This window comes from Gorilla gorilla, chromosome 21, assembly GCF_029281585.2.
Source record: "Gorilla gorilla gorilla isolate KB3781 chromosome 21, NHGRI_mGorGor1-v2.1_pri, whole genome shotgun sequence".
In the NCBI taxonomy this organism is placed as follows: Eukaryota; Metazoa; Chordata; class Mammalia; order Primates; family Hominidae; genus Gorilla; species Gorilla gorilla.
In genome coordinates, this window is record NC_073245.2 from 77,949,698 (window position 1) to 78,093,876 (window position 144,179).

Here is a 144,179-nt window from a genome sequence, read left to right on the forward strand (position 1 = left end):
GGTGTAGATATCTCCATCTTAATACAGATGGCAGTGTAGATATTTATATGTTCATTCAGATGGCGGTGCAGATATTTCCATGTTCATACAGATGGCGGTGTAGATATTTCCATGTTCAAACAGATAGCGGTGTAGATATTTCCATGTTCATACAGATAGCGGTGCTGATATTTCCATGTTTATACAGGTAGCGGTGTAGATATTTCCATGTTTATACAGATAGCGGTGTAGATATTTCCGTGTTTATACAGATAGCGGTGTAGATATTTCCATGTTTATACAGATAGCGGTGTAGATATCTCCATCTTAATACAGATAGTGGTGTAGATATTTACATGTTCATACAGATGGCAGTGCAGATATTTCCATGTTCATACAGATGGCGGTGTAGATATTTCCATGTTCATACAGATAGCGGTGTAGTTATTTCCATGTGTAAAGAGATAGCTGTGTAGATATTTCCATGTATATGCAGATAGCAGTGTAGATATTTCCATTTTCATGCAGATAGCGGTGTAGATATTTCCATGTTCAAACAGATAGCGGTGTAGATATTTCCATGTTCATACAGATAGCGGTGCAGATATTTCCATGTTCATACAGATAGCGGTGTAGATATTTCCAGGTTTATACAGATAGCGGTGAAGATGTATGCATGTTTACACAGATAGCAGTGTAGATATTTCCATGTTCATCCAGATGGCTGTGTAGATATATCCATGTTCATTCAGATAGCGGTGTAGATATTTCCATGTTCATACAGATAGAGGTGTAGCTATTTCCATGTTCATACAGATAGCGGTGTAGGTATTTCCATGTTCGTACAGATAGCGGTGTAGATATTTCCATGTTCCTACAGATAGCGGTGCTGATATTTCCATGTTTATACAGGTAGCGGTGTAGAAATTTCCATGTTAGTCCAGATAGCGGTGTAGATATTTCCATGTTTAAACAGATAGCGGTGTAGATATTTCCATGTTTATACAGATAGCGGTGTAGATATCTCCATCTTAAAACAGATGGCGGTGTAGATATTTATATGTTCATACAGATGGCGGTGTAGATATTTCCATGTTCATCCAGATGGCTCTGTAGATATATCCATGTTCATACAGATAGCGGTGAAGATATTTCCTTGTTCATACAGATAGCGGTGTAGGTATTTCCATGTTAATACAGATAGCGGTGTAGATATTCCCATGTTCATACAGATAGCGGTGTAGATATTTCCATGTTCCTCCAGATGGCTGTGTAGATATATCCATGTTCATACAGATAGCGTTGTAGATATTTCCATGTTCATACAGATAGCGGGGCTGATATTTCCATGTTTATATAGGTAGCAGTGTAGATATTTCCATGTTTATACAGATAGCGGTGTAGATATTTCCATGTTCATACAGATATCGGTGTAGATATTTCCATGTTTATAAAGATAGCGGCGAAGATGTATGCATGTTTACACAGATAGCGGTGTGGATATTTCCATGTTCATCCAGAGGGCTGTGTAGATATATCCATGTTCAAACAGATAGCGGTGTATATATTTCCATGTTCATACTGATAGCGGTGTAGACATTTCCATGTTCATACAGATAGCGGTGTAGATATTTCCATGTTCATACAGATAGTGGTGTAGATATTTCCTTGTTCATACAGATAGCGGTGCTGATATTTCCATGCTTATACAGGTAGCGGTGTAGATATTTCCATGTTTATACAGATAGCGGTGTATACATTTCCATGTTTACACAGATAGCGGTGTAGATATTTCCATGTTTATGAAGATAGCGGTGTAGATGTCTCCATCTTAATACAGATGGCGGTGCAGATATATATATGTTTGTACAGATGGCGGTGCAGATATTTCCATGTTCATACAGATGGCGGTGTGGATATTTCCATGTTCATACAGATAGCGGTGTAGTTATTTCCATGTGTAAAGAGATAGCTGTGTAGATATTTCCATGTATATGCAGATAGCAGTGTAGATATTTCCATTTTCATGCAGATAGCGGTGTAGATATTTCCATGTTCAAACAGATAGTGGTGTAGATATTTCCATGTTCATACAGATAGCGGTGTAGATATTTCCATGTTCCTACAGATAGCGGTGTAGATATTTCCATTTTTATACAGATAGCGGTGAAGATCTATGCATGTTTACACAGATAGCGGTGTAGATATTTCCATGTTCATCCAGATGGCTGTGTAGATATATCCATGTTCATATAGATAGCGGTGTAGATATTTCCATGTTCATACAGATAGTGGTGTAGCTATTTCCATGTTCATACAGATAACGGTGTTTCTATTTCCATGTTCATACAGATAGCAGTGTAGGTATTTCCATGTTGATACAGATAGCGGTGTAGATACTTCCATGTTCATACAGATAGCGGTGCTGATATTTCCATGTTTATACAGGCAGCGGTGTAGATATTTCCATGTTTATACAGATAGCGGTTTAGATATTTCCTTCTTAATACAGATGGCGGTGTAGATATTTATATGTTCAAACAGATGGCGGTGCAGATATTTCCATGTTCATACAGATAGCGGTGTAGATATTTCCATGTTGATCCAGATGGCTGTGTAGATATATCCATGTTCATACAAAAGGCAGTGAACATATTTCCATGTTCATACAGATAGCGGTGTAGATATTTCCATGTTCCTACAGATAGCGGTGTAGATATTTCCATGTTTATACAGATAGCGGTGTAGATATTTCCATGTTTATAGATATAGCAGTGTAGTTATTTCCATGTGTAAAGAGATAGCTGTGTAGATAATTCCACGTATATGCAGATAGCTTTGTAGATATTTCCATTTTCATGCAGATAGCGGTGTAGATATTTCCATGTTCAAACAGATAGCGGTGTAGATATTTCCATCTTCATAGAGATAGCGGTGTAGATACTTCCATGTTCATACAGATAGAGGGGTTGATATTTCCATGTTCATACAGAGAGCGGTGCTGATATTTCCATGTTTATACAGATAGCGGTGTAGATATTTCCATGTTTATTCAGATAGCGGTGTAGATATCTCCATCTTAATACAGATGGCGGTGTAGATATTTATATGTTCATTCAGATGGCGGTGCAGATATTTCCATGTTCATACAGATGGCGGTGTAGATATTTCCATGTTCAAACAGATAGCGGTGTATATATTTTCATCTTCAAACAGATAGCGGTGTAGATATTTCCATGTTCCTACAGATATCAGTGCAGATATTTCCATGTTTATACAGATAGCGGTGAAGATGTATGCATGTTTACACAGATAGCGGTGTGGATATTTCCATGTTCATCCAGAGGGCTGTGTCGATATATCCATGTTCATCCAGATGGCTGTGTAGATATATCCATGTTCATACAGATGGCGGTGAAGGTATTTCCATGTTCATACAGATAGCGGTGTAGATATCTCCATGTTCATACAGATAGCGGTGTAGATATTTCCATGTTCAAACAGATAGCGGTGTAGATATTTCCATGTTCATACAGATAGCACTGAAGATATTTCCATGTTTATACAGATCGTGGTGAAGATGTATGCATGTTTACACAGATAGCGGTGTAGATATTTCCATGTTCATACAGATAGCGGTGTAGATATTTCCATGTTCATCCAGATGGCTGTGTAGATATATCCATGTTCCTACAGATGGCGGTGAAGATATTTGCATGTTCATACAGATAGCGGTATAGTTATTTCCATGTGTAAAGAGATAGCTGTGTAGATATTTCCATGTACATGCAGATAGCTGTGTATATATTTCCATTCTCATGCAGATAGCGGTTTAGATATTTCCATGTTCAAACTGATAGCGGTGTAGATATTTCCATGTTCATCCAGATGGCTGGGTAGATATATCCATGTTCATACAGATAGCGGTGTAGATATTTCCATGTTCATACAGATAGTGGTGTAGATATTTCCATCTTCATACAGATAGCGGTGTAGCTATTTCCATGTTCATACAGATAGCAGTGTAGATATTTCCATGTTCATAGAGATAGCGGTGTAGATATTTCCATGTTCAAACAGATAGCGGTGTAGATATTTCCATGTTCATACAGATAGCGGTGTAGATATTTCCATGTTCATACAGAAAGCGGTGTAGATATTTCCATGTTCAAACAGATAGCGGTGTAGATATTTCCAAGTTTATACAGATAGCGGTGTAGATATCTCCATCTAAATACGGATGGCGGTGTAGATATTTATATGTTTATAAAGATGGCCGTGCAGATATTTCCATCTTCATACAGATTGCGGTGTAGATATTTCCATGTTTATAGAGATAGCGGAGTACTTATTTCCATGTGTTAAGAGATAGCTGTGTAGATATTTCCATGTGTATGCAGATAGGTGTGTAGATATTTCCATTTTCATGCAGACAGCGTTGTAGATATTTCCATGTTCAAACAGATAGCGGTGTAGATATTTCCATGTTCATACAGATAGCGGTGTAGATATTTCCATGTTCATACAGATAGCGGTGTAGATATTTCCATGTTCATACAGATAGCGGTGTAGATAATTCCATGTTCATACATATAGCGGTGCTGATATTTCCATGTTAATACAGGTAGTGGTGTAGATATTTCCATGTTTATACAGATAGCGGTGTAGTTATTTCCATGTGTAAAGAGATATCTGTGTAGACATATCCATGTTCATGCAGATAGCGGTGTAGATATTTCCATGTTCATCCAGATGCCTGTGTACATATATCCATGTTCATACAGATGGCGGTGAAGATATTTCCATGTTCATACAGATGGTGGTGTAGATATTTCCATGTTCATACAAATGGCGGTGTAGATATTTCCCTGTTCATAGAGATGGCGGTGTAGATATTTCCATGTTTTACAAAAGGCGGTGTAGATACTTCCATGTTCATAGAGATGGCGGTGTAGATATTTCCATATTTATAGAGATAGCAGTGTAGTTATTTCCATGTTTATAGAGATAGTAGTGTAGATATTTCCATTGATATACAGATAGCTGTGTAGATATTTGCATGTTGATAGAGACAGCGGTGTAGATATTTGCATGTTCATAGAGATAGCGGTGTAGATATTTAAATGTTCATACTGATAGCGGTGTAGATATTTCCATGTTCATACAGATAGCGGTGTAGATATTTCCATGTTCAAACAGATAGCGGTGTAGATATTTCCAAGTTTATACAGATAGCGGTGTAGATATCTCCATCTAAATACGGATGGCGGTGTAGATATTTATATGTTTATAAAGATGGCCGTGCAGATATTTCCATCTTCATACAGATTGCGGTGTAGATATTTCCATGTTTATAGAGATAGCGGAGTACTTATTTCCATGTGTTAAGAGATAGCTGTGTAGATATTTCCATGTGTATGCAGATAGCTGTGTAGATATTTCCATTTTCATGCAGACAGCGTTGTAGATATTTCCATGTTCAAACAGATAGCGGTGTAGATATTTCCATGTTCATACAGATAGCGGTGTAGATATTTCCATGTTCATACAGATAGCGGTGTAGATATTTCCATGTTCATACAGATAGCGGTGTAGATAATTCCATTTTCATACATATAGCGGTGCTGATATTTCCATGTTTATACAGGTAGTGGTGTAGATATTTCCATGTTTATACAGATAGCGGTGTAGATATTTCCATGTTTATACAGATAGCGGTGTAGATATTTCCATGTTTATGGATATAGCGGTGTAGTTATTTCCATGTGTAAAGAGATAGCTGTGTAGATATTTCCATGTGTATGCAGATAGCTTTGTAGATATTTCCATTTTCATGCAGATAGCGGTGTAGATATTTACATGTTCAAACAGATAGCGGTGTAGATATTTCCATGTTCATACAGATAGCTTTGTAGATATTTCCATGTTCATACAGATAGCGGTGTAGATATTTCCATGTTCATACAGATAGCGTTGTAGATATTTCCATGTTCATACAGATAGCGGTGCTGATATTTCCATGTTTATACAGGTAGCAGTGTAGATATTTCCATGTTTATACAGATAGCGGTGTAGATATTTCCATGTTTATACAGATAGCGGTGTAGATATTTCCATGTTTATTCAGATAGCGGTGTAGATATCTCCATCTTAATACAGATGGCGGTGTAGATATTTATATGTTCATACAGATGGCGGTGCAGATATTTCCATGTTCATACAGATGGCGGTGTAGACATTTCCATGTTCATACAGATAGCGGTGTAGTTATTTCCATGTGTAAAGAGATAGCTGTGTAGATATTTCCATGTATATGCAGATAGCTGTGTAGATATTTCCATTTTCATTCAGATAGCGGTGTATATATTTCCATCTTCAAACAGATAGCGGTGTAGATATTTCCATGTTCATAGAGATAGCAATGTAGATATTTCCATGTTTATAAAGATAGCGGTGAAGATGTATGCATGTTTACACAGATAGCGGTGTGGACATTTCCATGTTCATCCAGAGGGCTGTGTAGATATATCCATGTTCAAACAGATAGCGGTGTATATATTTCCATGTTCATACTGATAGCGGTGTAGACATTTCCATGTTCATACAGATAGCGGTGTAGATATTTCCATGTTCATACAGATAGTGGTGTAGATATTTCCATGTTCATACAGATAGCGGTGCTGATATTTCCATGCTTATAGAGGTAGCGGTGTAGATATTTCCATGTTTATACAGATAGCGGTGTATACATTTCCATGTTTACACAGATAGCGGTGTAGATATTTCCATGTTTATGAAGATAGCGGTGTAGATGTCTCCATGTTAATACAGATGGCGGTGCAGATATTTATATGTTCATACAGATGGCGGTGCAGATATTTCCATGTTCATAAAGATGGCGGTGTGGATATTTCCATGTTCATACAGATAGCGGTGTAGTTATTTCCATGTGTAAAGAGATAGCTGTGTAGATATTTCCATGTATATGCAGATAGCAGTGTAGATATTTCCATTTTCATGCAGATAGCGGTGTAGATATTTCCATGTTCAAACAGATAGCGGTGTAGATATTTCCATGTTCATACAGATAGCGGTGTAGATATTTCCATGTTCCTACAGATAGCGGTGTAGATATTTCCATGTTTATACAGATAGCGGTGAAGATCTATGCATGTTTACACAGATAGCGGTGTAGATATTTCCATGTTCATCCAGATGGCTGTGTAGATATATCCATGTTCATATAGATAGCAGTGTAGATATTTCCATGTTCATACAGATAGTGGTGTAGCTATTTCCATGTTCATACAGATAACGGTGTTTCTATTTCCATGTTCATACAGATAGCAGTGTAGATATTTCCATGTTTATACAGATAGCGGTGTAGATACTTCCATGTTCATACAGATAGTGGTGCTGATATTTCCATGTTTATACAGGCAGCGGTGTAGATATTTCCATGTTTATACAGATAGTGGTTTATATATTTCCTTCTTAATACAGATGGCGGTGTAGATATTTATATGTTCAAACAGATGGCGGTGCAGATATTTCCATGTTCATACAGATGGCGGTGTAGATATTTCCATGTTTATAGATATAGCGGTGTAGTTATTTCCATGTGTAAAGAGATAGCTGTGCAGATATTTCCATGTATATGCAGATAGCTTTGTAGATATTTCCATTTTCATGCAGATAGCGGTGTAGATATTGACATGTTCAAACAGATAGCGGTGTAGATATTTCCATGTTCATTCAGATAGCTTTGTAGATATTTCCATGTTCATACAGATAGCGGTGTTGATATTTCCATGTTCATACAGATAGCGGTGTAGATATTTCCATCTTCATACTGATAGCGGTGCTGATATTTCCATGTTTATACAGGTAGTGGTGTAGATATTTCCATGTTTATACAGATAGCGGAGTAGATATTTCCATGTTTATACAGATAGCGTTGTAGATATTTCTATGTTTATAGATATAGCAGTGTAGTTATTTCCATGTGTAAAGAGATAGCTGTGTAGATAATTCCATGTATATGCAGATAGCTTTGTAGATATTTCCATTTTCATGCAGATAGCTGTGTAGATATTTACGTGTTCAAACAGATAGCGGTGTAGATATTTCCATGTTCATTCAGAGAGCTTTGTAGATATTTCCATGTTCATACAGATAGCGGTGTAGATATTTCCATGTTCATACAGATAGCGGTGTACATATTTCCATGTTCATACAGATAGCGGTGCTGATATTTCCATGTTTATACAGGTAGCAGTGTAGATATTTCCATGTTTATACAGATAGCGGTGTAGATATTTCCATGTTTATACAGATAGCGGTGTAGATATTTCCATGTTTATTCAGAAAGCGGTGTAGATATCTCCATCTTAATACAGATGGCGGTGTAGATATTTATATGTTCATACAGATGGCGGTGCAGATATTTCCATGTTCATACAGATGGCGGTGTAGATATTTCCATGTTCATACAGATAGCGGTGTAGTTATTTCCATGTGTAAAGAGATAGCTGTGTAGATATTTCCTTGTATATGCAGATAGCTGTGTAGATATTTCCATTTTCATGCAGATAGCGGTGTATATATTTCCATCTTCAAACAGATAGCGGTGTAGATATTTCCATGTTCATACAGATAGCAATGCAGATATTTCCATGTTTATACAGATAGTGGTGAAGATGTATGCATGTTCACACAGATAGCGGTGTGGATATTTCCATGTTCATCCAGAGGGCTGTGTAGATATATCCATGTTCATACAGATAGCGGTGTAGATATTTCCATTTTCATACTGATAGCGGTGTAGACATTTCCATGTTCATACAGATAGCGGTGTAGATATTTCCATGTTCATACAGATAGCGGTATAGATAATTCCATGTTCATACAGATAGCTGTGCTGATATTTCCATGCTTATACAGGTAGCGGTGTAGATATTTCCATGTTTATACAGATAGCGGTGTATACATTTCCATGTTCATACAGATAGCGGTGTAGATATTTCCATGTTTATGCAGATAGCGGTGTAGATATCTCCATCTTAATACAGATGGCGGTGCAGATATTTATATGTTCATACAGATGGCGGTGCAGATATTTCCATGTTCATACAGATGGCGGTGTGGATATTTCCATGTTCATACTGATAGCGGTGTAGTTATTTCCATGTGTAAAGTGATAGCTGTGTAGATATTTCCATGTATATGCAGATGGCAGTGTAGATATTTCCATTTTCAAGCAGATGGCGGTGTAGATATTTCCATGTTCAAACAGATAGTGGTGCAGATATTTCCATGTTCATACAGATAGCGGTGTAGATATTTCCATGTTCATACAGATAGCGGTGTAGATATTTCCATGTTTATACAGATAGCGGTGAAGATCTATGCATGTTTACACAGATAGCGGTGTAGATATTTCCATGTTCATCCAGATGGCTGTGTAGATATATCCGTGTTCATACAGATAGCGGTGTAGATATTTCCATGTTCATACAGATAGCGGTGTAGATATTTCCATGTTCATACAGATAGCGGTGTAGATATTTCCATGTTCATCCAGATGGCTGTGAAGATATATCCATGTTCATACAGATAGCGGTGTAGATATTTCCATGTTCATACAGATAGTGGTGTAGCTATTTCCATGTTCATACAGATAACGGTGTAGCTATTTCCATGTTCATACAGATAGCAGTGTAGATATTTCCATGTTGATACAGATAGCGGTGTAGATACTTCCATGTTCATACAGATAGCGGTGCTTATATTTCCATGTTTATACAGGCAGCGGTGTAGATATTTCCATGTTTATACAGATAGCCGTTTAGATATTTCCTTCTTAATACATATGGCGGTGTAGATAATTATATGTTCATACAGATGGCAGTGCAGATATTTCCATGTTCATACAGATTGCGGTGTAGATATTTCCATGTTTAAAGATATAGCGGTGTAGTTATTTCCATGTGTAAAGAGATAGCTGTGTAGATATTTCCATGTATATGCAGATAGCTTTGTAGATATCTCCATTTTCATGTAGATAGCGGTGTAGATATTTACATGTTCAAACATAGCGGTGTAGATATGTCCATGTTCATTCAGATAGCTTTGTAGATATTTCCATGTTCATACAGATAGCGGTGTAGATATTTCCATGTTCATACAGATAGCGGTGTAGATATTTCCATGTTCATACAGATAGCGGTGCTTATATTTCCATGTTTATACAGGTAGCGGTGTAGATATTTCCATGTTCATGTAGATAGCGGTGTAGATATTTCCATGTTCATACAGATAGCGGTGTAGATATTTCCATGTTGATACAGATAGCGGTGCTGATATTTCCCTGTTTATACAGGTAGCGGTGTAGATATTTCCATGTTTATACAGATAGAGGTGTAGATATTTCCATGTATATACAGATAGCGGTGTAGATATTTCCATGTTCATACAGATAGCGGTGTAGATATTTCCATGTTCATACAGATAGCGGTGCTGATATTTCCATGTTTATACAGGTAGTGGTGTAGATATTTCCACGTTTATACAGATAGCGGTGTAGATATTTCCATGTTTATACAGATAGCGGTGTAGATATTTCCATGTTTATACAGATAGCGGTGTAGATATCTCCATCTTAATACAGATGGCGGTGTAGATATTTATATGTTCATACAGATGGCGGTGCAGATATTTCCATGTTCATAGAGATGGCGGTGTGGATATTTCCATGTTCATACAGATAGCGGTGTAGTTATTTCCATGTGTAAAGGGATAGCTGTGTAGATATTTCCATGTATATGCAGATAGCAGTGTAGATATTTCCATTTTCATGCAGATAGCGGTGTAGATATTTCTATGTTCAAACAGATAGCGGTGTAGGTATTTCCATGTTCATACAGATAGCGGTGTAGATATTTCAATGTTCATACAGATAGCGGTGTAGATATTTCCATGTTTATACAGATAGCGGTGAAGATGTATCAATGTTTACACAGATTGCGGTGTAGATATTTCCATGTTCATCCAGATGGCTGTGTAGATATATCCATGTTCAAACAGATAGCGGTGTAGATATTTCCATGTTCATACAGATAGCGGTGTAGCTATTTCCATGTTCATACAGATAGCGGTGTAGATATTTCCATGTTTATACTGATAGCGGTGAAGATGTATGCATGTTTACACAGATAGCGGTGTAGATATTTCTATGTTCATACAGATAGTGGTGTAGATATTTCCATGTTCATCCAGATGGCTGTGTAGATATATCCATGTTCATACAGATAGTGGTGTAGATATTTGCATGTTCATACAGATAGTGGTGTAGATATTTGCATGTTCATACAGATAGCGGTGTAGCTATTTCCATGTTCATACAGATAGAGGTGCTGATATTTCCATGTTTATACAGGTAGCGGTGTAGATGTTTGCATGTTCATACAGATAGTGGTGTAGATATTTCCATGTTTATATAGATAGCGGTGAAGATGTATGCATGTTTACACAGATAGCGGTGCAGATATTTCCATGTTCATCCAGATGGCTGTGTAGATATATCCATGTTCATACAGATAGCGGTGTAGATATTTCCATGTTCATACAGATAGCGGTATAGATAATTCCATGTTCATACAGATAGCGGTGCTGATATTTCCATGCTTATACAGGTAGCGGTGTAGATATTTCCATGTTTATACAGATAGCGGTGTATACATTTCCATGTTCATACAGATAGCGGTGTAGATATTTCCATGTTTATGCAGATAGCGGTGTAGATATCTCCATCTTAATACAGATGGCGGTGCAGATATTTATATGTTCATACAGATGGCTGTGCAGATATTTCCATGTTCATACAGATGGCGGTGTGGATATTTCCATGTTCATACAGATAGCGGTGTAGTTATTTCCATGTGTAAAGTGATAGCTGTGTAGATATTTCCATGTATATGCAGGTGGCAGTGTAGATATTTCCATTTTCAAGCAGATGGCGTTGTAGATATTTCCATGTTCAAACAGATAGTGGTGCAGATATTTCCATGTTCATACAGATAGCGGTGTAGATATTTCCATGTTCATACAGATAGCGGTGTAGATATTTCCACGTTTATACAGATAGCGGTGAAGATCTATGCATGTTTACACAGATAGCGGTGTAGATATTTCCATGTTCATCCAGATGGCTGTGTAGATATATCCATGTTCATACAGATAGCGGTGTAGATATTTCCATGTTCATACAGATAGCGGTGTAGATATTTCCATGTTCATACAGATAGCGGTGTAGATATTTCCATGTTCATCCAGATGGCTGTGAAGATATATCCATGTTCATACAGATAGCGGTGTAGATATTTGCATGTTCATACAGATAGTGGTGTAGCTATTTCCATGTTCATACAGATAACGGTGTAGCTATTTCCATGTTCATACAGATAGCAGTGTAGATATTTCCATGTTGATACAGATAGCGGTGTAGATACTTCCATGTTCATACAGATAGCGGTGCTGATATTTCCATGTTTATACAGTCAGCGGTGTAGATATTTCCATGTTTATACAGATAGCGGTTTAGATATTTCCTTCTTAATACAGATGGCGGTGTAGATATTTATATGTTCATACAGATGGCGGTGCAGATATTTCCATGTTCATACAGATGGCGGTGTAGATATTTCCATGTTTATAGATATAGCGGTGTAGTTATTTCCATGTGTAAAGAGATAGCTGTGTAGATATTTTCATGTATATGCAGATAGCTTTGTAGATATCTCCATTTTCATGTAGATAGCGGTGTAGATATTTACATGATCAAACATAGCGGTGTAGATATTTCCATGTTCATTCAGATAGCTTTGTAGATATTTCCATGTTCATACAGATAGTGGTGTAGATATTTCCATGTTCATCCAGATGGCTGTGTAGATATATCCATGTTCATACAGATAGTGGTGTAGATATTTGCATGTTCATACAGATAGTGGTGTAGATATTTGCATGTTCATACAGATAGCGGTGTAGCTATTTCCATGTTCATACAGATAGAGGTGCTGATATTTCCATGTTTATACAGGTAGCGGTGTAGATGTTTGCATGTTCATACAGATAGTGGTGTAGATATTTCCATGTTTATATAGATAGCGGTGAAGATGTATGCATGTTTACACAGATAGCGGTGCAGATATTTCCATGTTCATCCAGATGGCTGTGTAGATATATCCATGTTCATACAGATAGCGGTGTAGATATTTCCATGTTCATACAGATAGCGGTATAGATAATTCCATGTTCATACAGATAGCGGTGCTGATATTTCCATGCTTATACAGGTAGCGGTGTAGATATTTCCATGTTTATACAGATAGCGGTGTATACATTTCCATGTTCATACAGATAGCGGTGTAGATATTTCCATGTTTATGCAGATAGCGGTGTAGATATCTCCATCTTAATACAGATGGCGGTGCAGATATTTATATGTTCATACAGATGGCTGTGCAGATATTTCCATGTTCATACAGATGGCGGTGTGGATATTTCCATGTTCATACAGATAGCGGTGTAGTTATTTCCATGTGTAAAGTGATAGCTGTGTAGATATTTCCATGTATATGCAGGTGGCAGTGTAGATATTTCCATTTTCAAGCAGATGGCGGTGTAGATATTTCCATGTTCAAACAGATAATGGTGCAGATATTTCCATGTTCATACAGATAGCGGTGTAGATATTTCCATGTTCATACAGATAGCGGTGTAGATATTTCCACGTTTATACAGATAGCGGTGAAGATCAATGCATGTTTACACAGATAGCGGTGTAGATATTTCCATGTTCATCCAGATGGCTGTGTAGATATATCCATGTTCATACAGATAGCGGTGTAGATATTTCCATGTTCATACAGATAGCGGTGTAGATATTTCCATGTTCATACAGATAGCGGTGTAGATATTTCCATGTTCATCCAGATGGCTGTGAAGATATATCCATGTTCATACAGATAGCGGTGTAGATATTTGCATGTTCATACAGATAGTGGTGTAGCTATTTCCATGTTCATACAGATAACGGTGTAGCTATTTCCATGTTCATACAGATAGCAGTGTAGATATTTCCATGTTGATACAGATAGCGGTGTAGATACTTCCATGTTCATACAGATAGCGGTGCTGATATTTCCATGTTTATACAGTCAGCGGTGTAGATATTTCCATGTTTATACAGATAGCGGTTTAGATATTTCCTTCTTAATACAGATGGCGGTGTAGATATTTATATGTTCATACAGATGGCGGTGCAGATATTTCCATGTTCATACAGATGGCGGTGTAGATATTTCCATGTTTATAGATATAGCGGTGTAGTTATTTCCATGTGTAAAGAGATAGCTGTGTAGATATTTTCATGTATATGCAGATAGCTTTGTAGATATCTCCATTTTCATGTAGATAGCGGTGTAGATATTTACATGTTCAAACATAGCGGTGTAGATATTTCCATGTTCATTCAGATAGCTTTGTAGATATTTCCATGTTCATACAGATAGCGGTGTAGATATTTCCATGTTCATACAGATAGCGGTGTAGATATTTCCATGTTCATACAGATAGCGGTGCTGATATTTCCATGTTTATACAGGTAGCGGTGTAGATATTTCCATGTTCATGTAGATAGCGGTGTAGATATTTCCATGTTCATACAGATTGCGGTGTAGATATTTCCATGTTGAATCAGATAGCGGTGCTGATATTTCCCTGTTTATACAGGTAGCGGTGTAGATATTTCCATGTTTATACAGATAGAGGTGTAGATATTTCCATGTTTATACAGATAGCAGTGTAGATATTTCCATGTTCATACAGATAGCGGTGTAGATATTTCCATGTTCATACACATAGCGGTGCTGATATTTCCATGTTTATACAGGCAGCGGTGCAGATATTTCCATGTTTATACAGATAGCGGTGTAGATATTTCCATGTTCATACAGATAGCGGTGTAGATATCTCCATCTTAATACAGATGGCGGTGTAGATATTTATATGTTCATACAGATGGCGGTGCAGATATTCCCATGTTCATTCAGATGGCCGTGTAGATATTTCCATGTTCATACAGATAGCGGTGTAGTTATTTCCATGTGTAAAGAGATAGCTGTGTAGATATTTCCATGTATATGCAGATAGCTGTGTAGATATTTCCATTTACATGCAGATAGCGGTGTAGATATTTCCATGTTCAAACAGATAGCGGTGTAGGTATTTCCATCTTCATACAGATAGCAGTGTAGATACTTCCATGTTCATACAGATAGCGGTTTAGATATTTCCATGTTTTTACAGATAGCGGTGAAGATGTATGCATGTTTACACAGATAGCGGTGTAGATATTTCCATGTTCATCCAGATGGCTGTGTAGATATATCCATGTTCAAACAGATAGCGGTGTAGATATTTCCATGTTCATACAGATAGCGGTGTAGATATTTCCATGATCATCCAGATGGCTGTGTAGATATATCCATGTTAATACAGATAGCGGTGTAGATACTTCCATGTTCATACAGATAGTGGTGTAGCTATTTCCATGTTGATACAGATAACGGTGTAGCTATTTCCATGTTCATACAGATAGCGGTGTAGATATTTCCATGTTCATCCAGATGGCTGTGTAGATATATCCATGTTCATACAGATAGCGGTGTAGCTATTTCCATGTTCATACAGATAGCGGTGTAGATATTTCCATGTTTATACTGATAGCGGTGAAGATGTATGCATGTTTACACAGATAGCGGTGTAGATATTTCCATGTTCATACAGATAGTGGTGTAGATATTTCCATGTTCATCCAGATGGCTGTGTAGATATATCCATGTTCATACAGATAGTGGTGTAGATATTTGCATGTTCATACAGATAGTGGTGTAGATATTTGCATGTTCATACAGATAGCGGTGTAGCTATTTCCATGTTCATACAGATAGAGGTGCTGATATTTCCATGTTTATACAGGTAGCGGTGTAGATGTTTGCATGTTCATACAGATAGTGGTGTAGATATTTCCATGTTTATATAGATAGCGGTGAAGATGTATGCATGTTTACACAGATAGCGGTGCAGATATTTCCATGTTCATCCAGATGGCTGTGTAGATATATCCATGTTCATACAGATAGCGGTGTAGATATTTCCATGTTCATACAGATAGCGGTATAGATAATTCCATGTTCATACAGATAGCGGTGCTGATATTTCCATGCTTATACAGGTAGCGGTGTAGATATTTCCATGTTTATACAGATAGCGGTGTATACATTTCCATGTTCATACAGATAGCGGTGTAGATATTTCCATGTTTATGCAGATAGCGGTGTAGATATCTCCATCTTAATACAGATGGCGGTGCAGATATTTATATGTTCATACAGATGGCTGTGCAGATATTTCCATGTTCATACAGATGGCGGTGTGGATATTTCCATGTTCATACAGATAGCGGTGTAGTTATTTCCATGTGTAAAGTGATAGCTGTGTAGATATTTCCATGTATATGCAGGTGGCAGTGTAGATATTTCCATTTTCAAGCAGATGGCGGTGTAGATATTTCCATGTTCAAACAGATTGTGGTGCAGATATTTCCATGTTCATACAGATAGCGGTGTAGATATTTCCATGTTCATACAGATAGCGGTGTAGATATTTCCACGTTTATACAGATAGCGGTGAAGATCTATGCATGTTTACACAGATAGCGGTGTAGATATTTGCATGTTCATCCAGATGGCTGTGTAGATATATCCATGTTCATACAGATAGCGGTGTAGATATTTCCATGTTCATACAGATAGCGGTGTAGATATTTCCATGTTCATACAGATAGCGGTGTAGATATTTCCATGTTCATCCAGATGGCTGTGAAGATATATCCATGTTCATACAGATAGCGGTGTAGATATTTGCATGTTCATACAGATAGTGGTGTAGCTATTTCCATGTTCATACAGATAACGGTGTAGCTATTTCCATGTTCATACAGATAGCAGTGTAGATATTTCCATGTTGATACAGATAGCGGTGTAGATACTTCCATGTTCATACAGATAGCGGTGCTGATATTTCCATGTTTATACAGTCAGCGGTGTAGATATTTCCATGTTTATACAGATAGCGGTTTAGATATTTCCTTCTTAATACAGATGGCGGTGTAGATATTTATATGTTCATACAGATGGCGGTGCAGATATTTCCATGTTCATACAGATGGCGGTGTAGATATTTCCATGTTTATAGATATAGCGGTGTAGTTATTTCCATGTGTAAAGAGATAGCTGTGTAGATATTTTCATGTATATGCAGATAGATTTGTAGATATCTCCATTTTCATGTAGATAGCGGTGTAGATATTTACATGTTCAAACATAGCGGTGTAGATATTTCCATGTTCATTCAGATAGCTTTGTAGATATTTCCATGTTCATACAGATAGCGGTGTAGATATTTCCATGTTCATACAGATAGCGGTGTAGATATTTCCATGTTCATACAGATAGCGGTGCTGATATTTCCATGTTTATACAGGTAGCGGTGTAGATATTTCCATGTTCATGTAGATAGCGGTGTAGATATTTCCATGTTCATACAGATTGCGGTGTAGATATTTCCATGTTGAATCAGATAGCGGTGCTGATATTTCCCTGTTTATACAGGTAGCGGTGTAGATATTTCCATGTTTATACAGATAGAGGTGTAGATATTTCCATGTTTATACAGATAGCAGTGTAGATATTTCCATGTTCATACAGATAGCGGTGTAGATATTTCCATGTTCATACAGATAGCGGTGCTGATATTTCCATGTTTATACAGGCAGCGGTGCAGATATTTCCATGTTTATACAGATAGCGGTGTAGATATTTCCATGTTCATACAGATAGCGGTGTAGATATCTCCATCTTAATACAGATGGCGGTGTAGATATTTATATGTTCATAGAGATGGCGGTGCAGATATTCCCATGTTCATTCAGATGGCCGTGTAGATATTTCCATGTTCATACAGATAGCGGTGTAGTTATTTCCATGTGTAAAGAGATAGCTGTGTAGATATTTCCATGTATATGCAGATAGCTGTGTAGATATTTCCATTTACATGCAGATAGCGGTGTAGATATTTCCATGTTCAAACAGATAGCGGTGTAGGTATTTCCATCTTCATACAGATAGCGGTGTAGATACTTCCATGTTCATACAGATAGCGGTTTAGATATTTCCATGTTTTTACAGATAGCGGTGAAGATGTATGCATGTTTACACAGATAGCGGTGTAGATATTTCCATGTTCATCCAGATGGCTGTGTAGATATATCCATGTTCAAACAGATAGCGGTGTAGATATTTCCATGTTCATACAGATAGCGGTGTAGATATTTCCATGTTCATCCAGATGGCTGTGTAGATATATCCATGTTAATACAGATAGCGGTGTAGATACTTCCATGTTCATACAGATAGTGGTGTAGCTATTTCCATGTTGATACAGATAACGGTGTAGCTATTTCCATGTTCATACAGATAGCGGTGTAGATATTTCCATGTTCATACAGATAGCGGTGTAGCTATTTCCATGTTCATACAGATAACGGTGTAGCTATTTCCATGTTCATACAGACAGCAGTGTAGATATTTCCATGTTCATACAGATAGCGGTGTAGATATTTCCATTCTCTTACAGAGAGCGGTGCTGATATATCCATGTTTATACAGGCAGCGGTGTAGATATTTCCATGTTTAAACAGCGGTTTAGATATTTCTTCTTAATACAGATGGCGGTGTCGATATTTATTTGTTCATACAGATGGCGGTGCAGATATTCCCATGTTCATACAGATGGCGGTGTAGATATTTCCATGTTTATAGATATAGCGGTGTAGTTATATTCATGTGTTAAGAGATAGCTGTGTAGATATTTCCATGTATATGCAGATAGCTTTGTAGATATTTCGATTTTCATGCGGATAGCGGTGTAGATATTTACATGTTCAAACAGATATCGGTGTAGATTTTTCCATGTTCATTCAGATAGCTTTGTAGATATTTCCATGTTCATCCAGATAGCGGTGTAGATATTTCCATGTTTATACAGATAGCGGTGTAGATATCTCCATCTTAATACAGATGGCGGTGTAGATATTTATATGTTCATACAGATGGCGGTGCAGATATTTCCATGTTCATAGAGATGGCGGTGTGGATATTTCCATGTTCATACAGATAGCGGTGCAGTTATTTCCATGTGTAAAGAGATAGCTGTGTAGATATTTCCATGTATATGCAGATAGCAGTGTAGATATTTCCATTTTCATGCAGATAGTGGTGTAGATATTTCCATGTTCAAACAGATAGCGGTGTAGTTATTTCCATGTTCATACAGATAGCGGTGTAGATGTTTCCATGTTCATACAGATAGCGGTGTAGATATTTCCATGTTTATACAGATAGCGGTGAAGATCTATGCATGTTTACACAGATAGCGGTGTAGATATTTCCATGTTCATCCAGATGGCTGTGTAGATATATCCATGTTCATACAGATAGCGGTGTAGATATTTCCATGTTTATACTGATAGCGGTGAATATGTATGCATGTTTACACAGATAGCGGTGTAGATATTTCCATGTTCATACAGATAATGGTGTAGATATTTCCATGTTCATCCAGATGGCTGTGTAGATATATCCATGTTCATACAGATAGTGGTGTAGATATTTCCATGTTCATACAGATAGCGGTGCTGATATATCCATGTTTATACAGGCAGCGGTGTAGCTATTTCTATGTTCCTACAGATAGCGGTGTAGATATTTCCATGTTCAAACAGATAGCGGTGCTGATATTTCCATGTTTATACAGGCAGCGGTGTAGATATTTCCATGTTTATACAGATAGCGGTTTAGATATTTCCTTCTTAATACAGATGGCGGTGTAGATATTTATATGTTCATACAGATGGCGGTGTTATTTCCATGTTTATACAGATAGCAGTGTAGATATCTCCATCTTAATACAGATAGCGGTGTAGATATTTATATGTTCATACAGATGGCGGTGCAGATATTTCCATGTTCATACAGATGGCAGTGTAGATATTTCCATGTTCATACTGATAGTGGTGTAGTTATTTCCATGTGTAAAGAGATAGCTGTGTAGATATTTAAATGTATATGCAGATAGCAGTGTAGATATTTCCATTTTCATGCAGATAGCGGTGTAGATATTTCCATGTTCAAACAGATAGCGGTGTAGATATTTCCATGTTCATACAGATAGCGGTGTAGATATTTCCATGTTCATACAGATAGCAGTGTAGATATTTCCATGTTTATACAGATAGCGGTGAAGATGTATGCATGTTTACACAGATAGCGGTGTAGATATTTCCATGTTCATCCAGATGGCTGTGTAGATATATCCATGTTCATTCAGATAGCGGTGTAGATATTTCCATGTTCATACTGATAGCGGTGTAGCTATTTCCAATTTCATGCAGGCAGCGGTGTAGATATTTCCATGTTTATAGAGATAGCGGTTTAGATATTTCCTTCTTAGTACAGATGGCGGTGTAGATATTTATATGTTCAGACAGATGGCGGTGTAGATATTACCATGTTTATACAGATAGCAGTGTAGATATCTCCATCTTAATACAGATGGCGGTGTAGATATTTATATGTTCATACAGATGGCGGTGCAGATATTTCCATGTTCATACAGATGGCGGTGTAGATATTTCCATGTTCATAAACATAGTGGTGTTGTTATTTCCATGTGTAAAGAGACAGCTGTGTAGATATTTAAATGTATATGCAGATAGCAGTGTAGATATTTCCATTTTCATGCAGATAGCAGTGTAGATATTTCCATGTCCAAACAGATAGCGGTGTAGGTATTTCCATGTTCATACAGATAGCGGTGTGGATATTTCCATGTTCATACCGATAGCGGTGCAGATATTTCCATGTTTATACAGATAGTGGTGAAGATGTATGCTTTTTTACACAGATAGAAGTGTAGATATTTCCATGTTCATCCAGATGGCTGTGTAGATATATCCATGTTCATACAGATAGCGGTGTTGATATTTCCATGTTAATACAGATAGCGGTGTAGATATTTCCATGTTCATCCAGATGGCTGTGTAGATATATCCAAGTTCGTACAGATAGCGGTGTAAATGTTTCCATGTTCATACAGATAGCGGTGTAGCTATTTCCATATTCATACAGATAACGGTGTAGCTATTTCCATGTTCATACAGATAGCAGTGTAGATATTTCCATGTTCATACAGATAGCGGTGTAGATATTTCCATGTTCATACAGATAGCGGTGCTGATATTTCCATGTTTACACAGGCAGCGGTGTAGATATTTCCATGTTTATACAGATAGCGGTTTATATATTTCCTTCTTAATATAGATGGCGGTGTAGATATTTATATGTTCATACAGATGGCTGTGCAGATATTTCCATGTTCATACAGATGGTGGTGTAGATATTTCCATGTTTATAGATATAGCGGTGTAGTTATTTCCATGTGTAAAGAGATATCTGTGTAGATATTTCCATGTATATGCAGATAGCTGTGTAGATATTTCCATTTACATGCAGATAGCGGTGTAGATATTTCCATGTTCAAACAGATAGCGGTGTAGGTATTTCCATCTTCATACAGATAGCGGTGTAGATATTTCCATGTTCATACAGATAGCGGTTTAGATATTTCCATGTTTTTACAGATAGCGGTGAAGATGTATGCATGTTTACACAGATAGCGGTGTAGATATGTCCATGTTCATCCAGATGGCTGTGTAGATATATCCATGTTCACACAGATAGCGGTGTAGATATTTCCATGTTCATACAGATAGCAGTGTAGATATTTCCATGTTCATCCAGATGGCTGTGTAGATATATCCATGTTAATACAAATAGCGGTGTAGATACTTCCATGTTCATACAGATAGTGGTGTAGCTATTTCCATGTTGATACAGATAACGGTGTAGCTATTTCCATGTTCATACAGATAGCGGTGTAGATATTTCCATGTTCATACAGATAGCGGTGTAGCTATTTCCATGTTCATACAGATAACGGTGTAGCTATTTCCATGTTCATACAGACAGCAGTGTAGATATTTCCATGTTCATACAGATAGCGGTGTAGATATTTCCATTCTCTTACAGAGAGCGGTGCTGATATATCCATGTTTATACAGGCAGCGGTGTAGATATTTCCATGTTTAAACAGCGGTTTAGATATTTCCTTCTTAATACAGATGGCGGTGTAGATATTTATATGTTCATAGAGATGGCGGTGCAGATATTCCCATGTTCATACAGATGGCGGTGTAGATATTTCCATGTTTATAGATATAGCGGTGTAGTTATTTTCATGTGTAAAGAGATAGCTGTGTAGATATTTCCATGTATATGCAGATAGCTTTGTAGATATTTCCATTTTCATGCAGATAGCGGTGTAGATATTTACATGTTCAAACAGATACCGGTGTAGATTTTTCCATGTTCATTCAGATAGCTTTGTAGATATTTCCATGTTCATCCAGATAGCGGTGTAGATATTTCCATGTTTATTCAGATAGCGGTTTAGATATCTCCATCTTAATACAGATGGCGGTGTAGATATTTATATGTTCATACAGATGGCGGTGCAGATATTTCCATGTTCATACAGATGGCGGTGTAGATATTTCCATGTTCATACAGATAGCGGTGTAGTTATTTCCATGTGTAAACAGATAGCTGTGTAGATATTTCCATGTATATGCTGATAGCTGTGTAGATATTTCCATTTTCATGCAGATAGCGGTGTATATATTTCCATCTTCAAACAGATAGCGGTGTAGATATTTCCATGTTCATACAGATAGCGGTGTAGATATTTCCATGTTTATACAGATAGCGGTGAAGGTGTATGCATGTTTACACAGATAGCAGTGTGGATATTTCCATGTTCATCCAGAGGGCTGTGTAGATATATCCATGTTCATACAGATAGCGGTGTAGATATTTCCTTGTTCATACTGATAACGTTGTAGATATTTCCATGTTCATACAGATAGCGGTGTAGATATTACCATGTTCATACAGATAGCGGTGTAGATATTTCCATGTTTATACAGATAGCGGTGAAGATCTATGCATGTTTACCCAGATAGCGGTGTAGATATTTTCATGTTCATCCAGATGGCTGTGTAGATATATCCATGTTCATACAGATAGCGGTGTAGATATTTCCATGTTCATACAGATAGCGGTGTAGATATTTCCATGTTCATACAGATAGCGGTGTAGATATTTCCATGTTCATCCAGATGGCTGTGAAGATATATCCATGTTCATACAGATAGCGGTGTAGATATTTCCATGTTCATACAGATAGTGGTGTAGCTATTTCCATGTTCATACAGATAACGGTGTAGCTATTTCCATGTTCATACAGATAGCAGTGTAGATATTTCCATGTTGATACAGATAGCGGTGTAGATACTTCCATGTTCATACAGATAGCGGTGCTGATATTTCCATGTTTATACAGGCAGCGGTGTAGATATTTCCATGTTTATACAGATAGCCGTTTAGATATTTCCTTCTTAATACAGATGGCGGTGTAGATATTTATATGTTCATAAAGATGGCAGTGCAGATATTTCCATGTTCATACAGATGGCGGTGTAGATATTTCCATGTTTAAAGATATAGCGGTGTAGTTATTTCCATGTGTAAAGAGATAGCTGTGTAGATATTTCCATGTATATGCAGATAGCTTTGTAGATATCTCCATTTTCATGTAGATAGCGGTGTAGATATTTACATGTTCAAACATAGCGGTGTAGATATTTCCATGTTCATTCAGATAGCTTTGTAGATATTTCCATGTTCATACAGATAGCGGTGTAGATATTTCCATGTTCATACAGATAGCGGTGTAGATATTTCCATGTTCATACAGATAGCGGTGCTGATATTTCCATGTTTATACAGGTAGCGGTGTAGATATTTCCATGTTCATGTAGATAGCGGTGTAGATATTTCCATGTTCATACAGATAGCGGTGTAGATATTTCCATGTTGATACAGATAGCGGTGCTGATATTTCCCTGTTTATACAGGTAGCGGTGTAGATATTTCCATGTTTATACAGATAGAGGTGTAGATATTTCCATGTTTATACAGATAGCGGTGTAGATATTTCCATGTTCATACAGATAGCGGTGTAGATATTTCCATGTTCATACAGATAGCGGTGCTGATATTTCCATGTTTATACAGGTAGTGGTGTAGATATTTCCATGTTTATACAGATAGCGGTGTAGATATTTCCATGTTTATACAGATAGCGGTGTAGATATTTCCATGTTTATACAGATAGCGGTGTAGATATCTCCATCTTAATACAGATGGCGGTGTAGATATTTATATGTTCATACAGATGGCGGTGCAGATATTTCCATGTTCATACAGATGGCGGTGTGGATATTTCCATGTTCATACAGATAGCGGTGTAGTTATTTCCATGTGTAAAGGGATAGCTGTGTAGATATTTCCATGTATATGCAGATAGCAGTGTAGATATTTCCATTTTCATGCAGATAGCGGTGTAGATATTTCTATGATCAAACAGATAGCGGTGTAGGTATTTCCATGTTCATACAGATAGCGGTGTAGATATTTCAATGTTCATACAGATAGCGGTGTAGATATTTCCATGTTTATACAGATAGCGGTGAAGATGTATCAATGTTTACACAGATTGCGGTGTAGATATTTCCATGTTCATCCAGATGGCTGTGTAGATATATCCATGTTCAAACAGATAGCGGTGTAGATATTTCCATGTTCATAGAGATAGCGGTGTAGCTATTTCCATGTTCATACAGATAGCGGTGTAGATATTTCCATGTTTATACTGATAGCGGTGAAGATGTATGCATGTTTACACAGATAGCGGTGTAGATATTTCCATGTTCATACAGATAGTGGTGTAGATATTTCCATGTTCATCCAGATGGCTGTGTAGATATATCCATGTTCATACAGATAGTGGTGTAGATATTTGCATGTTCATACAGATAGTGGTGTAGATATTTGCATGTTCATACAGATAGCGGTGTATCTATTTCCATGTTCATACAGATAGAGGTGCTGATATTTCCATGTTTATACAGGTAGCGGTGTAGATGTTTGCATGTTCATACAGATAGTGGTGTAGATATTTCCATGTTTATATAGATAGCGGTGAAGATGTATGCATGTTTACACAGATAGCGGTGCAGATATTTCCATGTTCATCCAGATGGCTGTGTAGATATATCCATGTTCATACAGATAGCGGTGTAGATATTTCCATGTTCATACAGATAGCGGTATAGATAATTCCATGTTCATACAGATAGCGGTGCTGATATTTCCATGCTTATACAGGTAGCGGTGTAGATATTTCCATGTTTATACAGATAGCGGTGTATACATTTCCATGTTCATACAGATAGCGGTGTAGATATTTCCATGTTTATGCAGATAGCGGTGTAGATATCTCCATCTTAATACAGATGGCGGTGCAGATATTTATATGTTCATACAGATGGCGGTGCAGATATTTCCATGTTCATACAGATGGCGGTGTGGATATTTCCATGTTCATACTGATAGCGGTGTAGTTATTTCCATGTGTAAAGTGATAGCTGTGTAGATATTTCCATGTATATGCAGATGGCAGTGTAGATATTTCCATTTTCAAGCAGATGGCGGTGTAGATATTTCCATGTTCAAACAGATAGTGGTGCAGATATTTCCATGTTCATACAGATAGCGGTGTAGATATTTCCATGTTCATACAGATAGCGGTGTAGATATTTCCATGTTTATACAGGTAGCGGTGAAGATCTATGCATGTTTACACAGATAGCGGTGTAGATATTTCCATGTTCATCCAGATGGCTGTGTAGATATATCCATGTTCATAGAGATAGCGGTGTAGATATTTCCATGTTCATACAGATAGCGGTGTAGATATTTCCATGTTCATACAGATAGCGGTGTAGATATTTCCATGTTCATCCAGATGGCTGTGAAGATATATCCATGTTCATACAGATAGCGGTGTAGATATTTCCATGTTCATACAGATAGTGGTGTAGCTATTTCCATGTTCATACAGATAACGGTGTAGCTATTTCCATGTTCATACAGATAGCAGTGTAGATATTTCCATGTTGATACAGATAGCGGTGTAGATACTTCCATGTTCATACAGATAGCGGTGCTGATTTTTCCATGTTTATACAGGCAGCGGTGTAGACATTTCCATGTTTATACAGATAGCCGTTTAGATATTTCCTTCTTAATACAGATGGCGGTGTAGATATTTATATGTTCATACAGATGGCGGTGCAGATATTTCCATGTTCATACAGATGGCGGTGTAGATATTTCCATGTTTATAGATATAGCGGTGTAGTTATTTCCATGTGTAAAGAGATAGCTGTGTAGATATTTCCATGTATATGCAGATAGCTTTGTAGATATCTCCATTTTCATGTAGATAGCGGTGTAGATATTTACATGTTCAAACATAGCGGTGTAGATATTTCCATGTTCATTCAGATAGCTTTGTAGATATTTCCATGTTCATACAGATAGCGGTGTAGATATTTCCATGTTCATACAGATAGCGGTGTAGATATTTCCATGTTCATACAGATAGCGGTGCTTATATTTCCATGTTTATACAGGTAGCGGTGTAGATATTTCCATGTTCATGTAGATAGCGGTGTAGATATTTCCATGTTCATACAGATAGCGGTGTAGATATTTCCATGTTGATACAGATAGCGGTGGTGATATTTCCCTGTTTATACAGGTAGCGGTGTAGATATTTCCATGTTTATACAGATAGAGGTGTAGATATTTCCATGTTTATACAGATAGCGGTGTAGATATTTCCATGTTTATACAGATAGCGGTGAAGATGTATGCATGTTTACACAGATAGCGGTGTAGATATTTCCATGTTCATCCAGATGGCTGTGTAGATATATCCATGTTCATTCTGATAGCGGTGTAGATATTTCCATGTTCATACTGATAGCGGTGTAGCTATTTCCAATTTCATGCAGGCAGCGGTGTAGATATTTCCATGTTTATACAGATAGCGGTTTAGATATTTCCTTCTTAGTACAGATGGCGGTGTAGATATTTATATGTTCAGACAGATGGCGGTGTAGATATTACCATGTTTATACAGATAGCAGTGTAGATATCTCCATCTTAATACAGATGGCGGTGTAGATATTTATATGTTCATACAGATGGCGGTGCAGATATTTCCATGTTCATACAGATGGCGGTGTAGATATTTCCATGTTCATACACATAGTGGTGTAGTTATTTCCATGTGTAAAGAGACAGCTGTGTAGATATTTAAATGTATATGCAGATAGCAGTGTAGATATTTCCATTTTCATGCAGATAGCAGTGTAGATATTTCCATGTCCAAACAGATAGCGGTGTAGGTATTTCCATGTTCATACAGATAGCGGTGTGGATATTTCCATGTTCATACCGATAGCGGTGCAGATATTTCCATGTTTATACAGATAGTGGTGAAGATGTATGCTTTTTTACACAGATAGAGGTGTAGATATTTCCATGTTCATCCAGATGGCTGTGTAGATATATCCATGTTCATACAGATAGCGGTGTTGATATTTCCATGTTAATACAGATAGCGGTGTAGATATTTCCATGTTCATCCAGATGGCTGTGTAGATATATCCAAGTTCATACAGATAGCGGTGTAGATGTTTCCATGTTCATACAGATAGCGGTGTAGCTATTTCCATATTCATACAGATAACGGTGTAGCTATTTCCATGTTCATACAGATAGCAGTGTAGATATTTCCATGTTCATACAGATAGCGGTGTAGATATTTCCATGTTCATACAGATAGCGGTGCTGATATTTCCATGTTTACACAGGCAGCGGTGTAGATATTTCCATGTTTATACAGATAGCGGTTTATATATTTCCTTCTTAATATAGATGGCGGTGTAGATATTTATATGTTCATACAGATGGCTGTGCAGTTATTTCCATGTTCATACAGATGGTGGTGTAGATATTTCCATGTTTATAGATATAGCGGTGTAGTTATTTCCATGTGTAAAGAGATATCTGTGTAGATATTTCCATGTATATGCAGATAGCTGTGTAGATATTTCCATTTACATGCAGATAGTGGTGTAGATATTTCCATGTTCAAACAGATAGCGGTGTAGGTATTTCCATCTTCATACAGATAGCGGTGTAGATATTTCCATGTTCATACAGATAGCGGTTTAGATATTTCCATGTTTTTACAGATAGCGGTGAAGATGTATGCATGTTTACACAGATAGCGGTGTAGATATGTCCATGTTCATCCAGATGGCTGTGTAGATATATCCATGTTCACACAGATAGCGGTGTAGATATTTCCATGTTCATACAGATAGCAGTGTAGATATTTCCATGTTCATCCAGATGGCTGTGTAGATATATCCATGTTAATACAGATAGCGGTGTAGATACTTCCATGTTCATACAGATAGTGGTGTAGCTATTTCCATGTTGATACAGATAACGGTGTAGCTATTTCCATGTTCATAAAGATAGCGGTGTAGATATTTCCATGTTCATACAGATAGCGGTGTAGCTATTTCCATGTTCATACAGATAACGGTGTAGCTATTTCCATGTTCATACAGACAGCAGTGTAGATATTTCCATGTTCATACAGATAGCGGTGTAGATATTTCCATTCTCTTACAGAGAGCGGTGCTGATATATCCATGTTTATACAGGCAGCGGTGTAGATATTTCCATGTTTAAACAGCGGTTTAGATATTTCCTTCTTAATACAGATGGCGGTGTAGATATTTATATGTTCATAGAGATGGCGGTGCAGATATTCCCATGTTCATACAGATGGCGGTGTAGATATTTCCATGTTTATAGATATAGCGGTGTAGTTATTTTCATGTGTAAAGAGATAGCTGTGTAGATATTTCCATGTATATGCAGATAGCTTTGTAGATATTTCCATTTTCATGCAGATAGCGGTGTAGATATTTACATGTTCAAACAGATACCGGTGTAGATTTTTCCATGTTCATTCAGATAGCTTTGTAGATATTTCCATGTTCATCCAGATAGCGGTGTAGATATTTCCATGTTTATTCAGATAGCGGTGTAGATATCTCCATCTTAATACAGATGGCGGTGTAGATATTTATATGTTCATACAGATGGCGGTGCAGATATTTCCATGTTCATACAGATGGCGGTGTAGATATTTTCATGTTCATACAGATAGCGGTGTAGTTATTTCCATGTGTAAAGAGATAGCTGTGTAGATATTTCCATGTATATGCTGATAGCTGTGTAGATATTTCCATTTTCATGCAGATAGCGGTGTATATATTTCCATCTTCAAACAGATAGCGGTGTAGATATTTCCATGTTCATACAGATAGCGGTGTAGATATTTCCATGTTTATACAGATAGCGGTGAAGGTGTATGCATGTTTACACAGATAGCAGTGTGGATATTTCCATGTTCATCCAGAGGGCTGTGTAGATATATCCATGTTCATACAGATAGCGGTGTAGATATTTCCTTGTTCATACTGATAACGTTGTAGATATTTCCATGTTCATACAGATAGCGGTGTAGATATTACCATGTTCATACAGATAGCGGTGTAGATATTTCCATGTTTATACAGATAGCGGTGAAGATCTATGCATGTTTACCCAGATAGCGGTGTAGATATTTCCATGTTCATCCAGATGGCTGTGTAGATATATCAATGTTCATACAGATAGCGGTGTAGATATTTCCATGTTCATACAGATAGCGGTGTAGATATTTCCATGTTCATACAGATAGCGGTGTAGATATTTCCATGTTCATCCAGATGGCTGTGAAGATACATCCATGTTCATACAGATAGCGGTGTAGATATTTCCATGTTCATACAGAGAGTGGTGTAGCTATTTCCATGTTCATACAGATAACGGTGTAGCTATTTCCATGTTCATACAGATAGCAGTGTAGATATTTCCATGTTGATACAGATAGCGGTGTAGATACTTGCATGTTCATACAGATAGCGGTGCTGATATTTCCATGTTTATACAGGCAGCGGTGTAGATATTTCCATGTTTATACAGATAGCCGTTTAGATATTTCCTTCTTAATACAGATGGCGGTGTGGATATTTATATGTTCATACAGATGGCAGTGCAGATATTTCCATGTTCATACAGATGGCGGTGTAGATATTTCCATGTTTAAAGATATAGCGGTGTAGTTATTTCCATGTGTAAAGAGATAGCTGTGTAGATATTTCCATGTATATGCAGATAGCTTTGTAGATATCTCCATTTTCATGTAGATAGCGGTGTAGATATTTACATGTTCAAACATAGCGGTGTAGATATTTCCATGTTCATTCAGATAGCTTTGTAGATATTTCCATGTTTATACAGATAGCGGTGTAGATATTTCCATGTTCATACAGATAGCGGTGTAGATATTTCCATGTTAATTCAGATAGCTTTGTAGATATTTCCATGTTCATACAGATAGCGGTGCTGATATTTCCATGTTTATACACGTAGTGGTGTAGATATTTCCATGTTTATACAGATAGCGGTGTAGATATTTCCATGTTTATACAGATAGCGGTGTAGATATTTCCATGTTTAAACAGATAGCTGTGTAGATATCTCCATCTTAATACAGATGGCGGTGTAGATATTTATATGTTCATACAGATGGCGGTGCAGAAATTTCCATGTTCATACAGATAGCGGTGTAGATATTTCCATGTTCATACACATAGCGGTGTAGTTATTTCCATGTGTAAAGAGATAGCAGTGTAGATATTTAAAGGTATATTCAGATAGCAGTGTAGATATTTCCATTTTCATGCAGATAGCGGTGTAGATATTTCCATGTTCAAACAGATAGCGGTGTAGATATTTCCATGTTCATACAGATAGCGGTGTAGATATCTCCATGTTCATACAGATAGCGGTGTAGATATTTCCATGTTCATACAGATAGCGGTTTAGATATTTCCATGTTCAAACAGATAGCTGTGTAGATATTTCCAAGTTCATACAGATAGCGGTGTTGATATTTCCATGTTTATACAGATTGCGGTGAAGGTGTATGCATGTTTACACAGATAGCGGTGTAGATATTTCCATGTTCACGCAGATGGCTGTGTAGATATATCCATGTTCATAGAGATAGCGGTGTAGATATTTCCATGTTCCAACAGATATTGGTGTAGATATTTCCATGTTCATACAGATAGCAGTGTAGCTATTTCCATGTTCATACAGATAGCGTTGTAGATATTTCCATGTTCATAGAGATAGCGGTGTAGATATTTCCATTTTCATACAGATAGCGGTGCTGCTATTTCCATGTTTATACAGGTAGCGGTGTAGGTATTTCCATGTTTATACAGATAGCGGTGTAGGTATTTCCATGTTTATACAGATAGCGGTGTAGATATTTCCAAGTTTATACAGATAGCGGTGTAGATATCTCCATCTTAATACAGATGGCGGTGTAGATATTTATATGTTTATACAGACGGCGGTGCAGATATTTCCATGTTCATACAGACGGCGGTGTAGATATTTCCGTGTTTATAGAGATAGCGGTGTAGTTATTTCCTTGTGTAAAGAGAAAGCTTTTAGATATTTCCATGTATATGCAGATAGCTGTGTAGATATTTCTATTTTCATGCAGATAGCGGTTTAGATATTTCCATGTTCGTACAGATAGCGGTGTAGATATTTCCATGTTCATACAGATAGCGTTGTAGATATTTCCATGTTTATACAGATAGCGGTGAAGATGTATGCATGTTTACACAGATAGCGGTGTAGATATTTCCATGTTCATACAGATAGCGGAGTAGATATTTCAATGTTCATACAGATAGCGGTTTAGATATTTCCTTCAAAATACAGATGGCGGTGTAGATATTTATATGTTCATACAGATGGTGGTGCAGATATTTCCATGTTCATAAAGATGGCGGTATAGTTATTTCCATGTGTAAAGAGATAGCTGTGTAGATATTTCCATGTATATGCAGATAGCTGTGTAGATATTTCTATTTTCATGCAGATAGCAGTTTAGATATTTCCATGTTCGTACAGAAAGCGGTGTAGATATTTCCATGTTCATACAGATAGCGTTGTAGATATTTCCATGTTTATACAGATAGCGGTGAAGATGTATGCATGTTTACACAGATAGCGGTGTAGCTATTTCCATGTTCATACAGATAGCGTTGTAGATATTTCAATGTTCATACAGATAGCGGTTTAGATATTTCCTTCTTAATACAGATGGCGGTGTAGATATTTATATGTTCATACTGATGGTGGTGCAGATATTTCCATGTTCATACAGATGGCGGTGTAGATATTTCCATGTTTATAGATATAGCGGTGTAGTTATTTCCATGTGTAAAGAGATAGCTGTGTAGATATTTCCATGTATATGCAGATAGCTTTGTAGATATTTCCATTTTCATGCAGATAGCGGTGTAGATATTTCCATGTTCAAACAGATAGCGGTGTAGATATTTCCATGTTCATACAGATAGCACTGAAGATATTTCCATGTTTATACAGATAGTGGTGAAGATGTATGCATGTTTACACAGATAGCGGTGTAGATATTTCCATGTTCATACAGATAGCGGTGTAGATATTTCCATGTTCATCCAGATGGCTGTGTAGATATATCCATGTTCCTACAGATGGCGTTGAAGATATTTGCATGTTCATACAGATAGCGGTATAGTTATTTCCATGTGTAAAGAGATAGCTGTGTAGATATTTCCATGTACATGCAGATAGCTGTGTATATATTTCCATTTTCATGCAGATAGCGGTTTAGATATTTCCATGTTCAAACTGATAGCGGTGTAGATATTTCCATGTTCATCCAGATGGCTGGGTAGATATATCCATGTTCATACAGATAGCGGTGTAGATATTTCCATGTTCATACAGATAGTGGTGTAGATATTTCCATCTTCATACAGATAGCGGTGTAGCTATTTCCATGTTCATACAGATAGCAGTGTAGATATTTCCATGTTCATAGAGATAGCGGTGTAGATATTTCCATGTTCAAACAGATAGCGGTGTAGATATTTCCATGTTCATACAGATAGCGGTGTAGATATTTCCATGTTCATACAGATAGCGGTGTAGATATTTCCATGTTCAAACAGATAGCGGTGTAGATATTTCCAAGTTTATACAGATAGCGGTGTAGATATCTCCATCTAAATACGGATGGCGGTGTAGATATTTATATGTTTATAAAGATGGCCGTGCAGATATTTCCATCTTCATACAGATTGCGGTGTAGATATTTCCATGTTTATAGAGATAGCGGAGTACTTATTTCCATGTGTTAAGAGATAGCTGTGTAGATATTTCCATGTGTATGCAGATAGCTGTGTAGATATTTCCATTTTCATGCAGACAGCGTTGTAGATATTTCCATGTTCAAACAGATAGCGGTGTAGATATTTCCATGTTCATACAGATAGCGGTGTAGATATTTCCATGTTCATACAGATAGCGGTGTAGATATTTCCATGTTCATACAGATAGCGGTGTAGATAATTCCATTTTCATACATATAGCGGTGCTGATATTTCCATGTTTATACAGGTAGTGGTGTAGATATTTCCATGTTTATACAGATAGCGGTGTAGATATTTCCATGTTTATACAGATAGCGGTGTAGATATTTCCATGTTTATGGATATAGCGGTGTAGTTATTTCCATGTGTAAAGAGATAGCTGTGTAGATATTTCCATGTGTATGCAGATAGCTTTGTAGATATTTCCATTTTCATGCAGATAGCGGTGTAGATATTTACATGTTCAAACAGATAGCGGTGTAGATATTTCCATGTTCATACAGATAGCTTTGTAGATATTTCCATGTTCATACAGATAGCGGTGTAGATATTTCCATGTTCATACAGATAGCGTTGTAGATATTTCCATGTTCATACAGATAGCGGTGCTGATATTTCCATGTTTATACAGGTAGCAGTGTAGATATTTCCATGTTTATACAGATAGCGGTGTAGATATTTCCATGTTTATACAGATATCGGTGTAGATATTTCCATGTTTATTCAGATAGCGGTGTAGATATCTCCATCTTAATACAGATGGCGGTGTAGATATTTATATGTTCATACAGATGGCGGTGCAGATATTTCCATGTTCATACAGATGGCGGTGTAGACATTTCCATGTTCATACAGATAGCGGTGTAGTTATTTCCATGTGTAAAGAGATAGCTGTGTAGATATTTCCATGTATATGCAGATAGCTGTGTAGATATTTCCATTTTCATTCAGATAGCGGTGTATATATTTCCATCTTCAAACAGATAGCGGTGTAGATATTTCCATGTTCATAGAGATAGCAATGTAGATATTTCCATGTTTATAAAGATAGCGGTGAAGATGTATGCATGTTTACACAGATAGCGGTGTGGACATTTCCATGTTCATCCAGAGGGCTGTGTAGATATATCCATGTTCAAACAGATAGCGGTGTATATATTTCCATGTTCATACTGATAGCGGTGTAGACATTTCCATGTTCATACAGATAGCGGTGTAGATATTTCCATGTTCATACAGATAGTGGTGTAGATATTTCCATGTTCATACAGATAGCGGTGCTGATATTTCCATGCTTATAGAGGTAGCGGTGTAGATATTTCCATGTTTATACAGATAGCGGTGTATACATTTCCATGTTTACACAGATAGCGGTGTAGATATTTCCATGTTTATGAAGATAGCGGTGTAGATGTCTCCATGTTAATACAGATGGCGGTGCAGATATTTATATGTTCATACAGATGGCGGTGCAGATATTTCCATGTTCATAAAGATGGCGGTGTGGATATTTCCATGTTCATACAGATAGCGGTGTAGTTATTTCCATGTGTAAAGAGATAGCTGTGTAGATATTTCCATGTATATGCAGATAGCAGTGTAGATATTTCCATTTTCATGCAGATAGCGGTGTAGATATTTCCATGTTCAAACAGATAGTGGTGTAGATATTTCCATGTTCATACAGATAGCGGTGTAGATATTTCCATGTTCCTACAGATAGCGGTGTAGATATTTCCATGTTTATACAGATAGCGGTGAAGATCTATGCATGTTTACACAGATAGCGGTGTAGATATTTCCATGTTCATCCAGATGGCTGTGTAGATATATCCATGTTCATATAGATAGCAGTGTAGATATTTCCATGTTCATACAGATAGTGGTGTAGCTATTTCCATGTTCATACAGATAACGGTGTTTCTATTTCCATGTTCATACAGATAGCAGTGTAGATATTTCCATGTTTATACAGATAGCGGTGTAGATACTTCCATGTTCATACAGATAGTGGTGCTGATATTTCCATGTTTATACAGGCAGCGGTGTAGATATTTCCATGTTTATACAGATAGTGGTTTATATATTTCCTTCTTAATACAGATGGCGGTGTAGATATTTATATGTTCAAACAGATGGCGGTGCAGATATTTCCATGTTCATACAGATGGCGGTGTAGATATTTCCATGTTTATAGATATAGTGGTGTAGTTATTTCCATGTGTAAAGAGATAGCTGTGCAGATATTTCCATGTATATGCAGATAGCTTTGTAGATATTTCCATTTTCATGCAGATAGCGGTGTAGATATTGACATGTTCAAACAGATAGCGGTGTAGATATTTCCATGTTCATTCAGATAGCTTTGTAGATATTTCCATGTTCATACAGATAGCGGTGTTGATATTTCCATGTTCATACAGATAGCGGTGTAGATATTTCCATCTTCATACTGATAGCGGTGCTGATATTTCCATGTTTATACAGGTAGTGGTGTAGATATTTCCATGTTTATACAGATAGCGGTGTAGATATTTCCATGTTTATACAGATAGCGTTGTAGATATTTCTATGTTTATAGATATAGCAGTGTAGTTATTTCCATGTGTAAAGAGATAGCTGTGTAGATAATTCCATGTATATGCAGATAGCTTTGTAGATATTTCCATTTTCATGCAGATAGCTGTGTAGATATTTACGTGTTCAAACAGATAGCGGTGTAGATATTTCCATGTTCATTCAGAGAGCTTTGTAGATATTTCCATGTTCATACAGATAGCGGTGTAGATATTTCCATGTTCATACAGATAGCGGTGTACATATTTCCATGTTCATACAGATAGCGGTGCTGATATTTCCATGTTTATACAGGTAGCAGTGTAGATATTTCCATGTTTATACAGATAGCGGTGTAGATATTTCCATGTTTATACAGATAGCGGTGTAGATATTTCCATGTTTATTCAGATAGCGGTGTAGATATCTCCATCTTAATACAGATGGCGGTGTAGATATTTATATGTTCATACAGATGGCGGTGCAGATATTTCCATGTTCATACAGATGGCGGTGTAGATATTTCCATGTTCATACAGATAGCGGTGTAGTTATTTCCATGTGTAAAGAGATAGCTGTGTAGATATTTCCTTGTATATGCAGATAGCTGTGTAGATATTTCCATTTTCATGCAGATAGCGGTGTATATATTTCCATCTTCAAACAGATAGCGGTGTAGATATTTCCATGTTCATACAGATAGCAATGCAGATATTTCCATGTTTATACAGATAGCGGTGAAGATGTATGCATGTTCACACAGATAGCGGTGTGGATATTTCCATGTTCATCCAGAGGGCTGTGTAGATATATCCATGTTCATACAGATAGCGGTGTAGATATTTCCATTTTCATACTGATAGCGGTGTAGACATTTCCATGTTCATACAGATAGCGGTGTAGATATTTCCATGTTCATACAGATAGCGGTATAGATATTTCCATGTTCATACAGATAGCGGTGCTGATATTTCCATGTTTATACAGGTAGCGGTGTAGATATTTCCATGTTTATACTGATAGCGGTGTAGATATTTCTATGTTTATACAGATAGCGGTGTAGATATCTCCATGTTTATACAGATAGCGGTGTAGACATCTCCATCTTAATAGAGATGGCGGTGTAGATATTTATATGTTCATACAGATGGCGGTGCAGATATTTCCATGTTCATACTGATGGCGGTGTGGATATTTCCATGTTCTTACAGATATCGGTGTAGTTATTTCCATGTGTAAAGAGATAGCTGTGTAGATATTTCCATGTATATGCAGATAGCAGTGTAGATATTTCCATTTTCATGCAGATAGCGGTCTAGATATTTCCATGTTGAAACAGATAGCGGTGTAGATATTTCCATGTTCATACAGATAGCGGTGTAGATATTTCCATGTTCATACAGATAGCGGTGTAGATATTTCCATGTTTATACAGATAGCGATGAAGATGTATGCATGTTTACACAGATAGCGGTGTAGATATTTCCATGTTCATACAGATAGTGGTGTAGATATTTCCATGTTCATCCAGATGGCTGTGTAGATATATCCATGTTCATACAGATAGTGGTGTAGATATTTCCATGTTCATACAGATAGCGGTGCTGATATTTCCATGTTTATACAGGCAGCGGTGTAGCTATTTCCATGTTCCTACAGATAGCGGTGTAGATATTTCCATGTTCATACAGATAGCGGTGCTGATATTTCCATGTTTATACAGGCAGCGGTGTAGATATTTCCATGTTTATACAGATAGCGGTTTAGATATTTCCTTCTTAATACAGATGGCGGTTTATTTATATGTTCATACAGATGGCGGTGTAGATATTTCCATGTTTATACAGATAGCAGTGTAGATATCTCCATCTTAATACAGATGGCGGTGTAGATATTTATATGTTCATACAGATGGCGGTACAGATATTTCCATGTTCATACAGATGGTGGTGTAGTTATTTCCATGTTCATACAGATAGTGGTGTAGTTATTTCCATGTGTAAAGAGATAGCTGTGTAGATATTTAAATGTATATGCAGATAGCAGTGTAGATATTTCCATTTTCAAGCAGATAGCGGTGTAGATATTTCCATGTCCAAAGAGATAGCGGTGTAGGTATTTCCATGTTCATACAGATAGCGGTGTAGATATTTCCATGTTCATACCGATAGCGGTGCAGATATTTCCATGTTTATACAGGTAGTGGTGAAGATGTATGCATGTTTACACAGATAGCGGTGTAGATATTTCCATGTTCATCCAGATGGCTGTGTAGATATATCCATGTTCATACAGATAGCGGTGTAGATATTTCCATGTTCATACAGATAGCGGTGTAGATATTTCCATGTTCATCCAGATGGCTGTGTAGATATATCCATGTTCATACAGATAGCGGTGTAGATATTTCCATGTTCATACAGATAGCGGTGTAGCTATTTCCATTTTCATACACATAACGGGGTAGCTATTTCCATGTTCATACAGATAGCAGTGTAGATATTTCCATGTTCATACAGATAGCGGTGAAGATGTATGCATGTTTACATAGATAGCAGTGTAGATATTTCCATGTTCATCCAGATGGCTGTGTAGATATATCCAAGTTCATACAGATAGCGGTGTAGATATTTCCATGTTCATACAGATAGCGGTGTAGATATTTTCATGTTCATCCAGATGGCTGTGTAGATATATCCATGTTCATACAGATAGCGGTGTAGATATTTCCATGTTCATACAGATAGTGGTGTAGATATTTCCATGTTCATACAGATAGCGGTGTAGCTATTTCCATGTTCATACAGATAACGGTGTAGCTATTTCCATGTTCATACAGATAGCAGTGTAGATATTTCAATGTTCATACAGATAGCGGTGTAGATATCTCCATTTTCATACAGAGAGCGGTGCTGATATTTCCATGTTTATACAGGCAGCGGTGTAGATATTTCCATGTTTATACAGATAGCGGTTTAGATATTTCCTTCTTAATACAGATGGCGGTGTAGATATTTATATGTTCATACAGATGGCGGTGCAGATATTTCCATGTTCATACAGATGGCCGTGTAGGTATTTCCATGTTTATAGAGATAGCGGTGTAGTTATTTCCATGTGTAAAGAGATAGCTGTGTAGATATTTCCATGTATATGCAGATAGCTTTGTAGAAATTTCCATTTTCATGCAGATAGCGGTGTAGATATTTCCATGTTCAAACAGATAGCGGTGTAGATATTTCCAGGTTCATACAGATAGCGGTGCTGATATTTCCATGTTTATACAGGTAGCGGTGTAGATATTTCCATGTTTATACAGATAGTGGTGTAGATATTTCCATGTTCATACAGATAGCGGTGTAGATATTTCCATGTTTATTCAGATATCGGTGTAGATATCTCCATCATAATAGAGATGGCGGTGTAGATATTTATATGTTCATACAGATGGCGGTGCAGATATTTCCATGTTCATACAGGTAGCGGTGTAGTTATTTCCATGTGTAAAGAGATTGCTGTGTAGATATTTCCATGTATATGCAGCTAGCTGTGTAGATATTTCCATTTTCATGCAGATAGCGATGTATATATTTCCATCTTCAAACAGATAGCGGTGTAGATATTTCCATATTCATACAGATAGCGGTGTAGATATTTCCATGTTTATACAGAGAGCGGTGAAGATGTATGCATGTTTACACAGATAGCGGTGTGGATATTTCCATGTTGATCCACAGGGCTGTGTAGATATATCCATGTTTATACAGATAGCGGTGTAGCTATTTCCATGTTCATACAGATAGCGGTGTAGATATTTCAATGTGTAAAGAGATAGCTGAGTAGATATTTCCATCTATATGCAGATAGCTGTGTAGATATTTCCATTTCCATGCAGATAGCTGTGTATATATTTCCATCTTCAAACAGATAGCGGTGTAGATATTTCCATGTTCATAGAGATAGCGGTGTAGATATTTCCATGTTTATACAGATAGCGGTGAAGATGTATGCATGTTTACACAGATAGCGGTGTATAGATTTCCATGTTCATCCAGAGGGCTGTGTAGATATATCCATGTTCATACAGATAGCGGTGTAGATATTTCCATGTTCATACAGATAGCGGTGTAGATATTTCCATGTTCATACAGATAGCGGTGCTGATATTTCCATGTTTATACAGGTAGCGGTGTAGATATTTCCATGTTTATACAGATAGCGGTGTAGATATTTCCATGTTTATACAGATAGCGGTGTTGATATTTCCATGTTTATATAGATAGCGGTGTAGATATCTCCATCTTAATACAGATGGCGGTGTAGATATTTATATGTTCATACAGATGGCGTTGTAGATATTTCCATGTTCATCCAGATGGCTCTGTAGATATATCCATGTTCGTACAGATGGCGGTGAAGATATTTCCATGTTCATACAGATAGCGGTGTAGATATTTCCATGTTCATACAGATAGCGGTGTAGATATTTCCATGTTCATACAGATAGCCGTGCAGCTATTTCCATGTTCATACAGATAGCGGTGTAGATATTTCCATGTTCCACCAGATGGCTGTGTAGATATATCCATGTTCATACAGATCGCGGTGTAGATATCTCCATGTTCATACAGATAGTGGGGCTGATATTTCCATGTTCATACAGATAGCGGTGCTGATATTTCCATGTTTATACAGATAGCGGTGTAGATATTCCCAAGTTTATTCAGATAGCGGTGTAGATATCTCCAACTTAACACAGATGGCGGTTTAGATATTTATATGTTCATACAGATGGCGGTGCAGATATTTCCATGTTCATACAGATGTCGATGGAGATATTTCCATGTTCATACAGATAGCGGTGTAGATATCTCCATGTTCATACAGATAGCGGTGCTGATATTTCCATGTTTATACAGGCAGGGGTGTAGATATTTCCATGTTTATACAGATAGCGGTGTAGATATTTCCATGTTTATTCAGATAGCGGTGTAGATATTTCCATGTTTATACAGATAGCGGTGTAGATATCTCCATCTTAATACAGATGGTGGGGTAGATATTTATATGTTCATACAGATGGCGGTGCAGATATTTCCATGTTTATTCAGATAGCGGTGTAGATATTTCCATGTTTATACAGATAGCGGTGTAGATATCTCCATCTTAATACAGATGGTGGGGTAGATATTTATATGTTCATACAGATGGCGGTGTAGTTATTTCCATGTGTAAAGAGATAGCTGTGTAGATATTTAAATGTATATGCAGATAGCAGGGTAGATATTTCCATGTTCATGCAGATAGCGGTGTAGATATTTCCATGTTCAAACAGATAGCGGTGTAGATATTTCCATGTTCATACAGATAGCGGTGTAGATATTTCCACGTTCTTACAGATAGCGGTGTAGATATTTCCATGTTTATACAGATAGCGGTGAAGATCTATGCATGTTTACACAGATAGCGGTGTAGATATTTCCATGATCATCCAGATGGCTGTGTAGATATATCCATGTACATATAGATGGCGGTGAAGATATTTCCATGTTCATACAGATAGCTGTGTTGTTATTTCCATGTGTAAAGAGATAGCTGTGTAGATATTTCCATGTATATGCACATAGCTCTGTATTTATTTCCATTTTCATGCAGATAGCAGTTTAGATATTTCCATGTTCAAACAGATAGCGGTGCATATATTTCCATGTTCATACAGATAGCGGTGTAGATACTTCCATGTTCATACAGATAGAGGGGCTGATATTTCCATGTTCATACAGATAGCGGTGCTGATATTTCCATGTTTATACGGATAGCGGTGTAGATATTTCCATGTTTATACAGATAGTGGTGTAGATATTTCCATGTTCATACAGATAGCGGTGTAGCTATTTCCATGTTCATACAGATAGCGGTGTAGATATTTCCATGTTCATAGAGATAGCGGAGTAGATATTTCCATGTTCATACAGATAGCGGTGCTGATATTTCCATGTTTATACAGGTAGCGGTGTAGATATTTCCATGTTTATACAGATAGCGGTGTAGGTATTTCCATGTTTATACAGATAGCGGTGTAGATACTTCCAAGTTTATACAGATAGCGATGTAGATATCTCCATCTTAATACAGATGGCGGTGTAGATATTTATATGTTCATACAGATGGCGGTGCAGATATTTCCACGTTCATACAGATGGCAGTGTAGATATTTCCGTGTTTATAGAGATAGCGGTGTAGTTATTTCCATGTGTAAAGAGATAGCTGTGTAGATATTTCCATGTATAATCAGATAGCTTTGTAGATATTTCCATTTTCATGCAGATAGCGGTGTAGATATTTACATGTTCAAACAGATAGCGGTGTAGATATTTCCATGTTCATTCCGATAGCTTTGTAGATATTTCCATGTTCATACAGATAACAGTGTAGATATTTCCATGTTCATACAGATAGTGGTGTAGATATTTCCATGTTCATACAGATAGCGGTGCTGATATTTCCATGTTTATACAGGTAGCGGTGTAGATATTTCCATGTTTATACAGATAGCGGTTTAGATATTTCCATGTTTATACAGGTAGCGGTGTAGATATTTCCATGTTTATACAGATAGCGGTGTAGATATCTCCTTCTTAATACAGATGGCGGTGTAGATATTTATATGTTCATACAGATGGCGGTGCAGATATTTCCATGTTCATACAGATGGCGGTGTAGATATTTCCATGTTCATACAGATAGCGGTGTAGTTATTTCCATGTGTAAAGAGATAGCTGTGTAGATATTTAAATGTATATGCAGATAGCAGTGTAGATATTTCCATTTTCATGCAGATAGCGGTTTAGATATTTCCATGTTCATACAGATAGCGGTGTAGATATTTCCATGTTCATACAGATAGCGGTGCTGATATTTCCATGTTTATACAGGCAGCGGTGTAGATATTTCCATGTTTATACAGATAGCGGTTTAGATATTTCCTTCCTAATACAGATTGCGGTGTAGATATTTATATGTTCGTAGAGATGGCGGTGTAGATATGTCCATGTTTATACAGATAGCAGTGTAGGTATCTCCATCTTAATACATATGGCGGTGTAGATATTTATATGTTCATACAGATGGCGGTGCAGATATTTCCATGTTCATACAGATGGCGGTGTAGATATTTCCATGTTCATACAGATAGCGGTGTAGTTATTTCCATGTGTAAAGAGATAGCTGTGTAGATATTTAAATGTATATGCAGATAGCAGTGTAGATATTTCCATTTTCATGCAGATAGCGGTGTAGATATTTCCATGTTCATACAGATAGCGGTGTAGATATTTCCATGTTCATACAGATAGCGGTGCTGATATTTCCATGTTTATACAGGCAGCCGTGTAGATATTTCCATGTTTATACAGATAGCGGTTTAGATATTTCCTTCTTAATACAGATTGCGGTGTAGATATTTATATGTTCGTAGAGATGGCGGTGTAGATATTTCCATGTTTATACAGATAGCAGTGTAGGTATCTCCATCTTAATACATATGGCGGTGTAGATATTTATATGTTCATACAGATGTCGGTGCAGATATTTCCATGTTCATACAGATGGCGGTGTAGATATTTCCATGTTCATACAGATAGCGGTGTAGTTATTTCCATGTGTAAAGAGATAGCTGTGTAGATATTTAAATGTATATGCAGATAGCAGTGTAGATATTTCCATTTTCATGCAGATAGCGGTGTAGATATTTCCATGTTCAAACAGATAGCGGTGTAGATATTTCCATGTTCATACAGATAGCGGTGTAGATATTTACATGTTTATACAGATAGCGGCGAAGGTCTATGCATGTTTACACAGATAGCGGTGTAGATATTTCCATGTTCATCCAGAGGGCTGTGTAGATATATCCATGTTCATACAGGTAGCGGTGAAGCTATTTCCATGTTCATACAGATAGCGGTGTACATATTTCCATGTTCATACAGATAGCGGTGTAGATATGTCCATGTTCATACAGATAGCGGTGCTGATATTTCCTTCTTAATACAGATGGCGGTGTAGATATTTATATGTTCATAGAGATGGCGGTGTAGGTATTTCCATGTTTATACAGATAGCAGTGTAGATATCTCCATCTTAATACAGATGGCGGTGTAGATATTTATATGTTCATACAGATGGCGGTGTAGTTATTTCCATGTGTAAAGAGATAGCTGTGTAGATATTTAAATGTATATGCAGATAGCAGGGTAGATATTTCCATGTTCATGCAGATAGCGGTGTAGATATTTCCATGTTCAAACAGATAGTGGTGTAGATATTTCCATGTTCATACAGATAGCGGTGTAGATATTTCCATGTTCATGCCGATAGCGGTGTAGATATTTCCATGTTTATACAGATAGAGGTGAAGATCTATGCATGTTTACACAGATAGCGGTGTAGATATTTCCATGTTCATCCAGATGGCTGTGTAGATATATCCATGTTCATACAGATGGCGGTGAAGATATTTCCATGTTCATACAGATAGCTGTGTTGTTATTTCCATGTGTAAAGAGATAGCTGTGTAGATATTTCCATGTATATGCACATAGCTGTGTATATATTTCCATTTTCATGCAGATAGCAGTTTAGATATTTCCATGTTCAAACAGATAGCGGTGCATATATTTCCATGTTCATACAGATAGCGGTGTAGATACTTCCATGTTCATACAGATAGAGGGGCTGATATTTCCATGTTCATACAGATAGCGGTGCTGATATTTCCATGTTTATACAGATAGCGGTGTAGATATTTCCATGTTTATACAGATAGTGGTGTAGATATTTCCATGTTCATACAGATAGCGGTGTAGCTATTTCCATGTTCATACAGATAGCGGTGCAGATATTTCCATGTTCATACAGATGGCGGTGTAGATATTTCCATGTTCATACAGATAGCGGTGTAGTTATTTCCATGTGTAAAGAGATAGCTGTGTAGATATTTAAATGTATATGCAGATAGCAGTGTAGATGTTTCCATTTTCATGCAGATAGCGGTGTAGATATTTCCATGTTCAAACAGATAGCGGTGTAGGTATTTCCATGTTTATACAGATAGCGGTGTAGATACTTCCAAGTTTATACAGATAGCGATGTAGATATCTCCATCTTAATACAGATGGCGGTGTAGATATTTATATGTTCATACAGATGGCGGTGCAGATATTTCCACGTTCATACAGATGGCAGTGTAGATATTTCCGTGTTTATAGAGATAGCGGTGTAGTTATTTCCATGTGTAAAGAGATAGCTGTGTAGATATTTCCATGTATAATCAGATAGCTTTGTAGATATTTCCATTTTCATGCAGATAGCGGTGTAGATATTTACATGTTCAAACAGATAGCGGTGTAGATATTTCCATGTTCATTCCGATAGCTTTGTAGATATTTCCATGTTCATACAGATAACAGTGTAGATATTTCCATGTTCATACAGATAGTGGTGTAGATATTTCCATGTTCATACAGATAGCGGTGCTGATATTTCCATGTTTATACAGGTAGCGGTGTAGATATTTCCATGTTTATACAGATAGCGGTTTAGATATTTCCATGTTTATACAGGTAGCGGTGTAGATATTTCCATGTTTATACAGATAGCGGTGTAGATATCTCCTTCTTAATACAGATGGCGGTGTAGATATTTATATGTTCATACAGATGGCGGTGCAGATATTTCCATGTTCATACAGATGGCGGTGTAGATATTTCCATGTTCATACAGATAGCGGTGTAGTTATTTCCATGTGTAAAGAGATAGCTGTGTAGATATTTAAATGTATATGCAGATAGCAGTGTAGATATTTCCATTTTCATGCAGATAGCGGTTTAGATATTTCCATGTTTATACAGATAGCGGTGTAGATATTTCCATGTTCATACAGATAGCGGTGCTGATATTTCCATGTTTATACAGGCAGCGGTGTAGATATTTCCATGTTTATACAGATAGCGGTTTAGATATTTCCTTCCTAATACAGATTGCGGTGTAGATATTTATATGTTCGTAGAGATGGCGGTGTAGATATGTCCATGTTTATACAGATAGCAGTGTAGGTATCTCCATCTTAATACATATGGCGGTGTAGATATTTATATGTTCATACAGATGGCGGTGCAGATATTTCCATGTTCATACAGATGGCGGTGTAGATATTTCCATGTTCATACAGATAGCGGTGTAGTTATTTCCATGTGTAAAGAGATAGCTGTGTAGATATTTAAATGTATATGCAGATAGCAGTGTAGATATTTCCATTTTCATGCAGATAGCGGTGTAGATATTTCCATGTTCATACAGATAGCGGTGTAGATATTTCCATGTTCATACAGATAGCGGTGCTGATATTTCCATGTTTATACAGGCAGCCGTGTAGATATTTCCATGTTTATACAGATAGCGGTTTAGATATTTCCTTCTTAATACAGATTGCGGTGTAGATATTTATATGTTCGTAGAGATGGCGGTGTAGATATTTCCATGTTTATACAGATAGCAGTGTAGGTATCTCCATCTTAATACATATGGCGGTGTAGATATTTATATGTTCATACAGATGTCGGTGCAGATATTTCCATGTTCATACAGATGGCGGTGTAGATATTTCCATGTTCATACAGATAGCGGTGTAGTTATTTCCATGTGTAAAGAGATAGCTGTGTAGATATTTAAATGTATATGCAGATAGCAGTGTAGATATTTCCATTTTCATGCAGATAGCGGTGTAGATATTTCCATGTTCAAACAGATAGCGGTGTAGATATTTCCATGTTCATACAGATAGCGGTGTAGATATTTACATGTTTATACAGATAGCGGCGAAGGTCTATGCATGTTTACACAGATAGCGGTGTAGATATTTCCATGTTCATCCAGAGGGCTGTGTAGATATATCCATGTTCATACAGGTAGCGGTGAAGCTATTTCCATGTTCATACAGATAGCGGTGTACATATTTCCATGTTCATACAGATAGCGGTGTAGATATTTCCATGTTCATACAGATAGCGGTGCTGATATTTCCTTCTTAATACAGATGGCGGTGTAGATATTTATATGTTCATAGAGATGGCGGTGTAGGTATTTCCATGTTTATACAGATAGCAGTGTAGATATCTCCATCTTAATACAGATGGCGGTGTAGATATTTATATGTTCATACAGATGGCGGTGTAGTTATTTCCATGTGTAAAGAGATAGCTGTGTAGATATTTAAATGTATATGCAGATAGCAGGGTAGATATTTCCATGTTCATGCAGATAGCGGTGTAGATATTTCCATGTTCAAACAGATAGTGGTGTAGATATTTCCATGTTCATACAGATAGCGGTGTAGATATTTCCATGTTCATGCCGATAGCGGTGTAGATATTTCCATGTTTATACAGATAGAGGTGAAGATCTATGCATGTTTACACAGATAGCGGTGTAGATATTTCCATGTTCATCCAGATGGCTGTGTAGATATATCCATGTTCATACAGATGGCGGTGAAGATATTTCCATGTTCATACAGATAGCTGTGTTGTTATTTCCATGTGTAAAGAGATAGCTGTGTAGATATTTCCATGTATATGCACATAGCTGTGTATTTATTTCCATTTTCATGCAGATAGCAGTTTAGATATTTCCATGTTCAAACAGATAGCGGTGCATATATTTCCATGTTCATACAGATAGCGGTGTAGATACTTCCATGTTCATACAGATAGAGGGGCTGATATTTCCATGTTCATACAGATAGCGGTGCTGATATTTCCATGTTTATACAGATAGCGGTGTAGATATTTCCATGTTTATACAGATAGTGGTGTAGATATTTCCATGTTCATACAGATAGCGGTGTAGCTATTTCCATGTTCATACAGATAGCGGTGCAGATATTTCCATGTTCATACAGATGGCGGTGTAGATATTTCCATGTTCATACAGATAGCGGTGTAGTTATTTCCATGTGTAAAGAGATAGCTGTGTAGATATTTAAATGTATATGCAGATAGCAGTGTAGATGTTTCCATTTTCATGCAGATAGCGGTGTAGATATTTCCATGTTCAAACAGATAGCGGTGTAGGTATTTCCATGTACATACAGATAGCGGTGTAGATATTTCCATGTTCATACAGATAGCGGTGCTGATATTTCCATGTTTATACAGGCAGCGTTGTAGATATTTCCAAGTTTATACAGATAGCGGTTTAGATATTTCCTTCTTAATAGAGATGGCGGTGTAGATATTTATATGTTCATACAGATGGTGGTATAGATATTTCCATGTTTATACAGATAGCAGTGTAGATATCTCCATCTTAATACAGATGGCGGTGTAGATATTCATATGTTCATGCAGATGGCGGTTCAGATATTTCCATGTTCATACAGATGGCGGTGTAGATATTTCCATGTTCATACAGATAGCGGTGTAGTTATTTCCATGTGTAAAGAGATAGCTGTGTAGATATTTAAATGTATATGCAGATAGCAGTGTAGATATTTCCATTTTCATGCAGATAGCGGTGTAGATATTTCCATGTTCAAACAGATAGCGGTGTAGATATTTCCATGTTCATACAGATAGCGGTGTGGATATTTCCATGTTCATACAGATAGCGGTGTAGATATTTCCATGTTTATACAGATAGCGGTGAAGATCTATGCATGTTTACACAGATAGCGGTGTAGATATTTCCATGTTCATCCACATGGCTGTGTAGATATATCCATGTTCTTACAGATAGCGGTGTAGATATTTCCATGTTCATACAGATAGCGGTGTAGATATTTCCATGTTCATCCAGATGGCTATGTAGATATATCCATGTTCATACAGATAGCGGTGCAGATATTTCCATGTTCATACATATAGTGGTGTAGCTATTTCCATGTTCATACAGATAACGGAATAGCTATTTCCATGTTCATACAGATAGCAGTGTAGATATTTCCATGTTCATACAGATAGCGGTGTAGATATTTCCATGTTCATACAGATAGCGGTGCTGATATTTCCATGTTTATACAGGCAGCGGTGTAGATATTTCCATGTTTATACAGATAGCGGTTTAGATATTTCCTTCTTAATACAGATGGCGGTGTAGATATTTATATGTTCATACAGATGGCGGTGCAGATATTTCCATGTACATACAGATGGCGGTGTAGATATTTCCATGTTTATAGATATAGCGGTGTAGTTATTTCCATGTGTAAAGAGATAGCTGTGTAGATATTTCCATGTATATGCAGATAGCTTTGTAGATATTTCCATTTTCATGCAGATAGCGGTGTAGATATTTCATGTTCAAACAAATAGCAGTGTAGATATTTCCATGTTCATTCAGATAGCTTTTTAGATACTTCCATGTTCATACAGATAGCGGTGCTGATATTTCCATGTTTATACAGGCAGCGGTGTAGATATTTCCATGTTTATACAGATAGCGGTTTAGATATTTCCTTCTTAATACAGATGGCGGTGTAGATATTTATATGTTCATACAGATGGCGGTGCAGATATTTCCATGTACATACAGATGGCGGTGTAGATATTTCCATGTTTATAGATATAGCGGTGTTGTTATTTCCATGTGTAAAGAGATAGCTGTGTAGATATTTCCAGGTATATGCAGATAGCTTTGTAGATATTTCCATTTTCATGCAGATAGCGGTGTAGATATTTCATGTTCAAACAAATAGCGGTGTAGATATTTCCATGTTCATTCAGATAGCTTTTTAGATACTTCCATGTTCATACAGATAGCGGTGTAGATATTTCCATGTTCATACAGATAGCGGTGTAGATATTTCCATGTTCATAGAGATAGCGGTGCTGATATTTCCATGTTTATATAGGTAGCGGTGTAGATATTTCCATGTTTATACAGATAGCAGTGTAGATATTTCCATGTTCATACAGATAGCGGTGTAGATATTTCCATCTTAATACAGATAGAGGTGTAGATATTTCCATGTTTAAACAGATTGCGGTGTAGATATTTCCATCTTTATAGAAATTGCACTGTAGATATTTCCATGTTCATACAGATGGCGGTGTAGATATTTCCATGTTTATATAGATGGCGGTGTAGATATTTCCATCTTAGTACAGATAGCATTGTAGATATTTCCATGTTTATACAGATGGCGGTGTAGATATTTTCATGTCGATACAGATGGCGGTGTAGGTATTTCCATGTTTATAGAGATAGCGGTGTAGATATTTCCATGTTGATAGAGATAGCGGTGTTGATATTTCCATGTATATACAGATAGCGGTGTAGATATTTCCATGTTTATACAGATAGCAGTGAAGATATTTCAATGTTCATACAGATGGCGTTGTAGATAATTCCATGTTCATACAGATGGTGGTGTAGATATTTCCACGTTTATAGAGATAGCGGTGTAGTTATTTCCATGTTTATAGAGATAGCGTTGTAGATATTTCCATGTTTATACAAATAGCAGTGTAGGTATTTCAATGTTTATAAAGATAGCAGTGTAGATGTTTCAATGTTTATAGAGATAGCGGTGTAGATATTTCCCTGTTTTACAGGTAGCGGTTTAGATATTTCGATGTTTATGCAGATAGCAGTGTAGATATTTCCATGTTTATAGAGATAGAGGTGTAGTTATTTCCATGTTTATACAGATAATGGTGTAGATATTTCCATGTTTATAGAGATAGCGGTGTATATATTTCCATGTATATACAGATAGCGGTGTAGTTATTTCCATGTTTATACAGATGGCCCTGTAGATATATCCATGTTTATTGAGATGGCGGTGTAGTTATTTCCTTATTTATACAGATAGCGGTGTAGATATTTCCATGTTCATACAGATAGCGCTGTAGATATTTCCATGTTTATAGAGATAGCGGTGTAGATATTTCTATGTTTATACAGATAGCGGTGTAGATATTTCCATGTTTATACAGGTAGCGCTGTAGATATTTCCATATTTGTACAGGTAGCAGTGAAGATATTTCCATATTTATACAGCTAGCGGTGCAGATATGTGAATTCATTAAACCTCTTTTTCTTTATAAATTACCCAGTCTTGGGTATGTCTTTATCAGCAGCATGAAAATTGACTAATACACTCACTGTCCATGAATGATACTCTGTTAGCCCATTTGCATTGTTATAAAGAAATACCTGAGGTGGGGTAATTAATAAAGAAATGAGGTTTATTTGGCTTCTTGTTCTGTAGGCTGTACATGAAGCATAGTACTGGCACCTGCTTCCAGGGAGGGCCTCAGGAACCTTCCAATCATGGTGGAAGGTGAAGGGAAACCAGCATATCACATGGTGAGAGAGGAAGCAAGAGAGACAGGGAGGAGGTGTCAGTCTCTTTTAAACAACCAGATATCACATGAACTCACAGGGTAAGAACTCATTCATTACCAAGAGGACAGCACCAAGCCATTCAGGAGGCATCTCTCTCCAACATTGGGGATCACATTTTAACGTGAGATTTGAAGGGGACAAACATCCAAACTATGTCAGATACCAAAGCTGACAATGCTTAGGATCTTTAGCTGTTCCAGGTTCTGGGAAAAGGGAGAGAGTTAGCTTCCCTCGTCTATGCTGTGCTACTCCATATTATATTAGTAATTATTGTTCTCTAAAGGTTCTTGAAAGCAAATAAACAAATGCAAGGCAAAACATATGAAATGCAAGGCATAACATATGAAATGCAAGGCAAATGCATTAAAAACTTTTGAGTGTTAATATATAGGTTTTATTTTATCTTTTTAATTTCTTTTGCTTAACCAAATAGATTATGTAGTTTTGATTAACTGGCCATGAAATAGCTCTGCCTACATAGAATTTCCCATGAATAATTGGTTGTGGAGACTTTTGTGTGTGACCCAAATCCTCCCTCAAAACTGAAGTTTGCCCAGCTATTGGGAGTGTTGGCAAATCATGCCTCTCAGCTGATTCTCTCTAGAATTTATTCTCAGGAGATCTAATTAATAACTTGTCAAGCTGATGTCCATCCTTGGGGACAACTCGTATCTGAAGAATGGCCAGTGAAAGGTATTAAAACTCCATACTCCTGCCTCAATTTAGGGCAACTCTGAAGGGTCACCCCTGCTTCTCAGCTCCCCCTTGAGATTAGCTGAGGTATTTGTTGTGACTGCCTCACATCTCAAATCCCTTTGTCCAATTCAGCTTTTTCGCCACAGTTGTTGGCTCCTAGGATTTTACCCAGTTAAATGTTCTCTACACAAATCTCTATCTCAAATCTGCTTTACAGGGAATGTGGCCTCAGACAGGTTTTCATTAGGTTCTGGACGTAACTCTCATTAGTCATTGATATGATTCGGCTGTGTCTCCACCCGAATCTCACCTTGATTGTAATTATCCCCGCATGTCAAGGATGGAGTCAGGTGGAGATCATTGAATCATAGGGGCGGGTTCCCCCTACTGTTCTCCTGGTAGCGAATAAGTCTCACGAGATCTGATGCTTTTAAAATGGGAGTTTCCCTACACAAGCTTTCTTCTCTGCTACCATTTAAGATGTGCCTTTGCTTCTTTTTTGCCTTCTGCCGTGACTGTGAGGCCTCCCCAGCCATGTGGAATTGTGAGTTCCTTAAACCTCTTTCCTTTCTAAATTACCCGGTCTTGGGTATGACTTTATTAGCAGCATGAGAACAAACTAGTGCAGTCTGTTCTATAAGCCCAAGTCGGATCACAGAGTCCCGCTTTCTGTTTTTTTTTTCTAGCCCATATTTCTACTAAAACTTGACTCATATAGACTTAAAACAAAATAATTAAGCATGGCTAGTATTTATTTAATATTTTATACGTGTCAGGTACTGTATTTTGTAACTTATCTTTTAATAATCTTTCCAAATCTCTAAAAGGAGAATTCTGCTCTTTTATAGAGAAAATAAGGATGGCTCAATCTTTTGATTTTTATTACAAGCTTTATTTTGTATAACATATAATAAACTAAAAATATTGAAAGTTTAGAAACCATCAGCACGCAATCGAGGTGATGGAAATATACTTCACCTCCAGTTTCCTGATGCCTCTTTATAATACATTTCTCTGGCCCCTCATTCCTGGCCCTTAAAAACCACCAAACTGCTTTCTGTCACTGGACAGTAATTTATACAGTCAAAAAATGTATATAAATAAAATTTTACACTATGCACTTTTTTGTCTGACATTTTATGTTTTTTTCTCTGCATGTTTTACCTCTAGAGTCTGCCTTGTTTCACTTAGTATAGTTATTTTGAGATTCATTCATGTTATAGTATGTATCCATAATTAATTCGGAGAAAGCAAGTTAATTCATTAATGTATTGATTGATATTTAGACTGTTTCTAGTTTGGGCTATTATGAATACATGTGCTATGAACATTTGTGTTGATATCATTATATGAACACCTACTTTTATCTCTCTTGGGTAAATACCCAGGAGTGCAATGGCTGAGTCTTACGGCAGAAGTATGTTTAACTTTTTAAGGGACTCTTAAACTGTTTTTCAAAGGTTACACTTTTTTGTATTCCCATCAGCAGTGTATGAGAGTTTCAGCTTCTCCACATCCAAGCCAGTGCTTGGCTGTTATCAGTCATGCTAATCTTAGCTATTTAAAAATAGATAGTGGCGTCTCATTTTGGTTTTAATTTGCATTGCCCTAAGCATTAATTATGTTGAGCATATGTGCTTATTTACCAAACAAATGTCTACTTTGAAATGTCTGTTCCAGTCTTTCACCCAAGTTTTAAATGGGGTTGTTTGTTTTTCATTATTAAATTTTGAGCTTTTAAAATATATTTTTGATGCAAGCCTTTCATCAGATATATGAATTGCAAATATTTTCTCCCAGCCTGCAGCTTGTCTTTTCAGTCTCTTAATAGATTCTTTTGAAGAGCAGATTCTTTTTTTTAAATTTGATGAGTTCTTCTTATCAATATATTATTATATAAATCATGCTGTGGGGTCATATCAAAGAAAGCTTTGCCTGACTCAAAGTCCCAAATGTTTTCACATCTTCCCTCTCCTCTCCTTTGGGAACTGAGATTACACGTAAATTCAGTTACTTGAAATTTACTGTCTACTATTGCTCTGTTCATGTTTTTTAAAAATTTATTTTCTCTCTCTATTTTATTTTGAGAGGTGTCTATCTTTTCTTCTTTAATGACTAATGTGCTATCAGCCTACCATGTAGCTGGGACTACAGCCGCATGCTACTATGCCCCGCTAATTTTTGTATTTTTAGTAGAGATGGGATTTCACCATATTGGTCAGGCTGGTCCTGAACTCCTGACTTCGTGATCCACCTGCCTCGGCCTCGCAAAATGCTGAGATTACAGGCGTGAGCCACTGCGCCCAGCCTCCTTTAGTGTATCTTGCATGTCTCTATTTTAGAACATATAGAATACTGTTTCAATAAGCATTTGAATGTTCTTAACTGATAACTCTGGCACCTTGATTTACTCTGGATCAGTTCTGACTCAGTGATTTTTCTCCTTATTATGAGCCACGTTCTTCTGTCTTTTGTTGTTACTGTTGTGTCTCTGCTAAACTGTGTCTGGATGTCAGATATGGTGACTTTTATCTTATTGAGTGCTGGAAGTATATATAAATATTCTTGATCTTTGTATTGGTATGTATTTAAGTTTAGTTGGAAAGAGTTTGACTCTTTTTGGTCTTGCTTTAAAAATTCATTAGGTGGGATCAGACCAGTTCTCATTTTAGAGCTAATCACTCCCAACTAGTGAGGCAAGATCCTTCTGGGTATCCCTGGGAATCTTGAGGTGTTTCTGGTTTGGCTGATAAAATAAGCACTATTACTGGACCTTGGTGAGCATGTGTACTGTTACTTTTCATCTTATCTGGGTGTTGTTTCCCCAACCGTAGGTACTTTTCTCTAGGCCTGTCCTAACAATTACTTAGCTATGTACTTTAGGGGGACCCTTTGCAGAGCTCTGGAGTTCTCTTTCTGTGCAGCCCCTTCTTCTCGGAAACCTTGTCCTGAGAGCTCATGTCAACATGGTTTCTGTGGACTCTCAGCTCTGTCCCCTCAGCTCAGGGAGAACAATGGGCTCCTCTTGGGCTTTTCTCCTGGAGTAGTGGGCTGGAAAACTTTCTCCAGGCATAAATTAGGGCCGTTGATAGGCTCACCTTGTTTGAGACTGACTTTACAGGGTCTTGCAAACTTTTGTGGCATACATTTTGGCCATTTTTTTGGTTGTTTCAGGAGGGAGAGAAAGTCTATTTCTTGTTACTCCATCATGGTCATTGCAGAAGTCAAACTAACTGATATTTATCAATACAGTCTGTTGCTACACATTGAACTTGCTTAAGATAATTTTTAGATGGCACAGAACTTTCTGTCCATTGAATGAGACTCTCTGCTTATTTTGCAAGTGCTCATTTGTATGGAGACATTTGTATGGAGAAACTTCAAAAAGTTTGTGGAAAAATGAAGTTAAAAGATAAACATTGAAAATGTGATCTTCGGTTTTCATCCCTAAAGAACTGATGGTCCTGGGAACTTAACAATGTCAATGCAGTCTCTTATACATTATTAACTTAAGAAAAATGGGTGCCCTTTCCACATTTGTTGAGATTGGGAAACAAAAAGAAGTCAGAAGGAGCCAAATCAGAGCTGTAAGGTGGATGCCTGACAATTTCCCATTGAGACTCTCACAAAATTGCCTTTGCTTGATGACAGGAATGAGCAGAAACATTGTGGTGTTAGAGGACTGTCTGCTAAAGCTTTCCCAGGTATTTTGCCCTAAAACTTTGGCTAACTTATTCAAAACACTCTCATGATATGCAGATATTATTGTTCTTTGACCTTCCACAAAGTCAACAAGCAAAATGCCTGGAATGTCCCCAAAAAACTGTTGCCGTGACCTTTGCTCTTGAGTGATCCCCTTTAGCTTTGACTGGACCACTTCCACCTTTGGTAGCCATTGCTTTGATTGTGTTTTGCCCTCAGGATCATACTGGGAAAGCCATGTTTTATCTTCTGTTACAATTCTTCAAAGAAATCCTTCAGGATCTTGACCCTAGTTCTTTAAAATTTCCATTGAGAGCTCTCCTCTTGTCTGCAGCTGATCTGAGCACAACACTTTTGGCACCCATGCAGTGGAAAGTTGGTTCAACTTTAATTTTTTAGTCAGAACTGTGTAAGCTGAACCAATTAAGATGTCTATGATGTTGGCTATTGTTTGTGCTGTTGATTATCAGTCCTCTTCAATTAGGGCACAAACAAGATTAATTTTTTTCCCTGCAAATTGATATGGATGATCTGTCCCTGTGGACTTCATCTTCCACATCATCTCGTTTCTTCTTTAAAAAAGCTGTCCGCTTGTGAACTACTGATTTCTTTGGTGCATTGTCCCCTCAAGCTTCTTGTAAAGCATCAGTGATTTCACCATTCTTTCACTCAAGCTTCATCATAATCTAATGTTTGTTCTTGCTTCAATTTTAGCAGAATTTACATTGCTCTGCTAGGGGCTCTTTTCAAACTAATGTCTACTCCTTCTTACTGTCTCAAACTAGATCCTGTTCAAACATGCTATAATAAATTAGTATGAGTTTATTTTGCTGCCAAAATTGAAACCTTTGCATAGTTTTTTTCATAATATACATTTTCCATGAACTTTTTAAGGCCTCTCATGTATCCACAGGTAGAGTGCCTTACCTATTCTGACTTCAGTCAATTATTCAAGACCTTTCCTTGTCAGTGATACATTAGAAAGGTAGAGTATTGAAAAATAAGAGTAGCTTCTGCTGATTAAGAAATACTATATCTTTTTCTACTTCTTTCTTTTTTTTTTTCTTTTTTTTTTTTTTTGAGACAGCATCTTTCTCTGTCACCCAGGCTGGAGTGCAGTGGTGTGATCTCAGCTCACTGCAACCTCTGCCTCCCAGGGTCAAGTGATTCTCCTGCCTCAGCCTCCCGAGTAGCTGGGACTATAGGTGCCTGCCGCCACACCCAGCTAATTTTTGTATTTTTAGTGGAGACAAGGTTTCACCATATTGGCCAGGCTGGTCTTGAACTCCTGACCTTGTGATCTGCCTGACTCGGCCTCCCAAAGCGCTGGGATTACAGTCATGAGCCACCGTACCTAGCTTTCTACTTCTTTCTTATTATTTTCCTCCTCTCTCATTCCTATATTCTCTCCTTTCTCCTACTTTCCTCCCCACTCCCTGTTTCCTTCCTTTCATCTTTCCTATTTTCAAGACTTAATATTTCTTGAACCTCCGATGTTATCATAGTATGTTATTTGTTTAATTTTCACATAACAATAATAGTTTAAATACAAATAATATTTATTTTCATCCCCATGTTATCAGTATAACAGTGAAGATGTGGAGAGGCCAGCTGGGCATGGTGGCTCAAGCCTGTAATCCCAGCACATTGGGAGGCCGAGGTGGGTGGATCACGAGGTCAGGAGATCGAGACCATCCTGGCTAACACGGTGAAACCCCATCTCTACTAAAAAATAGAAAAAATTAGCTGGGCGTGGTGGCGCGTGCCTGTAGTCCCAGCTACTCGGGAGGCTGAGGCAGGAGAATAGTGTGAACCCGGGAGGCAGAACTTGCAGTGACCCAAGATCACGCCACTGCACTCCAGCCTGGGTGACAGAGCGAGACTCTGTCTCAATAAATAAATAAATAAATAAATGAAAATAAAATAAAAAAAATGATGTGGAGAGGCCAAACCAATGGCTCTTATATCCACGTTCTTTCTTCTAAATGATTTCACCTTAGTTTTGGTCTGCATCTCTAACCATAGCTAGTTGCAGCAGGACTTCTATCTGGCCTTGCTGCTCTCATTTTTGGACCTCCTCACTGAAATCAAATTGATCTTTCTAAAATGCAAACCTGGTCTTAGTATTTTATTACTTAAAACCCATTGGTGGCTTTCCATGATTTATGGAATAAAGTCAAAATTCCTGTTTTTGCCCATGTTTCTGTGTGCCTCTCATCCCTACATTTACTGATTCCTGTGTGCCATAAATTGCCAGTTGTCCAGAGTTCATTCTCTTTTTGTACTTGGGAGGACTTCTGCATCCTGCAACTTTTCCCCTGAAACGTGCTTGGAAAATACCTACTCATTTTTTTCAGATTCAGGTTAGCTTTTTACTTCAGTTTCTTTTCCTGAAGCTTATACTGACTGCTCCATATGGCTTTGGGGATTAGCTACTCATTCCTTTGTGCCCTTTGTAGATACACATTTATCATGGAGTCTTTTTTTTTTTTTTTTGAGACAGAGTCTCACTCTGTCACCCCGCTGGAGTGCAGTGGTGTGATCTCAGCTCACTGCAACCTTTACCTTCCAGGTTCAACTGATTCTCTTGCCTCAGCCTCCCAAGTAACTACAGGCGTGCACCACCGTGCCCAGCTAATTTTTGTATTTTTAGTAGAGACGGGGTTTCACTATGTTGGCCAGGATGGTCTCGATCTCTTGACCTCGTGATCTGCCCACGTTGGCCTCCCAAAGTGCTGGGATTACAGGCATGAACCACCACTCCCAATCAGTCATGCAGTCTTTATACTTACTTGTTTACTTGCCTGTGAGCTCACTGAATGCAGGGACTATTTCCTTGTTGCTCTAGCACCTACACCAGTACCTGGTATCCAGAAGCTGTATGCTAAATGTTTGTTGAGTGGCTGTTTGACTGAATGATTGTACTCCTAATTAGTAGATAGAAAGCCATGAACTTCCCAGTTCATCATTCTTTGTGCTCAATTCTGGTTTCTTTATTGTGTTCAAAAGAGTTCCTTAGTGACATAAAACTATGGAGCTAGTATGTCAGCTCATTTAAGCAATGATTGGTTTATGTATATAAGAGGCTTCAATAATTATATATTTTATTTCAGTTTCAATAAATGATCAATTTATTAATTTTCTCTGTTTTGGCTTATTGTTCACATTTAATATCAAATAAAAGTGTTTTACTTAAAATTATTCATGCCAATTATGACAGTTAGGTGAATATTACTTTGATTTACATTCCAGTAGTAGTTTTGGTTGAACCCTGAATATGCTAAGACGTCCCTTTTCTTTTTTCTTATGAACAGGCTACTGTGTTTACATATATTATTAAAATCTTCTTTGAAAATACGAAGAGTGTTACATTTCTTATATTTAGTTCTCTGTGCTTCAGAATTCCTGTGATACTTGCACTTAAGTCCTTCTGAGCAGTTGATGTTGATATTTATGTGGTTAATTTCATGAAACGTGGTGGTTTTCATTTCTATCATTAATTTATACAGGAGATAGACTGTTTTCCAGGTGTAAGCTCAGTCATATAATTAGAAAATTTATAAGCAGAAAGGAGTTATTTGGTCTAACCCATTTATTCTACAGATAGAGAAATTAGAGTCCAGAAACTCTGTCTTCTTTAAAGTCTTACAGGTATTTAAGAAAAAAGAATAGACTTGAGGTTTCTGTGCTCTGAACCCAGTGATCTTGACACTGTAACGATCTTCATCCATATTATTCACAGAAGTAAATATAATCACATATTAAATAAGAAACAAAAATACTAAGGAGATATTATACTGAAAAATGAAATAATATTATCTTAATTATTTTGATCAGATTCAATCTATAGCAGCTTGAAGGCTAATAATTCCAATGATTCTCTGAATAAACCATTTTTCTAATAAGATTACAGGTTTTAGTAATCTAATTATTTTGACTGATGCAAATGTTACCCCGCCAGTCTGAAAAATGTGTTTATTTATATGTCATAAAGAATAATTTATTCCAAAAAGGCTAATTTTCAAAATATATGTATCTTCTGAAACTGTATCTATTTTTTCCCCACGTTTTCTAAATATATTTTAGAGGGCATTTGTAGATTTTCATGGTGCTGAAAAATTAAGGTATAATGGTCTCATGAAGGAGAATAATGTCATTTAGACATTGTAATTTTGGAGGATCACAATACTTTTTGGAATGTGGTTGTTGCAGCACTGGTCACTTATACTAATTATATAATAACATACTATACTAATGCAATAATATACCATATGAAATTATTCAGTGGTAAATTTGTCTTAAATCCTCTAGAATACTGCAAAGAAATAGTTTATATAAGAAAGAGTACCATAGCAGATGTGAACACAATATTTCCTATTTTTTTCTTCTTTTTTATTTTTTTGAAGACAAGTTCTCACTCTGTTGCCCAGACTGGAGTTCAGTGCCATGTTCATAGTTCACTGCAACCTCAAACTCCCAAGCTCAAGTGATCCTCTTGATTCAGCCTCTGAAGTAGCTGTGCCTATAGGTGTGCACCACCACACCGGCTAAGTTTTAAAATTTTTTATAGATATGTTGCCCAAGCTGGTCTCAAATTCTTGAGCTCAAGAGATCTTCTCACCTTGGCCTCCCAGAGTGTTGGGATTACAGGCATGAGCCACCATACTCAGCCAATATTTCTTTTGTAAAAGACATTTTCTAACATACTTCTCATTTTAACTAACATAATATTCAAAGTGTAGATCTGAGAAAGAGATAGTGCCTGCAGATCTGGGATCCTATATGCTAATATTATGGGATGCATTCAGATTTGATCAGCAGATATTCCATTTATTCTAGAACACCACCAGCAGAAGAATGTAATTACGTCTATCACTAAAACTTTGTGTCAATACAGACTACTGTATTTGTTATCATAGATGGTCCTTGGATGGCAGCCTTAAGCAATTTTAAACCTAGACAGGTGATGTACTTTTTCTTCTTGGATAATTTTCATGGTTTTATCTAATTTGGTTGTAACTAATGTGTTTAATATGGCTTGCTTGTTTTTTAAAAAGTTGTTCAGTATCCTTAGAACTCAGTGCTGATTTCTTTTTCTAGCAGGCCTTTTATATAGGACATCTCACTTTCTCCTGACTCTCTACTACTAGCATGAGGTCTCTGAAAAATCAAGACAGCAAAATAATTTGTTATAGAACAGCCTATGTAGAGGGACAGGGGAGGAGTCATATTCCAAGAGGGAAAGACCTTTGAGCCAGGCTCAATTTGTAGAGGCTGTTGAATGAAAATGAGGGAGAGAGAATGCACACTTTACTGCACTATTAAAGCAAAATTCTGACAATAACTTCTAAAAATGATTCAACTCTTATACACTGAGAATATGACAGACCTTCCAAAAGTATAATTTCTTACATGAACGTCCAAGTATATAAGGAAAAATAACTATTTCATACCAATATCTCCAGCCGCCTTTATTGTTGGTTCACCACATAGGTTTTTATCAGAATCGCAGAACATTAATTTTTTAAATTAGCTACCATTACAACTAGCTTGAGAAGAACTTTCTTTTTAATAATTCGACCCAGATGCATTCTAGATACTCCAGTGTTACGAATCGATGGCTTCATGAGGAGCCGCTGTTGACTCATGCTATCTCTGGACACACTGACAGGAAATGTTTTCTTACACCTGTTTTCCTCCTGCTTTTCCTTGGTAGGACTTAGTTCCTTGGCATAGTTCAGTATCAATGGCAGTCATAGAGAAGTGTTACAGAAACCCAGCTTATTCCAACTTGTGAATTATTTGGCACCCAGGAACCAGGTCTTACAATCTTCAACCCACTTTTTCTTAACATGGCCCCTTTTCTGAAATGTTTATTTATATATGATGTAGGCCTGGGGAAAGGACATGGACTTTCAAAGAAAATATTCTCCAATAGATCTCTCAACTCCAGAGAACCTTCTGACTAAATCTGAAAGAATTCCACTGTGCTCTGATAACATCCTTTAATAATGAAGGAAAAGATATTTTTCCCCCAGGAGGATTTTGTAGTGAAAGGATGGCATAATTTTTTTAAAAATGTTGTTTATAATCTCATTTGTTTTTTCATTTGTGGGGTGTGTCTTAAATCCTAAATGGTACATCCTTTTTAAAATACTTCTAGTAATAAAATGTTTCTGAAGTTATGTTGTAAATATCATTGGACTGTGTTTAATAATGTTAAGTTGATCCCACTTCCCCTGAAATTATATACATAAATGCTGAAAGTATAAATTTACATATACAACTTCATGGAACATTTTTCTTTCAAGTGTGCATTTGCTAGAATTTGCATTGAAAGGTTTTGGAAGGAGCCTGTTGGTATGAATCCTGTGTGAGCAACACTCAGATTTGTTGCATACTGAACAGCATGCTAAATCTCACTTCACAATCTTAGATTTCTCATCTACCATCTTGAGCTGAATTTAAAATGTAACTGCAGTTTATTATGTCACCTGTTCGTCAAACACTGATGCAAAGCTTAGTTTTCAGTGTGAAGAACCCATGACTAGAGAAGGGAAGAAGAAAGGGTCAAGCAGACCTCATTAAAGAGTGTATGGGCAAGAAAACACATCAGATGTCTTGATAGGTTTTTTAAAGTCCTGTTAGACTTGTCATGATTTCCAAAACACTAAATGCCATCTAGTATTTTGGACCCTCCAAAATTACAGTAGAATATTATTATGGGTCATCTTAATTGGAAATATACAGGAAAATCCTGATGATTAATGTAGACTAGTGATAGCTCTCACACATTTATATAACCTATGTTGAAAAGAAAGAAGAAAGGCAGGAAGGAAAGAAGGAAAAAGAGCGGAGAGAGAGGAACAAGAAAACACGTGGATTTGTGGAAATGAAAATTTTTAAATTACTAATTTGCAAGAATGGGTAAGAAAAATACCGAGTATGAACATAAATGCTTTCAATTCCGTTTGTCTCTTAATCCTTCTCAGTCCGTGGCCAGTTTTGAAACTTGGTGTAACTTCCTTCCTTTATTCCTCCCTCCCTTGCTCCCTCCATCCCTTCTTGCCAGCCTCCTTCCCTTCCTCTCTCCTTGAGTTTCCTTCTTCTTTCTTGTTCCCTCCCTCCCTCCCTCTCTCTTTTTTCCCCTTAGTTTCCCCGGAAGCACATATACCAGCCATTTGAATGCTTTCTGCTCATAGATACTGCCAAGCCCCCTCACCCAGACTGCTGACTAGATTTGGTAGAATGGAATGAGAAACATAGACTTTGTGTCTGTGGCGGCCACCTCTGATGTTGCAGACTTTTGCCGTGATTATGCACTCCAGCCGAGGGACGCTAGAGAGGTTGAAATTTCAACTGTGGGATTTGCCATTTTGGAATTTGCAGAAATGTACTGGATATGCTAACAGCAGCCTGGCTAGCCTCCACTTCACAAGGAAGTATTTAAATATACACGTGTAATATGAAGAAAATTGCATTAGATCATAAGGGATGAATTATTTTGTAAATGACTATACCATCAAATACCATACCTGATATCAATCATCTTCATCAGACAGTATCTGTGTATGTAAGTAGATAAACAAAAAAGCAGGAGTTTATTTCTCTCTAATGTATCCTTGACTCTCTAGCAGTGACCTCTGAAATGTCTCTTCTGATCCAGACTTGTTTGAATCATGTGCAACATTTTAGATTTGTCTTTTCTCTGCAAGTTTTTTTTGTTAAGTACCATAACATATTGAACCAAATAGTTTTGCTTGCTTTCTATTGATGACACATGATTTTGGCTTTTATCTTCAGTGGAAAATCAATGTGTCACATGGAGTTCACTAAGAAAAAGGTATGGGGCCTCTTTGTAATTCTTTGTCAGATGATTGCTTTATCTTGATTTATGCCTTCAAACTTTTTCCCATTCAGCAGAAAATATTGTGTCGCTATCTGTGAGAGCAAAGCGATCTATACCAATTTATGCTCTAAGTGTAGCCTCCTTCCAGAACTGCTTATGGAACATATCAACTCACTATAGATTAGGGACATAATGGATTCTTCTTTCTTAAAAGTGGCAGATTGACAATTTTAGTTCATATACAAGCTTTTATATTAACATTAAAACAATATTTCTATGTAAAGTAAAATATTGTAGTTGATTATTATTCGAGGGCCTCCCAGAATTTCAAGGTCTGAAAATAAATTCAGTGTTCCTGGTGGTAACAAAATTGCCCCTACTTCCTTGTATCAGGACTGCCATTTGGAACTGCTGGGGAAGCTCTTTTCAGAAATTATTTTCAAAACAGCATTGTTGCCTTTTGCCAAACTGAAATCTGGTTGTAAACTTTTGAAAACTAGTTCCTTGGAATGGAATTCAAGTTGTCTTCTAAGCAATTTTTTTTAACTCAAACATACATTCTATCTTGCTTTATTATGTCACTATTTGTGTAGGAAACATATTTCTATTTTTACCATTTTCAATTTATTTACATTTACATTTACATTTGTGTGTATATATATATACACACATACATACACTTTAAGTTCTGGGATACATTTGCAGAACTTGCAGTTTTGTGAAATAGGTATACATGTGCTGTCGTGGTTTGCTGCACCCATCAACTCGTCATCTACATTAAGTATTTCTCCTAATGCTATCCCTCCTCTTTCCTTCCTACCCACTGACAGGCCCCAGTGTGTGATGTTCCCCTCCCTGTGTCTATGTGTTCTCATTGTTCAACTCCCACTTATGAGTGAGAACATGTGGTGTTTGGTTTTCTGTTCTTGTGACAGTTTGCTGAGAATGATGGTTTCCAGCTTCATCCATGTCTCTGCAAAAGACATTAATCCATCCTTTTTTATAGCTGCATGGTATTCCATGGTGTATATGTGCCACATATTCTTTATCCAGTCTATCATTGATGGGCATTTGGGTTGGTTCCTAGTCTTTGCTCTTGTGAATAGTGCTGCAATAAACATATGTGTGAATGTGTCTTTATAGTAGAATGATTTATAATCCTTTGGATGTGTACCTAGTAATGAGACTGTTAGGTCAAATGATATTTCTAGTTCTGGATCCTTGAGGAATTGCTACACTGTCTTCCACAATGGTTGAACTAATTTACACTCCCACCAACAGTGTAAAAGCATTCCTATTTCTCCACATCCTCTCTAGCACCTGTTGTTTCCTGACTTTTTAATGATTGCCATTCTAACTGGCGCGAGATGGTATCTCATTGGACCAGGGGTGATGAGCTTTTTTTTTTTTTCTTCGAGACAGCCTCACTCTGTCACCCAGGGTGGAGTGCAGTGGCACAATTTCGGCTCACTGCAACCTCCACCTAATGGGTTCAAGCAATTCTCCTGCCTTAGCCTCTTGAGTAGCTGGGATTACAGATATATACCACCACGCCTGGCTAAAGTTTTTTTGTGTGTTTTTGGTAGAGACAGAGTTTCACCATAGTGGCCAGGCAAGTCTCAAACTCCTGACCTTGTGATCCACTCGCCTTGGCCTCCCAAAGTGATGGGATTACAGGCGTGAGCCACCACGCCCAGCCTATGATGAGCTTTTTCTCATGTGTTTATTGGCCGCATAAATGTCTTCTTTTGAGAAGTGTCTGTTCATATCCTTTTCCCACTTTTTGATGGGGTTGTTTTTTTCTTGTAAATTTGTTTAAGTTCCTTGTAGATTCTGGATATTAGCCCTTTGTTAGATGGATAGATTGCAAAAATTTTCTCCCACTCTGTAGGTTGTGTGTTCACTCCGATGATAGTGTCTTTTGCTGTGCAGAAGCTATCTTTAGTTTAATTAGATCCCATTTCTCAATTTTGGCTTTTGTTGCCACTGCTTTTGGTGTTTTAGTCGTGAAGTCTTTGCCTATGCCTATGTTCTGAATGGTATTGGCTAGGTTGTCTTCTAGAGTTTTTATGGTTTTAGATCTTATGTTTAAGTCTTTAATCCATCTTGAGTTAATTATTTTATAAGGTGTAAGGAAGGGGTCCACTTTCAGCTTTCTTCATATGGCTAGCCAGTTTTCCCATCACCATTTATTAAATAGTCAATCTTTCCCCATTGTTTGTTTTCGTCAGGTGTGTCAGAGATATGTTGTATATTTCATGGTACAATGCCTTCTGTCAATGGGGAAAAATAACAAGCATATATGGGATGAATGAAGTCTGCTATGGTTAAGGTTGAGAATATTTACTGATCCTTGAGTTCAGTCTCCAGGAATGTTGGAAATAGAGAATAGAGATAATGGAGATAAAGAAAAGTTCTGAAAATGACACTTCCCATAGTGTCAAAATTGTGATCTATTGGAGAATTCTGTGATACATCAAAATCTCTGTTTATGCTGAGGTTTGTTATTGTGTATGAGCATATCTTTATCAGGTGTAGGCTATTTCTATACTTTCATGTCTTTAAATCAATGTTTCTATTCACATATGTATATGTGCAAATAGAAGCATGCTAATATTATATATATATTGTCTGTCATTACCATGATTGCTATGATTATCATTAGCATGTATTATTAGTGTGACCGAAGTATCATCAGTATCAGTTTCTTTCTCACTGCAGTGCTCCTGTAATGCTTCATTTCTACAGAGCCAACCTACACCCACCGTTTCCCTGACTATAACTTTACCTAAAGTATAAGCCCTTATAAAGCCATGAAAGCCTACCAAGAATTGTCAAAGAAGCTAGGCAGCAGCCAGGCTCTGCCTTAGGAAAAGATTTTACTTTTTATTATCATGTGCAGTACTTAACTACTTGTTTTGACCTCTAAGATTTTGCTCTCCTATATTTCTATCCCCTGGCTTTCTGATATTTCATGTGATTATATTTGAAATTTTAACCTTGCTTTTCTTTTTGGAATCTCTGATATCTCTGCTGCCACAGGTAATGACAGGTTCCTCTCTAACTGTTGGTGTTATCCCTGGTCAGATTATTACTGATGACAGAAGTAGATGTTTTACGTGGATTCTCTCGATATCAGAAACAAATACAGATATCACAACTCAAAAATGACAGACTGATAACCATTATGAACTTAGATGCAACATTCTTAATACAATATTAGCAAATTGAGTCTAGGAATATTTAAAAATGATAATGTGTTTTAACCAAGTGGGGTTTATCTCAAGTTGGTTTCAACAACTGAAAATCTACCATGCTGACAGAAAAAAGAAAAATCACGTGACACTCTCAATAGATGCAAAAAAGGAATTTACAAAATGTAACACATTTTTTAAATTAAAAACTCCCAGCAAACTGAGGATAGAAAAGTACATTTTCAAACTGATTATGTGTTTACAAAAAATCTATAGCAAACATCTTACTTAAAATGGTGAAAGCCTTAATACTTTCTACATAAGATTATGAAAAATGCAATGATGTCCTCTCTCCCTAGTTCTTTAAAGTATTGCATTCAATATTAAATAAGTGGAAATATATACCAAGTTCATTGATAAATATTTAATACTTATGAGATGATAATTCTCCTGAAATTGATCTCTAGATTCAGTGGAATTCCCATGAAACCTTATAGGTCCTTTTGGATAAATTACAAAACTGATTCTAAAACAGGGAGAAAGAAAGAAGGGAAGGAAGGAGGAATGGACAGAAAGAAGAAAGAAATAAAGAGAAAAGAAAAGAAAATAAGAAATAAGTGACACCCAAGTTGGGAAGAAAGAAAAATACTATTCTCACGTGATGTAAACATATACATAGAAAATCCTTAGGCATCTGCAGAAGTGTGCTAGAGGTATGAAGTGAATTTAACAAAGTTGTAGGATGAAAGATCAATAAATAAAATCAATTGTGTTTCTATACACAATCAACACCAATTAGAAAATAAAATTATGTAAGCAATTTAACTTATAATAGCCTCAAAAATAATAAAATAATTCAGAATAAATTTAATAAAAGGTATGCTGATCCAAAATTTCTAAATCACTAATACGAGAGATTGAATAGGTAGAAATATGTATCAAGTTCATTGGTAAATATACATGTCATACTTATTAGATGATAATTCTTCTGAAACTGATCTCCAGATTTGGCACAATCCCAGTCAAACCTATAGGCCTTTTTGGAGAAATTACAAAGCTGATTCTAATTTTTTTTTTAAATGCAGAAGTCCTAGAATAGCCAGAGCCTGTTTTAGAAAGAAGAATAAAGTTGGAAAACTTTCCAAATTTCAAGACATATTGTAAAGCTACACTAAACAGTACAGTAAACTTACTGGCATGAAGAAGACATATATATCAGTGAAACAGAATAAATAATTTAGAAATATATCCTGCCTTACATGGCCAAAGTTGCCAAAATATTTCAATAAGGAAATCAATGTCTTTATAAAGATGGTACTATTAAAATTGGATATTAAATGGAGAATATGAACTTCAGAATTACCTCACACCATATCCTCAAATTAACTCAACATGTATTTTATACATAATGTAAATATAAAATGTATAAAGCTTACTGAATAGGAAAAATTTTTAATAATCTTACTATAGCTAAAAACTTTTTAGATAAGAAAAGGATGGATGAAAATGGAAAAAAATAGTAAGTTGGACTTCATGAAATTAAGACTTTTGCAACTTAAAACATAGCATCAAAAAATGAAAAGGCAAACCACAGATTGGGACAGAATAATTTTAAATATGTCTGATAAAGAACTTTCATCTAGAATGTACACATAACTAAAAAACTAAATAACAAAACACAAATAACTCATTTAACGTAATATTTTGACCTAAATGGGCCAAATATTTGTACAGATATTTTAATTTAAAAAGAGATGATGTCCAATACACAAATGAAAAGATACTTAACATTACCCGTCATCAGGGAAATGCAAGTTAAAACCACATTGAGGTACCACTGTACACCCACTGGAGTGGCTGACACGAGCAGAACTGACCATACCACATGATGTGAAGAATTGCTATTCACACCTGGCTAGTGGGACTTCAAAATGGTACAGACATTTTGGAAAGCAGTTTGGCAGTTTCTTTTAATGTTAAACTTAGTACTGATCATATAGCCAAATAATCCCACTGCGACTCAAAATAAATAAAAACATATCCGTACCAAGCCTCATCCTTGAAGTTCATAGCAGATGTGTCCATCAACTTGTAAATGGATAAACCAGTTGTAGATGGAGTACCACTCAACAATAAAAAGGAGCAAACTGATACAACAGCAATATAAATGAATATCAAAAGCATTATGCTCAGTGAAAGAAGCTAGACATGAAAGACACCAATGTATCATTCCACTAATAGGATACTCTAGAAAATGCAAACTGTAGAAACAGAAGCAGATTAGTGGTTGCCTGTGTTCAGGAATGGAGAAAAGATCAAATGCAAAACAGCAAAAGAAAACGTTTTGTGATGATGCAGATTTTCTGTATCTTGATCATGATTGTGGTCAAATGATGATATTCATCTGCCATAACCCATTAAATTGCACATTGAAAAGGGTGAATTTTACTGTGTGTACATTATACTTAAATGGAGCTGTAAATATGTTTGGAGCTTATCTGTGAACATTAGTTGCAGAGCAGGAGTTACTTTTATAGAGTGGAAATCTGCTGAGTGCCAACTTGAGAAGGGTTGAAAAAAATTAGAACCTTCTTCCAACACATTTCAGTTAGAACACTCTTAGGATGTCGTTACAGCTGCGCTCTATATTGGAGTCTCTGATGAAATCACATGTCTGACGATCTCAGCATGCCTTTAATCAACAGAATATACACGTGTTTTCTTTTATTACTATAAAGGATATACCAAACAACTTTTTCAAGACTTTACTTCAAAAAGGCACGTAGTTTTGCAACATTTTTGGTAAGTCTTTAATTATTTCAAAATGAAAAATTGAAAATAAAATGCAATTATTTACTCAGGCCCCCCAAAAAAAGGTCTGTACGGGGAATGCATGTGGTGTGTGTGTGTGTGTGTGTGTGTGTGTGTGTAAGTGTGTGATTTGAAGAATTGAAAAAATTTTAGTGGGGTTTTGTAGCATCACTTTGATAGCATCCTGTAATTTTGTATTGTGTTTGAAATAAAAATAAAGTGAATACACTGATAAAAGAATTTGAAAAGAATTTGCATTATTGCCTAAATTATGTGTGGTTTCCACAGTGGCATGAATCGAGCATCTTTAACCTACATAACAATATATCAGAAGTATTAGGTAAAAAATAAGTAAACTAGTATAACAAAGTTAAATATTTCTAAAGTAAAATTATAGCTTTATTTTTTTTTCCTGAAATGTTTTGAGGAGATATTTACACCAAAAGATATTATCACTGATCAATGAAACTTTTTAAGAATTTGCTTGTGTCCCACCAATATTTGATTACATAGTGCTTCTGTGAGTTCCATTTCATTAATTTAGCTTTGACAGGAGAGAAGGCAATGGCTCTGCAGCCTCTCTCGGTGTGGCATGATCCTGGTTCCGCTGGCTGATCTCTATTAGAACCATGGCCTTAATCATGCCTTTCATGCTTCTAACTTGATTTGCATTTGTTGTGTGATCCAAATTTATTCTCTCGTTTAGTCGCTTCCACCCATAGAAAAGCAGGTCTTTTTCATTTCTCCTTCACCATTGCCCCCATTTTTTCTTTTTGTCCTCCCATGATGAAAAACAAGACAGAAAACAAACTATAACAACAACAGACACCTTTTGTCTGTGGTCACCAATGCATTGTAGCACTAAACTTTGTTCAAAATCTCTAGATCTGACCTCTATATCTGCTGTTCCCAGAGTTTTTCAATGTGTTCTCTAGACTGCTGTGACCCACTGACAGAAAGTCTAGCTATATTTAATTGAAAGTTATTACTGTCTGATATGGTTTGGCTGTGTCCCCACTGAAATCTCATCTTGCACTGTAGCTCCCATAATTCACATGTTGTGGGAGGGACCCAGTGAGAGGTAAGTGGATCATGGGGGCAGTTTTCCCCACACTGTTCTAGTGGTAGTGAATAAGTCTCATGAGATCTGATGGTTTTATAAGGGGAAACCCCTTTCGCCTTTCACTTGGTTCTCATTTGCTGTTTGCCTGCTGCCATGTAAGATGCGCCTTTCGCCTTCTGCCATAACTGTGAGGCCTCCTCAGCCATGTGGAACTGTGAATTCATTAAACCTCTTTTTCTTTATAAATGACCCAGTCTTGGGTATGTCTTTATCAGCAGCATGAAAATTGACTAATACACTCACTGTCCATGAATGATACTCTGTTAGCCCATTTGCATTGTTATAAAGAAATACCTGAGGCTGGGTAATTTATAAAGAAATGCGGTTTATTTGGCTCCTTGTTGTGAAGGCTGTACGTGAAGCATAGTGCTGGCACCTGCTTCCAGGGAGGGCCTCAGGAACCTTCCAATCATGGTGGAAGGTGAAGGGAAACCAGCATATCACATGGTGAGAGAGGAAGCAAGAGAGACAGGGAGGAGGTGTCAGTCTCTTTTAAACAACCAGATATCGCATGAACTCACAGGGTAAGAACTCATTCATTACCAAGAGGACAGCACCAAGCCATTCAGGAGGCATCTCTCTCCAACATTGGGGATCACATTTTAACGTGAGATTTGAAGGGGACAAACATCCAAACTATGTCAGATACCAAAGCTGACAATGCTTAGGATCTTTAGCTGTTCCAGGTTCTGGGAAAAGGGAGAGAGTTAGCTTCCCTCGTCTATGCTGTGCTACTCCATATTATATTAGTAATTATTGTTCTCTAAAGGTTCTTAAAAGCAAATAAGCAAATGCAAGGCAAAACATATAAAAGGCAAGGCAAAACATACGAAATGCAAGGCAAATGCATTAAAAAACTTTTGAGTGTTAATACATAGATTTTATTTTATCTTTTTAATTTCTTTTGCTTAACCAAATAGATTATGTAGTTTTGATTAACTGGCCATGAAATAGCTCTGCCTACATAGAATTTCCCATGAATAATTGGTTGTGGAGACTTTTGTGTGTGACCCAAATCCTCCCTCAAAACTGAAGTTTGCCCAGCTATTGGGAGTGTTGGCAAATCATGCCTCTCAGCTGATTCTCTCTAGAATTTATTCTCAGGAGATCTAATTAATAACTTGTCAAGCTGATGTCCATCCTTGGGGACAACTCGTATCTGAAGAATGGCCAGTGAAAGGTATTAAAACTCCATACTCCTGCCTCAATTTAGGGCAACTCTGAAGGGTCGCCCCAGCTTCTCAGCTCCCCCTTGAGATTAGCTGAGGTATTTGTTGTGACTGCCTCACATCTCAACTCCCTTTATCCAATTCAGCTTTTTCGCCACAGTTGTTGGTTCCTAGGATTTTACCCAGTTAAATATTCTCTACACAAATCTCTATCTCAAATCTGCTTTACAGGGAATGTGGCCTCAGACAGGTTTTCATTAGGTTCTGGACGTAACTCTCATTAGTCATTGATATGATTCGGCTGTGTCTCCATCCGAATCTCACCTTGATTGTAATTATCCCCGCATGTCAAGGATGGAGTCAGGTGGAGATCATTGAATCATAGGGGCGGGTTCCCCCTACTGTTCTCCTGGTAGCGAATAAGTCTCACGAGATCTGATGCTTTTAAAATGGGAGCTTCCCTACACAAGCTTTCTTCTCTGCTACCATTTAAGATGTGCCTTTGCTTCTTTTTTGCCTTCTGCCGTGACTGTGAGGCCTCCCCAGCCATGTGGAATTGTGAGTTCCTTAAACCTCTTTCCTTTCTAAATTACCCGGTCTTGGGTATGACTTTATTAGCAGCATGAGAACAAACTAGTGCAGTCTGTTCTATAAGCCCAAGTCGGATCACAGAGTCCCGCTTTCTGTTTTTTTTTTTCTAGCCCATATTTCTACTAAAACTTGACTCATATAGACTTAAAACAAAATAATTAAGCATGGCTAGTATTTATTTAATATTTTATACGTGTCAGGTACTGTATTTTGTAACTTATCTTTTAATAATCTTTCCAAATCTCTAAAAGGAGAACTCTGCTCTTTTATAGAGAAAATAAGGATGGCTCTGAAAATGTTAGCATTAGGGGAAGTAGGGTGAGGGACATAGGGGGCACTTTGTGTTATTTGTGCATTTTGCTATCAATCTAAAATCAGGTCAAAATAAAAATTAAAAAAATGGGTAGTAGAAGCAGGTTGTTAAGATTTTCAGTGTGACTCTAGAATTTTTTTGTTTGTTGTTTGTTTTGGAGTGTAGTGGTAAGATCTCTGCTCACTGCAACCTCCACTTCCCAGGCTCAAGCAATTCTCCTGCCTCAGTCTCCCAAGTAGCTGGGATTATAGGTGCCCGCCACCACACCCAGCTAAGTTTTCTATTTTTTTTTTTTTTAGTAGAGATGGGGTTTCAGCATGTTGGCCAGTCCAGTCTCCTACTCCTGACTTCAAGTCATCCGCCCGCCTCAGCCTCCCGAAGTGCTGGGATTATAGGCATGAGCTCCCACTCCTGGCCCAAAGTTCATATTTTAACTACCAACCTAAATTATTTTAAAAACAAAAGCCTCCTTGGACTCAAACCAGGTCAGAGTGACATGATCATGTGCCTGTTTTGTGCAGGGTGAAGTGAGATTATTATCTAGGAAATAGCTGAAATGTCTTGTTGTGGGCATACATATTTCATATACATTCTAAGCTTCATATTAGCACTTAGATTATAATTATCTAAAGAATAGAGAACAATTTCATATAATTTTCAGTGTATCAGGCGAATCAAAAGTATACATACAAGCATGCAGATGAATTTCAGTGAATATAGTGGTGACAATGCTCAACAGAATATGTGTCCCCCACCCAACCCTGCTTCTTGCTCTTTCACTGTCCTAAAGATAGAACAAAATGGTTCAGGCATCCAGCTTGTCCCCTCCACACTTCACACTTTTACTTAATAGCAGCTTATCTTTAACACTTTGTCATCTTTAAGATGTTGCTAATTCTTTCTGGTAGATCCCAGGACTGAGGATGAGGAAGAATGATTTTATTTAAATAAAGTTGCTTAATTAAAAAACAATTTTTTTAGTTTTAAAATATTTTCATTATTTTATAAAATTTTTGTGGGTACATAGGAGGTTTATATATTTGTGGGGTACATGAGATGTTTTGATACAGGCATGCAGTGTGAAATAATCACGTCATGAGGAATGGGCTTTCCATCCCCTCAAGCATTTATCCTCTGAGTTAAAAACTATTCAATTGGCTGGGCATGGTGGCTCACGCCTGTAGTCCCAGCTCTTTGGGAGGGCGAGGTTGGCAGATCGCCTGAGGTCAGGAGTTTGAGACCAGCCTGGCCAACATGATGAAACCCCATCTCTACTAAAAATACAAAAATTAGCCGGGTGTGGTGGCGAGTGCCTGTCATCCCAGCTACTCGGGAGGCTGAGACAGGAGAATCATTTGAACCTGGGAGGTGGAGGTTACAGTGAGCCGAGATCATGCCATTGTACTCCAGCCTGAGTGACAAGAGTGAAACTCCATGTCAAAAACAAACAAAAATCAATTACATTCTTTAAGTTATTAAAATTAAACATTGTAAATGATTTTTTTTCCCAAAGCTTTTTCAAAGAAAAAAAAGTAGAAACAAAGACACTTTCTACTGATTTCCAATATGGTGACTCTGTATTTCTAGCATGTGTTAAGGTGAAAAATTGATTTTATGTTTAATACAAAACATAGCATAATGTAATGAAAAGCAAGATTGTAATGATAAAGGAAAATAACACTAGTGCTAATTTTTTTCAATTTGAAGCATTGGATTAAAATGAATTAGGTTATATTCCAACATGTTTATATTGAATTTCTTTTTTCTCCAATTGGTTTCTTTTTATTAATGGGTGAGTGTTGCATTTGTATAAGGTTTCCCTATTATATTCAATTGTTTTGAGATGCTTTTAATTTGAAGTTTTTATGTTTTCTTTTTGATGTATACATGTTATGCTTTTATGCTGAATCTGATAATTGGTGCTGTATATGCAAAGCAAATGTAATTTCCCAGCTTTTATTTTTTAAAGCCCTGGGAAGCAACATAATAAAGTAGAAATAGTATCAAGACAGGAGTTAGAATACCTGGATTCTAAAATTTAAATTAAATTAGGATCTAGTGACATTATAGGTGTTCCTTGATCTTCTGATGACCTGATTCCTCAAAAGAAAAATAAAATAATCTATAAATTGTTTCTAATTCTAAAACTCTATAAATCCTATTTTTAAAATTATAATTAGTTGAACTCTATAATCACAAAAATCCCTATTAAGAAACTAAAATAAAATTTTATCATATCTTAAAAATACTCTGATCTTTTTTTATATGCTGACATGAATTCTAGTTATTTTTGAGCCCCTAAAAAACATTTAAGATCACAGTTTATGTTTTATTATTGACTTTCAGATAATTAACATTTTACTGATAGATATGAACAAATCTACTCTAACAGAGATAGTCATTAGTTTATTTCTCTCTTTTCAGTATCAATAAAAAGTATCGATTTACCAATAACAATGAATTAATTGCCTGAAATAAATGAAACATAAGCAGCAAAAGTGAACTTTTTAGTATAACTCTTCTTGTAAACATTGACTTAGTTCAAAGGGAGCTTATCTTTAAAAAAAAAAGCGCTAATTCATGTCTATTGGTGTAGATATAATCTTTTTTTCCTTGAAAATAGATCCTACTATACTCCAGACACTATGCCACTAGGTGCAGATATTAACACAAATAGCAGGTGATCATTGTCCTCATGGAGTTTATTTTAAAGAGAACAAAGTGAGACAAAGGCACACAAGCAAAGAACTACAATACAAAGGGGATGGCATCTGACTCAGCATGGAGGTGTCACGGAAGGTGTTGTTTTGCTTAGGTTTTGAAGTGTGGGTAGGAGATGGCCCATGTTGAGAGTGGGAACTGGGAATTAAAAAGATGAGGAGGTCTCTGCAAATCTACATGGATGGGAAGTAGCATGCTGATGTGGGAAACAACTAAAAAGTTCCAGAATGCATGGTTTATAAAGCGTGAGTCAGAGAGGGCTAGACCAGTAGCCAGATCAAGGATATCTCAGATGTTATAGTCATGAATTAGTGCATTGACCTGCAGGCCATGGGAGTCACTGAAGGTTTCAGTCAGGTAAGTGAGCTGATCAGAACAGTCCTTTAGATAGGCCGCTCTTTTGGCTGTAATGGGGACACGTTTGAAGTAGGGCTATAGCTAAAAATATACAGACACTTCCTCTTGTCTACAGCCCTGCTGGCATCTGTTGTATTTTGACTTTTTAATAATAGCCATTCCAACCGGTATGAAATGGTATCTCATTGTGTTTTGATTTGCATTTTTCTGATGATTAGTGATTCTAAGCATTTTTTTTTCGTGTATTTGTTGGCCATTTGTATGTGTTCTTTTGAGAAGTGTTTGTTCATGTCCTTTGCCCATTTTTTAATTGGGTTATTTTTTTTTCTAATTGATTTAAGTTCCCTGTAGATTCTGGATACTAAAAAACAAACAAAAACCAGAAGTAAATAAATTCTCAGGACACACACACCCACACCCACACCCACAGAGAGAGAGAGAGAGAGAGAGAGAGAGAGCGCCTAGGTAAGAGGCCACCAACCACCAGGGTCTAAACTGGGAACACTTTCTAGTACAGAATGAATGGAAAGGATTCATGAAATATCTAGAAAGTAACGTTAATGAGATTTACATGTATGGAGTGAATGAGGGGAAACAGGGATCATTCAGGATTCTGGTGGGAATAACAGGGGGAGCCATTAGTTGAAATTTTGAAGTGGGAGAAGGAGAGGGAGTTTTAGGGAGAAAGATGAGTTGTTTTTTTAGGTATTTCAAACCCTTGAAGCTTCTATGGGACATCGAAGTGGAAATAACAGTCTGTGGGTTGGGACAATAAAGAAAGAAATTGGTTGAAGACTAGGGGAAGAGTATAGAGCAAAGAAATATTTAAGATAATAAACATATAGAGATCGCTGAAAATGTGGGACTGGATTACAAAGGAAGAATGATTTAGTTATGAAGCCCAAGGGCTGACAGGAATGGGTGACTAGTCGAGGAGTTCATATGCATCTGTTATTGTATGAATAAAAAAAATTATCTGTTCCTTCCTAAAGATATCTTCAACCTGTTTTTGGATACATATGGGCACTGCTTTTCACTCTCTTAGCCCCATTTCTTATTTTAGCCTCTGCTGTAGCGATCAGTTCTGCACAGGCTTTGACCCAGGCTTTGACTAGTTGGTGCAGGTGTGATATGACACTTACCTGGAATGGCCCACAGTTTGTGGCTGCTCTTACTTAAGCAGGTGGGATGCTCATGTAGGTGTAACCTAGCAGCTTGGTAGAGTTTATGCCCATGGGGCAACCTGTGACCACTCAAAAATAAAGCCCTTTCCTCCTCCCAGATTGAGGAGTCTTGCATTATGTAATAAAACTCCTTAGAAGGCCTATTAGGTTCCAATACAGCATTAGGCAACTTGATAAGGTATCCCATCATCAGCCTTCCTTTCTTCCCTCATTCCTCTGCCTCTCACTCTTTCTTCCTAAGTTAACTTCTTAGATAAAATGCCAACATTCTATATTTTGTCTCACATCAGAGAAAATAATTGTATACCCCATTTCAAAAGCACATAAAAAGGTTACTGTATAGAAAATTTGTCTTTAAGAGATTAAGCTGTAACTTTCCAAATACTTTAAAATTTTATTTCAGATACGTTTTTCATTTTTATAAGCTTCATCTAAAAGCAGAGTTCACCTAAGAATATACCTAAGAGCATATTACATAGAATATATTTTATATTTCAGTAGTTTAGCTAGGATTCTTTCAAAATTGAGAGGATCTACAAATATTTCTAACACATTAGTTTTCAGTCTTAAGGCTGAGTCAAGAACAAAGCTCCTAAACTTTGCATTGGTGATTGAGAACATTTTAAAATTGTTATTTAATTCATTAATTTATTTTTAAAAAATTTTCACATTGTAATTATATAGATTTATAGGATACAATTTGATGTTTCAATGAATATGTATGTTGTCTAATGATCCAATAAGGTTAGTTAGTGTATTAATTACCTCATGCATTCATCATTTCTTTTTAATAAGAAATTTCAAAATCCTTTCTTCTAGATACTTTGTAATATACAATACTTTACTTTTAACTATAGTCACCCTGCTTTGCAAAGAACACTACAACTTATTCTTCCTATATAATTGTGATTTCATAACTGTTAACCAATCTATCTCCATTTTGCCCTCCCCACTTCTTCCTCACTGTTTGGTAACCACTATTCTACTCTACTTCTCTATTAACATTTTTTTTTTAAGATTCCACATATGAGCGAGATCATGCGGTATTTGCTTTCTGTGTCTGGCTTATTTCACTTAACATTGTATCCTACAGGGTCATCCATGTTGTTGCAACTGGCAGAATTTCATTCTTTTTTTATGGCTGAATAGTATTTCATTGTGTGTGTGTCCATATATATATATATATATACATATATAATTTTATGTGTAATTATAATTACACATAAAATTATATATAATTATAATTAATTTTATGCATAATTATAATTACACATAAAATTATATATAATTATAATTATAATTATATATAATTATATATAATAATATATATATTATATGTAATATATAATATACATAACATACATAATGTATATTATATATAATATACATAACGTATATTATATACATTATACATTATATATATTATAATACACATAATATATATTATGTATATAATATACATAATATGTATTATATATAAAATATACATAATATATAATGTATATTATACATATAATATATATTATATATTAATAACATATTAATATTAATTATTAATAATTATTAATAATTATTAATAATTATTAATTAATAATTATTATTTTTTATTAATATTATTGATATTAATATATAATACATTAATATTAATAATATATTAATATAATATATTATATATTATACATAATATATTATATATAATATACATAATATGTATTATATATAATATACATAATATATATTATATATATATAATTCACTTGTTTGTTTTTATACACATAGGTTGATTCCATATCTGATTATTAGAAATAGTGCTACAGTAAACATAAGAGTGCAGATATTTTTCAAACACAATGATTTCATTTCCTATGGATATATACCCAGTAGTGGGATTGCTGGGTTATGTGATCGAATGATTGTTTTTTTTTTTTTATTTTTTATTTTTTAGCAAACTTCCATAAAGTTTTGCTTAATGGTTGTACTAGTTTACAACCCCATCAACAGTGCGTAAGTGTTCCGTTTTCTCCACTTCCTTGCCAACTCTTGTTATCTTTTACCTTTTTGCTAATAGCCATTCTAATGGGTGAACTGGTATCTCATTGCGGTTTTGATTTGCATTTCCCTGATGGTTAGTGATGTTGAACATGATTTTATTATATATTCGTCTTGACAATTTCTATATTTTCTCTTGTGGCATTTCTTTTAGTTTATTTTGTCCTTTTTTTTTTTTTTTTTTTTGCGAAGGAGTCTTGCTCTCTTGCCCAAGCTGGAGTGCAGTGGTGCAATTGGGGCTCACGGCAACCTCCATCTCCCTGGTTCAAGCAATTCGCCTGCCTCAGCCTGCTGAGTAGCTGGGGTTACAGGCACACGCCATCATGTTTGGCTAAATTTTTGTATTTTTAGTAGAGAAATGATTTCACCATATTGGTCAGGCTGGTCTCAAACTCCTGACCTCAGGCAATCCGCCTGCCTCAGCCTCCCAGTTTTGCCCATTTTTAAATAAGTTATTTATGTTTTTGCTGTTGAGTTGTTTAAGTTTGTTATATAATCTGGGCATTAACTCCTTAGCAGATGTATAGTTTGCAAATATTGTATCCCATTCTGTAAGTTGTTTTTTCACTCTGTTAAGTTTCCTTTGCTGTGCAAAAGCATTTTAGTTTGATGAAACCCCATTTATCTATTTTTGCTTTTGTTGCCTGTGCTTTTGACGTCTCATTTAAAAAATCCTTGTAGAACCCAAAGTTATAGAGAATTTCCCACATGTTATCTTCTAGTAGTTTTTCATAGTTTTCAATCTTACCTTTAGGTCTTTAATCGCATTTGAGTTGATTTTTGTATAAGGTAAAAGATAGGGGTCTAATTTCATTATCCCACATGTAGATATCCAATCTTCTCAGTACCATTTAATGAAGAGACTGTCTTTACCCCTGTGTGTGCTCTTGACTCCTTTTTGGAAAATCAGTTGACTTTAGGTATGAGAATTTATTTCTGAGCTGTATATTCTCTTCCATTGGTCTATGTGTTTGCTTTATGGCAGTGCCATGCTGTTTTGCTTACTATGGCTTTGTAGTATATTTTGAAGTCAGGTAGTGTGGTGCCTCCAGCTTTGTTATTTTTGCACAGGATTGCTTTGGTTATTTGGGGTCTTTTCTGGTTTCATACAAATTTTAGGGTATTTTTTTCTATTTCTGTGAAGAATTTCATTGGTATTTTGATAGGGATTGCATAGAATCTGTAGGACATTTTGTTAGTATGGTCATTTCAATAGTATCAGTTCTTCCATTCCATGAGTATATAGTGTCCATTTTTTGTGGATCGTAAATTTTTCCATCAGTGTGTTATAGTTTTCATTGTAGAGATCTTTCACGACCTTGATTAAATTTATCTGCAGATTTCTTGGTAGCTATTGTAAATGGAATTCCTTTCTTGATGACTTTTTCAGATAGTTCACTATTAGTGTATAGAAACACCACTGAATTTTCTGTGTTGATTTTGTATACTACAACTTTACTGAATTTATTTATGATTTCTAGTAGTTTTTGGTCAAGTCTTTAGGGTTCTCACTCTATATAAGTATATATAGAAAGAACCCTAAAGAGAGAGAGATCATATATATCTATATGATCATATATATAGATGTATACATATGTATGTGAGATCACATTTTCTACAAACAGAAACAATCTGACTTCCTTCTTTCCAGTTTGGATCCCTCTTATTTATTTCTTTTGTCTAATTGCTCTGGCTCTGACCTCCAGTACTATGCTAAATAGAAGTGGTAGAAGTTGACATCCTTGTCTTCCTCCACATCAAAGAGGAAAAGCATTTAACTATTCACCATAAATAAGATGTTAGCTGTGGGTTTGTCACCTATGGCCTTTACTGCGTTGAGGTACACTCCTATACCTACTTTCTTGACAGTTTTTATCATAAAGGAATGTTGACTTTTGTCAAGTGTTCTTTTTGCATCTGTTGAAATGATCACATGGTTTTTGTTCTTCTTTCTATTGTGGTGGTGTATCATATTTACTGATTTGTGCATGTTAAGCCATCCTTTCATCCCTGGGATGAACCCCACTTGATTATAGTGAATACTCTTTTTAGTGTGCTGTCGAAGTCAGTTCACTTGTATCTTGTTGAGAATTTTTGTATCTATGTTCTTCAGGAATATTGGCCTGTTATTTTCATTTTGTGCGTGTCTTTGTCTGGTTTTAGAATCAGGATATTGCGAGCCTCATAAGATGAGTATGGAAGTATTCCTTCCTCATTACTTTTGTGGAAAAGTTTGTGGAGAATTGGTAGTTATTCTTTAACTGTTTGGTAGAATTCAGCAGTGAAGACATCAGGTCCTGGGTGTTGGTTGTTGTTGTTGTTGTTTTGATGGAAGATGTTTTATTATTGATTCAATTTCCAAACTCATTATTGATGTGTTCAGATGTTATATTTCCTCACAATTTAATCTGGGTAGTTGTATGTGTGCAGAAATTTATTCATTTTATTCTACACTATCAAATTTGTTGGCATATAGTTATGAGTAATGTCTTACAATCCCTTCTATTTCTGTGGTGTATCAGTTGTAATGTCTCCTTTTTCATCTTTTATTTATTTGAATTTTCTCTCCTTTTGTCTTAGTTTAGCTAAAGGTTTGTCAGTTTTACCTTTACACTTTGTCTTATTTATCTTTTGAAATATTTTTTAGTGTCTGTTTCATTTATATCTGCTGTGAGCTTTATTATTTCCTTCCTTCTACCAATTTTGGGTTTAGTTTGTTTTTGATGTTCTAGTTACTTGAAGTGTATAATTTTGCTTTGTGATTTGAAAATCTTTCTTCTTTTTTGGTGTAGGCTTTTATTGCTATAAATTTCCCTCTTAGAACTGCTTTTGCTACGTTCCATAGGTTTGGGTATGTAGGATTTTCATTCTTACTTGTCTCAGTGACTTTTGAAATTTTCCTATTAATGTCTTAATGAGACCTATTGATTTCTTGGGTGCGTGCTATTTAATTTCCATGTTTTTATAAAATTTCCAAGGGCTTTCCTGTTGTTGATTTCTGGCTTTATATCCCTGGAATCAGAAAAGATACTTCATATGATATCTGTCTTCTTAAGTTTGTTAAGACTTATTATGTGTCATAATGTATGATTGGTCCTAGAGAATGTTTGGTGTACAGTTGAGAATAATTTGTATTCTGCAGCTGTTGGATGATGTATTAGTCTGTTTTCATACTGCTGATAAAGACATACCCGAGACTGGGTAATTTACAGAGAAAAAGAGGTTTAGTGGACTCATAGTTCCACGTGGCTGGGGAGGTCTCCCAATCATGATGGAAGGCGAAAGACACATCTTACATGGTAGCAAACAAAATAGAATTGAGAACCAAGTGAAAGGGTTCCCCCTTATAAAACCTCAGATCTTGTTAGACGTATTCACTACCACAAGAACAGTATGGGGGAACCGCCCCCATGATTCAATTATCTCCCACTGGTTCCCTCCCACAACATGTATGAATTATGGGAGCTATAATCAAGATGAGATTTGGGTGGGGATATACAGCCAAACCATATCAGGTGAGATCTTCTTTACCTGCTAGGTCCATTTGGTCTATGGTATAGTTTGAGTCTGTCATTTTTTGGTTGATTTTCTCTTCATAGAATCTGTCCATTTTTAAAGTGGAGTGTTGAAATTTCCTACTAATATTGTATTGCAGTCTATCTCTACCTTTAAATCTAATATTTGCTTTATATATCTGGTTGTTCTGGTGTTGGGTACATATATAGTTACACCTAAGTAATATATATGTTATGTCCTCTTATTGAATTGGGCCTTTTATCATTTCATTATACAGTGACATTCTTTTTTTATATAGTTTTTTTTTATTTAAAGCCTTTTAAAATATGACATGACTGTGGCTACTCCTGCTTGCTTTTCATTTGTTTGCATAAAATATATTTTTCCATCTCTTCACTTTCAGTCTATTTGTCTTTAATAGTGAGGTAAGTATCATGTAGGCAGCATATAGGTGGGTTTTGCTATCCGAATCCATTCATCCACTTTATATCTTTTAAGTAGAGTTTAATCCACTTCTATTGAAGTTTATTATTGATAAATTAGGACTTCCTTCTACCATTTCATTAGTTGTTTTTTAGATTACTTGTTCACTTCTTCCTTTCTTATTGTTTATCCCTCTAGTTTGGTGGTTTTCTGTGGTGCTAAGCTTTGTTTCTTTTCCCTTTTTTGGTGTGTGTGTGTGTATCTGCTGTAATTTCTTTCTTTCTGGTTAGTGAAACTAACATACAGAGTCCGGTATTTGTAACAGACTATTTTACACTGATAACAACTTAACTTCTGTCACATAAAAATACTCTTGACTTCTCCTCCCCACACACACAATTTATATTTTTGTTACCTTACATTGCATCTTTATGAATGGTAGACTCCATGGAACATAGGATCTATGTCACAACTAAATCAATTATTTAATGGCAGCATTTAAGCAGCCCAAAGAATGTGAAAAACTGGTGTGGGTGTATTTAACTTTTTAAAAACTATGTTTCATAATGTTTTCATTAAAAAGTCTTTATCAGTTTGCTAATGCCTAATTTTTACAACCAGCCACCATAGATTTTACAGGATAAATATATTATTTCAGTGGTAATTGAAGCAGAATTTTTGTTGCTCTTCTTACCCTTAGAGATTGTGTATTATCCTCAGACGTAATTCTTTGATTTTTTTTTTCTTTTCATGTTGTTACACATAGTTACCAACAATCAACGTGAGAATAACCTTTGAATATTTTCAAGCATTAAGATTTGTTTATACAGCTGCACAATTAGACAACCAACACTCTTGGGTCTTTACCTCTCAGCATACACCTGATTATTAACTTAAAGGTATGATGGGAAAAGTATCAATTTTTGTTGGTCACCTAGATTTGGAAATATGTAATAATTATAAGCTTGGGTCTGCTTCTTCAGAAGCCTAGGAATTGGAGTGATGGTTCTCTGAAGAGGCTGGAAACAAAGTATGTGTTTCCAGAAGGCTTAATAGAATATGTTGAGACATAGGCCATTAACACAAAAGTGAAAGAAATGCAAAAAAGTATAAAAGTAAGGATTTGAGAAGGGAAATTTTATTTTTAAGTCTAAGATTCCTATGAATTATATGAAAGTAAATGTCCTATCCTTAAAATTAGCCAAAGGAAGCACTTTACTTATCAATATGATATGACGTTTCATACTCTTATCTAAAGATATCCTAAACTAAGATCCAGTTTTCTAAGTAAAGACCTTTTACTCATGCTTTAAAGCATGTTAGATGATTCCTACCACATCACATCATGTTGTTTACATGTATGATTTAAACTGCATTTATTCTTCAACTCACTGGTTCCTTAGGCTTCTTATCTTTCCTTGCACGCTTAGATAATTTTATGTAAAATTGATTTTTAGAAGTTTAGTTGCTGGGCGTAGTGGCTGACGCCTGTAAACCCAGTACTTTGGGAATTCAAGGCAGGTGTATTGCTTGAGTCTTGGAGTTTGAGGCCTGCCTGGGAAAGATGACAAACCCCATTTGTACAAAAATAAAAATATTAGCTGGATATGGTGGCACATGCCTGTGGTCCCAGCTACTCCAAGGCTGAGGTGGGAGGATGGCTTGAGTCCGAGAGGCAGAGGTGTGAGCCAAGATCATGCCCTGCTCTTCAGCCTGGGCAACCAAGCCAGACCCTGTTTCAAAAAAAAAAATCTAGTGAGATTTGATTTCTATTTCCATGTGATTCAAAAGTAGGAGAGCTTCAAGGCTAATGACTATTAAAAAATGGCCATTGCTACTTGCATTTTCTATGAAGCCAGCATACACAGCAACGTGCAACCTAAAAACCAAGCTATTTAATATGTAGCTTAGATTTCAGGTTTGATTGTCTTTGAGGTTTGATTATTGCAGAGATCAATTGCCAGACCAAACATAGTCTATTTCTGTATTTGGTCTTTTTATCATATGAAACATCCCAGCCTTGGGTATAAATTAAGAGCAAATACAGACATTTATACCGATAGCGGTGTAGATATTTTGATGTTTATACAGTTACCGGTGTAGATACTTCCATGTCTATACAGATAGCGGTGTGGATATTTCCATGTTCATACAGATAGTGGTGTAGATATTTCCATGTTTATAGAGATAGTGGTGTAGATATATCCATGTTTATAGAGATAGCGGTGTAGATATTTCCATGTTTATACAGATAGCGGTGTAGATATTTCCATGTTTATACAGATAGCGGTGTAGATATTTCCATGTTTATACAGATAGCATTGTAGATATTTCCATGTTTATAGAGACAGAGGTGTATATATTTCTATATAGAGATAGCGGCGCACATATTTCCATGTTTATAGAGACAGCGGTGTAGATATTTCCATGTTTATACAGATAGCGGTGTAGATATTTCCATGTTAATACAGGTAGCGGTGTACATATTGCCATGTTCATACAGATAGCGGTGTAGATATTTCCACATTTATACAGATGGCGGTGTACATATTTCCATGTTCATACAGATGGCGGTGTAGATATTTCTATGTTTAGAGAGATGGCGGTGTAGATATTTAAATGTTTATACAGATAGCTGTGTAGATATTTCCATGTTTATAGAGATGGCAGTGTAGATATTTCCATGTTTCTACAGATGGCGGTGTAGATATTTCCATGTTTATACAGATGGAGGTGTAGATATTTCCATGTTTTTACAGATAGCGTTGTAGATATTTCCATGTTCACACAGATAGCGGTGTAGATATTTCCACCTTTATACAGATGGTGGTGTAGATTTTTCCATTTCCATAGAGACGGCGGTTTAGATATTTCCATTGTTATAAAGATGGCGGTGCAGATATTTCCATTGTGATACAGATGGCGGTGTAGGCATTTTCATGTTGATACAGATGGTGGTGTACATAGTTCCCTGTTCATACAGATGGCGGTGTAGACATTTTCATTTTCCTACCGATGACAGTGTAGATATTTCCATGTTTATACAGATAGCGGTGTAGATGTATCCATGTTCATACAGATGGCAGTGTAGATAATTCCATGTTCATACAGATGGAGTTGAAGATATTTCCATGTTTATAGATATGGCGGTGTAGATATTTCCATGTTTACACAGAAGGCGGTGTAGATATTTCCATGTTTACACAGATAGCGGTGTAGATATTTCCATGTTTATACAGATAGCGGTGTAGATATTTCAATGTTTATAGAGTTGGCGGTGTAGATATTTTCATGTTCCTACAGTTGGTGGTGTAGATATTTCCATGTGTACACAGATAGCGGTGTAGGTATTTCCAAGTTTATGCAGATAGCGGTGTAGATATTTCCACTTTTAGGCAGATAGCGGTGTAGATATTTCAATGTTTAAACAGATAGCGTTGTAGATATTTCCATGTTCCTACAGAGGGCGGTGTAGATATTTACATGTTTATAGAGATGGCGGTTTAGACATTTCCACGTTCATACAGATGGCGGTGTAGATATTTCCATGTTTATACAGATAGCGGTGTAGATATTTCCGTCTTTATACACATAATGGTGTAGATCTTTCCATGTTTTTAGAGATAGCGGTGTAGATATTTCCATGTTTACACAGATAGCGGTGTAGATATTTCCATGTTTATACAGATGACTCTGTAGATATTTCCATGTTTACAGAGATAGCGGTGTAGATATTTCCAAGGTTACAGAGATATCGGTGTAGATATTTCCATGTTTACACAGATAGCGGTGTAGATATTTGCATGTATATAGAGATAGCGGTGAGGATATTTCCATGTTTACACAGATAGCATTGTAGATATGTCCATGTTTATACAGATAGCGGTGTAGATAATTCCATGTGTACACAGATAACGGTGTAGATATTTCCATGTTTATACAGATGGCGGTGTAGATATTTCCATACCCATACAGATGGCGGTGTAGATATTTCCATGTTTATAGATATAGCGGTGTAGGTATTTCCATGTTTACACAGACAGCGGTGTAGATATTTCCATGTTTACACAGATAGCGGTGTAGATATCTCCTTCTTAATACAGATGGCGGTGTAGATGTTTATATGTTCATACAGACAGCGGTGTAGATATTTCCATGTTTACACAGATAGCGGTGTAGATATTTCCATGTTTATAGAGATATCAGTGTAGATATTTCCAGGTTTATACAGAGCGTAGTGTAGATATTTCCATGTTTATATAGATGGCTGTGTGGATATTTCCATGTTTATAGAGATAGCCGTGCAGATATCTCCATGTTTACACAGATAGCGGTGTAGATATTTCCATGTTTACACAGATAGCGGTGTAGATATTTCCATGTTCATACAGATAGCGGTGTAGATAATTCCATGTGTATACAGATAACTGTGTAGATATTTACATGTTCCTACAGATGGCTGCGTAGATATTTCCATGTCTATACAGATAGCAGTGTAGATATTTACGTCTTTATACACATAATGCTGTAGATCTTTACATGTTTTCAGAGATAGCGGTGTAGAACTTTCCATGTTTACACAGATAGCGGTGTAGATATTTCCATATTTATACAGATGGCAGTGTAGATATTTCCATGTTTATAGAGATAGTGGTGTAGATATTTACATGTTCCTACAGATGGCTGTGTAGATATTTCCATGTTTATACAGATAGCGGTGTTGATATTTCCATGTTCATACAGATAGCTGTGTAGATATTTCCATGTTTATACAGATAGCGGTGTAGACATTTACGTCTTTATACACATAATGGTGTAGATCTTTCCATGTTTTCAGAGATAGCGGTGTAGATCTTTCCATGTTTACACAGATAGCGGTGTAGATATTTCCATGTTTATACAGATAGCAGTGTAGATATTTCCATGTTTATAGAGATAGTGGTGTAGATATATACATGTTCCTACAGATGGCTGTGTAGATATTTCCATGTTTATACAGATAGCGGTGTAGATATTTCCATGTTTATGGAGATAGTCGTGTAGATATTTCCATGTTCCTACAGTTTTTGGTTTAGATATTTCCATGTTTACACAGACAGCGGTGTAGATATTTCCAAGTTTATGCAGATAGCAGTGTAGATATTTCCACTTTTAGGCAGATAGCGGTGTAAATATTTCAATGTTTAAGCAGATAGCGTTGTAGATATTTCCATGTTCCTACAGAGGGGGGTGTAGATATTTACATGTTTATAGAGATGGCGGTTTAGACATTTCCACGTTCATACAAATGGCGGTGTAGATATTTCCATGTTTATACAGATAGCGGTGTAGATATTTCCGTCTTTATACACATAATGGTGTAGGTCTTTCCATGTTTTTAGAGATAGCGATGTAGATATTTCCATGTTTACACAGATAGCGGTGCTGATATTTCCATGTTCATACAGATAGCGGTGTGGATATTTCCATGTTTATACAGATAGCGGTGTAGTTATTTCCAGGTTTATACAGATAGCGGTGTAGATATCTCCATCTTAATACAGATGGCGGTGTAGATATGTATATGTTCATACAGATGGCGGTGCAGATATTTCCATGTTCATACAGATGGTGGTGTAGATATTTACATGTTCCTACAGATGGCTGTGTAGATATTTCCATGTTTATACAGATAGCGGTGTTGATATTTCCATGTTCATCCAGATGGCTGTGTAGATATATCCATGTTCATACAGATCGCGGTGAAGATATTTCCATGTTCATACAGATAGCGGTGTAGATATTTCCATGTTCATACAGATAGTGGTGTAGATATTTCCATCTTCATACAGATAGCGGTGTAGCTATTTCCATGTTCATACAGATAGCAGTGTAGATATTTCCATGTTCATAGAGATAGCGGTGTAGATATTTCCATGTTCAAACAGATAGCGGTGTAGATATTTCCGTGTTTATACAGATAGCGGTGTAGATATTTCCATGTTTATACAGATAGCGGTGTAGATATCTCCATCTTAATACAGATGGTGGTGTAGATATGTACATGTTCATACAGATGACAGTGCAGATATTTCCATGTTCATACAGATGGCGGTGTAGATATTTCCATGTTCATACAGATAGCGGTGTAGTTATTTCCATGTGTAAAGAGATAGCTGTGTAGATAATTCCATGTATATGCAGATAGCAGTGTAGATATTTCCATTTTCATGCAGATAGCGGTGTAGATATTTCCATGTTCAAACAGATAGCGGTGTAGATATTTCCATGTTCATACAGATAGCGGTGCAGATATTTCCATGTTCATACAGATAGCGGTGTAGATATTTCCATGTTTATACAGATAGCGGTGAAGATGTATGCATGTTTACACAGATAGCAGTGTAGATATTTCCATGTTCATACAGATAGAGGTGTAGCTATTTCCATGTTCATACAGATAGCGGTGTAGGTATTTCCATGTTCGTACAGATAGCGGTGTAGATATTTCCATGTTCCTACAGATAGCGGTGCTGATATTTCCATGTTTATACAAGTAGCGGTGTAGAAATTTCCATGTTAATGCAGATAGCGGTGTAGATATTTCCATGTTTAAACAGATAGCGGTGTAGATATTTTCAGGTTTATACAGATAGCGGTGTAGATATCTCCATCTTAAAACAGATGGCGGTGTAGATATTTATATGTTCATACAGATGGCGGTGTAGATATTTCCATGTTCATCCAGATGGCTCTGTAGATATATCCATGTTCATACAGATAGCGGTGAAGATATTTCCTTGTTCATACAGATAGCCGTGTAGGTATTTCCATGTTCATACAGATAGCGGTGTAGATATTCCCATGTTCATACAGATAGCGGTGTAGATATTTCCATGTTCCTCCAGATGGCTGTGTAGATATATCCATGTTCATACAGATGGCGGTGTAGATATCTCCATGTTCATACAGATAGAGGGGCTGATATTTCCATGTTCATACAGATAGCGGTGCTGATATTTCCATGTTTATACAGATAGAGGTGTAGATATTTCCATGTTTATTCAGATAGCGGTGTAGATATCTCCATCTTAATACAGATGGCAGTGTAGATATTTATATGTTCATACAGATGGCAGTGCTGATATTTCCATGTTCATACAGATGGCGGTGTAGATATTTCCATGTTCATACAGATAGCGGTGTAGTTATTTCCATGTGTAAAGAGATAGCTGTGTAGATATTTCCATGTATATGCAGATTGCTGTGTAGGTATTTCCATTTTCATGCAGATAGCTGTGTAGATATTTCCATTTTCATGCAGATAGCGGTGTATATTTCCATCTTCAAACAGATAGCGGTGTAGATATTTCCATGTTCCTACAGATATCGGTGCAGATATTTCCATGTTTATAGAGACAGCGGTGAAGATGTATGCATGTTTACACAGATAGCGGTGTGGATATTTCCATGTTCATCCAGAGGGCTGTGTCGATATATCCATGTTCATCCAGATGGCTGTGTAGATATATCCATGTTCATACAGATGGCGGTGAAGGTATTTCCATGTTCATACAGATAGCGGTGTAGATATCTCCATGTTCATACAGATAGCGGTGTAGATATTTCCATGTTCATACAGATAGCGGTTTAGATATTTCCATGTTCAAACAGATAGCGGTGTAGATATTTCCAAGTTCATACAGATAGCGGTGTTGATATTTCCATGCTTATACAGATTGCGGTGAAGATGTATGCATGTTTACACAGATAGCGGTGTAGATATTTCCATGTTCATGCAGATGGCTGTGTAGATATATCCATGTTCATAGAGATAGCGGTGTAGATATTTCCATGTTCCTACAGATATTGGTGTAGATATTTCCATGTTCATACAGATAGCAGTGTAGCTATTTCCATGTTCATACAGATAGCGTTGTAGATATTTCCATGTTCATAGAGATAGCGGTGTAGATATTTCCATTTTCATACAGATAGCGGTGCTGCTATTTCCATGTTTATACAGGTAGCGGTGTAGGTATTTCCATGTTTATACAGATAGCGGTGTAGGTATTTCCATGTTTATACAGATAGCGGTGTAGATATTTCCAAGTTTATACAGATAGCGGTGTAGATATCTCCATCTTAATACAGATGGCGGTGTAGATATTTATATGTTTATACAGACGGCGGTGCAGATGTTTCCATGTTCATACAGATGGCGGTGTAGATATTTCCGTGTTTATAGAGATAGCGGTGTAGTTATTTCCATGTGTAAAGAGAAAGCTTTGTAGATATTTCCATGTATATGCAGACAGCTGTGTAGATATTTCTATTTTCATGCAGATAGCGGTTTAGATATTTCCATGTTCGTACAGATAGCGGTGTAGATATTTCCATGTTCATACAGATAGCGTTGTAGATATTTCCATGTCTATACAGATAGCGGTGAAGATGTATGCATGTTTACACAGATAGCGGTGTAGATATTTCCATGTTCATACAGATAGCGGAGTAGATATTTCAATGTTCATACAGATAGCGGTTTAGATATTTCCTTCTTAATACAGATGGCGGTGTAGATATTTATATGTTCATACAGATGGTGGTGCAGATATTTCCATGTTCATAAAGATGGCGGTATAGTTATTTCCATGTGTAAAGAGATAGCTGAGTAGATATTTCCATGTATATGCAGATGGCGGTGTAGATATTTCCATTTTCATGCAGATAGCGGTGTAGATATTTCCATGTTCAAACAGATAGCGGTGTAGATATTTCCATGTTCATACAGATAGCGGTGCAGATATTTCCATGTTCATACAGATAGCGGTGTAGATATTTCCATGTTTATACAGATAGCGGTGAAGATGTATGCATGTTTACACAGATAGCAGTGTAGATATTTCCATGTTCATCCAGATGGCTGTGTAGATATATCCATGTTCATTCAGATAGCGGTGTAGATATTTCCATGTTCATACAGATAGAGGTGTAGCTATTTCCATGTTCATACAGATAGCGGTGTAGGTATTTCCATGTTCGTACAGATAGCGGTGTAGATATTTCCATGTTCCTACAGATAGCGGTGCTGATATTTCCATGTTAATACAGGTAGCGGAGTAGAAATTTCCATGTTAATCCAGATAGCGGTGTAGATATTTCCATGTTTAAACAGATAGCGGTGTAGATATTTCCAGGTTTATACAGATAGCGGTGTAGATATCTCCATCTTACAACAGCTGGCGGTGTAGATATTTATATGTTTATACAGATGGCGGTGTAGATATTTCCATGTTCATCCAGATGGCTCTGTAGATATATCCATGTTCATACAGATAGCAGTGAAGATATTTCCTTGTTCATACAGATAGCGGTGTAGGTATTTCCATGTTCATACAGATAGCGGTGTAGATATTCCCATGTTCATACAGATAGCGGTGTAGATATTTCCATGTTCCTCCAGATGGCTGTGTAGATATATCCATGTTCATACAGATGGCGGTGTAGATATCTCCATGTTCATACAGATAGAGGGGCTGATATTTCCATGTTCATACAGATAGCGGTGCTGATATTTCCATGTTTATACAGATAGAGGTGTAGATATTTCCATGTTTATTCAGATAGCGGTGTAGATATCTCCATCTTAATACAGATGGCAGTGTAGATATTTATATGTTCATACAGATGGCAGTGCAGATATTTCCATGTTCATACAGATGGCGGTGTAGATATTTCCATGTTCATACAGATAGCGGTTTAGTTATTTCCATGTGTAAAGAGATAGCTGTGTAGATATTTCCATGTATATGCAGATAGCTGTGTAGGTATTTCCATTTTCATGCAGATAGCTGTGTAGATATTTCCATTTTCATGCAGATAGCGGTGTATATATTTCCATCTTCAAACAGATAGCGGTGTAGATATTTCCATGTTCCTACAGATATCGGTGCAGATATTTCCATGTTTATACAGATAGCGGTGAAGATGTATGCATGTTTACACAGATAGCGGTGTGGATATTTCCATGTTCATCCAGACGGCTGTGTCGATATATCCATGTTCATCCAGATGGCTGTGTCGATATATCCATGTTCATACAGATGGCGGTGAAGGTATTTCCATGTTCATACAGATAGCGGTGTAGATATCTCCATGTTCATACAGATAGCGGTGTAGATATTTCCATGTTCATACAGATAGCGGTTTAGATATTTCCATGTTCAAACAGATAGCGGTGTAGATATTTCCAAGTTCATACAGATAGCGGTGTTGATATTTCCATGCTTATACAGATTGCGGTGAAGATGTATGCATGTTTACACAGATAGCGGTGTAGATATTTCCATGTTCATGCAGATGGCTGTGTAGATATATCCATGTTCATAGAGATAGCGGTGTAGATATTTCCATGTTCCTACAGATATTGGTGTAGATATTTCCATGTTCATACAGATAGCAGTGTAGCTATTTCCATGTTCATACAGATAGCGTTGTAGATATTTCCATGTTCATAGAGATAGAGGTGTAGATATTTCCATTTTCATACAGATAGCGGTGCTGCTATTTCCATGTTTATACAGGTAGCGGTGTAGGTATTTCCATGTTTATACAGATAGCGGTGTAGGTATTTCCATGTTTTTACAGATAGCGGTGTAGATATTTCCAAGTTTATACAGATAGCGGTGTAGATATCTCCATCTTAATACAGATGGCGGTGTGGATATTTATATGTTTATACAGACGGCGGTGCAGATGTTTCCATGTTCATACAGACGGCGGTGTAGATATTTCCGTGTTTATAGAGATAGCGGTGAAGTTATTTCCATGTGTAAAGAGAAAGCTTTGTAGATATTTCCATGTATATGCAGATAGCTGTGTAGATATTTCTATTTTCATGCAGATAGCGGTTTAGATATTTCCATGTTCGTACAGATAGCGGTGTAGATATTTCCATGTTCATACAGATAGCGTTGTAGATATTTCCATGTTTATACAGATAGCGGTGAAGATGTATGCATGTTTACACAGATAGCGGTGTAGATATTTCCATGTTCATACAGATAGCGGAGTAGATATTTCAATGTTCATACAGATAGCGGTTTAGATATTTCCTTCAAAATACAGATGGCGGTGTAGATATTTATATGTTCATACAGATGGTGGTGCAGATATTTCCATGTTCATAAAGATGACGGTATAGTTATTTCCATGTGTAAAGAGATAGCTGTGTAGATATTTCCATGTATATGCAGATAGCTGTGTAGATATTTCTATTTTCATGCAGATAGCGGTTTAGATATTTCCATGTTCGTACAGATAGCGATGTAGATATTTCCATGTTCATACAGATAGCGTTGTAGATATTTCCATGTTTATACAGATAGCGGTGAAGATGTATGCATGTTTACACAGATAGCGGTGTAGATATTTCCATGTTCATACAGATAGCGGTGTAGATATTTCAATGTTCATACAGATAGCGGTTTAGATATTTCCTTCTTAATACAGATGGCGGTGTAGATATTTATATGTTCATACTGATGGTGGTGCAGATATTTCCATGTTCATACAGATGGCGGTGTAGATATTTCCATGTTTATAGATATAGCGGTGTAGTTATTTCCATGTGTAAAGAGATAGCTGTGTAGATATTTCCATGTATATGCAGATAGCTTTGTAGATATTTCCATTTTCATGCAGATAGCGGTGTAGATATTTCCATGTTCAAACAGATAGCGGTGTAGATATTTCCATGTTCATACAGATAGCACTGAAGATATTTACATGTTTATACAGATAGCGGTGAAGATGTATGCATGTTTACACATATAGCGGTGTAGATATTTCCATGTTCATACAGATAGCGGTGTAGATATTTCCATGTTCATCCAGATGGCTGTGTAGATATATCCATGTTCCTGCAGATGGCGGTGAAGATATTTGCATGTTCATACAGATAGCGGCATAGTTATTTCCATGTGTAAAGAGATAGCTGTGTAGATATTTCCATGTACATGCAGATAGCTGTGTATATATTTCCATTTTCATGCAGATAGCGGTTTAGATATTTCCATGTTCAAACTGATAGCGGTTTAGATATTTCCATGTTCATCCAGATGGCTGGGTAGATATATCCATGTTCATACAGATAGCGGTGTAGATATTTCCATGTTCATACAGATAGTGGTGTATATATTTCCATCTTCATACAGATAGCGGTGTAGCTATTTCCATGTTCATACAGATAGCAGTGTAGGTATTTCCATGTTCATAGAGATAGCGGTGTAGATATTTCCATGTTCAAACAGATAGCGGTGTAGATATTTCCATGTTCATACAGATAGCGGTGTAGATATTTCCATGTTCATACAGATAGCGGTGTAGATATTTCCATGTTCAAACAGATAGCGGTGTAGATATTTCCAAGTTTATACAGATAGCGGTGTAGATATCTCCATCTAAATACAGATGGCTGTGTAGATATTTATATGTTTATAAAGATGGCGGTGCAGATATTTCCATCTTCATACAGATGGCGGTGTAGATATTTCCATGTTTATAGAGATAGCGGAGTACTTATTTCCATGTGTTAAGAGATAGCTGTGTAGATATTTCCATGTGTATGCAGATAGCTGGGTAGATATTTCCATTTTCATGCAGACAGCGTTGTAGATATTTCCATGTTCAAACAGATAGCGGTGTAGATATTTCCATGTTCATACAGATAGCGGTGTAGATATTTCCATGTTCATACAGATAGCGGTGTAGATATTTCCATGTTCATTCAGATAGCGGTGTAGATAATTCCATGTTCATACATATAGCGGTGCTGATATTTCCATGTTTATACAGGTAGTGGTGTAGATATTTCCATGTTTATACAGATAGCGGTGTAGATATTTCCATGTTTATACAGATAGCGGTGTAGATATTTCCATGTTTATGGATATAGCGGTGTAGTTATTTCCATGTGTAAAGAGATAGCTGTGTAGATATTTCCATGTGTATGCAGATAGCTTTGTAGATATTTCCATTTTCATGCAGATAGCGGTGTAGATATTTACATGTTCAAACAGATAGCGGTGCAGATATTTCCATGTTCATACAGATAGCTTTGTAGATATTTCCATGTTCATACAGATAGCGGTGTAGATATTTCCATGTTCATACAGATAGCGTTGTAGATATTTCCATGTTCATACAGATAGCGGTGCTGATATTTCCATGTTTATACAGGTAGCAGTGTAGATATTTCCATGTTTATACAGATAGCGGTGTAGATGTTTCCATGTTTATAGATATAGCAGTGTAGTTATTTCCATGTGTAAAGAGATAGCTGTGTAGATATTTCCATGTATATGCAGATAGCTTTGTAGATATTTCCATTTTCATGCAGATAGCAGTGTAGATATTTACGTGTTCAAACAGATAGCGGTGTAGATATTTCCATGTTCATTCAGAGAGCTTTGTAGATATTTCCATGTTCATACAGATAGCGGTGTAGATATTTCCATGTTCATACAGATAGCGGTGTACATATTTCCATGTTCATACAGATAGCGGTGCTGATATTTCCATGTTTATACAGGTAGCAGTGTAGATATTTCCATGTTTATACAGATAGCGGTGTAGATATTTCCATGTTTATACAGATAGCGGTGTAGATATTTCCATGTTTATTCAGATAGCGGTGTAGATATCTCCATCTTAATACAGATGGCGGTGTAGATATTTATATGTTCATACAGATGGCGGTGCAGATATTTCCATGTTCATACAGATGGCGGTGTAGATATTTCCATGTTCATACAGATAGCGGTGTAGTTATTTCCATGTGTAAAGAGATAGCTGTGTAGATATTTCCTTGTATATGCAGATAGCTGTGTAGATATTTCCATTTTCATGCAGATAGCGGTGTATATATTTCCATCTTCAAACAGATAGCGGTGTAGATATTTCCATGTTCATACAGATAGCAATGCAGATATTTCCATGTTTATACAGATAGCGGTGAAGATGTATGCATGTTTACACAGATAGCGGTGTGGATATTTCCATGTTCATCCAGAGGGCTGTGTAGATATATCCATGTTCATACAGATAGCGGTGTAGATATTTCCATGTTCATACTGATAGCGGTGTAGACATTTCCATGTTCATACAGATAGCGGTGCTGATATTTCCATGCTTATACAGGTAGCGGTGTAGATATTTCCATGTTTATACAGATAGCGGTGTATACATTTCCATGTTCATACAGATAGCGGTGTAGATATTTCCATGTTTATGCAGATAGCGGTGTAGATATCTCCATCTTAATACAGATGGCTGTGCAGATATTTATATGTTCATACAGATGGCGGTGCAGATATTTCCATGTTCATACAGATGGCGGTGTGGATATTTCCATGTTCATACAGATAGCGGTGTAGTTATTTCCATGTGTAAAGTGATAGCTGTGTAGATATTTCCATGTATATGCAGATGGCAGTGTAGATATTTCCATTTTCAAGCAGATGGCGGTGTCGATATTTCCATGTTCAAACAGATAGTGGTGCAGATATTTCCATGTTCATACAGATAGCGGTGTAGATATTTCCATGTTCATACAGATAGCGGTGTAGATATTTCCATGTTCATACAGATAGTGGTGTAGATATTTCCATGTTCATCCAGATGGCTGTGAAGTTATATCCATGTTCATACAGATAGCGGTGTAGATATTTCCATGTTCATACAGATAGTGGTGTAGCTATTTCCATGTTCATACAGATAACGGTGTAGCTATTTCCATGTTCATACAGATAGCAGTGTAGATATTTCCATGTTGATACAGATAGCGGTGTAGATACTTCCATGTTCATACAGATAGCGGTGCTGATATTTCCATGTTTATACAGGCAGCGGTGTAGATATTTCCATGTTTATACAGATAGCGGTTTAGATATTTCCTTCTTAATACAGATGGCGGTGTAGATATTTATATGTTCATACAGATGGCGGTGCAGATATTTCCATGTTCATACAGATGGCGGTGTAGATATTTCCATGTTTATAGATATAGCGGTGTAGTTATTTCCATGTGTAAAGAGATAGCTGTGTAGATATTTCCATGTATATGCAGATAGCTTTGTAGATATCTCCATTTTCATGTAGATAGCGGTGTAGATATTTACATGCTCAAACATAGCGGTGTAGATATTTCCATGTTCATTCAGATAGCTTTGTAGATATTTCCATGTTCATACAGATAGCGGTGTAGATATTTCCATGTTCATACAGATAGCGGTGTAGATATTTCCATGTTCATACAGATAGCGGTGCTTATATTTCCATGTTTATACAGGTAGCGGTGTAGATATTTCCATGTTCATGTAGATAGCGGTTTAGATATTTCCATGTTTATACAGATAGCGGTGTAGATATTTCCATGTTGATACAGATAGCGGTGCTGATATTTCCCTGTTTATACAGGTAGCGGTGTAGATATTTCCATGTTAATACAGATAGAGGTGTAGATATTTCCATGTTTATACAGATAGCGGTGTAGATATTTCCATGTTCATACAGATAGCGGTGTAGATATTTCCATGTTCATACAGATAGCGGTGCTGATATTTCCATGTTTATACAGGTAGTGGTGTAGATATTTCCATGTTTATACAGATAGCGGTGTAGATATTTCCATGTTTATACAGATAGCGGTGTAGATATTTCCATGTTTATACAGATAGCGGTGTAGATATCTCCATCTTAATACAGATGGCGGTGTAGATATTTATATGTTCATACAGATGGCGGTGCAGATATTTCCATGTTCATACAGATGGCGGTGTGGATATTTCCATGTTCATACAGATAGCGGTGTAGTTATTTCCATGTGTAAAGGGATAGCTGTGTAGATATTTCCATGTATATGCAGATAGCAGTGTAGACATTTCCATTTTCATGCAGATAGCGGTGTAGATATTTCTATGTTCAAACAGATAGCGGTGTAGGTATTTCCATGTTCATACAGATAGCGGTGTAGATATTTCAATGTTCATACAGATAGCGGTGTAGATATTTCCATGTTTATACAGATAGCGGTGAAGATGTATCAATGTTTACACAGATTGCGGTGTAGATATTTCCATGTTCATCCAGATGGCTGTGTAGATATATCCATGTTCAAACAGATAGCGGTGTAGATATTTCCATGTTCATACAGATAGCGGTGTAGCTATTTCCATGTTCATACAGATAGCGGTGTAGATATTTCCATGTTTATACTGATAGCGGTGAAGATGTATGCATGTTTACACAGATAGCTGTGTATATATTTCCATGTTCATACAGGTAGTGGTGTAGATATTTCCATGTTCATCCAGATGGCTGTGTAGATATTTCCATGTTCATACAGATAGTGGTGTAGATATTTGCATGTTCATACAGATAGTGGTGTAGATATTTGCATGTTCATACAGATAGCGGTGTAGCTATTTCCATGTTCATACAGATAGAGGTGCTGATATTTCCATGTTTATACAGGTAGCGGTGTAGATGTTTGCATGTTCATACAGATAGTGGTGTAGATATTTCCATGTTTATATAGATAGCGGTGAAGATGTATGCATGTTTACACAGATAGCGGTGCAGATATTTCCATGTTCATCCAGATGGCTGTTTAGATATATCCATGTTCATACAGATAGCGGTGTAGATATTTCCATGTTCATACAGATAGCGGTATAGATAATTCCATGTTCATACAGATAGCGGTGCTGATATTTCCATGCTTATACAGGTAGCGGTGTAGATATTTCCATGTTTATACAGATAGAGGTGTATACATTTCCATGTTCATACAGATAGCGGTGTAGATATTTCCATGTTTATGCAGATAGCGGTGTAGATATCTCCATCTTAATACAGATGGCGGTGCAGATATTTATATGTTCATACAGATGGCGGTGTGGATATTTCCATGTTCATACAGATAGCGGTGTAGTTATTTCCATGTGTAAAGTGATAGCTGTGTAGATATTTCCATGTATATGCAGATGGCAGTGTAGATATTTCCATTTTCAAGCAGATGGCGGTGTAGATATTTCCATGTTCAAACAGATAGTGGTGCAGATATTTCCATGTTCATACAGATAGCGGTGTAGATATTTCCATGTTCATACAGATAGCGGTGTAGATATTTCCATGTTTATACAGATAGCGGTGAAGATCTATGCATGTTTACACAGATAGCGGTGTAGATATTTCCATGTTCATCCAGATGGCTGTGTAGATATATCCATGTTCATACAGATAGCGGTGTAGATATTTCCATGTTCATACAGATAGCGGTGTAGATATTTCCATGTTCATACAGATAGCGGTGTAGATATTTCCATGTTCATCCAGATGGCTGTGAAGATATATCCATGTTCATATAGATAGCGGTGTAGATATTTGCATGTTCATACAGATAGTGGTGTAGCTATTTCCATGTTCATACAGATAACGGTGTAGCTATTTCCATGTTCATACAGATAGCAGTGTAGATATTTCCATGTTGATACAGATAGCGGTGTAGATACTTCCATGTTCATACAGATAGCGGTGCTGATATTTCCATGTTTATACAGTCAGCGGTGTAGATATTTCCATGTTTATACAGATAGCGGTTTAGATATTTCCTTCTTAATACAGATGGCGGTGTAGATATTTTATGTTCATACAGATGGCGGTGCAGATATTTCCATGTTCATACAGATGGCGGTGTAGATATTTCCATGTTTATAGATATAGCGGTGTAGTTATTTCCATGTGTAAAGAGATAGCTGTGTAGATATTTCCATGTATATGCAGATAGCTTTGTAGATATCTCCATTTTCATGTAGATAGCGGTGTAGATATTTACATGTTCAAACATAGCGGTGTAGATATTTCCATGTTCATTCAGATAGCTTTGTAGATATTTCCATGTTCATACAGATAGCGGTGTAGATATTTCCATGTTCATACAGATAGCGGTGTAGATATTTCCATGTTGATACAGATAGCGGTGCTGATATTTCCCTGTTTATACAGGTAGCGGTGTAGATATTTCCATGTTTATACATATAGAGGTGTAGATATTTCCATGTTTATACAGATAGCGGTGTAGATATTTCCATGTTCATACAGATAGCGGTGTAGATATTTCCATGTTCATACAGATAGCGGTGCTGATATTTCCATGTTTATACAGGTAGTGGTGTAGATATTTCCATGTTTATACAGATAGTGGTGTAGATATTTCCATGTTTATACAGATAGCGGTGTAGATATTTCCATGTTTATACAGATAGCGGTGTAGATATCTCCATCTTAATACAGATGGCGGTGTAGATATTTATATGTTCATACAGATGGCGGTGCAGATATTTCCATGTTCATACAGATGGCGGTGTGGATATTTCCATGTTCATACAGATAGCGGTGTAGTTATTTCCATGTGTAAAGGGATAGCTGTGTAGATATTTCCATGTATATGCAGATAGCAGTGTAGATATTTCCATTTTCATGCAGATAGCGGTGTAGATATTTCTATGTTCAAACAGATAGCGGTGTAGGTATTTCCATGTTCATACAAATAGCGGTGTAGATATTTCAATGTTCATACAGATAGCGGTGTAGATATTTCCATGTTTATACAGATAGCGGTGAAGATGTATCAATGTTTACACAGATAGCGGTGAAGATATTTCCATGTTCATCCAGATGGCTGTGTAGATATATCCATGTTCAAACAGATAGCGGTTTAGATATTTCCATGTTCATACAGATAGCGGTGTAGCTATTTCCATGTTCATACAGATAGCGGTGTAGATATTTCCATGTTTATAGATATAGCAGTGTAGTTATTTCCATGTGTATGGAGATAGCTGTGTAGATAATTCCATTTATATGCAGATAGCTTTGTACATATTTCCATTTTCATGCAGATAGCGGTGTAGATATTTCCATGTTCAAACAGATAGCGGTGTAGATATTTCCATGTTCATAGAGATAGCTGTGTAGATACTTCCATGTTCATACAGATAGAGAGGCTGATATTTCCATGTTCATACAGAGAGCGGTGCTGATATTTCCATGTTTATACAGATAGCGGTGTAGATATTTCCATGTTTATTCAGATAGCGGTGTAGATATCTCCATTTTAATACAGATGGCGGTGTAGATATTTATATGTTCATTCAGATGGCGGTGCAGATATTTCCATGTTCATACAGATGGCGGTGTAGATATTTCCATGTTCAAACAGATAGCGGTGTAGATATTTCCATGTTCATACAGATAGCGGTGCTGATATTTCCATGTTTATACAGGTAGCGGTGTAGATATTTCCATGTTTATACAGATAGCGGTGTAGATATTTCCGTGTTTATACAGATAGCGGTGTAGATATTTCCATGTTTATACAGATAGCGGTGTAGATATCTCCATCTTAATACAGATGGTGGTGTAGATATGTACATGTTCATAAAGATGGCAGTGCAGATATTTCCATGTTCATACAGATGGCGGTGTAGATATTTCCATGTTCATACAGATAGCGGTGTAGTTATTTCCATGTGTAAAGAGATAGCTGTGTAGATATTTCCATGTATATGCAGATGGCGGTGTAGATATTTCCATTTTCATGCAGATAGCGGTGTAGATATTTCCATGTTCAAACAGATAGCGGTGTAGATATTTCCATGTTCATACAGATAGCTGTGCAGATATTTCCATGTTCATACAGATAGCGGTGTAGATGTTTCCATGTTTATACAGATAGCGGTGAAGATGTATGCATGTTTACACAGATAGCAGTGTAGATATTTCCATGTTCATCCAGATGGCTGTGTAGATATATCCATGTTCATTCAGATAGCGGTGTAGATATTTCCATGTTCATACAGATAGAGGTGTAGCTATTTCCATGTTCATACAGATAGCGGTGTAGGTATTTCCATGTTCGTACAGATAGCGGTGTAGATATTTCCATGTTCCTACAGATAGCGGTGCTGATATTTCCATGTTTATACAGGTAGCGGTGTAGAAATTTCCATGTTAATCCAGATAGCGGTGTAGATATTTCCATGTTTAAACAGATAGCGGTGTAGATATTTCCAGGTTTATACAGATAGCGGTGTAGATATCTCCATCTTAAAACAGATGGCGGTGTAGATATGTATATGTTCATACAGATGGCGGTGTAGATATTTCCATGTTCATCCAGATGGCTCTGTAGATATATCCATGTTCATACAGATAGCGGTGAAGATATTTCCTTGTTCATACAGATAGCGGTGTAGGTATTTCCATGTTCATACAGATAGCGGTGTAGATATTCCCATGTTCATATAGATAGCGGTGTAGATATTTCCATGTTCCTCCAGATGGCTGTGTAGATATATCCATGTTCATACAGATGGCGGTGTAGATATCTCCATGTTCATACAGATAGAGGGGCTGATATTTCCATGTTCATACAGATAGCGGTGCTGATATTTCCATGTTTATACAGATAGAGGTGTAGATATTTCCATGTTTATTCAGATAGCGGTGTAGATATCTCCATCTTAATACAGATGGCAGTGTAGATATTTATATGTTCATACAGATGGCAGTGCAGATATTTCCATGTTCATACAGATGGCGGTGTAGATATTTCCATGTTCATACAGATAGCGGTGTAGTTATTTCCATGTGTAAAGAGATAGCTGTGTAGATATTTCCATGTATATGCAGGTAGCTGTGTAGGTATTTCCATTTTCATGCAGATAGCTGTGTAGATATTTCCATTTTCATGCAGATAGAGGTGTATATATTTCCATCTTCAAACAGATAGCGGTGTAGATATTTCCATGTTCCTACAGATATCGGTGCAGATATTTCCATGTTTATACAGATAGCGGTGAAGATGTATGCATGTTTACACAGATAGCGGTGTGGATATTTCCATGTTCATCCAGACGGCTGTGTCGATATATCCATGTTCATCCAGATGGCTGTGTAGATATATCCATGTTCATACAGATGGCGGTGAAGGTATTTCCATGTTCATACAGATAGCGGTGTAGATATCTCCATGTTCATACAGATAGCGGTGTAGATATTTCCATGTTCATACAGATAGCGGTTTAGATATTTCCATGTTCAAACAGATAGCGGTGTAGATATTTCCAAGTTCATACAGATAGCGGTGTTGATATTTCCATGTTTATACAGATTGCGGTGAAGATGTATGCATGTTTACACAGATAGCGGTGTAGATATTTCCATGTTCACGCAGATGGCTGTGTAGATATATCCATGTTCATAGAGATAGCGGTGTAGATATTTCCATGTTCCAACAGATATTGGTGTAGATATTTCCATGTTCATACAGATAGCAGTGTAGCTAATTCCATGTTCATACAGATAGCGTTGTAGATATTTCCATGTTCATAGAGATAGCGGTGTAGATATTTCCATTTTCATACAGATAGCGGTGCTGCTATTTCCATGTTTATACAGGTAGCGGTGTAGGTATTTCCATGTTTATACAGATAGCGGTGTAGGTATTTCCATGTTTATACAGATAGCGGTGTAGATATCTCCATCTTAATACAGATGGTGGTGTAGATATGTACATGTTCATACAGATGGCAGTGCAGATATTTCCATGTTCATACAGATGGCGGTGTAGATATTTCCATGTTCATACAGATAGCGGTGTAGTTATTTCCATGTGTAAAGAGATAGCTGTGTAGATATTTCCGTGTATATGCAGATGGCGGTGTAGATATTTCCATTTTCATGCAGATAGCGGTGTAGATATTTCCATGTTCAAACAGATAGCGGTGTAGATATTTCCATGTTCATACAGATAGCGGTGCAGATATTTCCATGTTCATACAGATAGCGGTGTAGATATTTCCAAGTTTATACAGATAGCGGTGAAGATGTATGCATGTTTACACAGATAGCAGTGTAGATATTTCCATGTTCATCCAGATGGCTGTGTAGATATATCCATGTTCATTCAGATAGCGGTGTAGATATTTCCATGTTCATACAGATAGAGGTGTAGCTATTTCCATGTTCATACAGATAGCGGTGTAGGTATTTCCATGTTCGTACAGATAGCGGTGTAGATATTTCCATGTTCCTACAGATAGCGGTGCTGATATTTCCATGTTTATACAGGTAGCGGTGTAGAAATTTCCATGTTAATCCAGATAGCGGTGTAGATATTTCCATGTTTAAACAGATAGCGGTGTAGATATTTCCAGGTTTATACAGATAGCGGTGTAGATATCTCCATCTTAAAACAGATGGCGGTGTAGATATTTATATGTTCATACAGATGGCGGTGTAGATATTTCCATGTTCATCCAGATGGCTCTGTAGATATATCCATGTTCATACAGATAGCGGTGAAGATATTTCCTTGTTCATACAGATAGCGGTGTAGGTATTTCCATGTTCATACAGATAGCGGTGTAGATATTCCCATGTTCATACAGATAGCGGTGTAGATATTTCCATGTTCCTCCAGATGGCTGTGTAGATATATCCATGTTCATACAGATGGCGGTGTAGATATCTCCATGTTCATACAGATAGAGGGGCTGATATTTCCATGTTCATACAGATAGCGGTGCTGATATTTCCATGTTTATACAGATAGAGGTGTAGATATTTCCATGTTTATTCAGATAGCGGTGTAGATATCTGCATCTTAATACAGATGGCAGTGTAGATATTTATATGTTCATACAGATGGCAGTGCAGATATTTCCATGTTCATACAGATGGCGGTGTAGATATTTCCATGTTCATACAGATAGCGGTGTAGTTATTTCCATGTGTAAAGAGATAGCTGTGTAGATATTTCCATGTATATGCAGATAGCTGTGTAGGTATTTCCATTTTCATGCAGATAGCTGTGTAGATATTTCCATTTTCATGCAGATAGCGGTGTATATATTTCCATCTTCAAACAGATAGCGGTGTAGATATTTCCATGTTCCTACAGATATCGGTGCAGATATTTCCATGTTTATACAGATAGCGGTGAAGATGTATGCATGTTTACACAGATAGCGGTGTGGATATTTCCATGTTCATCCAGAGGGATGTGTCGATATATCCATGTTCATCCAGATGGCTGTGTAGATATATCCATGTTCATACAGATGGCGGTGAAGGTATTTCCATGTTCATACAGATAGCGGTGTAGATATCTCCATGTTCATACAGATAGCGGTGTAGATATTTCCATGTTCATTCAGATAGCGGTTTAGATATTTCCATGTTCAAACAGATAGCGGTGTAGATATTTCCAAGTTCATACAGATAGCGGTGTTGATATTTCCATGTTTATACAGATTGCGGTGAAGATGTATGCATGTTTACACAGATAGCGGTGTAGATATTTCCATGTTCACGCAGATGGCTGTGTAGATATATCCATGTTCATAGAGATAGCGGTGTAGATATTTCCATGTTCCAACAGATATTGGTGTAGATATTTCCATGTTCATACAGATAGCAGTGTAGCTATTTCCATGTTCATACAGATAGCGTTGTAGATATTTCCATGTTCATAGAGATAGCGGTGTAGATATTTCCATTTTCATACAGATAGCGGTGCTGCTATTTCCATGTTTATACAGGTAGCGGTGTAGGTATTTCCATGTTTATACAGATAGCGGTGTAGGTATTTCCATGTTTATACAGATAGCGGTGTAGATATTTCCAAGTTTATACAGATAGCGGTGTAGATATCTCCATCTTAATACAGATGGCGGTGTAGATATTTATATGTTTATACAGACGGCGGTGCAGATATTTCCATGTTCATACAGACGGCGGTGTAGATATTTCCGTGTTTATAGAGATAGCGGTGTAGTTATTTCCATGTGTAAAGAGAAAGCTTTTAGATATTTCCATGTATATGCAGATAGCTGTGTAGATATTTCTATTTTCATGCAGATAGCGGTTTAGATATTTCCATGTTCGTACAGATAGCGGTGTAGATATTTCCATGTTGATACAGATAGCGTTGTAGATATTTCCATGTTTATACAGATAGCGGTGAAGATGTATGCATGTTTACACAGATAGCGGTGTAGATATTTCCATGTTCATACAGATAGCGGAGTAGATATTTCAATGTTCATACAGATAGCGGTTTAGATATTTCCTTCAAAATACAGATGGCGGTGTAGATATTTATATGTTCATACAGATGGTGGTGCAGATATTTCCATGTTCATAAGATGGCGGTATAGTTATTTCCATGTGTAAAGAGATAGCTGTGTAGATATTTCCATGTATATGCAGATAGCTGTGTAGATATTTCTATTTTCATGCAGATAGCAGTTTAGATATTTCCATGTTCGTACAGAAAGCGGTGTAGATATTTCCATGTTCATACAGATAGCGTTGTAGATATTTCCATGTTTATACAGATAGCGGTGAAGATGTATGCATGTTTACACAGATAGCGGTGTAGCTATTTCCATGTTCATACAGATAGCGTTGTAGATATTTCAATGTTCATACAGATAGCGGTTTAGATATTTCCTTCTTAATACAGATGGCGGTGTAGATATTTATATGTTCATACTGATGGTGGTGCAGATATTTCCATGTTCATACAGATGGCGGTGTAGATATTTCCATGTTTATAGATATAGCGGTGTAGTTATTTCCATGTGTAAAGAGATAGCTGTGTAGATATTTCCATGTATATGCAGATAGCTTTGTAGATATTTCCATTTTCATGCAGATAGCGGTGTAGATATTTCCATGTTCAAACAGATAGCGGTGTAGATATTTCCATGTTCATACAGATAGCACTGAAGATATTTCCATGTTTATACAGATAGTGGTGAAGATGTATGCATGTTTACACAGATAGCGGTGTAGATATTTCCATGTTCATACAGATAGCGGTGTAGATATTTCCATGTTCATCCAGATGGCTGTGTAGATATATCCATGTTCCTACAGATGGCGGTGAAGATATTTGCATGTTCATACAGATAGCGGTATAGTTATTTCCATGTGTAAAGAGATAGCTGTGTAGATATTTCCATGTATATGCAGATAGCTGTGTATATATTTCCATTTTCATGCAGATAGCGGTTTAGATATTTCCATGTTCAAACTGATAGCGGTGTAGATATTTCCATGTTCATCCAGATGGCTGGGTAGATATATCCATGTTCATACAGATAGCGGTGTAGATATTTCCGTGTTCATACAGATAGTGGTGTAGATATTTCCATCTTCATACAGATAGCGGTGTAGCTATTTCCATGTTCATACAGATAGCAGTGTAGATATTTCCATGTTCATAGAGATAGCGGTGTAGATATTTCCATGTTCAAACAGATAGCGGTGTAGATATTTCCATGTTCATACAGATAGCGGTGTAGATATTTCCATGTTCATACAGATAGCGGTGTAGATATTTCCATGTTCAAACAGATAGCGGTGTAGATATTTCCAAGTTTATACAGATAGCGGTGTAGATATCTCCATCTAATTACGGATGGCGGTGTAGATATTTATATGTTTATAAAGATGGCCGTGCAGATATTTCCATCTTCATACAGATTGCGGTGTAGATATTTCCATGTTTATAGAGATAGCGGAGTACTTATTTCCATGTGTTAAGAGATAGCTGTGTAGATATTTCCATGTGTATGCAGATAGCTGTGTAGATATTTCCATTTTCATGCAGACAGCGTTGTAGATATTTCCATGTTCAAACAGATAGCGGTGTAGATATTTCCATGTTCATACAGATAGCGGTGTAGATATTTCCATGTTCATACAGATAGCGGTGTAGATATTTCCATGTTCATACAGATAGCGGTGTAGATAATTCCATGTTCATACATATAGCGGTGCTGATATTTCCATGTTTATACAGGTAGTGGTGTAGATATTTCCATGTTTATACAGATAGCGGTGTAGATATTTCCATGTTTATACAGATAGCGGTGCAGATATTTCCATGTTTATGGATATAGCGGTGTAGTTATTTCCATGTGTAAAGAGATAGCTGTGTAGATATTTCCATGTGTATGCAGATAGATTTGTAGATATTTCCATTTTCATGCAGATAGCGGTGTAGATATTTCCATGTTCATACAGATAGCGGTTTAGATATTTCCATGTTTTTACAGATAGCGGTGAAGATGTATGCATGTTTACACAGATAGCGGTGTAGATATTTCCATGTTCATACAGATAGTGGTGTAGATATTTCCATGTTCATCCAGATGGCTGTGTAGATATATCCATGTTCATACAGATAGTGGTGTAGGTATTTGCATGTTCATACAGATAGAGGTGTAGATATTTGCATGTTCATACAGATAGCGGTGTAGCTATTTCCATGTTCATACAGATAGAGGTGCTGATATTTCCATGTTTATACAGGTAGCGGTGTAGATGTTTGCATGTTCATACAGATAGTGGTGTAGATATTTCCATGTTTATATAGATAGCGGTGAAGATGTATGCATGTTTACACAGATAGCGGTGCAGATATTTCCATGTTCATCAAGATGGCTGTGTAGATATATCCATGTTCATACAGATAGCGGTGTAGATATTTCCATGTTCATACAGATAGCGGTATAGATAATTCCATGTTCATACAGATAGCGGTGCTGATATTTCCATGCTTATACAGGTAGCGGTGTAGATATTTCAATGTTTATACAGTTAGCGGTGTATACATTTCCATGTTCATACAGATAGCGGTGTAGATATTTCCATGTGTATGGAGATAGCGGTGTAGATATCTCCATCTTAATACAGATGGCGTTGCAGATATTTATATGTTCATACAGATGGCGGTGCAGATATTTCCATGTTCATACAGATGGCGGTGTGGATATTTCCATGTTCATACTGATAGCGGTGTAGTTATTTCCATGTGTAAAGTGATAGCTGTGTAGATATTTCCATGTATATGCAGATGGCAGTGTAGATATTTCCATTTTCAAGCAGATGGCGGTGTAGATATTTCCATGTTCAAACAGATAGTGGTGCAGATATTTCCATGTTCATACAGATAGCGGTGTAGATATTTCCATGTTCATACAGATAGCGGTGTAGATATTTCCATGTTTATACAGATAGCGGTGAAGATCTATGCATGTTTACACAGATAGCGGTGTAGATATTTCCATGTTCATCCAGATGGCTGTGTAGATATATCCATGTTCATACAGATAGCGGTGTAGATATTTCCATGTTCATACAGACAGCGGTGTAGATATTTCCATGTTCATACAGATAGCGGTGTAGATATTTCCATGTTCATCCAGATGGCTGTGAAGTTATATCCATGTTCATACAGATAGCGGTGTAGATATTTCCATGTTCATACAGATAGTGGTGTAGCTATTTCCATGTTCATACAGATAACGGTGTAGCTATTTCCATGTTCATACAGATAGCAGTGTAGATATTTCCATGTTGATACAGATAGCGGTGTAGATACTTCCATGTTCATACAGATAGCGGTGCTGATATTTCCATGTTTATACAGGCAGCGGTGTAGATATTTCCATGTTTATACAGATAGCGGTTTAGATATTTCCTTCTTAATACAGATGGCGGTGTAGATATTTATATGTTCATACAGATGGCGGTGCAGATATTTCCTTGTTCATACAGATGGCGGTGTAGATATTTCCATGTTTATAGATATAGCGGTGTAGTTATTTCCATGTGTAAAGAGATAGCTGTGTAGATATTTCCATGTATATGCAGATAGCTTTGTAGATATCTCCATTTTCATGTAGATAGCGGTGTAGATATTTACATGTTCAAACATAGCGGTGTAGATATTTCCATGTTCATTCAGATAGCTTTGTAGATATTTCCATGTTCATACAGATAGCGGTGTAGATATTTCCATGTTCATACAGATAGCGGTGTAGATATTTCCATGTTCATACAGATAGCGGTGCTTATATTTCCATGTTTATACAGGTAGCGGTGTAGATATTTCCATGTTTATACAGATAGCGGTGTAGATATTTCCATGTTTATACAGATAGCGGTGTAGATATCTCCATCTTAATACAGATGGTGTGTAGATATTTATATGTTCATACAGATGGCGGTGCAGATATTTCCATGTTCATACAGATGGCGGTGTGGATATTTCCATGTTCATACAGATAGCGGTGTAGTTATTTCCATGTGTAAAGGGATAGCTGTGTAGATATTTCCATGTATATGCAGATAGCAGTGTAGATATTTCCATTTTCATGCAGATAGCGGTGTAGATATTTCTATGTTCAAACAGATAGCGGTGTAGGTATTTCCATGTTCATACAGATAGCGGTGTAGATATTTCAATGTTCATACAGATAGCGGTGTAGATATTTCCATGTTTATACAGATAGCTGTGAAGATGTATCAATGTTTACACAGATTGCGGTGTAGATATTTCCATGTTCATCCAGATGGCTGTGTAGATATATCCATGTTCAAACAGATAGCGGTGTAGATATTTCCATGTTCATACAGATAGCGGTGTAGCTATTTCCATGTTCATACAGATAGCGGTGTAGATATTTCCATGTTTATACTGATAGCGGTGAAGATGTATGCATGTTTACACAGATAGCTGTGTAGATATTTCCATGTTCATACAGATAGTGGTGTAGATATTTCCATGTTCATCCAGATGGCTGTGTAGATATATCCATGTTCATACAGATAGTGGTGTAGATATTTGCATGTTCATACAGATAGTGGTGTAGATATTTGCATGTTCATACAGATAGCGGTGTAGCTATTTCCATGTTCATACAGATAGAGGTGCTGATATTTCCATGTTTATACAGGTAGCGGTGTAGATGTTTGCATGTTCATACAGATAGTGGTGTAGATATTTCCATGTTTATATAGATAGCGGTGAAGATGTATGCATGTTTACACAGATAGCGGTGCAGATATTTCCATGTTCATCCAGATGGCTGTTTAGATATATCCATGTTCATACAGATAGCGGTGTAGATATTTCCATGTTCATACAGATAGCGGTATAGATAATTCCATGTTCATACAGATAGCAGTGCTGATATTTCCATGCTTATACAGGTAGCGGTGTAGATATTTCCATGTTTATACAGATAGCGGTGTATACATTTCCATGTTCATACAGATAGCGGTGTAGATATTTCCATGTTTATGCAGATAGCGGTGTAGATATCTCCATCTTAATACAGATGGCGGTGCAGATATTTATATGTTCATACAGATGGCGGTGCAGATATTTCCATGTTCATACAGATGGCGGTGTGGATATTTCCATGTTCATACAGATAGCGGTGTAGTTATTTCCATGTGTAAAGTGATAGCTGTGTAGATATTTCCATGTATATGCAGATAGCAGTGTAGATATTTCCATTTTCAAGCAGATGGCGGTGTAGATATTTCCATGTTCAAACAGATAGTGGTGCAGATATTTCCATGTTCATACAGATAGCGGTGTAGGTATTTCCATGTTCATACAGATAGCGGTGTAGATATTTCCATGTTTATACAGATAGCGGTGAAGATCTATGCATGTTTACACAGATAGCGGTGTAGATATTTCCATGTTCATCCAGATGGCTGTGTAGATATATCCATGTTCATACAGATAGCGGTGTAGATATTTCCATGTTCATACAGATAGCGGTGTAGATATTTCCATGTTCATACAGATAGCGGTGTAGATATTTCCATGTTCATCCAGATGGCTGTGAAGATATATCCATGTTCATATAGATAGCGGTGTAGATATTTGCATGTTCATACAGATAGTGGTGTAGCTATTTCCATGTTCATACAGATAACGGTGTAGCTATTTCCATGTTCATACAGATAGCAGTGTAGATATTTCCATGTTGATACAGATAGCGGTGTAGATACTTCCATGTTCATACAGATAGCGGTGCTGATATTTCCATGTTTATACAGTCAGCGGTGTAGATATTTCCATGTTTATACAGATAGCGGTTTAGATATTTCCTTCTTAATACAGATGGCGGTGTAGATATTTTATGTTCATACAGATGGCGGTGCAGATATTTCCATGTTCATACAGATGGCGGTGTAGATATTTCCATGTTTATAGATATAGCGGTGTAGTTATTTCCATGTGTAAAGAGATAGCTGTGTAGATATTTCCATGTATATGCAGATAGCTTTGTAGATATCTCCATTTTCATGTAGATAGCGGTGTAGATATTTACATGTTCAAACATAGCGGTGTAGATATTTCCATGTTCATTCAGATAGCTTTGTAGATATTTCCATGTTCATACAGATAGCGGTGTAGATATTTCCATGTTCATACAGATAGCGGTGTAGATATTTCCATGTTCATACAGATAGCGGTGCTGATATTTCCATGTTTATACAGGTAGCGGTGTAGATATTTCCATGTTCATGTAGATAGCGGTGTAGATATTTCCATGTTCATACAGATAGCGGTGTAGATATTTCCATGTTGATACAGATAGCGGTGCTGATATTTCCCTGTTTATACAGGTAGCGGTGTAGATATTTCCATGTTTATACAGATAGAGGTGTAGATATTTCCATGTTTATACAGATAGCGGTGTAGATATTTCCATGTTCATACAGATAGCGGTGTAGATATTTCCATGTTCATACAGATAGCGGTGCTGATATTTCCATGTTTATACAGGTAGTGGTGTAGATATTTCCATGTTTATACAGATAGCGGTGTAGATATTTCCATGTTTATACAGATAGCGGTGTAGATATTTCCATGTTTATACAGATAGCGGTGTAGATATCTCCATCTTAATACAGATGGCGGTGTAGATATTTATATGTTCATACAGATGGCGGTGCAGATATTTCCATGTTCATACAGATGGCGGTGTGGATATTTCCATGTTCATACAGATAGCGGTGTAGTTATTTCCATGTGTAAAGGGATAGCTGTGTAGATATTTCCATGTATATGCAGATAGCAGTGTAGATATTTCCATTTTCATGCAGATAGCGGTGTAGATATTTCTATGTTCAAACAGATAGCGGTGTAGGTATTTCCATGTTCATACAAATAGCGGTGTAGATATTTCAATGTTCATACAGATAGCGGTGTAGATATTTCCATGTTTATACAGATAGCGGTGAAGATGTATCAATGTTTACACAGATAGCGGTGTAGATATTTCCATGTTCATCCAGATGGCTGTGTAGATATATCCATGTTCAAACAGATAGCGGTTTAGATATTTCCATGTTCATACAGATAGCGGTGTAGCTATTTCCATGTTCATACAGATAGCGGTGTAGATATTTCCATGTTTATAGATATATCAGTGTAGTTATTTCCATGTGTAAAGAGATAGCTGTGTAGATAATTCCATTTATATGCAGATAGCTTTGTACATATTTCCATTTTCATGCAGATAGCGGTGTAGATATTTCCATGTTCAAACAGATAGCGGTGTAGATATTTCCATGTTCATAGAGATAGCGGTGTAGATACTTCCATGTTCATACAGATAGAGAGGCTGATATTTCCATGTTCATACAGAGAGCGGTGCTGATATTTCCATGTTTATACAGATAGCGGTGTAGATATTTACATGTTTATTCAGATAGCGGTGTAGATATCTCCATTTTAATACAGATGGCGGTGTAGATATTTATATGTTCATTCAGATGGCGGTGCAGATATTTCCATGTTCATACAGATGGCGGTGTAGATATTTCCATGTTCAAACAGATAGCGGTGTAGATATTTCCATGTTCATACAGATAGCGGTGCTGATATTTCCATGTTTATACAGGTAGCGGTGTAGATATTTCCATGTTTATACAGATAGCGGTGTAGATATTTCCGTGTTTATACAGATAGCGGTGTAGATATTTCCATGTTTATACAGATAGCGGTGTAGATATCTCCATCTTAATACAGATGGTGGTGTAGATATGTACATGTTCATACAGATGGCAGTGCAGATATTTCCATGTTCATACAGATGGCGGTGTAGATATTTCCATGTTCATACAGATAGCGGTGTAGTTATTTCCATGTGTAAAGAGATAGCTGTGTAGATATTTCCATGTATATGCAGATGGCGGTGTAGATATTTCCATTTTCATGCAGATAGCGGTGTAGATATTTCCATGTTCAAACAGATAGCGGTGTAGATATTTCCATGTTCATACAGATAGCGGTGCAGATATTTCCATGTTCATACAGATAGCGGTGTAGATATTTCCATGTTTATACATATAGCGGTGCTGATATTTCCATGTTTATACAGGTAGTGGTGTAGATATTTCCATGTTTATACAGATAGCGGTGTAGATATTTCCATGTTTATACAGATAGCGGTGTAGATATTTCCATGTTTATGGATATAGCGGTGTAGTTATTTCCATGTGTAAAGAGATAGCTGTGTAGATATTTCCATGTGTATGCAGATAGCTTTGTAGATATTTCCATTTTCATGCAGATAGCGGTGTAGATATTTACATGTTCAAACAGATAGCGGTGCAGATATTTCCATGTTCATACAGATAGCTTTGTAGATATTTCCATGTTCATACAGATAGCGGTGTAGATATTTCCATGTTCATACAGATAGCGTTGTAGATATTTCCATGTTCATACAGATAGCGGTGCTGATATTTCCATGTTTATACAGGTAGCAGTGTAGATATTTCCATGTTTATACAGATAGCGGTGTAGATATTTCCATGTTTATGCAGATAGCGGTGTAGATATTTCCATGTTTATTCAGATAGCGGTGTAGATATCTCCATCTTAATACAGATGGCGGTGTAGATATTTATATGTTCATACAGATGGCGGTGCAGATATTTCCATGTTCATACAGATGGCGGTGTAGATATTTCCATGTTCATACAGATAGCAGTGTAGTTATTTCCATGTGTAAAGAGATAGCTGTGTAGATATTTCCTTGTATATGCAGATAGCTGTGTAGATATTTCCATTTTCATGCAGATAGCGGTGTATATATTTCCATCTTCAAACAGATAGCGGTGTAGATATTTCCATGTTCATACAGATAGCAATGCAGATATTTCCATGTTTATACAGATAGCGGTGAAGATGTATGCATGTTTACACAGATAGCGGTGTGGATATTTCCATGTTCATCCAGAGGGCTGTGTAGATATATCCATGTTCATACAGATAGCGGTGTAGATATTTCCATGTTCATACTGATAGCGGTGTAGACATTTCCATGTTCATACAGATAGCGGTGTAGATATTTCCATGTTCATACAGATAGCGGTATAGATAATTCCATGTTCATACAGATAGCGGTGCTGATATTTCCATGCTTATACAGGTAGCGGTGTAGATATTTCCATGTTTATACAGATAGCGGTGTATACATTTCCATGTTCATACAGATAGCGGTGTCGATATTTCCATGTTTATGCAGATAGCGGTGTAGATATCTCCATCTTAATACAGATGGCTGTGCAGATATTTATATGTTCATACAGATGGCGGTGCAGATATTTCCATGTTCATACAGATGGCGGTGTGGATATTTCCATGTTCATACAGATAGCGGTGTAGTTATTTCCATGTGTAAAGTGATAGCTGTGTAGATATTTCCATGTATATGCAGATGGCAGTGTAGATATTTCCATTTTCAAGCAGATGGCGGTGTCGATATTTCCATGTTCAAACAGATAGTGGTGCAGATATTTCAATGTTCATACAGATAGCGGTGTAGATATTTCCATGTTCATACAGATAGCGGTGTAGATATTTCCATGTTTATACAGATAGCGGTGAAGATCTATGCATGTTTACACAGATAGCGGTGTAGATATTTCCATGTTCATCCAGATGGCTGTGTAGATATATCCATGTTCATACAGATAGCGGTGTCAATATTTCCATGTTCATACAGATAGCGGTGTAGATATTTCCATGTTCATACAGATAGCGGTGTAGATATTTCCATGTTCATCCAGATGGCTGTGAAGTTATATCCATGTTCATACAGATAGCGGTGTAGATATTTCCATGTTCATACAGATAGTGGTGTAGCTATTTCCATGTTCATACAGATAACGGTGTAGCTATTTCCATGTTCATACAGATAGCAGTGTAGATATTTCCATGTTGATACAGATAGCGGTGTAGATACTTCCATGTTCATACAGATAGCGGTGCTGATACTTCCATGTTTATACAGGCAGCGGTGTAGATATTTCCATGTTTATACAGATAGCGGTTTAGATATTTCCTTCTTAATACAGATGGCGGTGTAGATATTTATATGTTCATACAGATGGCGGTGCAGATATTTCCATGTTCGTACAGATGGCGGTGTAGATATTTCCATGTTTATAGATATAGCGGTGTAGTTATTTCCATGTGTAAAGAGATAGCTGTGTAGATATTTCCATGTATATGCAGATAGGTTTGTAGATATCTCCATTTTCATGTAGATAGCGGTGTAGATATTTACATGTTCAAACATAGCGGTGTAGATATTTCCATGTTCATTCAGATAGCTTTGTAGATATTTCCATTTTCATACAGATAGCGGTGTAGGTATTTCCATGTTCATACAGATAGCGGTGAAGATATTTCCATGTTCATACAGATAGCGGTGCTGATATTTCCATGTTTATACAGGTAGCGGTGTAGATATTTCCATGTTCATGTAGATAGCGGTGTAGATATTTCCATGTTCATACAGATAGCAGTGTAGATATTTCCATGTTGATACAGATAGCGGTGCTGACATTTCCCTGTTTATACAGGTAGCGGTGTAGATATTTCCATGTTTATACAGATAGAGGTGTAGATATTTCCATGTTTATACAGATAGCGGTGTAGATATTTCCATGTTCATACAGATAGCGGTGCTGATATTTCCATGTTTATACAGGTAGTGGTGTAGATATTTCCATGTTTATACAGATAGCGGTGTAGATATTTCCATGTTTATACAGATAGCGGTGTAGATATTTCCATGTTTATACAGATAGCGGTGTAGATATCTCCATCTTAATACAGATGGCGGTGTAGATATTTATATGTTCATACAGATGGCGGTGCAGATATTTCCATGTTCATACAGATGGCGGTGTGGATATTTCCATGTTCATACAGATAGCGGTGTAGTTATTTCCATGTGTAAAGGGATAGCTGTGTAGATATTTCCATGTATATGTAGATAGCAGTGTAGATATTTCCATTTTCATGCAGATAGCGGTGTAGATATTTCTATGTTCAAACAGATAGCGGTGTAGGTATTTCCATGTTCATACAGATAGCGGTTTAGATATTTCAATGTTCATACAGATAGCGGTGTAGATATTTCCATGTTTATACAGATAGCGGTGAAGATGTATCAATGTTTACACAGATAGCGGTGTAGATATTTCCATGTTCATCCAGATGGCTGTGTAGATATATCCATGTTGAAACAGATAGCGGTGTAGATATTTCCATGTTCATACAGACAGCGGTGTAGCTATTTCCATGTTCATACAGATAGCGGTGTAGATATTTCCATGTTTATACTGATAGCGGTGAAGATGTATGCATGTTTACACAGATAGCGGTGTAGATATTTCCATGTTCATACAGATGGTGGTGTAGATATTTCCATGTTCATCCAGATAGCTGTGTAGATATATCCATGTTCATACAGATAGTGGTGTAGATATTTGCATGTTCATACAGATAGTGGTGTAGATATTTGCATGTTCATACAGATAGCGGTGTAGCTATTTCCATGTTCATACAGATAGAGGTGCTGATATTTCCATGTTTATACAGGTAGCGGTGTAGATGTTTGCATGTTCATACAGATAGTGGTGTAGATATTTCCATGTTTATATAGATAGCGGTGAAGATGTATGCATGTTTACACAGATAGCGGTGCAGATATTTCCATGTTCATCAAGATGGCTGTGTAGATATATCCATGTTCATACAGATAGCGGTGTAGATATTTCCATGTTCATACAGATAGCGGTATAGATAATTCCATGTTCATACAGATAGCGGTGCTGATATTTCCATGCTTATACAGGTAGCGGTGTAGATATTTCAATGTTTATACAGTTAGCGGTGTATACATTTCCATGTTCATACAGATAGCGGTGTAGATATTTCCATGTTTATGGAGATAGCGGTGTAGATATCTCCATCTTAATACAGATGGCGTTGCAGATATTTATATGTTCATACAGATGGCGGTGCAGATATTTCCATGTTCATACAGATGGCGGTGTGGATATTTCCATGTTCATACTGATAGCGGTGTAGTTATTTCCATGTGTAAAGTGATAGCTGTGTAGATATTTCCATGTATATGCAGATGGCAGTGTAGATATTTCCATTTTCAAGCAGATGGCGGTGTAGATATTTCCATGTTCAAACAGATAGTGGTGCAGATATTTCCATGTTCATACAGATAGCGGTGTAGATATTTCCATGTTCATACAGATAGCGGTGTAGATATTTCCATGTTTATACAGATAGCGGTGAAGATCTATGCATGTTTACACAGATAGCGGTGTAGATATTTCCATGTTCATCCAGATGGCTGTGTAGATATATCCATGTTCATACAGATAGCGGTGTAGATATTTCCATGTTCATACAGATAGCGGTGTAGATATTTCCATGTTCATACAGATAGCGGTGTAGATATTTCCATGTTCATCCAGATGGCTGTGAAGTTATATCCATGTTCATACAGATAGCGGTGTAGATATTTCCATGTTCATACAGATAGTGGTGTAGCTATTTCCATGTTCATACAGATAACGGTGTAGCTATTTCCATGTTCATACAGATAGCAGTGTAGATATTTCCATGTTGATACAGATAGCGGTGTAGATACTTCCATGTTCATACAGATAGCGGTGCTTATATTTCCATGTTTATACAGTCAGCGGTGTAGATATTTCCATGTTTATACAGATAGCGGTTTAGATATTTCCTTCTTAATACAGATGGCGGTGTAGATATTTTATGTTCATACAGATGGCGGTGCAGATATTTCCATGTTCATACAGATGGCGGTGTAGATATTTCCATGTTTATAGATATAGCGGTGTAGTTATTTCCATGTGTAAAGAGATAGCTGTGTAGATATTTCCATGTATATGCAGATAGCTTTGTAGATATCTCCATTTTCATGTAGATAGCGGTGTAGATATTTACATGTTCAAACATAGCGGTGTAGATATTTCCATGTTCATTCAGATAGCTTTGTAGATATTTCCATGTTCATACAGATAGCGGTGTAGATATTTCCATGTTCATACAGATAGCGGTGTAGATATTTCCATGTTCATACAGATAGCGGTGCTGATATTTCCATGTTTATACAGGTAGCGGTGTAGATATTTCCATGTTCATGTAGATAGCGGTGTAGATATTTCCATGTTCATACAGATAGCGGTGTAGATATTTCCATGTTGATACAGATAGCGGTGCTGATATTTCCCTGTTTATACAGGTAGCGGTGTAGATATTTCCATGTTTATACAGATAGAGGTGTAGATATTTCCATGTTTATACAGATAGTGGTGTAGATATTTCCATGTTCATACAGATAGCGGTGTAGATATTTCCATGTTCATACAGATAGCGGTGCTGATATTTCCATGTTTATACAGGTAGTGGTGTAGATATTTCCATGTTTATACAGATAGCGGTGTAGATATTTCCATGTTTATACAGATAGCGGTGTAGATATTTCCATGTTTATACAGATAGCGGTGTAGATATCTCCATCTTAATACAGATGGCGGTGTAGATATTTATATGTTCATACAGATGGCGGTGCAGATATTTCCATGTTCATACAGATGGCGGTGTGGATATTTCCATGTTCATACAGATAGCGGTGTAGATATTTCCATGTTTATACAGATAGCGGTGAAGATGTATGCATGTTTACACAGATAGCAGTGTAGATATTTCCATGTTCATCCAGATGGCTGTGTAGATTTATCCATGTTCATTCAGATAGCGGTGTAGATATTTCCATGTTCATACAGATAGAGGTGTAGCTATTTCCATGTTCATACAGATAGCGGTGTAGGTATTTCCATGTTCGTACAGATAGCGGTGTAGATATTTCCATGTTCCAACAGATAGCGGTGCTGATATTTCCATGTTTATACAGGTAGCGGTGTAGAAATTTCCATGTTAATCCAGATAGCGGTGTAGATATTTCCATGTTTAAACAGATAGCGGTGTAGATATTTCCAGGTTTATACAGATAGCGGTGTAGATATCTCCATCTTAAAACAGATGGCGGTGTAGATATTTATATGTTCATACAGATGGCGGTGTAGATATTTCCATGTTCATCCAGATGGCTCTGTAGATATATCCATGTTCATACAGATAGCGGTGAAGATATTTCCTTGTTCATACAGATAGCGGTGTAGGTATTTCCATGTTCATACAGATAGCGGTGTAGATATTCCCATGTTCATACAGATAGCGGTGTAGATATTTCCATGTTCCTCCAGATGGCTGTGTAGATATATCCATTTTCATACAGATGGCGGTGTAGATATCTCCATGTTCATACAGATAGAGGGGCTGATATTTCCATGTTCATACAGATAGCGGTGCTGATATTTCCATGTTTATACAGATAGAGGTGTAGATATTTCCATGTTTATTCAGATAGCGGTGTAGATATCTCCATCTTAATACAGATGGCAGTGTAGATATTTATATGTTCATACAGATGGCAGTGCAGATATTTCCATGTTCATATAGATGGCGGTGTAGATATTTCCATGTTCATACAGATAGCGGTGTAGTTATTTCCATGTGTAAAGAGATAGCTGTGTAGATATTTCCATGTATATGCAGATAGCTGTGTAGGTATTTCCATTTTCATGCAGATAGCTGTGTAGATATATCCATTTTCATGCAGATAGCGGTGTATATATTTCCATCTTCAAACAGATAGCGGTGTAGATATTTCCATGTTCCTACAGATATCGGTGCAGATATTTCCATGTTTATACAGATAGCGGTGAAGATGTATGCATGTTTACACAGATAGCGGTGTGGATATTTCCATGTTCATCCAGACGGCTGTGTCGATATATCCATGTTCATCCAGATGGCTGTGTAGATATATCCATGTTCATACAGATGGCGGTGAAGGTATTTCCATGTTCATACAGATAGCGGTGTAGATATCTCCATGTTCATACAGATAGCGGTGTAGATATTTCCATGTTCATACAGATAGCGGTTTAGATATTTCCATGTTCAAACACATAGCGGTGTAGATATTTCCAAGTTCATACAGATAGCGGTGTTGATATTTCCATGTTTATACAGATTGCGGTGAAGATGTATGCATGTTTACACAGATAGCGGTGTAGATATTTCCATGTTCACGCAGATGTCTGTGTAGATATATCCATGTTCATAGAGATAGCGGTGTAGATATTTCCATGTTCCAACAGATATTGGTGTAGATATTTCCATGTTCATACAGATAGCAGTGTAGCTAATTCCATGTTCATACAGATAGCGTTGTAGATATTTCCATGTTCATAGAGATAGCGGTGTAGATATTTCCATTTTCATACAGATAGCGGTGCTGCTATTTCCATGTTTATACAGGTAGCGGTGTAGGTATTTCCATGTTTATACAGATAGCGGTGTAGGTATTTCCATGTTTATACAGATAGCGGTGTAGATATCTCCATCTTAATACAGATGGTGGTGTAGATATGTACATGTTCATTCAGATGGCAGTGCAGATATTTCCATGTTCATACAGATGGCGGTGTAGATATTTCCATGTTCATACAGATAGCGGTGTAGTTATTTCCATGTGTAAAGAGATAGCTGTCTAGATATTTCCATGTATATGCAGATGGCGGTTTAGATATTTCCATTTTCATGCAGATAGCGGTGTAGATATTTCCATGTTCAAACAGATAGCGGTGTAGATATTTCCATGTTCATACAGATAGCGGTGCAGATATTTCCATGTTCATACAGATAGCGGTGTAGATATTTCCATGTTTATACAGATAGCGGTGAAGATGTATGCATGTTTACACAGATAGCAGTGTAGATATTTCCATGTTCATCCAGATGGCTGTGTAGATATATCCATGTTCATTCAGATAGCGGTGTAGATATTTCCATGTTCATACAGATAGAGGTGTAGCTATTTCCATGTTCATACAGATAGCGGTGTAGGTATTTCCATGTTCGTACAGATAGCGGTGTAGATATTTCCATGTTCCAACAGATAGCGGTGCTGATATTTCCATGTTTATACAGGTAGCGGTGTAGAAATTTCCATGTTAATCCAGATAGCGGTGTAGATATTTCCATGTTTAAACAGATAGCGGTGTAGATATTTCCAGGTTTATACAGATAGCGGTGTAGATATCTCCATCTTAAAACAGATGGCGGTGTAGATATTTATATGTTCATACAGATGGCGGTGTAGATATTTCCATGTTCATCCAGATGGCTCTGTAGATATATCCATGTTCATACAGATAGCGGTGAAGATATTTCCTTGTTCATACAGATAGCGGTGTAGGTATTTCCATGTTCATACAGATAGCGGTGTAGATATTCCCATGTTCATACAGATAGCGGTGTAGATATTTCCATGTTCCTCCAGATGGCTGTGTAGATATATCCATTTTCATACAGATGGCGGTGTAGATATCTCCATGTTCATACAGATAGAGGGGCTGATATTTCCATGTTCATACAGATAGCGGTGCTGATATTTCCATGTTTATACAGATAGAGGTGTAGATATTTCCATGTTTATTCAGATAGCGGTGTAGATATCTCCATCTTAATACAGATGGCAGTGTAGATATTTATATGTTCATACAGATGGCAGTGCAGATATTTCCATGTTCATATAGATGGCGGTGTAGATATTTCCATGTTCATACAGATAGCGGTGTAGTTATTTCCATGTGTAAAGAGATAGCTGTGTAGATATTTCCATGTATATGCAGATAGCTGTGTAGGTATTTCCATTTTCATGCAGATAGCTGTGTAGATATATCCATTTTCATGCAGATAGCGGTGTATATATTTCCATCTTCAAACAGATAGCGGTGTAGATATTTCCATGTTCCTACAGATATCGGTGCAGATATTTCCATGTTTATACAGATAGCGGTGAAGATGTATGCATGTTTACACAGATAGCGGTGTGGATATTTCCATGTTCATCCAGACGGCTGTGTCGATATATCCATGTTCATCCAGATGGCTGTGTAGATATATCCATGTTCATACAGATGGCGGTGAAGGTATTTCCATGTTCATACAGATAGCGGTGTAGATATCTCCATGTTCATACAGATAGCGGTGTAGATATTTCCATGTTCATACAGATAGCGGTTTAGATATTTCCATGTTCAAACAGATAGCGGTGTAGATATTTCCAAGTTCATACAGATAGCGGTGTTGATATTTCCATGTTTATACAGATTGCGGTGAAGATGTATGCATGTTTACACAGATAGCGGTGTAGATATTTCCATGTTCACGCAGATGTCTGTGTAGATATATCCATGTTCATAGAGATAGCGGTGTAGATATTTCCATGTTCCAACAGATATTGGTGTAGATATTTCCATGTTCATACAGATAGCAGTGTAGCTAATTCCATGTTCATACAGATAGCGTTGTAGATATTTCCATGTTCATAGAGATAGCGGTGTAGATATTTCCATTTTCATACAGATAGCGGTGCTGCTATTTCCATGTTTATACAGGTAGCGGTGTAGGTATTTCCATGTTTATACAGATAGCGGTGTAGGTATTTCCATGTTTAAACAGATAGCGGTGTAGATATCTCCATCTTAATACAGATGGTGGTGTAGATATGTACATGTTCATTCAGATGGCAGTGCAGATATTTCCATGTTCATACAGATGGCGGTGTAGATATTTCCATGTTCATACAGATAGCGGTGTAGTTATTTCCATGTGTAAAGAGATAGCTGTCTAGATATTTCCATGTATATGCAGATGGCGGTGTAGATATTTCCATTTTCATGCAGATAGCGGTGTAGATATTTCCATGTTCAAACAGATAGCGGTGTAGATATTTCCATGTTCATACAGATAGCGGTGCAGATATTTCCATGTTCATACAGATAGCGGTGTAGATATTTCCATGTTTATACAGATAGCGGTGAAGATGTATGCATGTTTACACAGATAGCAGTGTAGATATTTCCATGTTCATCCAGATGGCTGTGTAGATATATCCATGTTCATTCAGATAGCAGTGTAGATATTTCCATGTTCATACAGATAGAGGTGTAGCTATTTCCATGTTCATACAGATAGCGGTGTAGGTATTTCCATGTTCGTACAGATAGCGGTGTAGATATTTCCATGTTCCTACAGATAGCGGTGCTGATATTTCCATGTTTATACAGGTAGCGGTGTAGAAATTTCCATGTTAATCCAGATAGCGGTGTAGATATTTCCATGTTTAAACAGATAGCGGTGTAGATATTTCCAGGTTTATACAGATAGCGGTGTAGATATCTCCATCTTAAAACAGATGGCGGTGTAGATATTTATATGTTCATACAGATGGCGGTGTAGATATTTCCATGTTCATCCAGATGGCTCTGTAGATATATCCATGTTCATACAGATAGCGGTGAAGATATTTCCTTGTTCATACAGATAGCGGTGTAGGTATTTCCATGTTCATACAGATAGCGGTGTAGATATTCCCATGTTCATACAGATAGCGGTGTAGATATTTCCATGTTCCTCCAGATGGCTGTGTAGATATATCCATGTTCATACAGATGGCGGTGTAGATATCTCCATGTTCATACAGATAGAGGGGCTGATATTTCCATGTTCATACAGATAGCGGTGCTGATATTTCCATGTTTATACAGATAGAGGTGTAGATATTTCCATGTTTATTCAGATAGCGGTGTAGATATCTCCATCTTAATACAGATGGCAGTGTAGATATTTATATGTTCATACAGATGGCAGTGCAGATATTTCCATGTTCATGCAGATGGCGGTGTAGATATTTCCATGTTCATACAGATAGCGGTGTAGTTATTTCCATGTGTAAAGAGATAGCTGTGTAGATATTTCCATGTATATGCAGATAGCTGTGTAGGTATTTCCATTTTCATGCAGATAGCTGTGTAGATATTTCCATTTTCATGCAGATAGCGGTGTATATATTTCCATCTTCAAACAGATAGCGGTGTAGATATTTCCATGTTCCTACAGATATCGGTGCAGATATTTCCATGTTTATACAGATAGCGGTGAAGAGGTATGCATGTTTACACAGATAGCGGTGTGGATATTTCCATGTTCATCCAGACGGCTGTGTCGATATATCCATGTTCATCCAGATGGCTGTGTAGATATATCCATGTTCATACAGATGGCGGTGAAGGTATTTCCATGTTCATACAGATAGCGGTGTAGATATCTCCATGTTCATACAGATAGCGGTGTAGATATTTCCATGTTCATACAGATAGCGGTTTAGATATTTCCATGTTCAAACAGATAGCGGTGTAGATATTTCCAAGTTCATACAGATAGCGGTGTTGATATTTCCATGTTTATACAGATTGCGGTGAAGATGTATGCATGTTTACACAGATAGCGGTGTAGATATTTCCATGTTCACGCAGATGGCTGTGTAGATATATCCATGTTCATAGAGATAGCGGTGTAGATATTTCCATGTTCCAACAGATATTGGTGTAGATATTTCCATGTTCATACAGATAGCAGTGTAGCTATTTCCATGTTCATACAGATAGCGTTGTAGATATTTCCATGTTCATAGAGATAGCGGTGTAGATATTTCCATTTTCATACAGATAGCGGTGCTGCTATTTCCATGTTTATACAGGTAGCGGTGTAGGTATTTCCATGTTTATACAGATAGCGGTGTAGGTATTTCCATGTTTATACAGATAGCGGTGTAGATATTTCCAAGTTTATACAGATAGCGGTGTAGATATCTCCATCTTAATACAGATGGCGGTGTAGATATTTATATGTTTATACAGACGGCGGTGCAGATATTTCCATGTTCATACAGACGGCGGTGTAGATATTTCCGTGTTTATAGAGATAGCGGTGTAGTTATTTCCATGTGTAAAGAGAAAGCTTTTAGATATTTCCATGTATATGCAGATAGCTGTGTAGATATTTCTATTTTCATGCAGATAGCGGTTTAGATATTTCCATGTTCGTACAGATAGCGGTGTAGATATTTCCATGTTGATACAGATAGCGTTGTAGATATTTCCATGTTTATACAGATAGCGGTGAAGATGTATGCATGTTTACACAGATAGCGGTGTAGATATTTCCATGTTCATACAGATAGCGGAGTAGATATTTCAATGTTCATACAGATAGCGGTTTAGATATTTCCTTCAAAATACAGATGGCGGTGTAGATATTTATATGTTCATACAGATGGTGGTGCAGATATTTCCATGTTCATAAAGATGGCGGTATAGTTATTTCCATGTGTAAAGAGATAGCTGTGTAGATATTTCCATGTATATGCAGATAGCTGTGTAGATATTTCTATTTTCATGCAGATAGCAGTTTAGATATTTCCATGTTCGTACAGAAAGCGGTGTAGATATTTCCATGTTCATACAGATAGCGTTGTAGATATTTCCATGTTTATACAGATAGCGGTGAAGATGTATGCATGTTTACACAGATAGCGGTGTAGCTATTTCCATGTTCATACAGATAGCGTTGTAGATATTTCAATGTTCATACAGATAGCGGTTTAGATATTTCCTTCTTAATACAGATGGCGGTGTAGATATTTATATGTTCATACTGATGGTGGTGCAGATATTTCCATGTTCATACAGATGGCGGTGTAGATATTTCCATGTTTATAGATATAGCGGTGTAGTTATTTCCATGTGTAAAGAGATAGCTGTGTAGATATTTCCATGTATATGCAGATAGCTTTGTAGATATTTCCATTTTCATGCAGATAGCGGTGTAGATATTTCCATGTTCAAACAGATAGCGGTGTAGATATTTCCATGTTCATACAGATAGCACTGAAGATATTTCCATGTTTATACAGATAGTGGTGAAGATGTATGCATGTTTACACAGATAGCGGTGTAGATATTTCCATGTTCATCCAGATGGCTGGGTAGATATATCCATGTTCATACAGATAGCGGTGTATATATTTCCATGTTCATACAGATAGTGGTGTAGATATTTCCATCTTCATACAGATAGCGGTGTAGCTATTTCCATGTTCATAGAGATAGCAGTGTAGATATTTCCATGTTCATAGAGATAGCGGTGTAGATATTTCCATGTTCAAACAGATAGCGGTGTAGATATTTCCATGTTCATACAGATAGCGGTGTAGATATTTCCATGTTCATACAGATAGCGGTGTAGATATTTCCATGTTCAAACAGATAGCGGTGTAGATATTTCCAAGTTTATACAGATAGCGGTGTAGATATCTCCATCTAAATACGGATGGCGGTGTAGATATTTATATGTTTATAAAGATGGCCGTGCAGATATTTCCATCTTCATACAGATTGCGGTGTAGATATTTCCATGTTTATAGAGATAGCGGAGTACTTATTTCCATGTGTTAAGAGATAGCTGTGTAGATATTTCCAAGTGTATGCAGATAGCTGTGTAGATATTTCCATTTTCATGCAGACAGCGTTGTAGATATTTCCATGTTCAAACAGATAGCGATGTAGATATTTCCATGTTCATACAGATAGCGGTGTAGATATTTCCATGTTCATACAGATAGCGGTGTAGATATTTCCATGTTTATACAGATAGCGGTGTAGATAATTGCATGTTCATACATATAGCGGTGCTGATATTTCCATGTTTATACAGGTATTGGTGTAGATATTTCCATGTTTATACAGATAGCGGTGTAGATATTTCCATGTTTATACAGATAGCGGTGTAGATATTTCCATGTTTATGGATATAGCGGTGTAGTTATTTCCATGTGTAAAGAGATAGCTGTGTAGATATTTCCATGTGTATGCAGATAGCTTTGTAGATATTTCCATTTTCATGCAGATAGCGGTGTAGATATTTACATGTTCAAACAGATAGCGGTGTAGATATTTCCATGTTCATACAGATAGCTTTGTAGATATTTCCATGTTCATACAGATAGCGGTGTAGATATTTCCATGTTCATACAGATAGCGGTGTACATATTTCCATGTTCATACAGATAGCGGTGCTGATATTTCCATGTTTATACAGGTAGCAGTGTAGATATTTCCATGTTTATACAGATAGCGGTGTAGATATTTCCATGTTTATACAGATAGCGGTGTAGATATTTCCATGTTTATTCAGATAGCGGTGTAGATATCTCCATCTTAATACAGATGGCGGTGTAGATATTTATATGTTCATACAGATGGCGGTGCAGATATTTCCATGTTCATACAGATGGCGGTGTAGATATTTCCATGTTCATACAGATAGCGGTGTAGTTATTTCCATGTGTAAAGAGATAGCTGTGTAGATATTTCCTTGTATATGCAGATAGCTGTGTAGATATTTCCATTTTCATGCAGATAGCGGTGTATATATTTCCATCTTCAAACAGATAGCGGTGTAGATATTTCCATGTTCATACAGATAGCAATGCAGATATTTCCATGTTTATACAGATAGCGGTGAAGATGTATGCATGTTTACACAGATAGCGGTGTGGATATTTCCATGTTCATCCAGAGGGCTGTGTAGATATATCCATGTTCATACTGATAGCGGTGTAGATATTTCCATGTTCATACTGATAGCGGTGTAGACATTTCCATGTTCATACAGATAGCGGTGTAGATATTTCCATGTTCATACAGATAGCGGTATAGATAATTCCATGTTCATACAGATAGCGGTGCTGATATTTCCATGCTTATACAGGTAGCGGTGTAGATATTTCCATGTTTATACAGATAGCGGTGTATACATTTCCATGTTCATACAGATAGCGGTGTAGATATTTCCATGTTTATGCAGATAGCGGTGTAGATATCTCCATCTTAATACAGATGGCGGTGCAGATATTTATATGTTCGTACAGATGGCGGTGCAGATATTTCCATGTTCATACAGATGGCGGTGTGGATATTTCCATGTTCATACTGATAGCGGTGTAGTTATTTCCATGTGTAAAGTGATAGCTGTGTAGATATTTCCATGTATATGCAGATGGCAGTGTAGATATTTCCATTTTCAAGCAGATGGCGGTGTAGATATTTCCATGTTCAAACAGATAGTGGTGCAGATATTTCCATGTTCATACAGATAGCGGTGTAGATATTTCCATGTTCATACAGATAGCGGTGTAGATATTTCCATGTTTATACAGATAGCGGTGAAGATCTATGCATGTTTACACAGATAGCGGTGTAGATATTTCCATGTTCATCCAGATGGCTGTGTAGATATATCCATGTTCATACAGATAGCGGTGTAGATATTTCCATGTTCATACAGATAGCGGTGTAGATATTTCCATGTTCATACAGATAGCGGTGTAGATATTTCCATGTTCATCCAGATGGCTGTGAAGATATATCCATGTTCATACAGATAGCGGTGTAGATATTTCCATGTTCATACAGATAGTGGTGTAGCTATTTCCATGTTCATACAGATAACGGTGTAGCTATTTCCATGTTCATACAGATAGCAGTGTAGATATTTCCATGTTGATACAGATAGCGCTGTAGATACTTCCATGTTCATACAGATAGCGGTGCTGATATTTCCATGTTTATACAGGCAGCGGTGTAGATATTTCCATGTTTATACAGATAGCCGTTTAGATATTTCCTTCTTAATACAGATGGCGGTGTAGATATTTATATGTTCATACAGATGGCAGTGCAGATATTTCCATGTTCATACAGATGGCGGTGTAGATATTTCCATGTTTAAAGATATAGCGGTGTAGTTATTTCCATGTGTAAAGAGATAGCTGTGTAGATATTTCCATGTATATGCAGATAGCTTTGTAGATATCTCCATTTTCATGTAGATAGCGGTGTAGATATTTACATGTTCAAACATAGCGGTGTAGATATTTCCATGTTCATTCAGATAGCTTTGTAGATATTTCCATGTTCATACAGATAGCGGTGTAGATATTTCCATGTTCATACAGATAGCGGTGTAGATATTTCCATGTTCATACAGATAGCGGTGCTTATATTTCCATGTTTATACAGGTAGCGGTGTAGATATTTCCATGTTCATGTAGATAGCGGTGTAGATATTTCCATGTTCATACAGATAGCGGTGTAGATATTTCCATGTTGATACAGATAGCGGTGCTGATATTTCCCTGTTTATACAGGTAGCGGTGTAGATATTTCCATGTTTATACAGATAGAGGTGTAGATATTTCCATGTTTATACAGATAGCGGTGTAGATATTTCCATGTTCATACAGATAGCGGTGTAGATATTTCCATGTTCATACAGATAGCGGTGCTGATATTTCCATGTTTATACAGGTAGTGGTGTAGATATTTCCATGTTTATACAGATAGCGGTGTAGATATTTCCATGTTTATACAGATAGCGGTGTAGATATTTCCATGTTTATACAGATAGCGGTGTAGATATTTCCATGTTTATACAGATAGCGGTGTAGATATTTCCATGTTTATACAGATAGCGGTGTAGATATTTCCATGTTTATGGATATAGCGGTGTAGTTATTTCCATGTGTAAAGAGATAGCTGTGTAGATATTTCCATGTGTATGCAGATAGCTTTGAAGATATTTCCATTTTCATGCAGATAGCGGTGTAGATATTTACATGTTCAAACAGATAGCGGTGTAGATATTTCCATGTTCATACAGATAGCTTTGTAGATATTTCCATGTTCATACAGATAGCGGTGTAGATATTTCCATGTTCATACAGATAGCGTTGTAGATATTTCCATGTTCATACAGATAGCGTTGCTGATATTTCCATGTTTATACAGGTAGCAGTGTAGATATTTCCATGTTTATACAGATAGCGGTGTAGATATTTCCATGTTTATACAGATAGCGGTGTAGATATTTCCATGTTTATTCAGATAGCGGTGTAGATATCTCCATCTTAATACAGATGGCGGTGTAGATATTTATATGTTCATACAGATGGCGGTGCAGATATTTCCATGTTCATACAGATGGCGGTGTAGACATTTCCATGTTCATACAGATAGCGGTGTAGTTATTTCCATGTGTAAAGAGATAGCTGTGTAGATATTTCCATGTATATGCAGATAGCTGTGTAGATATTTCCATTTTCATTCAGATAGCGGTGTATATATTTCCATCTTCAAACAGATAGCGGTGTAGATATTTCCATGTTCATACAGATAGCAATGTAGATATTTCCATGTTTATAAAGATAGCGGTGAAGATGTATGCATGTTTACACAGATAGCGGTGTGGATATTTCCATGTTCATCCAGAGGGCTGTGTAGATATATCCATGTTCAAACAGATAGCGGTGTATATATTTCCATGTTCATACTGATAGCGGTGTAGACATTTCCATGTTCATACAGATAGCGGTGTAGATATTTCCATGTTCATACAGATAGTGGTGTAGATATTTCCATGTTCATACAGATAGCGGTGCTGATATTTTCATGCTTATAGAGGTAGCGGTGTAGATATTTCCATGTTTATACAGATAGCGGTGTATACATTTCCATGTTTACACAGATAGCGGTGTAGATATTTCCATGTTTATGAAGATAGCGGTGTAGATGTCTCCATGTTAATACAGATGGCGGTGCAGATATTTATATGTTCATACAGATGGCGGTGCAGATATTTCCATGTTCATAAAGATGGCGGTGTGGATATTTCCATGTTCATACAGATAGCGGTGTAGTTATTTCCATGTGTAAAGAGATAGCTGTGTAGATATTTCCATGTATATGCAGATAGCAGTGTAGATATTTCCATTTTCATGCAGATAGCGGTGTAGATATTTCCATGTTCAAACAGATAGTGGTGTAGATATTTCCATGTTCATACAGATAGCAGTGTAGATATTTCCATGTTCCTACAGATAGCGGTGTAGATATTTCCATGTTTATACAGATAGCGGTGAAGATCTATGCATGTTTACACAGATAGCGGTGTAGATATTTCCATGTTCATCCAGATGGCTGTGTAGATATATCCATGTTCATATAGATAGCGGTGTAGATATTTCCATGTTCATACAGATAGTGGTGTAGCTATTTCCATGTTCATACAGATAACGGTGTTTCTATTTAAATGTTCATACAGATAGCAGTGTAGATATTTCCATGTTTATACAGATAGCGGTGTAGATACTTCCATGTTCATACAGATAGCGGTGCTGATATTTCCATGTTTATACAGGCAGCGGTGTAGATATTTCCATGTTTATACAGATAGCGGTTTATATATTTCCTTCTTAATACAGATGGCGGTGTAGATATTTATATGTTCAAACAGATGGCGGTGCAGATATTTCCATGTTCATACAGATGGCGGTGTAGATATTTCCATGTTTATAGATATAGCGGTGTAGTTATTTCCATGTGTAAAGAGATAGCTGTGTAGATATTTCCATGTATATGCAGATAGCTTTGTAGATATTTCCATTTTCATGCAGATAGCGGTGTAGATATTGACATGTTCAAACAGATAGCGGTGTAGATATTTCCATGTTCATTCAGATAGCTTTGTAGATATTTCCATGTTCATACAGATAGCGGTGTTGATATTTCCATGTTCATACAGATAGCGGTGTAGATATTTCCATCTTCATACCGATAGCGGTGCTGATATTTCCATGTTTATACAGGTAGTGGTGTAGATATTTCCATGTGTATACAGATAGCGGTGTAGATATTTCCATGTTTATACAGATAGCGGTGTAGATATTTCTATGTTTATAGATATAGCAGTGTAGTTATTTCCATGTGTAAAGAGATAGCTGTGTAGATAATTCCATGTATATGCAGATAGCTTTGTAGATATTTCCATTTTCATGCAGATAGCAGTGTAGATATTTACGTGTTCAAACAGATAGCGGTGTAGATATTTCCATGTTCATTCAGAGAGCTTTGTAGATATTTCCATGTTCATACAGATAGCGGTGTAGATATTTCCATGTTCATACAGATAGCGGTGTACATATTTCCATGTTCATACAGATAGCGGTGCTGATATTTCCATGTTTATACAGGTAGCAGTGTAGATATTTCCATGTTTATACAGATAGCGGTGTAGATATTTCCATGTTTATACAGATAGCGGTGTAGATATTTCCATGTTTATTCAGATAGCGGTGTAGATATCTCCATCTTAATACAGATGGCGGTGTAGATATTTATATGTTCATACAGATGGCGGTGCAGATATTTCCATGTTCATACAGATGGCGGTGTAGATATTTCCATGTTCATACAGATAGCGGTGTAGTTATTTCCATGTGTAAAGAGATAGCTGTGTAGATATTTCCTTGTATATGCAGATAGCTGTGTAGATATTTCCATTTTCATGCAGATAGCGGTGTATATATTTCCATCTTCAAACAGATAGCGGTGTAGATATTTCCATGTTCATACAGATAGCAATGCAGATATTTCCATGTTTATACAGATAGCGGTGAAGATGTATGCATGTTTACACAGATAGCGGTGTGGATATTTCCATGTTCATCCAGAGGGCTGTGTAGATATATCCATGTTCATACAGATAGCGGTGTAGATATTTCCATGTTCATACTGATAGCGGTGTAGACATTTCCATGTTCATACAGATAGCGGTGTAGATATTTCCATGTTCATACAGATAGCGGTATAGATAATTCCATGTTCATACAGATAGCGGTGCTGATATTTCCATGCTTATACAGGTAGCGGTGTAGATATTTCCATGTTTATACAGATAGCGGTGTATACATTTCCATGTTCATACAGATAGCGGTGTAGATATTTCCATGTTTATGCAGATAGCGGTGTAGATATCTCCATCTTAATACAGATGGCGGTGCAGATATTTATATGTTCATACAGATGGTGGTGCAGATATTTCCATGTTCATACAGATGGCGGTGTGGATATTTCCATGTTCATACTGATAGCGGTGTAGTTATTTCCATGTGTAAAGTGATAGCTGTGTAGATATTTCCATGTATATGCAGATGGCAGTGTAGATATTTCCATTTTCAAGCAGATGGCGGTGTAGATATTTCCATGTTCAAACAGATAGTGGTGCAGATATTTCCATGTTCATACAGATAGCGGTGTAGATATTTCCATGTTCATACAGATAGCGGTGTAGATATTTCCATGTTTATACAGATAGCGGTGAAGATCTATGCATGTTTACACAGATAGCGGTGTAGATATTTCCATGTTCATCCAGATGGCTGTGTAGATATATCCATGTTCATACAGATAGCGGTGTAGATATTTCCATGTTCATACAGATAGCGGTGTAGATATTTCCATGTTCATACAGATAGCGGTGTAGATATTTCCATGTTCATCCAGATGGCTGTGAAGATATATCCATGTTCATACAGATAGCGGTGTAGATATTTCCATGTTCATACAGATAGTGGTGTAGCTATTTCCATGTTCATACAGATAACGGTGTAGCTATTTCCATGTTCATACAGATAGCAGTGTAGATATTTCCATGTTGATACAGATAGCGGTGTAGATACTTCCATGTTCATACAGATAGCGGTGCTGATATTTCCATGTTTATACAGGCAGCGGTGTAGATATTTCCATGTTTATACAGATAGCCGTTTAGATATTTCCTTCTTAATACAGATGGCGGTGTAGATATTTATATGTTCATACAGATGGCAGTGCAGATATTTCCATGTTCATACAGATGGCGGTGTAGATATTTCCATGTTTAAAGATATAGCGGTGTAGTTATTTCCATGTGTAAAGAGATAGCTGTGTAGATATTTCCATGTATATGCAGATAGCTTTGTAGATATCTCCATTTTCATGTAGATAGCGGTGTAGATATTTACATGTTCAAACATAGCGGTGTAGATATTTCCATGTTCATTCAGATAGCTTTGTAGATATTTCCATGTTCATACAGATAGCGGTGTAGATATTTCCATGTTCATACAGATAGCGGTGTAGATATTTCCATGTTCATACAGATAGCGGTGCTTATATTTCTATGTTTATACAGGTAGCGGTGTAGATATTTCCATGTTCATGTTGATAGCTGTGTAGATATTTCCATGTTCATACAGATAGCGGTGTAGATATTTCCATGTTGATACAGATAGCGGTGCTGATATTTCCCTGTTTATACAGGTAGCGGTGTAGATATTTCCATGTTTATACAGATAGAGGTGTAGATATTTCCATGTTTATACAGATAGCGGTGTAGATATTTCCATGTTCATACAGATAGCGGTGTAGATATTTCCATGTTCATACAGATAGCGGTGCTGATATTTCCATGTTTATACAGGTAGTGGTGTAGATATTTCCATGTTTATACAGATAGCGGTGTAGATATTTCCATGTTTATACAGATAGCGGTGTAGATATTTCCATGTTCATACAGATAGCGGTGTAGCTATTTCCATGTTCATACAGATAGTGGTGTAGATATTTCCATGTTTATACTGATAGCGGTGAATATGTATGCATGTTTACACAGATAGCGGTGTAGATATTTCCATGTTCATACAGATAATGGTGTAGATATTTCCATGTTCATCCAGATGGCTGTGTAGATATATCCATGTTCATACAGATAGTGGTGTAGATATTTCCATGTTCATACAGATAGCGGTGCTGATATATCCATGTTTATACAGGCAGCGGTGTAGCTATTTCTATGTTCCTACAGATAGCGGTGTAGATATTTCCATGTTCAAACAGATAGCGGTGCTGATATTTCCATGTTTATACAGGCAGCGGTGTAGATATTTCCATGTTTATACAGATAGCGGTTTAGATATTTCCTTCTTAATACAGATGGCGGTGTAGATATTTATATGTTCATACAGATGGCGGTGTTATTTCCATGTTTATACAGATAGCAGTGTAGATATCTCCATCTTAATACAGATAGCGGTGTAGATATTTATATGTTCATACAGATGGCGGTGCAGATATTTCCATGTTCATACAGATGGCAGTGTAGATATTTCCATGTTCATACAGATAGTGGTGTAGTTATTTCCATGTGTAAAGGGATAGCTGTGTAGATATTTAAATGTATATGCAGATAGCAGTGTAGATATTTCCATTTTCATGCAGATAGCGGTGTAGATATTTCCATGTTCATACAGATAGCGGTGTAGATATTTCCATGTTCATACAGATAGCGGAGTAGATATTTCCATGTTCATACAGATAGCGGTGTAGATATTTCCATGTTTATACAGATAGCGGTGAAGATGTATGCATGTTTACACAGATAGCGGTGTAGATATTTCTATGTTCATCCAGATGGCTGTGTAGATATATCCATGTTCATTCAGATAGCGGTGTAGATATTTCCATGTTCATACTGATAGCGGTGTAGCTATTTCCAATTTCATGCAGGCAGCGGTGTAGATATTTCCATGTTTATACAGATAGCGGTTTAGATATTTCCTTCTTAGTACAGATGGCGGTGTAGATATTTATATGTTCAGACAGATGGCGGTGTAGATATTACCATGTTTATACAGATAGCAGTGTAGATATCTCCATCTTAATACAGATGGCGGTGTAGATATTTATATGTTCATACAGATGGCGGTGCAGATATTTCCATGTTCATACAGATGGCGGTGTAGATATTTCCATGTTCATACACATAGTGGTGTAGTTATTTCCATGTGTAAAGAGACAGCTGTGTAGATATTTAAATGTATATGCAGATAGCAGTGTAGATATTTCCATGTCCAAACAGATAGCAGTGTAGGTATTTCCATGTTCATACAGATAGCGGTGTGGATATTTCCATGTTCATACCGATAGCGGTGCAGATATTTCCATGTTTATACAGATAGTGGTGAAGATGTATGCTTTTTTACACAGATAGAGGTGTAGATATTTCCATGTTCATCCAGATGGCTGTGTAGATATATCCATGTTCATACAGATAGCGGTGTTGATATTTCCATGTTAATACAGATAGCGGTGTAGATATTTCCATGTTCATCCAGATGGCTGTGTAGATATATCCAAGTTCATACAGATAGCGGTGTAGATGTTTCCATGTTCATACAGATAGCGGTGTAGCTATTTCCATATTCATACAGATAACGGTGTAGCTATTTCCATGTTCATACAGATAGCAGTGTAGATATTTCCATGTTCATACAGATAGCGGTGTAGATATTTCCATGTTCATACTGATAGCGGTGCTGATATTTCCATGTTTACACAGGCAGCGGTGTAGATATTTCCATGTTTATACAGATAGCGGTTTATATATTTCCTTCTTAATATAGATGGCGGTGTAGATATTTATATGTTCATACAGATGGCTGTGCAGATATTTCCATGTTCATACAGATGGTGGTGTAGATATTTCCATGTTTATAGATATAGCGGTGTAGTTATTTCCATGTGTAAAGAGATATCTGTGTAGATATTTCCATGTATATGCAGATAGCTGTGTAGATATTTCCATTTACATGCAGATAGCGGTGTAGATATTTCCATGTTCAAACAGATAGCGGTGTAGGTATTTCCATCTTCATACAGATAGCTGTGTAGATAGTTCCATGTTCATACAGATAGCGGTTTAGATATTTCCATGTTTTTACAGATAGCGGTGAAGATGTATGCATGTTTACACAGATAGCGGTGTAGATATTTCCATGTTCATCCAGATGGCTGTGTAGATATATCCATGTTCACACAGATAGCGGTGTAGATATTTCCATGTTCATACAGATAGCAGTGTAGATATTTCCATGTTCATCCAGATGGCTGTGTAGATATATCCATGTTAATACAGATAGCGGTGTAGATACTTCCATGTTCATACAGATAGTGGTGTAGCTATTTCCATGTTGATACAGATAACGGTGTAGCTATTTCCATGTTCATACAGATAGCGGTGTAGATATTTCCATGTTTATTCAGATAGCGGTGTAGATATCTCCATCTTAATACAGATGGCGGTGTAGATATTTATATGTTCATACAGATGGCGGTGCAGATATTTCCATGTTCATACAGATGGCGGTGTAGATATTTCCATGTTCATACAGATTGCGGTGTAGTTATTTCCATGTGTAAAGAGATAGCTGTGTAGATATTTCCATGTATATGCTGATAGCTGTGTAGATATTTCCATTTTCATGCAGATAGCGGTGAATATATTTCCTTGTTCATACTGATAGCGTTGTAGATATTTCCATGTTCATACAGATAGCGGTGTAGATATTACCATGTTCATACAGATAGCGGTGTAGATATTTCCATGTTTATACAGATAGCGGTGAAGATCTATGCATGTTTACACAGATAGCGGTGTAGATATTTCCATGTTCATCCAGATGGCTGTGTAGATATATCCATGTTCATACAGATAGCGGTGTAGATATTTCCATGTTCATACAGATAGCGGTGTAGATATTTCCATGTTCATACAGATAGCGGTGTAGATATTTCCATGTTCATCCAGATGGCTGTGAAGATATATCCATGTTCCTGCAGATAGCGGTGTAGATATTTCCATGTTCATACAGATAGTGGTGTAGCTATTTCCATGTTCATACAGATAACGGTGTAGCTATTTCCATGTTCATACAGATAGCAGTGTAGATATTTCCATGTTGATACAGATAGCGGTGTAGATACTTCCATGTTCATACAGATAGCGGTGCTGATATTTCCATGTTTATACAGGCAGCGGTGTAGATATTTCCATGTTTATACAGATAGCCGTTTAGATATTTCCTTCTTAATACAGATGGCGGTGTAGATATTTATATGTTCATACAGATGGCAGTGCAGATATTTCCATGTTCATACAGATGGCGGTGTAGATATTTCCATGTTTAAAGATATAGCGGTGTAGTTATTTCCATGTGTAAAGAGATAGCTGTGTAGATATTTCCATGTATATGCAGATAGCTTTGTAGATATCTCCATTTTCATGTAGATAGCGGTGTAGATATTTACATGTTCAAACATAGCGGTGTAGATATTTCCATGTTCATTCAGATAGCTTTGTAGATATTTCCATGTTCATACAGATAGCGGTGTAGATATTTCCATGTTCATACAGATAGCGGTGTAGATATTTCCATGTTCATACAGATAGCGGTGCTTATATTTCCATGTTTATTCAGGTAGCGGTGTAGATATTTCCTTTTTCATGTAGATAGCGGTGTAGATATTTCCATGTTCATACAGATAGCGGTGTAGATATTTCCATGTTGATACAGATAGCGGTGCTGATATTTCCCTGTTTATACAGGTAGCGGTGTAGATATTTCCATGTTTATACAGATAGAGGTGTAGATATTTCCATGTTTATACAGATAGCGGTGTAGATATTTCCATGTTCATACAGATAGCGGTGTAGATATTTCCATGTTCATACAGATAGCGGTGCTGATATTTCCATGTTTATACAGGTAGTGGTGTAGATATTTCCATGTTTATACAGATAGCGGTGTAGATATTTCCATGTTTATACAGATAGCGGTGTAGATATTTCCATGTTTATACAGATAGCGGTGTAGATATCTCCATCTTAATACAGATGGCGGTGTAGATATTTATATGTTCATACAGATGGCGGTGCAGATATTTCCATGTTCATACAGATGTCGGTGTGGATATTTCCATGTTCATACAGATAGCGGTGTAGTTATTTCCATGTGTAAAGGGATAGCTGTGTAGATATTTCCATGTATATGCAGATAGCAGTGTAGATATTTCCATTTTCATGCAGATAGCGGTGTAGATATTTCTATGTTCAAACAGATAGCGGTGTAGGTATTTCCATGTTCATACAGATAGCGGTGTAGATATTTCAATGTTCATACAGATAGCGGTGTAGATATTTCCATGTTTATACAGATAGCGGTGAAGATGTATGCATGTTTACACAGATTGCGGTGTAGATATTTCCATGTTCATCCAGATGGCTGTGTAGATATATCCATGTTCAAACAGATAGCGGTGTAGATATTTCCATGTTCATACAGATAGCGGTGTAGCTATTTCCATGTTCATACAGATAGCGGTGTAGATATTTCCATGTTTATACTGATAGCGGTGAAGATGTATGCATGTTTACACAGATAGCGGTGTAGATATTTCCATGTTCATACAGATAGTGGTGTAGATATTTCCATGTTCATCCAGATGGCTGTGTAGATATATCCATGTTCATACAGATAGTGGTGTAGATATTTGCATGTTCATACAGATAGTGGTGTAGATATTTGCATGTTCATACAGATAGCGGTGTAGCTTTTTCCATGTTCATACAGATAGAGGTGCTGATATTTCCATGTTTATACAGGTAGCGGTGTAGATGTTTGCATGTTCATACAGATAGTGGTGTAGATATTTCCATGTTTATATAGATAGCGGTGAAGATGTATGCATGTTTACACAGATAGCGGTGCAGATATTTCCATGTTCATCCAGATGGCTGTGTAGATATATCCATGTTCATACAGATAGCGGTGTAGATATTTCCATGTTCATACAGATAGCGGTATAGATAATTCCATGTTCATACAGATAGCGGTGCTGATATTTCCATGCTTATACAGGTAGAGGTGTAGATATTTCCATGTTTATACAGATAGCGGTGTATACATTTCCATGTTCATACAGATAGCGGTGTAGATATTTCCATGTTTATGCAGATAGCGGTGTAGATATCTCCATCTTAATACAGATGGCGGTGCAGATATTTATATGTTCATACAGATGGCGGTGCAGATATTTCCATGTTCATACAGATGGCGGTGTGGATATTTCCATGTTCATACTGATAGCGGTGTAGTTATTTCCATGTGTAAAGTGATAGCTGTGTAGATATTTCCATGTATATGCAGATGGCAGTGTAGATATTTCCATTTTCAAGCAGATGGCGGTGTAGATATTTCCATGTTCAAACAGATAGTGGTGCAGATATTTCCATGTTCATACAGATAGCGGTGTAGATATTTCCATGTTCATACAGATAGCGGTGTGGATATTTCCATGTTTATACAGATAGCGGTGAAGATCTATGCATGTTTACACAGATAGCGGTGTATATATTTCCATGTTCATCCAGATGGCTGTGTAGATATATCCATGTTCATACAGATAGCGGTGTAGATATTTCCATGTTCATACAGATAGCGGTGTAGATATTTCCATGTTCATACAGATAGCAGTATAGATATTTCCATGTTCATCCAGATGGCTGTGAAGATATATCCATGTTCATACAGATAGCGGTGTAGATATTTCCATGTTCATACAGATAGTGGTGTAGCTATTTCCATGTTCATACAGATAACGGTGTAGCTATTTCCATGTTCATACAGATAGCAGTGTAGATATTTCCATGTTGATACAGATAGCGGTGTAGATACTTCCATGTTCATACAGATAGCGGTGTAGATATTTCCATGTTTATACAGATAGCCGTTTAGATATTTCCTTCTTAATACATATGGCGGTGTAGATATTTATATGTTCATACTGATGGTGGTGCAGATATTTCCATGTTCATACAGATGGCGGTGTAGATATTTCCATGTTTATAGATATAGCGGTGTAGTTATTTCCATGTGTAAAGAGATAGCTGTGTAGATATTTCCATGTATATGCAGATAGCTTTGTAGATATCTCCATTTTCATGTAGATAGCGGTGTAGATATTTACATGTTCAAACATAGCGGTGTAGATATTTCCATGTTCATTCAGATAGCTTTGTAGATATTTCCATGTTCATACAGATAGCGGTGTAGATATTTCCATGTTCATACAGATAGCGGTGTAGATATTTCCATGTTCATACAGATAGCGGTGCTTATATTTCCATGTTTATACAGGTAGCGGTGTAGATATTTCCATGTTCATGTAGATAGCGGTGTAGATATTTCCATGTTCATACAGATAGCGGTGTAGATATTTCCATGTTGATACAGATAGCGGTGCTGATATTTCCCTGTTTATACAGGTAGCGGTGTAGATATTTCCATGTTTATACAGATAGAGGTGTAGATATTTCCATGTTTATACAGATAGCGGTGTAGATATTTCCATGTTCATACAGATAGCGGTGTAGATATTTCCATGTTCATACAGATAGCGGTGCTGATATTTCCATGTTTATACAGGTAGTGGTGTAGATATTTCCATGTTTATACAGATAGCGGTGTAGATATTTCCATGTTTATACAGATAGCGGTGTAGATATTTCCATGTTTATACAGATAGCGGTGTAGATATCTCCATCTTAATACAGATGACGGTGTAGATATTTATATGTTCATACAGATGGCGGTGCAGATATTTCCATGTTCATACAGATGGCGGTGTGGATATTTCCATGTTCATACAGATAGCGGTGTAGTTATTTCCGTGTGTAAAGGGATAGCTGTGTAGATATTTCCATGTATATGCAGATAGCAGTGTAGATATTTCCATTTTCATGCAGATAGCGGTGTAGATATTTCTATGTTCAAACAGATAGCGGTGTAGGTATTTCCATGTTCATACAGATAGCGGTGTAGATATTTCAATGTTCATACAGATAGCGGTGTAGATATTTCCATGTTTATACAGATAGCGGTGA